Genomic DNA, 144,179 nt, shown 5'->3' on the forward strand with positions numbered 1-144,179 from the left:
TCTCTCTTACTGGAGTATATTTCTGTATTTCAGGACAAATTTACTAAAGGGCGAAGTGGCTAACGCTAGCGAAAATTCGCCAGTGTGACGTCATTTCCGATTTACTAACGGGTGCTGGCGTAAATTCGCTAGCGAAGTGGACCTACTCTAGCACTACTTCGCACCCTTAGGCCAGGCGAAGTTGCGCTATGGAGAAGGGACGTAACTACGCTAATTCACTAACTTGCGGATTTTACTGAACGTTACCTCTTGCGCCAGACTTGCCTTCGCCACCTCAGACCAGGCGATCTGCAATTGAAAATTAAATTACATTTAATTTAATTTTTTCTAAGTCCCCAAAAAGCTGGCATCTTTTCCTTTTTTAAGGGTGATTGGCTGAAAAAGATCGTAAATTTTTTTGGGGGTACCCTCCTTCCCCCCTACATTTCCTAACATATGGCACCTAAACTATACAGTGGGCACATGTATAGGGCAATATAACAACTTTATTTTATTTTATGAAGCTTTCCCAGGCTTGTGTAGTGGAATGTATTTGCTGCTACATATACGTCCATTGTACTTTAACTTGGCATCGCTAGCGTAACTTCACTTTGCTTGACTAATTAACGCTAGCGCAACTTCGCAACCTTTCGAAAGTTCACCTGGCGAAGTGCGGTGAAGCTAACACTGGCGCAACTTCGAAGGTAAGTAAATTTGTCCCTTCGAGAGTACAGTGCATCTTTCAGAGAATCCAAGCTGCAAAACAGAAGAAAGTCTCTTTGTGTGTTTGTTATCAAAGGTCATCAACTTTAAAACCCACAACCCACAAGTTTCATTATTTAAGGCAACTATTAAAATAAGAGTAGAATGTTCTACCATACATCGCTCCCTTATAACATCTATAAACAAAGGGCCATTGTCCTCTCTGGGGTTTATGGTTCTACGTTAAAATAATTCTAAAGTTACCAGTTCTGAGAAGTTTTTTCTTTTCTTCCACTAAACCGCAGGTTGTTTTCCTTGGAAAAGCCAACCCCTTTTAAGTTCCTAGTGGCTTAACATCCTTTAGATTGCAAATCAGTCAAGTGATCTGTTTAAGGTGAGAGCTCTTCCTGGTTGCGAGTTGCATGACCTGCTGGTGTGTCTTGTGTTACTGGTTACAGGGAGAACAAAAGACGAGAGGAGGAGCGAGAGCAGGTGCAGAGGAACAACTCACAGACAAGCCACAAACAGACAACTGCTCTGCTACCTTTCCCTGCTCTGAATGGGACCATGTCCTGCACCTCCAATGAGCATCAGGTAAAGGCAGAGCTGGGGATCTGACGCTGGAGCAGAGAAGGAGAAGACTTTCAGCTTCCATTGCAGCAAAACAAAGCAACAGGTACAAGAGAACAAACACACTCAGGACAATGGCTGGGAAATCTCTGAGACCAAACTCTGAATGGTCGGGACGTTGCTGTGGATTGGCTTTGCTTGTGTTGTAATACAGGGGAAGCCTCAGCAGGTACCGTGCTTTATTTACTACTCACTTATTTCAAACCATTCACTTTCCTTCATTTTTTATCTAGCAATAAATCTGTTATATACATATAAAAATGCAGCGCCTTGTGTGCTGGACTGTAAACTGAACAGCTTATATCATTGTAAGCTACATCTCATCTTGATTCTAATATTCATTAATCATTCTTGATTCTAAATTTTATTAACTGCTACAGTAAATATTTTAATATTGTGTAAAATATATATATATATATATATATATATATATATATATATATAGATATATAGATATATATATATATATATATATCTATATATATCTGTCTCCACTAGACTCCATTATAATGAAATAATCCACATTTTTAAAAACTATTTTATATATATATATATATATATATATATATATATACATATATATATATATATATATATATATATATATATATATATATATATATATATATATACATATATACACATACAGGAATGGGAACTATTATCTGGAAACCCGTTATCTAGAAAGTAGGGATGTGCCAAATACACTATTTTGGATTCAGCCAGACCACCGAATCCTTCGCGAAAGATTCAAGCGAATAACTAACTGAATCCGAATCCTAATTTGAATATGCAAATTAGGGGTGGGAAGGGGGAAACATTTTTTACTTCCTTGTTTTGTGACAAAAATTCACGCTATTTTTTGCATATGCAAATTAGGATTCTGATTCGCTTTGGCCGGGCAGATGGATTCAGCCGAATCTGAATCCTGCTGAAAAAGGCCGAATCCTGAACCGAATCCTGGATACGGTACATCTCTACTAGAAAGCCCCCAATTACAGAATGGCTGTCTCCCCTAGACTCCATTATAATGAAATAACCCACATTTTTAAAAACGATTTCCTTTTTCTGTGTAATAATAAAACAGTAGCTTGTACTTGATCCCAACTATAATTAATCCTTATTAGAAGCAAAACCAGCCTATTGGGTTTATCTTATGTTTAGATTATTTTCTATAAGACGTAAAGGTATGAACATCCAAAGTACGGAAAAATCTGTTTTCTGGAAAAGCCCAGGTCCTGGGCAATCTGGATAACAGGTTCCATACCTGTATAATTAATCCTTATTGGATGCAAAACCAGCCTATTGGGTTTATATAATGTTTAAATGATTTCCTAGTAGATTTAAGATATGAAGATACAAATTACAGAGAGATCCGTCATGCGAAAGAACCGCAGGTCCCGAGAATTCTGGATAACAGGTCCCATACCTGTATATATTTATATTGTGCATGCATAGGTATTCCATGTAAAACAGTATACTCTCATACTCTTCATCAGAAGGTGGGATGACAGAACCTATGAATAACATAAGGGGCCATGCACAAGACATGCAAAAAATATTTAAATAAAACACAATCAATTGTGGATCAACATTATGGTTAGCAGTTAGACCATCCTTGCAATATGAGATGTGTGTGTTTGTCTGTATATTTATATATAGACACACACAGACTGAGCAAACATGGTGTGGCCTGCCACAGCTCCCACGTCGTCGCACCACAACACAACCACTTTCATTGAAATGGAAAATTCTGTAACAAACTGTTTACATGGAGTGACATGGTGGCACATGGTTGAGCCTGCTGAGCCAAATGTCGATTATTTTCTCTATCTGTATACACATGACTACTGCCGGCGTGAATTTTGTACGCTATCCGGAAAAAGTTACTGTCCTGACCAACCCTAGTGTGTGTGTATGAGTGTATGAGTGTTTGTGCACATATTAATTGCATACAATTAATGGCAGTGCAAAACTTCTACCCTATGATACAGTGGAGAAACTACTCGCTGGCGGGTCCTGGTACAGAATGGGCACCTGGGCACCCCTGTTAGCCTTGCCCCCTATGAATTGTGTGAGCTGTAAAATCTCCCCCTGCCCATTTGCCCGCGATAACTGTTATGGCAGCTCCGGCTTGCCCCAAGGGGGTGTGGGCCTGGGAGCAATCGCACCCCTGGTAGTTACGCCACTGTTATAATACAAATTAGGGGCAGATTTATCAAGTCTCAAATTTCGAGTTCATCTGAGTTATTTAAAATTCCCATGAACTTGAAATTCGACCAACTGCAATTTATTAACAAATTAAAAAATTTTTTAACTCGGGTGAGTGAAAACGACCTGCAAACTCAAATTGAATTTGATTCGAGTGTTTTCTACGAAAAAAAAAAACTCGAATGTCAGGAAGCCAGCAAACAGCTCCAAATTGAAAATAAAACAGTGTCCTGTACTTGATCCAAACTAAAGAATTAAATTAATCCTTTTTGGAAGCAAAACCAGCCTATCGGGTTTGTTTAAATGATTTTCTAGTAGACTTAAGGTATGAAGATTCAAATTACAGAAAGATCCATTATCCAGAATACCCCAGGTCCCAAGCATTCTGGATAGCAGATCCCATATCTGTGTATGTATTTATATATATAATTAATCACATGGAACCGCACTCCAAATTGTATTGAATCAAGTCACCTTTATTTGCATGAAGAGAGAGAGAGAGAGAGAGAGAGAGAGAGACTGTGTTTTTTTTTATAGATTACTGTTCTGGTTGCTGACAGTGAAAAAAAAAATTCCAGTAAATTCGTTGAGTAAATGATCCCTTAAGGTGATAATTTGCTGGTTTCTCTAGTTAGTCAGCATGTCTAGATAGATAGACAGGTCCTCAGAATAACCAATCAGTTAAGAGTACCTTCCTGTTACTGATTGGCTGAGGCAGTCTGTTCTCTCGTGAGATAAGCTTAATGACCATGTTTGCCCAGGAGGCGTCCCTCTTTATAGATGAAACAAGCAGTGATTCTAGCAAGTCATTATATATATTAAATGTAGAATTTACATGATCAATCAATTAATGAATTATTTGTTAACCCCTATTTAATTGGTAATCTATAAACTAACCATTTAATAATTGTCCTTCAATAAGTGTCCAATGCAATAATTAAATGTAATTAAACAATTTATTTGGTTATACACCCATTGCTCACTTATGAAAGAGTAATTACTGTAGGGATGGCTTGATATAGATTTCCAATCAATTAGGTAATTAGTTCATTTATTATGTGTAGAAAATGTTTTGGTACTAGAAGTACTAGATTATGCGATCTCATACACGTCAAACTGATACCACTTGGTTGCTAAGTGCTATTTTAGGGGGTTCCCATTAAGTCTGAATAATTTTAATATAAAAAAGAATACATCTCACACCGATCCTACTGAACATGCAATGTGGGAGCAATACATGTATAGGATCCCTTGTCCAGAAACCCATTATCCTGCAAGCGCCACATTACACGGAGGCCTATCCTTTACGCAAATAGTTAATATGTAGTGATGGGCGAATTTGCTCCGTTTTGCCGGAAAATTAGCGAATTTCGCACGAAATTCACGAAACAGCGAAATATTCGTGAAACGGCACCGGCGTCTCGTTTTTGAATTTATTTGCTGGCGGCGAATCACGCAAATTCACCGCGAATTCGCGCCTGGCGAATAAATTCGCCCGTCACTATTAACATGTTTAAAAATGCATATATTTAATATAATGGTCACAGTACAAGACTAATCAATGGCAGCTCAGAAACCAGTGCATGAGAATTAATAAATGTAGCTTTACCTTTTATGACATGTGAACCTTGTTTTCTGCTTGATGACTTACAACGTTCCCTAAGCTGATCTTCTCAACAATTGCCCAGACAACACTGAGCATGTGCAGTGTCACTGACACTCCTAATAAAAAACAGATATGTGATCATTTTGTTAGCTACACCCTGTGCCATAAATCATGAAATTCTGAAATGATATTCTGGTGCAGTGAATTCAGTATATAAAATTCAGCAAATCTACTCATATTTCTTTTGTAGGATTCAGTTTTCCATAATGATCTTTCACTTGAGGTTTGGTAATCCTCGTTATGGAAAGATCCCTTATCCAGAAAACTCCTGTTCTCAAGTATTCTTTTTAATAGATCCTATATTTGCATTTGTTTAACCAGAGCAAATAAAACCAATGAACACCTTTAAAAATACTATTATGAATAGAGATATTCTTTGGATCACTTACACACGTTTATGTCTTTGTCTCATACATATTATATGTTGCAGCCGGTGTCCTTCAATATATTGAGTGGAGAAGAATGATGTCCATCAGCTACACAACTGCGGTGAACATTAAGGAAAATATAACATTGGCCTAGAAGATTTTAATAGGTATTTTTCTAAATATTTAATCAAAGGGATTGAAAAGACTTTAAGGATGGCAAACTCTCAACTGAAATGCCTGGAAGATGATCAGCAATTTGTAGATGTAACTGAGACCAGCCCTGAATTTTATTACTCGGAAAATCAAAGGACAGCCATGGAAACTCTTATTTCTTCTGGAACTCAGGCTTTTGAAAACTTTCTTAAAAAGGAAAGACTTCGCCAATTTTTGTCAAAGGAAGAAATTGCTTCCATTGTGAATTCAGTGACTGATTCTCAGCTGGGTAAACTAGAACTGGAAGATGACGCTGAGCTTGATGAAGACGTGAGTGTTAGTTACTGGCCTGCAAGAACCGATGTGCCAACCCCCATGCTGGAACTGGGTTGGCCTGAAGAAGGTACATGGAAAGGAATCACAAGGGCAGAACTGTACACACATCCTCCTACTAATAATGCTCCTCATATTAAGGTGGTGATTAGAAGAACTATACAAAAAGCTACAAAGGTACAGTAATGATGTTATTTCCTAAAATAAAACAACAATAATTTTATTATTACAAACCTATGGGAAATCCACCCATAAATCATTTCTAGGCAATGTAATACTATAACTGGGTACATTTTGGCGATTCTTAGCAGAAGGAATATGACCTCTTTCCCTTAGAACATCAATCAGAACCACCGATGGTTTCCCTCTGCATTTAGGGGCTGTTCTATCTTATTGTCCTTAACTGGAAGGCAAAAATGTCCAATATGATCTGGTTATGATACAAAGATTTCGGTCTAAACGATATTTTAGGATCTGTGCTCATAATTTCTAGTAGTATAAATAGAAGTTAAACCGTTCATAGGGGTACTGTAGTGGTTCTCTGTGGCTGTAATAATTAGATTAACCTTGGTATTTTCACCATCTTGAATTATGTACTTGTGACACATGCCTAGTGCTAATTAGTGGCCATATTTGTGTATGCCCTCGATCTCTACAGTCCCTTCCAATCTGGCCCATAATCCTGTAATCCTGCTGAATTGAGGATTATCTGTCTTGATGGAAAGTTTACGTTGGTCCTACTGTTCGGTTCAGTATTTAATATGGTCACTTGTATGGCATTTGTCCTCTTCACTCATAGGCTTGGTTGGAGTAGTAGATTGACTATATAAATATATATAGAAGCAGATTGAATTGTGCAACATGGGTTCCATGAATAGGACTTGTGCTGAACATATATTTTGCTTGTTGTTTCTAAAAACAAGAGTTTTGTGTTTTTCTTGAGCCAATGAGAGCAAATGAGAAGTTCTATTTATTTTCCACACTTAAAAAAGGTTTATATCGTTTTATCGTGCTCCTTTCATCTAAAAAAAAGGATTTATTATCATCTATCCAAACATGAAGATAATAGTCTGCAGAAAAAACACTGAAAGGGGAAACCTGATCCCTAATTTTCATTGTTTGTGCTACTTTTAGGGCTAGTCCACACGGGGAGATAGCGACACGTTTGCGGTCGCGGCGACAAAGCGCCGAGACAGTCGCCGCGACCGGCGCAGGCGACAGTTTTGTATGGGCGCCTATGTAAAAACGCCTGTGCTAACCACACGAGGCGATGCGCTTTTCAACAGTCGCCTGAAAAAGCCTGGCGAGGCATTTTCAGGCGACTGTTCAAAAGCGCATCGCCTCGTGTGGTTAGCACAGGCGTTTTTACATAGGCGCCCATACAAAACTGTCGCCTGCGCCGGTCGCGGCGACTGTCGCGGCGCTTTGTCGCCGCGACCGCAAACGCGTCGCTATCTCCCCGTGTGGACTAGCCCTTAGGGTAAGGCCAGACGATGAGATTCGGGGAGGTTTTGTCGCCACGTCTTTTGCGCGACTATATCCCCGAACTGCCTCAGCGTCTTTTCCCCATAGGCTACAGCGCAAAATCGCCTGCGCTAATGCACACGCGGCAATGCGTTTTTCAATAGTCGCACAAAATCTCCCCGAATCTCCTCGTCTGGCCTTACCCTTAGGGTCAGGGCACATGCTCAGATTCGGGGAGATTAGTTGCCCGGTGACAAATCTCCTCTTCTTCGGGACAACTAATCTCCCCGAACTGCCTCAAGTCTCAATGCCGGCTAGAATGTAAATCACCGGGAGGATGGCACTCGGAGCACTTTGTTTTCCAAAGTCACTTGAAGTTGCCTCACAAGGAAATTTTGGGCGATTTAGGAAAACAAAGCGCTCCGATAGACATTCCGACAGCGGTTTACATTGTAGCCGGTGGGAGGCAGTTCAGGAGATTTGTCGCCCCGAAGAAGTGGAGATTTATCGACGGGTGACTAATCTCCTCGAATCTGAGCATGTGCCCTGACCCTGAGGGGCAAATTCACTAAGCGCCGAAGCGCCGAACGCTAGCGTCAATTCGCTAGCGTTGGGCATTTTCGTTACTTCGCAAATTCACTAACGAACGCTGGCGTAGATTCGCTAGTGTTACTTCGCACCCTTACGCCTGGCGAATTTTCGCTACGGACGTAACTACGCAAATTCACTAAAGCGCGCAGTGTACTGAACGCTACCTTTTACGCTAGACTTCCTTCGCCACCTCAGACCAGGAGAAGCGCAATAGAGTAGATAGGGATTGCTTCAAAAAAAGTTCAAATTTTTTCTAAGTCCCAAAAAACGCTGGCGTGTTTTCTATATTATGGGTGATAGGCTGAAAAAGATCGAAAAATTTCCCCCCTACATTTCCTAACTCATGGCAACTTAACTATACAGTGGGCACATGTGTAGGGCAAAAAAAAAAAATTATTTGATGTTTTGAAGGTTTCCCAGGCATTTGTAGTGCTGATACGTATTCCTCCATTGAAATTTGAATTTGGCGCCGTATGCAAATTAACCTTCGCTAGCGTAACTTCGCTTCACCTAGCGAATCAACGCTAGCGCAACTTCGCAACCTTACGATACCCCTGTGTGCAACTTCGGATTTTAGTGAATTTGCAGAGCGCTGGCGAAACTATGCCTGGCGAAGTGTGGCGAAGTGTGGCGAAGCGCGGCGAAGTTGCGTCTGGCGCAACTACGAATCTTAGTGAATTTGCCCCTTAGTATCTGTGTTCTTTATCTTGAGACAAATGTAAAGGAAGAGCTCAATGGGCAGAGCGAAGTGCAGCCTGTGTTGCTCAGGGGTATAGGGAATTAAAAAGTGAATTTTCATTTTGAGGTTTTGGCAGGTGTACATAAGCAGTTGGACTATTATTTGTAAATTAAAATCAAATTAGATAAACAGTGGGACAATAACCAAATCTTTATCCAGAAAAAGTGCTGCTCATTGGCTCTGCCATCAAGGAGATATAAGTTTTACATCAGTAGGGGGTCTTGTTTTTACTACCAGGGTTCTAAAAACAAAATTTGGTACTGTTCAGTTCCAATGTTCCTCTTGTAAAGGCTGAGCTGATGATAAAATCTGTCTTGTGTAAGTTGAAAAGAGTTTATACTCTAATAATACAGACTTCTGAAACTTGTAAAACATAAACAAATAATCATGGGAAATTAAAAATTAATGTTGAATAAATGGCATATATCCCAGTTTGTACTGCACTAGCCTAAGATTCAATAACTTCCCCAGTGCATGCGCTGTATTTCAAAAAGGTCTATTCAGTAAACATAATTTAGTTCTGCAGCTCATTCCAAGATCAACTTTGTTTTGGGAGGCATCTCATTAAGGAGGCATAGGGAGGTGAATGCACCCCTGTTATAGTCGCACCTTTTCTATTATATTGTTTATAATAATGAGTGGGAATTGCTTTTCCGGGAAAACTTAAACATGAAAGCAAGTGTTGTGATCAAGACCTTGGCAACTGAAAGCGGTCTGGCAACAAAGGCCTTCAAAGTAAAATCTTAATTACAAAGTTATATTACAGGATATTTTCCTTTAAAGAGACCCCTGAGCAATACATTAGGGGAAAATGTAGTGGGACAAGTTTAAAAATTGTAATCTGCACTTGCAAAAAACGTGTATGGTCAGGAAAGGTAGCATGATGTAACAAATGGTCTCAATTCCAATGCCAGTTTTTCCTGTTTTTTTCCTGTTTGGGGAAACTTTACTTAATGTGTTCATGACCCTTAAAGAACAGAGAACAAGAGATGAGGATGGGCAGCAGCCCTTGAAACACCCCGGCAAAGAACCCCCTGTTTCCATCCCCACAACCTGAAGACCCTTTTATTTTTAACCACTGTGTCTCCTTTTCCCGGAGAACGATAAACACCTTTTATTTGATATCATTCTTTAAAGTGCCATAGATTCTACAATCTACAGCATCTATTAACCTTGATTCTCATACCCTAATAAGTTGTAAATTCAATGGCTTGATGCTGCTCTAGCACCTGCCACCAAAGAACCCCATGTCTAAGATGACCCAGACCACACAGAACATCCTGCAAAACAAACACCATTCATCTCTCTGGTTCCCAAAACTTTGGCCAAGAGGCTTCATCGTGAAAGAGCTCCTGACTCTTTGCCCCTTTTTATTTGATCTTATGCAAATATACAAGTCCAACATTTCTACCAGTTTCTACAAGTTTTTCCATATGCTCCACACCCTTTCAAGTACACTATACATTCAGCTACAAATGGCCAGGAGGGAAAGTTGACTTTTTACTAAAGCTGGCCATACACGGGCTGATAAAAGCTGCCGACAGACCAGGGGAATGACTAGATTCCTGTCTGGGCATATTCTTCTACCTATAACAGCCACCATTGACCTCCTCAGCTACTAGAGTGACGCCAGGACTTAACACCAAAGAATCCACGCACAATTGACCCATAACAGCCGATGAGTCAGCGCAGAGCAGGGGTTTTTATAGCCAGAATAATGGCTTACACTGATCACCTGTGTCGAGATTAACAACAGGTGAAACGAGCCATGCCTACTTGCAAATATAGTGATGACAGTGACAATGAACCAGAACCTTAAGGCCCCCATACACGGGCCGATAAAAGCTGTTGACAGACTGAGTCGGCAGATTATTGGCCCGTGTGTGGGGCCATCCGACGGGCTTCCCCGATCGATATCTGGCCGAAAGTCAGGCAGATGTTGATCAGACAGGGTTAAAAATAGCATTGGATTGTGGCCTTATATTTTCTTCATGTGGTCCCGTGTTTCGACCGCTAGTATTGCCTGAATTATGATCCAATTGTTGGGTCCTAGGGCCCACGATCGGATCATCTCAATATCATCCACCTCAATGTGGGCATATCAGGGAGGGTTCCGCTTGACTTCAGGTCTTCTTCCTGTAGTGATCAGCATTTTCGGGCGGATGTGCAGTTGGCCAATCACTACAGGAAGAAGACCGTAGGAGAAAAGATGGCTGCTGTGAACTCCGCTGGACAGGACCTGCAAGGAGGGGTAAGTAGAAAGTTAGGGGCATTTACCCAGGGTGCCAGGTAGGCCAGGGGGAGGACTGAGGAGGCCTATTTAGAGTAGGGGGGATGCAAATTAGGGGGTTGAATTCTCCTTTAAAGCTCACTTCTCCTCTCCAGCAAAGGTGCCTGTCAACTAGAATTAAACTTTTCCATGGTCCAGCCCCTGATCCACCCACTTGATAGGCCCCTTCTGCCAGTTCTATGGCTTCCTTCACTCTAGTCTTAACAAAAATAAAAATTTGGTTATGTTTAAGGAACACTAGTTCTCCACAGTGTTTCAAATGCTTTAATAAGTCAACATTTGGAAGGTTCTTCCATGACATTATTGGTCATTGAGCTTCTGAATCATACTTGTATTTCAGACATGAGAAACAACTTGTGCAAATGTCAGGGAGGAAACTGTACATAAAACCTAGTCATAAAGGAAGAGGTAGGCTGGGGTTTTGAGGCTACTTCCCTGTATCCTATTGGAAATTCACATGGATATTCACAGGTACCTGAGTATATATTTTAAGGGAGCTTGGTTCTCACTTGTTTTCACATACTTGCACCACTGTATTCCAGCAAATATAACATTAACTTTTTAACTACATGTAAATACATTAGTGGGATGGTATACAGTGTGTTAAAAAGTTCATAGTGCATTTACAATGAGATCATTTACTGTAACTGTTAACCACAAGGCAATGATAATAACATGCATTTATGATGATAGTTCTACAGCAAACAATAAGATTGTGGGTACTGATGTGTTTACATTAACAAGACATAATATTTAAGGTTATATTATATGTATTTAAACAGCCATAATATCCATTTTAGAGCAAAAGCACATGGAAACATTCAAAAAAGACTTGGAATTGCCCTTCCCTCATTTCAGGGCTGTTACATGCCTCAGCCTAAACAAAAGAATATGGTATATTTCACTGATGTACAACCTAGAAATTGATTTATGGAATATTGTATGCATGAGATAAGCTATCTTAGATTTTATCTAACTATAAGAATATCTAACTATAGAATAAGATTTTATCTAACTATAAGAATATCTAACTATAGAATAAGATTTTATCTAACCATAAGAACTAAAGAAATCCAGTTATAAACAAGAAATATTTGCAATATTTGCCTATTGAGTTTGTGCAAGTTGAAACAGGTTTAAAGCAAACTATATTTGTTTACTTGCACCATACATGTACCCTGCATAGTGCTAATTTGGAGCATGGAAATTGAGTTATTTTTTGTCAGCAGCACCCATCGGTTAAGCTGGCCATAGATTTTTAAAAGATCAGATCCTGATCGTGAGACAACGATCTTCTCGGAACGATCGTACGAATTTACCATCAACTAAAAAGACCAATTTGCCAGGAAAACAAAGGGCCCTGCAAACATAGATAGATTGCACTGAGGCCGACAAAGATTTTTTGACCTGGCCGATCAATTTCCAGACAGATGTCGGCTGAAAAATCACAAGATGTACAATTGTTCGAATCCCACTAACCGTCCGCACGATAATTTCGAAGGATTGGTTGGGCTTCCCTAAAATCGGTCGTTCGGCAAGAGAATCTCTGCTGAATTGCCTATTTCAGTGATCCCCAACCAGTGACCCATGAGCAACCAACCCCTTGGCTCCCATTGGCCTCAAAGTAGGTGATTATTTTTGAATTCCAGGCTTGAAGGCAAGTTTTGGTTGCATAAAAACCAAGTGTACTGTAAAACAGATCCTCCTGTAGGCTACCAGTCTTCATAGTGGCTACCAAATGGCCAACAGCACTTATTTTGCAGCATCCAGGAACATTTCATGATTGTGTTGCTCTCCAACCTTTATTTACAGTTGAATGTGGTTCAAGGGGTTAAAAAAAGGTTGGGGACCCCTGGCCTAATCAATTTCCTTCTTCTGCATTTAAGAACACTTACTCAATTCAACTATTTTACCACCTTTTACATCCTTATCTGAGGTTACCCATCCATGTGCTAAGACAGGTAGTTGATCAATACAGTCAACATCAGCCAAACTCCCTTGTCTGGAAAGTGGACCTTGTCCACTGAAACATGCTTAGATGAGGAGAACACAACAATCCATACAGATTCTATGTACTTGTTGGAGTGTAGGGAGCAACAATTGGGCTATAGATTCTCGTTAAAATTGACAGAAAATATGCAGACTTCGGTAAAACTTCTGTAAAATATTTATAGGCAGAAATTTGGGTTCAGTCCAGTCAAATAAAGTTTTTCATTTCCTGGACGACATTACTTACCATTGTCAAATAGTAAGAAGAAATGAATAAAATAAATGATAAGGAATCTAAAGTGTATGCGTACCATCGTATCCCAAAGGTTGCCTATAGAGATAGGTATTTCCTTGTCACATATACTAAGGTAATCTTAGCTGAAGGCCCTGAATGTTGCCCATGTGCTTCCCTTCTAATACAAGGAAATGCATTCCTTTTGTTAAAGTTGCATTTCCACTTTATTTTTGCAATTGCATTCATGCAAAAACTTTCTGTGGGTGTTCAGGCAATCACAAGAAATAACTAACGACAAACTATCCAACGAAGAACATATATCTCCTTTTTGAGCCTTTCTCAGTGGGGAGTCTATAAGTTGCACCTTCACCAAAAATGTCATGGAAAAAAAGAATCCACCAATGGTGACATTTCCAAAAAGGCTAAACTGAATATTGCATAAAGCTGCGGTGACAAATTGGAGGAAAAGTAGCGGATTGCATTTCATCATGTATATTCAACTTGCATGAATTTCTATTGTTTCTATTCTAATTTCTATTGTCTTCTATGGAGTATCCATACTTTTTTCTTAAAAAAACAGAAGAAATTGCAGACGAAAATCAGGAAATCAAGACTTTCCATGTTTGACATGAATTTGCTACACAGTCAGGATTTTGCTGCGTTTGCAAGACCTGGTTTATAGTGATGGGCAAATGTATTCGCCAGGCGCGAATTCGCGGCGAATTTGCGCGATTCGCGCCGCGCGAATAAATTCGCGAAACGCCCGCGAAAATTCGCGGTAAAAATTCGCCGGCGTCCAAATTTTTTTTTCGAAAAACGGACGCCGGCGCCAAAAACGGGCGTCGGCGTCGGAAAAACGGGCGCCGGCGTCAAAAACGAGACGCTGGTGCCGTTTCGCGAATTTTTCGCCCATCCCTACTGGTTTACCTTTAACTGTGATTATTTCTAAGTTCATTGTCTATTCTGCCTAGAGTATGAGTTTTCTTCATTGGTTTTGCATAAATGTGCACCTTCTCTTGGACTGCCTACATATATCCTTTCCCAAAGCTTTACCGTTGGAGAACAACCAACAAACATTTTTTTAAGAATTCTTGTAATTCTAATATTCATAGATAATTCTAATACATTCTGGAGCAGATTCAATCTGATGAGGAAAACCTATTTTTTCATGTGAAAATGTTGTCTATTCATTTTTGGGCCAGATTCAATATGGTGAGAAGAATGTATCTCCAAATTCTGTTCTAAATTTTCCCATAGATATCTATTCAGTTTGATGAGAAAAATATTCCTCATAGTTTAAAACTCTATTTAAGCCTACGGAAAAATCTGTAATTCTCTTTAAAGAGAAAATATTGAATTGCAATTGACTTTTGGAGACCAGATTCAGTTTGATAAGAAAAATATAATTATATTTTTATATTTCCCTGTAGGCTTCCTCAGAGGGCCACACGAAAGCTTCTTTGCAATACAAGGGATTGCTAGAATTGAATTAGAAGATAGATGAGATAAGTTTTTCTCCTGAAACTGAATCGCATGGTGTGTGTAAAAATACAATCTTTTAGTATTTATTAGGATCCACCCACTTCTCTTTGCACCCAGCAAAGAGGGGTTATTTACTAAATTCCAGTAGGGTTTTTTGGGGCAAAACTCATGTTTTTCATTTTTTTAAACTTGAATTTTCCAAGATTTATTAAAGCCTGATAGAGCAAAAAGCCAGAATCCTAAAATCCGCCATCTCAGACCTGCCGAGGTTGTGTATAAGTCAATAGTAGAAGTTCCTAACATATTTTGAAGTTTCTGTGGTCTGCGCTGTAATTAACCTGAAAATCTGACCTTTTCTGGCAAAAATCAGAAAATTAGGGCTTTTCTGTAAAAAGCTTGAATAAACTGAAAAATGTACGATACGGGTTTTCACAAACCCGTATCAAACAAACAAAGCTGCTTGAGTTCTGCATGGCTGGGAAGTAAGGCGGGGGCTCCCCCTGCTGTTCATAAGTATGATTGTTTCCCTGCAGAGCAGTTAGGGACCATCTGACAATTCCTATCCACAGCAGTAAATGAAGGGAGAATTTCACTGCAGATAGTCAGGTTTCTTATAAAAATGGTATAAATTTTTTAATTAAAGTATTTTAGAGATAGGTTTCTTTTTCATTAAAGAAAGTAAAAATTGGATTTTATTTTTTTGCCTTTACATGCCTTTTAAAGGAAAAGTAAAGGCAGTTTTTACTTGGGGGTACCAAAAGTTAGGCACCCACAAGTGATTATATATACTTACCTCACACCCCAGTCTCATGCTCCGTTCAGCAGTAAACTGCACTGGCCCGGGGTTCTTCAGCTTCCGGATTCTACTTTCTTCACGTGGGTGCGCATTCACAGTAGCGCGAGAAGCCGTCATCTATTTCCTTCTACTGTGCATGCGTCTGCCCCGGGAAATTTGAAGAAGGAAGCCGATCAATCCATGGTCGATGGAAGAATCCCTGGACCGGTGCAGTTTTTTGCTGATAGGAGCACCAGCCTGGGGTGCGAGGTAAGTACATGCGATCACTTGGGGGTGCCTAACTTTTGGCACCCCCAATTAAATATGCCTTTCCTTCTCCTTTATATAGGGCAGAAGTCCAATGTGTATTAAAATTAGAACATCCTTTTCATAAAAAAAATAGAAAGCCATGTATATAGAAATAAGAAGCAATTGTTACACAGTTCACAGATATCTGATTAAATCTATTTTTTTTTCAGGTTATAGCAGTTGTCATGGACCTTTTCACAGATCCAGATATATTTTTGGACTTGCATGAAGCAGCCACAAGGCGCAAGGTCCCAGTCTATATTATTCTGAGCCAAAGCCATCTTTCTTCTTTCCTACATATGGTGGAATCAACTGGAGTCAATATCCGGTTTACTGAGGTATGGAAAGTTAAGGAATATGAGTACTTTTGCAACTGAATTTCTATTCTTTATCATTGTGCTCCTTCTGCCTCAAAAGGAAATATTAAGGGTTTTTTTATGGTCGGTACAATTGGAAGATATCATGATCTGTGCTGGATTTTGTACAATAATCTGAGTTTTCTGGCGTCAAATCCAAAAAAATGGTACAATTCGGACTTTTCCCACACCAGATCTTTTCAAGTAAATTTATTGATAATACGGTAAAAATGTGCACAGGAGTTTGGCCGAAGTGGTTTTAAGAAAGTAGTAAATAGTAGTGATGGGCGAATCTGCGCCGTTTCGCTTCGCCTGAAAATTCGCGAATTTTGCACGAAATTCTCGAAACGTTTTTGAAACTCGCCTCGAATTCGCGCCTGCCGAATAAATTCGCCCATCACTAGTAAATAGTAAATAACCCCCTAAATCTTGCAAAATTACAGATAGGAAGGGGGATCAGTATATTATATCACCTATGGTTTTTATCTAAAGCACCAAAAAGAGACCATTTGTCATTTACAAGTACAGGTATTACCTGGAACCCATTATCCAGAAAACTCTGAACTGCAGAAAGGTCTATAGTAATAAAACAGCAGCTTGTACTTGATCCCAACTAAGATATAATTAATCCTTATTGGAAGCAAAACCAGCCTATTGGGGTTATTTAATGTTTAAATGATTTTCTAGTAGACTTAGGGCCTTTTTTATGTAAGTCCCAATTATTCTGATTATTTTAATGAAAAAAGACAGATCAAACTAGAATCCACAATTGGACTTAGTTTAAAAATCACGATTTAATCCGAATTCTACGATTTTTTTTTGGATCTTCTTCCTATCAGATTTATAACAGTTGTCTTAACAAGATATCGGATCAACAAATTGAAATCATAATTCAATTTGATAGTAATTCTTCCTTTTTTGACAGAATATACGCGTGCGAGTGGTATCGGGATGTACCTACAACACAAGGCAGTTAAAGCAAGTCACGGGAAGTGTTAAAGAAAAATTCCTGTTAGTGGATGGTGACACTGTAATCACTGGAACATATAGGTAAGGATTTATGTTACTAAAGGGTGAAGCTGCTAATGCTACTGACATTTTGCCAGAAATCCCGTCCACAGGGACATCGCCAATTTACTAACAGGTGTAGGCGACAATTCGCTAGCGGACGGGACCGCCGGACGACTTCTCGTTGACTTCGCCACCTCAGACCTGGCGAACTGCTGAAATGAAGCTACATCTTTCTCAATCTTATGTCAGTGACATCAAATCCTGTCTGCCGGAAATGCATTAAAGTTGTAAAAACGCTGGCGACTTTTTTTAAGCGGGATTGCCTGCAAAAGTCCTATTGAACTTTTTTGTGTTAACATTTTTCCCCAGACATTTGAGGGGCATGGAACATTAATTTTATGTGTGGGGCATTAGAGGATCACTTTTGTCTTTATTCAGGTTCTTTGGACATTTGTAATAATAAGTGGCCACTTCAAGCATTTGCACCAACATCTCTAATAAAGACGTCCATACAATTTTAACGTACCCGCCTTATTCAAATTGACCTAAGCGTAAGAGTACTAACGAAGTCTCGCTAGGCAGAAATGAACGCTAGCATCACTTCGCTTTGAAACGCTAGCACTGCCGAAGTAACACTAGCCAAAAGTTGCCAGCATTCGGCACCCAGGATGCAACTTTGCATTTTAGTGAATTAGCGTAGTGGTAACTAATTTTCGCATGGCGAACTGGTGTGAAGTGTGGCCAATCGTTCGATGGCGACAATTTCACCCTTTAGTGAATCTGTCACTGTGAGTCTCAAGACCCCCAGGGCTACCGAAACTATTCTGTATATCTGCCCAATGCATTTAGAGAGGGTTTTTATCATTCAAAGGAATTCCACGTATTAAGGCATTATTGATGGTACTCGCAGAACCTTGATTCTCTGTTTATTAGGGATCTTTATAACATGGCTGGAAATGAATTCATTTCATGTTCACACTGATGATCTGTTAGGGCCACCATCACTTGGTCACAAAGACGGTAACATTTTAGGAGTGGCATGCATCCCTAAGACACTTCCCATAGCATAAAGAAGTTCTTTTAGCATTAAAGCGATTCTGTCATGACGTTTATGGTTTAATTCTTATTTCTAAATTACACTGTTTACACTGCAAATAATTCACTGTACAATTTAAAATTTTATTCTTGAACCAACAAATGTATCTTTGAGAAGGAGCCAGCACTTCAGGATGGAACTGCTTTGAGACAGTTATTGTTTCTTCCCTTCTCATTGTATTTAACCACTACCCAAGTCGTGCCCACCTAGTGGTAGACATGGGAATAGCACTTAAGCTGAAAAAAGCAGAGGCGTTAGGTAGGTAATAAAGGTGGGTAGGTAGGTAATCTGGTTAGCTGCTATCACTCCAAGTTGCAACTTGTAACTTTAATTTGCAGTGTAGCAGTAAAGAGTGACTAAAGTTTATCAGAGCACAAGTCACATGGTTTGGGGGACCTGTGAAATGGCATCATATTTAGCCCCATGCCTAAACAGATGTCAGTGCAGCATTGGAGCAGCACTTTTATTTGATGCATTTTAAAAAAAAACGTGTTTTCCTGCGACAGTATCCCTTTAAGCATCCCTTAACCAACCTTTTGGAGTTTTACTTTAAAAAACTTTCTTTATCATTTCGTATGTGATGAAGAACATTGATCTCCAGACTTATTTTCTTCTAATCATATCCCATTTTACATTTTAGCTTCACATGGAGCGATTCACGCCTGGAAAGAAACTTGATCACTCTCCTAACTGGAGAAATAACAGACTCATTTGATGAACAGTTCCGAACTCTGTTTGCTTCCTCAAGGCCTCTACAGAGATACGATTCTGCCAAAGACTCCAACAAAGAAGCCATTAGAAGAGTACAAGAACCTTTACCTCAAATACCAGTTGCCAAGGAGGTTGATATGGTCAATAATGCCAAGCCTTCGGTGGAATTACTAGAACCCTATACAAATGGATTTTCTTCACCAAAGAGGTTTAACACCAGTGGTGCATTACAACCTAAAGATGTAATGTCGACCCCTTTAGTTACCCCATTTATTGGGGTTCCATTATCCAAAAGTGTTAATAAGATAGCAGAACGACGGACGATAGTTCCACCTATAATGAAAATGACAGGGGCAGATGCTGGATTTAACCAGTCATCTGATCGCCATCAGGACTCTTCAGTTAAAGCCAAAGAAACCGTTAATGTGCCTGACTCATCTATTCGGCATCGCTTAGCTGCCTGCCAGAATTTTGAAGGACCTACAGTAAACTTACGAAGTGCACAAGAATCACACAGTGCCCTCAGCGATATTCTTAAGAATGTGCAACGTTCCAAACCATCTGTTGCCAAAACCACAGGAGGGAGACCTAGTAAATCTCTCTGGGATCTTACACAGTTGTCCCAAATGGCTGGCTATGGTGGAGAGATGGAACTCGGGGAAGATGCAAAGGTAAGTGAAATTTATTGGATTCTTGATTGACGTTTAGGTTTGCCTACATCTTCTCCCCAAATGCCTTCCCGCCAGCAAGAATACGAATCACCGGCGGGATGGCATACAAATCGATTCGGATTTCTGAAGTTGCCTCACAAAGAAACTTCATGCAACTTCAGGAATCCAAAGTGATCCGTATGCCGACCCACAGACAATTTGCATTTTTGCCGGCCGGAAGGCTCTTCGGGGAGATAAGTCGCCCACAGTATAGAAGATGTGTCGCTAGGTGACTAATCTCCACGACTGCCATCACCCTTACGGTGCAAAAATCATTTTTAAAGGTAACTAGTGATTAACGAGTCTGTCCCATTTTGATTCGCCGGAACATTTGCGAAACTGCGGACAACTTTGTGAAACAGCGAAAAATTTACGAAAAGCCTTGAAGTCAATTGGTGTCAAAAAATGTTACACGTTCAATCATTTTTTCTCACTCCAAATGCATTAAAGTAAATGGGCGTTTTTCTTGTGGTGACTTTTTTGTCTCAGCAACTTTTTTGTCTTGGTGACATTTTTTTGCACAAATTCATTAAAGTCAATGGGCGATTTTCTTGTGGAAACTTTTTTGTCTTGGTGACTTTTTTGTCTTGGTGACTTTTTGTCTTAGTGACTTTTTTGCACAAATTCAATGTGCAATTTTCTTGTGGCGATTTTTTTGTCTCTGCAAATTTTTTGTTTTGGTGGCTTTTTTGCACAAATGCATTAAAGCATTTTTTGTCTCAGTGACAATTTTGTCTTGGCAACTTTGTTGCAACTTTTTATGTTGTTGCGGCGTATTTTTCGCAAAAAAATTTGCAGATGGCAAAATACAGAAATTTACTGCGAATCGATGCCTGGTGAAAAAAAATCACTCATGACTTAAAGGGATACTGTCATCAGAAAACATGTTTTTTTCAAAACGCATCAGTTAATAGTGCTGCTGCAGCAGAATTCTGCACTGAAATCCATTTCTCAAAAGAGCAAACAGATTTTTTTATATTCAATTTTGAAATCTGACATGGGGCTAGACATTTTATCAATTTCCCAGCTGCCCCTGGTTATGTGACTTGTGCCTGCACTTTAGGAGAGAAATGCTTTCTGGCAGGCTGCTGTTTTTCCTTCTCAATGTAACTGAATGTGTCTCAGTGAGACATGGGTTTTTACTATTGAGTGTTGTTCTTAGATCTACCAGGCAGCTGTTATCTTGTGTTAGGGAGCTGCTATCTGGTTACCCTCCCAATGTTCTTTTGTTTCGCTGCTGGGGGGCAAAGGGAGGGGGGTGATATCACTCCAACTTGCAGTACAGCAGTAAAGAGTGATTGAAGTTTATCAGAGCACAAGTCACATGACTTTGACAAAATGTCTAGCCCCATGTCAGATTTCAAAATTAAATATAAAAAAATCTGTTTGCTCTTTTGAGAAATGGATTTCAGTGCAGAATTCTGCTGGAGCAGCACTATTAACTGATTCTCTTTGAAAAAAAAATTTTTCCCATGACAGTATCCCTTTAAGGTAACTAAACTTGACCTATAAAACCGAATCTTAGCCAGGGAACATCACCTCACCCTGTCAATCTCAATGGAATAATATAAAACTACCGAAGGTTGGAATTCTTAATTGGAATGTGATGAATTCCAGCATTCACAAAATGCTTTCTGGTGACAAAAGACCTTAGGCTGATCTCTAATAAACACCAATACAGGAGTGGCTTAAAGCAACCTGTTGTGGAGGTTCGATATTGATTTGAATATGAATATGGTGCTCCTACCAGTTATCTCTTGCAGAAGAATAAAAATATTTCCAGGCCCTAAACAGTGATGGGAATTGCGTCCCTCTCTTACAAATGACACAGACATCTGCAATTTGAGAAACTTGGCTTTGTTGGATAGTTATTGAAAACCCTGTAATAAAAAAACCTTGCTCTTTGGCCTTAAACAGCAGTTGTGCGGAGATGCTGAGCTTCCAGGAATGGTTTCCTCCCTTGTCCAATATTCTCTCCGCCTTCCTTCAATATTTACTCTTCATGTCTCAGAGATATGTTAGTTTGCCTGCATAACTTTCAGATGAGACTACCCAGAAATAAACAAGGAATAATCACTATATGTGACTGGATGATAGATATCAAATATTAATGCTAAACGCTATTGAGAGCACAGAGCACTGACATGAGATAATACTTTAAAACTCCGCAGCCTGGTGCAATAAAATGTACAATTCAGCTTTCAATAAAAAGACATATTTTTGAACACGGTGAAGTGTGTAAAGTGCACATTTTAGACCCAAATTGCCATGTTTTGTTACCCAAGATGCCACACACTTGGATCTGTGTTTGAATAGCATGACTCCCAGCATGCAATGTCAACAAGCAGCGTCTGATTCACTTGGCTCTAGTAATGGGCAAATTTGGCCCATTTAAATATTGACCGCGAAATTCGCAAAACGGTGAAAAATTCACAAACCGGATTGAAGTCAATTGACGCAAGTCAAATTGGACACCTGCGACAATTTTTATACACTCGCCTATTTTGTCCAAATGCATTAAAGTCAATGGACATCCGAATAATTTTGACGCGCGAATATTCTGATGCGTACCCAAATTTAGTATTAAAGATCTAGTCAGAATCGTAAATCCCACATTAACAGTTGATTTGAATATTGTTTTATAGACATCTACAACTTGGTATGTTGGTGCTCTGTAAATACATGTTAATAATAAAGCTGCAGAATGTGCTGCTGTTAATGCGCACTAACTATACTCCTGTAGAATCATATTGTCCCTTGCAGACAGATAATGTGCTCCTTCTCCATACAGGAAAACTTGTAAAATGATTAGTGCAACCGTGCACGGCAATTACAGTAAATGATTGTGCTTCAAAACTCTCCATTCTCACGTTATGGGAAATACCCAACTGGTAACTTTCTGACAGCAATGAAATGTTGTGGGGAAGTGGCAGAGGAGTATAGCCACACGCAGCGCCGATCCGCGCCTTTATGCGCCTGAGGCGGCCTTCCGTTGCCGCCCCGACCCCTCCTCACGGCGCTCACATTTTCTGCGCAGGTGGGGGTCGGGGCGCTGCACGACGCTAGTGCAGAGAGCGCAATTGCGCTCTCTGCACTAGAAGAGCCGAATTTCCGGGTTGAAAACCGGAAACTTGGCTCTTAGTTACCAGGAGCGGCATTTTTGCCGCCCCTGGTAACCATGGGGGCGCTGCCGCCTGAGGCGAGTGTCTCAACTCGCCTCATTGGTTGAGCGCCCCTGGCCACATGAGGTCCACACACAAGAGCAAGTGTCAGCTAAAATCTCCAGCAACTTCACAGTGAAGCTCACCAGGTTCTGGGAAGATACAGATACTCTCACTTATTGGGCTAACTCTAAGTGGGACATTCACTAAGATTCGAAGTTGCGCTCTGGGGTAGCGTAAGGTTAGCGAAGTTCCACTAGCGTTAATTCGCCAAGCAAAGCGAAGTTACGCTAGCGATGGTTAATTTGCATACGGTGCCAAATTGAATTTACAATGGAGGAATATGTAGCAGAACTACAAATGCCTGGGAAACCTTCAAAACAGCAATAAAATGTTTATTTTGCCCTACACATGTGCCCACTGTATAGTTAAGTTGCCATGAGTTAGGAAATGTAGGGGGGAAGGAGGGAGCCCCAAAAAAATTTTCAATCTTTTTCAGCCTATCACCTATAAAAAATGAAATGAGTTTTTTGGGACAATCCCTATCTACTCTATCGCGCTTCGCCTGGTCTGAGGTGGCGAAGGAAGTCTGGCGTAAAAGGTAGCGTTCAGAATCATTCGCGTGTTAGTGAATTTGCGTAGTTACATCCGTTGCGCAAATTCGCCAGGCGTAAGGGTGCGAAGTAACACTAGCGAATTTACGCCAGCGTTAATCGGCGAATTAACGAAAATGCCCAACGCTGACGAATTCACGCTAGCCTTAGGCACTTTGGCGTTTAGTGAATTTGCCCCTAAGTCTTCCAGAGATGTTAAAAATTATATATTTATTCTTGAAAGGCCAAATCATCTATAAAGGAAGCAGATCCTGTGGCTTTATAGAAGCTATGGGACAGTTGAGTAACTTTGGGGGCCCAAAGCACCCCTCAAAATTTATTTTTTCACATACCTCCCAACTGTCCTGTTTTCTGCGGGACAGTCCCAAGTTTGACAGCTCAGCCTGCAGTCTTTTTTTTAGGGATGCACCGAATCCACTATTTCGGATATTGTCGAACCCCCGAATCCTTTGCGCAAGATTCTGCCGAATACCGAACCGAATCGGAATGGTAATTTGCATATGCAAATTAGGGATTGGAAGGGGAAAACATTTTCTACTTCCTTGTTTTATGACAAAAAGTCACGCAATTTCCCTCCCCGACCCTAATTTGCATATGCAAATTAGGATTTGGATTCGGTTCAGCCTGGCAAAAGGATTTGGTCGAATCCGAATAATGCTGAAAAAGGTTGAATCCCGAACCGAATCCTCCATTTGGTGCATCCCTACTTTCTTTGATCTCCTGCACTGATGCCAGAAAACTATACAAAATTTTTAAAACAACTAAAATAAGTGGCTTTTTGGCAGAGAGCCCAGAACACTCAGCAGCTGCACTTTGATACATTTGTAATAATCTAAGATAGGCAAAGAAACAGTTGTAACTATTTAAGAATTTAAGATAAGCAGGTCTCTTGGGGTAACTGAGACAGTTTAAAGAGCTCAATGGGACCTTACAATATTCAGGTATGGGATCTGTTGTCTGAAAACCCATTATCCAGAAAACTCTGAATTATGGGAACGGCCGGCAGGCCCTGGTGCAATCGGACCTGCTCCCCTGGTAGTTCCACCACTGTCTCCAGTGTAATTCACTCCAATGACTCTCCTTGCCACCTGTCATTCATTTGAATGGAAACTGCCTGATAAAGCACATTTGACAGTTACAACTTCCAGCAGAACAATGCTATGTATGTCCTTAACCTTAAGGGCAAGGCCAGACTTGTCGTTTTTATGTCGCGTTTTTAGCTCCGTCGGACGTAAATACGCCACTGAAACCACATGCGTTTTTCAGCACGTAGGTTTGTTTTCTCCACATGCACTTCATTGTTCTCGTTCCCCATTATTCCGCTGGCTGGAAATAGAAAATCTATTTAGAAATAGAAAAACTATTCACATGCAAAATGGAGAAGGAATGATCGTCAGAACGCAATGTAATTACGTCACCGGCCCTAAAAACATATATGCGTCATTTATCTCGTCAAAATTTGGACGCCATATTTAAAATACGCTGCGTATTTACCTAAGGTGTGGTTTCAAACTTGCAGATCACATAGAGTCTATTGATTTGGTAGTTTCTTGGCGTTTCTGATAAAAACCGCCAATACTAGCGTCCCGTGGTGGATTTGAGCTTGCAAGTGCCTTGTGAGAATTGCCATAGTGGGTTTTCCATTAGTTTCAGTGGAATTGCAGTTTCTGCGTACTAACGCCCGGCGGAGCTTTTTTAAAAACGCAACGTAAAAACGCCACATCTGGCCTTGCCCTAAAGGATTTTTTTTAAATTAATTTAATGGAATTTTATGGGGGAGGGGAGCATTCTGCCTACACAATCAGCTGCAAATAAATATAACCATGTGCCCTTAGGAGCTAATGGAAATTGTACTTTCAGGTGTCACTAGGTTAAGCAAAGAAGCTTGTGATGAAACTGCATAAACCTCAACTTTGGAGAAAAAAAAATTATGACTATTTGGGGAATTACTAAATTTATATATGCTAGAAACAATCCAAAAATGGTTTTGTGGTCAATATGATTGAGGATCGTCTACTGTCAACATAGGCAGAAATGCAAGCCACACAGGGGCATTGTCAGGGGCGATGCTGGCCCCACCGCCGCTTGCTGTTACTGCCGCCCCCCCTCCTTTGTCCGCTCACCTTTTTGTGCCGGAGGGGGTCCACAAGGGCGGCGGAGAAGGCCAGGACCCTAGCGCAGAGAACATAAATGCACTCTCTGCGCTAGAAGTGCCGAATTTCCGGTTTGAAAACCGGAAATTTGCCTCTTAAAGTAACAGGAGCCGCATTTTTGTTGCCCATGGTACCTAGAGAGGCGCTGCCACCGGAGGCGAGTTTCTGAACTTGCCTCATTGGCACAACGCCCCTGAGTGTTGTACTAATGAGGTTAGTTATCAGGGATGGCAAAAAGACCATTCTGGAACCTTTAAGAGCCACATTTCCAGTTTTTAAACCAGAAATTCTGCTTTACAAGTGTGGAAAAGTGCTGCAGCATTGCAGGTGGCTTCTGCTTCAGAAATGGCCCTGGGGCCACAGAGACCTTTGGAAATTCAGGGAGAGGAAAGCTTTGAATAAAAGGCAAAAAAATGGCAGATTGCTTCTGTTTTTTGCACTTTGCACATAAATGAGCCCAATTGTGTGTCTGTTTGAAATGGAATTTGAAACCACCCAGTTAATTGTCCTGAACAAAACAAAAAAGGCGTTTGAGATGAAACACTTATGTCTATGGGTATTATGAGTAGTATTCAGCCATTACCTTTATGAGATACTGTTGTTCATCTTTGTTTGCTACAGTTATAGTTGTGCATTGGTTTCTATGGCGGCATAACTACTTGTGCCAGACACCACATTTAATCCAACGTACAATACATACCAGACCTGCCCAATCTTGTATTATGTCCCTCTGTGGCTTTGGCCATTATTTGTACCCCTTTATTATGAGTCACCTGTAAAATATCTGGCTGGATATTAAGCAATGGTGCAACATTTAGAGAGCATTTATGTTATATGCTATTGGCAGTGCTGTTTTCAGTGAACTGGAGGGACGGACTCCATTGCAATGAGAATTTAATTTATCGGTGTAATTTGTCCATATAAAAACATTCAAAATACTACCAGCAAGCCTTATCTTATTTTCTCAATGTACTCATGGTTTAAACCAAGGAGCCTAGGAACTTTCCTGGAACGTTCAATGTGCAGGTGTGAGATGTTTGCTAAAGAGGCATATGATTAACTAGTATTTAAAAAAAAAGGCTTTTGCTGTATTATTCAATTGTGTATATACAGCCCTATGGATATGCTTGTACAGAATGAGAAAGTTATCGTAGCTTGTCGTGTGAGCTCCCTCTAGCAGTCTTCTTGGAAAATGCTAAATGGAATCTTTACTCCGTCACTAGACTTCTGTGCTTACCTTACCTTTCCGTAATGTCGTTGAGCAGGCACTCAAGGACCATTCCTCCACACAGATGTATTAATATTCAAGCATATTTATTTGGGTATTTTAAGGCATGGCCTTACGCATTTCGTATCCCAGCAGATACTTAATCATAGCCTATGATTAAGTGCCATTCTCCACTACATTACATTTTGGATCCACTCCCTTAGCTGAAGGTTCAGGGCAGTGCACCTGAACCTCCTCCTATACTTAACTTTATGACCTTTTTTCTTTGGAATTTTCTAATAATTTACCTTTGTCTATTTATACAATTTGCCTTTAGCCCACATAAATAAATTGCAGCTGCATTGTTTGGGGGAGAGTAGTATTACAACAATATTTGCACTAGAGAGGGGCAAGTTTCAGCACACTAAGGGATGGACTATTTAGCCCCGTGGGTGCCATTAAATTATCACTTGCACCTATACAAGGGGAGCTCTGGCTGTGGTTTTTCTGGCACATTCATGACAAAAGAGTGCACAAAAGAGGCATGTATTTAATATCTGCCTTCAACCTAATAGAGGATTCCAGATATGCCATGCAGTCACAGTTGTGCCAAAGGAGCACCTTGTGAATGGCAAGCCTCTAGGCAGCATTTGCCTAGAACACCATTGACATTCAGGCAGTCTTTGCTCCGTAACAGAGGCAAAAATTTTGAGCCATACAGCCTTAATCACAAAAGTGTATCAATGTATTGTTGACAAAAAGTACCTGTTGCATTGCTTAGGCTTATGCTTGTGTTTAAGTAATATGTGGATACCAACCTCAGCAGACGCACCCATGTGAGAGCCAGTTCCAACAACCTCTTCCATAGTTAGGCTAGTTAGTAACAGGGCAGATTCTATGGAGCTTACTTTAAGTATCAGGAGTTGGCCAGTATGTTGAATACTTTGGACTCCACCAGGAGTTCAGCGCATCCATGGCAGTCTGCTATTACAGGGCAACAATTACACGAGCTAGCTACCTAGGTTATTATTACCTCCTTAATTTATTGTAGCTAGAGGGTTAGATACCTGCAAGCCAGGAACTGGACCAGCAGGGTGAGTTTTAGGTAATACTATGCATTGTCTGTATTATACTATTTGAGGCCGCATGTGGAATTGTTGGAAGTGGTGACATAACTGATGGCATGATGGTGTGGACCTTCAGTTTATCTTACAATTACACCATATGTTTCAGTGGATATCACTTGTCAAGGGTAAATCAGTCTAAACGCAACATAAGTCATGTGATCCGACCAATAGTTTGGATTAAAATTGATTTAGAATGGTTCCTTTGTGTAAATAATGACTTTTTTCCTCTTTGCCAGCATTCAAAAAGCAGATGGCTTTCAACGGACACCCCTGCCATGCTGCTGATGCGCCACAGAGCATTTCCAAGTGATGACCCGAGATCCCGAGAACATTCTAACCTGGCCTCACCAGTTTTTAAGCCTTCGGCTGTGATCACACCCACAAGACTACAAGGCCAGCTCACATACGGGGCTTCCAACGCCTGGTTTAACTCACCAAGATCAGGACGAACACTCTTCTTCTCATGATTGTTGTTCTAAAGCAGGGGTCCCCAACCTTTTTTACCTGTGAGCCACATCCAAATGTAAAAAGAATTGGAGAGCAACACAAACATTGAAAATTTCCCTTGGGATGCCAAATAACGGCTGTGATTGGCTATTTGGTAGCTCCTATATGGACTGGCAGCCTACAGGAGGCTCTATTTGACACTTTCCTTAGTTTCTATGCAATTAAAATTTGCTTTCATGTTTGGAATTCAAAAATAAGCACCTGCTTTAAGGACCCTGAGAGCAACATCCAAGGGGTTGGAGAGCAACATGTTGCTCACGAGCTACTGGTTGGGGATCACTGTTCTAAAGCTTCAATTTCATTTTAACGTCAGATGTGATTTATGGACACCAGCGCCGGGAGCACCAACGTAAATCAAACTTTCCTTTTTATTGAAAACGATCCATTTCATGTTTGAATATGAACATCTATAATGAACAATATCATCTAACAATATACTGTTATATCTGTTTATATATCAGGCTTGATATATTCAACCTAGTATATGGCCTGATGCAGGGAGATTTCTTCTACAGTCATTCAGAATGTGAATTAAATTGATTTTCTTATACCAAACAGGTGTGGCTACTTAATCTTAAGTGACTTTACAAGCAGTCTACAGATTAGTTTATGGTTACAGTGCTGGCAGTGGTATTCTATGGCAGTTTGCAGCTGGTCTATATATTTAGTGAGTTTTTTTTTTTAGATAAGTATTTTAAATTTCATGTTAGAGAATTGGTTATCAGACCTGGTTGGTTAAAGCTGTCATTGAGGCCTAGCATTTGGCCATAACAAGGCTGTAAATTGGGTTGCCACCTTTCCCACGGGTAACTCTGGACAGGGCCATGATGTGGAGGGGCAGGCCGTGCCATGGAGGAGGAGGGTCAATGGCATATCAGGGGCATATCGTTGACATCAGGGGTGGGGCTATGACGAGGCAATCAATCAGGGGAAATCCTGCACAGTTTTGCTAATTTGTTTTTAACATTTTACACTAATGCTACTACATATTGTCCTACAGATCATACTTAATGGTTGACTGCGCTTCAAGATAAGATTTTCTAGGTACAAGTTGTGAAAGTCATTGTTTGTGAGTACCCACCTATATAAGGAAATTTTTAGGGTGCGGCGGTGATTTATTCTTCTTTTCTGGAGGGGGTCTGCACACCTGCAGTGTCCGCATCGATTTTAATTTGAACACAAGTGGGCCTATATGACAAACAATATCACACGTGTTTTCCTTGTTTGTTTTACTTTGAGCCTTTGGCACTGGCTCTTATTTTTGGTATTGCAAATTGGACATGAAGGGATACAAGTGCAAGCCGGATAAGGGTTGGGAACTTACTGAAACCGTGGCAATATTTATAGTTGGACTTATTTTGATTTACGTCCAAAATGTAGGCTGCAGGATGTTTTTGAAATAAACCCCTAACTAAACTCCAGATCTCCCAACTAAACTCTAGACCACCCCCAGGGGTGGGGAGGTCTCTTATGATTTCTTTCCTATCAGTCTGTAACCTAAAGCTGGCCATAGAAGCAAAGATTTGAGTACGAATCTCATCGGTCGTTCAGTTGATTGGACAGGTTAGAAAATTTCTGTCGGGTGGTGATAATATCTCTGCATGTATTGCTGGTGGGAGAATGTCACCAGCTTTTGTTGAACATAACTTTCATACAATTGCGGTCGGGGACAGAACATCATCTGATCTGTTCTTTTTTACTTTATTTGATCTGAATGGTTAGTGGCAGGTCGGAGCACGTCTATGGGCACTTTTACACTGTAGTGAGACATTGCTGGACTAAGTATAGGGCAGAAAGGGCACTTAAACTTGGCCATCAATATCAGAGGGTCCATTTGGCAGAAAATGTAGATTCTTTAACTAAGTTCTGTGTTATCATTTTAAAGTATATTAAGCATTATTCTGGCTCTAGTATTGCCACTTGGCAGCAATGGGGCCCTAGGGTTGATCCTAGCAAGGTAATACTCTCTGAGTTTGACTCTCTTCAAGTTCAGACTAGTGGTCCCTGTCGCCCTGGGTCTTTGTGCAGAAATTGGCACAGATAATGTATGTGATTAGGGCAGGTTTGTACAGGGAGTAAATGTCGTTGGTACCTCAGTGGTGGAGGGGGGTTTCAGACACTATCCAGGGCAGACAGTTGCAGGGGGGCCCTTGGGGCTAATACTGGAAGGAGTTCCTTTAAATATTCCTCTTTCCTCCCACTTTCCATAAACATGCAGGCAGGTTAATTGACTCCTGATAATATTGACCCTGGTGCAAATGAGATAGGACCTTAGATTGTAATTTCCTTTGGGGCATGGACTGATGGGAATGATGTATAATTTCTATAAAGCACTGTGGCATATGCACTGTGGGATACTTTGGCGCTTTATAAATAAAATAATAATAATTACAAACATCCTAGTTTCATTAGGACATGTTCTTCACCTCCCAATAAACTGCATGTGATCACTGGCTGGTGGGTATACAGGTCATACATTCTTAAGAATGCAATGTGTGAAGTTGCAGGAAATATGTTCTCAGACCTTCTTATTGTTGAAGAAGATCCAAAAGAAAAACTCAAACAGCACATAACAGGGTATTTGCAGGCCTGGATTAATGGAAAGGCCACCAAGGCCCGGCCTAGGGCAGCAGGATTTAGGGGGCACATGCTGTCCCACCACACCCACATTGGTTAAGAAACACTGGGGATGCGCTGGAGATACAATGATTTTTTAAATTTCCTGTGCGCCTGTGTGCGCTTACACATAGCGGAGCTGAAGCTGAGGTCTGTATTTGGGCTGACCTCAGCCTGTGTCACCACACACAGGCGGATCAGATTGAAATCAAAGGAGCAGAGGCACCAAGCAGATCTGCTTCTCTCAGCCTGCAAAAATACACAAGCTGAAAACAGTCCAATCCAACAGTGTGCCCATAGCCTGCAGCTAAACAAACATTTCCCTTCTGGACCAGCAGTGGATAATTCTGCATAATGTCATACTACAATACCAGCTGGATGTTTAAATTCGAATCATTGGAAATGGCAATCTTCATATTGACACTTGACTCTATTTTTATGCTGCAAATGCTGCCCTTATTGACACTTGGTTCAATAAAAATGGTTCTGTCCAAACACGCTTCTTGTGCAATTACAGGGCTCATTTAAGACTGCAAATGGGGCCCTCAAAATGCAGTTTCGAGGGAGTTTTGTACCCACCATGCAGCATTTTTACCTGATATTCAAGTGTAATTGAGGTCAACCCAACAGCCCGGTATTTGGAAGGGCTGACCAGGTGCCTGTCAGGATTTCCAAATTAGGAGCCAATAGCTAATAGCCACATCAAAAATTGCCCCTATGCCATCAGTCTTGCCCCCGACATCATTGGCCCCGCCCCCTGATGTCATCTGACAGTCCCCCCCACATCATCCACACTGTCCCCTGCCCCTTATCAGGACATTTAAAATAATGACATGATGATCAGCCAATCGCTGATTGTTATATCATCGGGCTCACCCCCGATGTCACCGCCCCCATCCCCAATGCCATCAGTCCTGCTCCCAACATCATCAGCCCCCACACATCATCCACACTGTCCCCTGCAAGCAAAAAGGTGGCAACCCTTCCACAACTGCACTTTGGCCCATAAATGACCCTTTAACTCTATCCTTCATTTTGGGCTGAATCGTGCGTAAGTGTGCCTGTTCCTACTGGAGAACCCTGTAGCTACCACCACCCTGAACAATGTGATAATTCTAAGGTGTCGATAGACACAGCAAGGGCAGCACTAAACTGATGGCCCCTCCCAACAACAACAACAAGCCCGCCTCCCTGAATTAAAATAACATATTGAACTGCATGAAATGCTTTGGTTGAAAAGGCAGCAGCTTGTTTATTAAACAATTTACAAAAATAACCAATATATTAATGTTAACATCAGAAAAGGCCAATGCTACATCCAGTGTTTAACAATAACCTTTGCTGTAACCTGTGATAGTTGCTGCATACAATTATAATCCAAAGTGAGGGGTCCACCTGTTGCCACTCGCAGGTGCATCGTTCCACTAACCCCCTTTCCTTTACTTTGGCCCTACGCCTGTGCCCTATGCTTCATACCCCCTATCACTGGCTCCTCCCCAGGGGAGGCCCTTCCGCAGTGACTCTACGCCAATACCATCCTCCTAATTTGCTACCCCTTTGCTCTGGGGAGGGATAGGGGATCTGTTCAAGGTAAAAGAGAATGCCGGCACAGGCCTGGACCCACAAAGTAGTAGAGCCGGAGTTAGATTGTAAAAGGTTAAAAACTTACATTTTATTTTCCATAATCAAGGCCTGACGTGTTTTGTGGCTACCAGTCATAGGCATATGACTATGTTATCCTGGTAGACACGAAACTTGTCAGGCCTTGGTTCTTAATTATGGAAAATAAAATGTAAGTTTTTAACCTTCTACAATCTGAATCTGGCTCTACTACTTTGTGGGTCCAGGCCTGTGCCGGCCTCTTCTGATGTTTCCTGGTGTTTGCTCCCTCTGCTGAAGGTCTGGGGCGTGTGCACCCAGGCAGAGCCGGGCCAACCCGGCCAGGCGCCCTAGGCAACCTGGTGGGCACGGCGCCAGCTCAGTGTGCGCGAAACTGCGCATGCGCGAAATTACGCTCCAGTGCACATCCGCGAAATGGTGTTTGAGCATGCGCAGAGGCGCATTTTCGTTAAAGGTACACTAGGCAGTCTGGGAGAGACGGGACCGGACACGGGGTAGGCGACAGAGCAGGTACGTGCCTGGCCCCCCCCAGCTTTGCGCCCTAGGCACGTGCCTACTCTGCCTACCCCTAGTTCCGGCCCTGCACCCAGGCCCCACCTTACATAGTGGTAAGCTCATCTAATGTACTTAATACACTGCATACACTGGTTCCTAATTTGTATATTCTAAAAGAGGATGCCCTCTTCACTTCCTTTAACCCATCAGGACTTCATTGCTACCACAAAACTACAACTCCCATAATGCCCATCTTAAACTCTTCCAATTCCCTACTTCCTAACCCTTTGACGGCCCTGTCATTTCTGAGTATTTGCCTTACTCCTCTGTAGCGCTGTTCTAATGCTGCAATGACATATTCACCACCAGCGTCTATGAGGCATCATCATTTTTTTAAAATAAAAGAGAAAAAAGGTCAATCAAGTTTATTCATTACAAAAATAGATTTTTTCATTTTCCTTAAAAAAACACAGTGTTTCAGTGATGTGACAACTAAATTAGGCTCCCAAACTGTGGGAAAATAGGAGTAGGGGGGCCTAGCATTAAGGTGAGGTAGAGTGAGCTTTTAGGTTATAAATGCTTGGGGTTATATATATATATATATATATATATAGATATATATATATATATATATATATATATATATATATATATATATATATATATGTTTTAGGTTATAAATGCTTGTTCCTTGTCCAAATATTAGATAAAAAAAGTGGGGTTTGCAGCCAAAACATGATAAAAAAATCCGTACACAAAAAATAAAAAAACAAATAAAAATATATATTTTACCTCCTTAATCAACTCAACAAAAAGGAATTGTTGGATTTTATGTTTTCTGTCTGTACAAAATTTTCAACTCTTTCTGTATAAATATTACTGCCTCTAAATCAGTGAAATCTGAGCTCAACCAATCAACAGAATATGGAGGTAAATCTTCACTATTTCTTTCATCTTGTGTCTTACTGTATCATGAACGAAACATACAGGCATACTGTATATGCTGGTTGTTTGTTGTTTCTTTTTTATGTTTTCTTTTGGATACCTGAACGTTTAGTACCTACAACTGACTTTCAAATCAAAGAATAGAACACCATGATTTAGAGGAATCTTTGGGATTCTGCCATGTTGATCCATCTTTTTCTGTAGGATCAATTGGAGTGAGAAAGTGTGTTTTTGCCAATGTCGAAGTGTTTGCTTTATGGTTGCAGAAATCTTGGGAAACAACTTGGTGCACCTTAGAGTATGACACAGTAGATTCAGCCTTGGAAATAAGTCCATTATGATGAGAAGCTGGACAATGTAATGATTGAGGGGCACTGCCTAGGACGCCTTTAGTTTTTTGGCATGCTGGTGAAGACAGAGATTTTGTTTTTCTAGACTTCTTCTTGACAATGGAACTATTCATTTCCTGACTTTTATTTGCAGTCAGTTTGCTGATTTGCTGGTTTGTTTCTGAACATAAATATACAGTTTGTGCCATTGTATCAGTAGTACTGAGTTTTTTCTTTCCCTGATCCGACTCTGAAGAAGGAGATCCTTTTTCCTCAGGTATTTTGTTGGTACATATATCACGGTTTGTTTGGTGTGTTTCTAAAGTTGTGGATTCTGATGACCCATTATTCGTATCTCTATTGGAATCAGCTAAATATGAAAGATATGTTTCTCTAGATGCTCTCTTATTTAGTGGATCATCCGCTTGCTTGTTTTTTCCACCAAAGTCCAAAGGCTTAGTATATTGAGTTTGCTGGAGTATATTAATATTTAAATTCTTGGCCTCCATATGCATTTTCTGGAAAGCAAAACCAGATGAAGGTGGAGTTTCTTCTGTGCAGGATGTCATAAACTGATCCTGTGGTTTTTCATAGTTCATTATGCTTGCATTATTGTGGCCCACAGGTGGAGACCTACTGTGGTGTTTATCAGAAGAAGATATAGTTGATTCAGGCTTGTCTATTCTACAGGCAATAGATCCATTAAAAGGAAGTGGACAACTTGATGAATGAGGCGCATCAACTGGCACCTCATCTGCTTTTTGGAGTGCCCTTGATCTTTTTCTTCTGGGCTTCTTTTTGACAATGGAAGTACTAATTTCCTGTTTTTTCTGTACAAAGTGAGACTCAATAACTCTTTCAATAGTATTTCCATTAAGTTTGCTGACTTTCCGGTTTGTCTTTTTACATACAATGGACCAAGCTGTAAGGTTTTTGGTACAGGATGTCATAAACTGATCCTGTGCTTTTTCAATAGTCATTATGCTTGCATTATTGTTGCCCACAAGTGGAGACATACTGTGGTGTTTATCAGAAGAAGATATGGTTGATTCAGGCTTGTCTATTTTACAGGCAATAGACCCATTATAAGGAGGTGGACAACTTGATGATTGAGGAGCATCAAGTGGCACCTCAACTGCTTTTTTGATTGCCCTTGATCTTTTTCTTCTGGGCTTCTTTTTGACAAGGCAAATACTAATTTCCTGGTTTTTCTGTTCAGTGTGAGACTCAATAACTCTTTCAATAGTGTTTCCATTGAGTTTTCTGACTTGCTTGTTTGTCTTTGAACATACAATGGACCAAGCTGTAAGGTCTTTGGTACAGGATGTCATAAACTGATCCTGTGCTTTTTCAGTGGCCATTATACTTGCATTATTGTTGACCACAGGTGGAGACCTACTGTGGTGTTTATCATAAGATGATATAGTTGATTCAGGCTTGTCTATTTTACAGGCAATAGATCCATTATAAGGAGGTGGACAACTTGATGATTCAGAAGCATCAGCTGGCACCTTCTCTGCTTTTTGGAGTGCCCTTGATTTTTTTCTTCTAGGCTTCTTTTTGACAACGGAAGTACTCGTTAGTGTCTGGACAGTGTTTCCATTGAGTTTGCAGACTTGCTGGCTTGTATTTGAACATACAATGGGACAAACTGTAAATTTATCAGTAATAATAAGATTTGTCTCCATTTGATATGTCTGCAATGTAGGAGATTCTTCTTCCCTATGGGATTTGTTGTTAAATGTAGTATGGCATATCTGATGTGTTTTTGAAATTGGGGATTCTGATGACCAATGATTCTTAAATATATTGGCAGGTAAAGATGTAGAAATATTATCTCCATTTGCTTTTATGTTTCGTGGATCATGCACTTGCTTGTTCAAAGACTGAGTACATGGGGTTTGGTGTATCTGAGATAACAGTGATTGTTTTCCATCTATTTCTTTATTTGCAAGCACATTGTCCTTTTTCTGATCTTTATTAATAGGGGAATTAAAATGTTGCTTCTCGCTATTGTCGGTATTTGAATAGTCTGCATTACGGTTTATTTCTGGAGAAGATTTTATTTGCTTTTCCATAGTGAAAGTGTTGTAACCTGATAATTGGATTTGTGATTGTAAAGGGTAAAATGTAGCCTGTCCTGGAAGAGAGATCTTAGGCAAATCTGAATCTTTGTGATGTGATGAATATTTACATTCTGTTTGCTTATTAAAATTGTCCATGTGAAAGTCATGAATATTTTCTTGAAGGTTTAATGTTAGCAGATCAGACATCATGCTTTCATGAACATTAGGAGTTTTCTGTTGTGACGGAGAACTTGGAAGAACTTCTTGCACGCAGGTTTTGAGTTCCATTCTATCAGTGTCCTTTTCTCTATAATGTACTGAGTTCAGATGAGATTCATGTCCCATTTGTAGGTTAAGAGAACTAGATATGCTTTGATAGGGCAGCTCACGCTCATTGTTTTCTTTGGTAGATACTTGATCAGTTTCTTGTTTGACCACAGAGAATCCCAAAGAATGTAAAATAAGTTTGTGTTGCTGATCTTTGAAAAATGGTAATTCATTTTTTATTTGCGTTTTTTTCTGTGACACATTTTGATATCCCTGAGGTTCACACAATTCTGGAGTTTGAAAAAGCGGAGATTCTTTTAGCATGGACGGATCATTCACAAAGGGCTCACGGTCATTCTGGTGTGATTGAGTATCAGGAGATTCATCGTGTAATTGCTCCTTTGATAAAGACAATGGGAGTGCAAGTTCAACTTTGTGTACGGTGAATAACTGATCTGAATGTTCTGTCAACTGTTTTGAAATATTATTGCAAGCGACTGCAGGGTATTCTGGATTTAATTGCTGTGTAATTCCATGGTTGGAGGACTCTACTGAAGCTACTTTTGAAGCCGTCCTGTTTTCCATGGCAGGATGAACAACTGATGGATTATGTAGAGAACTGTTATCAAGAAACTCAGATGGTACTGATCCCTCTGGACGGTGTTTATCCCTGAACTCTGTAACAATTTGCTGGCCTTGAGTGATCACATCATTTTTGTTTATATTACGATTGCCCTCTTCTTTGGGACATTTCTGTTCTCCCTTTTTGCCTAAGAGTAAGTGTGAGACAGTCAAAATCGATAATAAATGGGGATCCCTCGCTGTGGCCATAGGAGCACCTGTCTGTTCAACAGTCGCATTCTGAGGTTCTTCAGCAATATATGGCTCTTGTCTATGTAAGCTCATGGGACCTGAAGTAGGCAGCATTTTCTCATTGTGCAAAGACTTATTCTTGTGTACTAGGTAGGAATCTGACAAAACAGAACACAGACTGTTACACCTCTTTAATATGTAAGCATATTGCAGCATAGGTCTAATAAAACAAACATTAGACATTCATAAAAGACAGGGCTGTATTTCAGGCCAGTGCCGCCCTAGGTGATGATGATAAGGAAGTAAAACTTAAACATTAAAGATATAAACTAACCCAAATATAGGAAGAATAGCAGCCTGTAATGTAAAAATGTGAAAAAATATCAGACCAAGCTAATGTATGAATGTTTCAAAACAAATGTTGAACTGGAACTAGCATTACTTCACGATAAATTAGAATAAAAACAAGGGTTCCCTTTTACTAAAAATAAAAATAATCTCACGTTAAAAGAACAGAGAGCTTTAAGTCTGGAAATGGATAATAGTATCGTAATAAGAAAAGCCGAAAAAGGTGACCAAGTTGTTATATTAAATGAAAATTAAATGAGTCACTTTCGCAATTAAGTGAGTTAAACACCTACAAACTATTAGAAAAAAATCCAATAAAAAAATTTGAGTTCAACATAATTGTTAAAAAATAATAGCCCTATTCATGAAAATTGACAATCCAAAAACTGCGATCTTTCACCATTTATCTAGAAATCAGATAGACCATCAGACAATGTCTGATAATTACAGACATTGGTTCTTGAAAATCCCTTTGAATATATTGACTTTATTTTTTACAGGTATTAAGATTGCCTAGCTATTTGAGAGATAGCGGCCACTTGATACATGCCTTGAGTAACTTTCATTGGGAAAAGGATTTCAAGTGGACCTCCATTGTTGTGATGTCATTGTATTCATGTATTAGACTGGGTCTAACAGTAATAGAAAATCATCTTATACACTATAGTACCTACGAATCAAATCTAATCTTCATTCATACATATTACAATCCATTCCCTTTCTTCTGACTCACAACTTTTTGTTATTTGATGGAAAATACTATCTGCAAATTTTTTTTTAGGTTGGTGGGAAGAATACAGTATTATGGAAGTTTTATTGATTGAATCTACTACTACTATAATTCTTGCCTATTCTTGAGGCAAGTCCTGGGAAAGATATAGGGATACAGTATCCAGTGATACATACCATGTTGCTCTTTCACGGCTGATGAAATCATTTCAGAAGACACTGGAAATACCAGTGTTTGGACACCCACACCTTTTATCTGAACTACATCTCTCATTCCTACTAAGAAGTGCCTGAGTGAGGGATATCCATTAGGGGAAAGTGGTTTTCCGAATTTAAAAAGGTAAACCTTCTGCAACTTAAAGATCGGTATTCCACTATTGTGCCGTTTCATGATGTTGCTGAGGTTCTCTCTTAATGTTTCAACTGGCACTGCGCTCCGAGATTCTGTTCTGGATCTGGAATGTGCCACCTGCGCAGGTGGAGCCACTTGTGCGTGATAGTTCAGGTTAAATATAGGGCTTTGTATGACCCTCTGAGTAGCTTGATTGGCTTGGTAGATTCCTGGGAGATTCCTTGCACAAACCACTGCATAACTTACAGAGCTGGAAAATGGCAATGAGGGAGCAACGCTTGCTATCAATTGATTTGACGGCATGGGTTTTACTTTAATAATGGAAATGGGATTTGAAACACTCTTGAAAGGTTTTTTATCTTGTTTTTGACCACTGTTGGATGGAGGCTTGCCTGCTGCATTGGGGATTTGCTCAGCACTTCTATTGTTAGTCTTAGGAGATGGAATATTTGTAGTTGGATTTGGGGGAATTGATTTAGCTTGTCTGCTTGAATTGCTGATGGTTTGAAGGTTTGCTTGAACATTTGGTTCCTGAGTGGAGCGGTTTTGCTGTTGCTTATTGTTTGTGGGGGCCGGTGGCAGCTGTTGTGGACATGTATAACTTCCATTCTGTGAATTAGTACTGGCAGTGACTGATGGTGGACTTTGGATTGTAGGGCTTGGTATTGTTTTAACGTGGTTATTTTGAGTATGGTTTTGCATATTGGGTGATGAGGAACTTTTGTTTAATACTGATAGTGAGGTACTTGGGCTTGAAATGTCATTCCTGCTTGTCGACTGGACATCTGGATATAAAAAAAAGGAGTTAAGTGTCATTCAAGGAAATATGCGTTATTAAGATATATGAAAATATACACAGTAAGCAGTCAGAGTCATTATGTTTAGGACCAATTTCGATAATGCATTTGTGAATTCTCCCAACAATCTAGTCGTAGATATAGGGCCAGATTTGTCAAATATCAAACAGAAGTATCCAAAATCACAATTTTTCAACCCTTTTCTGACAGTCAGGAAAGTGTTATACACAGTAGGCAGTCAGAGTGTCAGGACTGCCAGAAGCACCGGACAGCGATGCTCACCTTCCCTGCGGTCGCAATGAAAATCCAAGATGGCGGCACCCATGTTGAACACATGGGTGCAGCGTCGCTGCATGATGACGTCATCACTGGTGCCGATGAAAATCCAAGATGGCAGCACCCATGTTGAACACATGGGTGCAGCGTTGCTGCATGTGTCATCACTGGTGCCGTGATTTTGTCATAAAAGGGTGCCCTGGACACTGAAACCCTGCCCAATTATAGGTTTCTTGTGCTATAGAACCTGGGTGTATTATTGCTATCCAGATCCTGATTCCTGCCTGAAACTCTGACTTTGAACCTGATCTGCCTGCCTCCTGAAATTTTGCCTGGACTTGGACTATTCTCTTGTTTAACCCCTCGGATACCACGATCTTGGACTCTTGTTCCTGGCTTCCTCTTTGGTCCGGACTACTCCCTTTGGGAGCCGCTAGGCCCCCTGACACAGAGTTACTATGTTTAGGACCAATTTCTATAATACATTTGTGAATTCTCCCAACAATCTAGTCGTAGATATAGGGGCAGATTTGTCAAATTTCAAACAAAAGAATCCAAAATCACCATTTTCTCAACAATTTTCTGACAGTCAGGAAAGTGTTTTACCAAAGTGACACATTTATCAAGAAGGATACTAAAGGTAAGTCACATCATTCTGCCCTGTGGTACTGTAGAGCTAAGAAGTGGCACTGAGCTCTAACACTCTCCGAAGTGTTAATCTTCACAACTTAAGGATTCAAACATTTAAGGGGGGGTTTAAGGATTCAAACATTCAACTCAACAACTATGATAAACTGACCCCATAGCATTCAAATTGCTCTCTCAGCAAGGAAGAATGACCTAGTAAATGTGAAGCAGGTCAGGGACTAAAGGATACAGAGCAGAACAGAACATTAAAGGGCATGTAAAGTCTAAAATAGAATAGGGCCAGAAATGCTGTATTTTGTATACTAAATATAAACATGAACTTACTGCACCACAAGCCTAATCAAACAAATAATTTATGCTTTCAAAGTTGGCTACAGGGGGGTCACCATCTTGAAACTTTATTAAACATCTTTGCAAGACTAAGACTGTGCACATGCTCAGTGTGGTCTGGGCTGCTTAGGGATCGTCATAAACAAAGCTGCTTGACTTCTGCATGGCTGGGAAGTAAGGCGGGGGCTCCCCCTGCTGTTCATAAGTATGATTGTTTCCCTGCTCAGCAGTTAGGGACCGTCTGCCAATTCCTATCCACAGCAGTAAATGAAGGGAGAATGTCACTGCACACAGTCAGGTTTCTTATAAAAACAGTACACATTTTTTTAATTAAAGTATATTGGAGATAGGTTTCTTTTTCATTAAAGAAAGTAAAAATGGGATTTTATTTTTTTGCCTTTACATGCCCTTTAATAATTCAAAAATGTTTTTTGAGTAAAATATAGATTTTTTTTCAAATGCGTTCCTGGCAGAATATATTATTCTTAGCATTAACAAAACAGTAATGTGCCACAGGGTGCTATGTGCCTGTTTTAACTACAGGTGTGCTTATCGCATGGACCCGGAAATCTTTAGGTGACTACAGATACGTTTCCGTGCTGTGCACCTTGGGACAATTTGCATTCTTTTAGGGTTGCTGCCATTTTCCTAAACAATCAGGATCTAGGTTTCCTTATTGTTGGTATTCAGTATTATTGCCACCGCAATGCTAACATATGCCAAGTTAATCAGACTTTTAGGATTATGGCCAACATGTTTATGTCTTTATTCTAAAGCTTATGGCATGCGTGAAAAGCTGTAACCATGGAATCAAATAAGAACCTGCAGAGCAAGGTTTGGGTGTTTCTAGGCCAATAGAGAATATGCCAAGTGTAACATGAGCCTTACCAGACCCCATACTACTAAGTTAGCAGGGGTTCCTCCCCTTAGGTGGCCCCAGTTACTTACCCATTGGTCAACTCCAACCCATAGGTGGTGAGACCATGTCAGAAAGTTAAAAGTCCCTAGTGTGCATGGCCTGATCTGCCATGGCCACTCCCCATCATTTTAAACTGTTGTCCATAATTCACCAAAACCATGTCCACCCACAAATCCCACTTCCCCTCTGCAATGGGGGCCTTGACTGCAGTATCCCATCGACCCCCCTATGGCAGCCCTAAGTACATGGTAAATGGACAGATGAAGGAGTGACTTTCAGCAACATTCCTATATGCAATTATACAATATAAACCAACAATGTTTTTAAAGTTCTTTCTAATAGTAACGGCAAGTGAAAGTAGAATTTGCTATCCCTGCTGCACCGCTGGTTCTGACTCTCTCACGTCTGTTCATTGGCCGACTCCTGCTACAAAGTTTCAAAAGTAAGAGCCACGGTGCATCAAAGTAGCAAGGCACAGACAGAGGCGGCTGCTTTCAGTAGACATTACATTGACAACGTTTGAAACCATTGTAAAGTGTTTAAAGGAAAACTATACCCCTCAAACAATGTAGGTCTCTATAAAAATGTATATGTAAATGTATGTAAAACCCTGCTTCATGGAAATAAACAATTTTCACAATAATATACTCATTTGCCACTTAGCTGCCCAGATTGCCAGTTTGTCAAGATCCTGTTGCAAGTGCCACATCCTGGATGGAATTAATTGGGCTGGATAGTTTTGTGTCATCTGCAAACACTGATACATTACTTACAACACCCTCCCCTAAGTCATTAATGAACAAGTTAAATAAAAGTGGACCCAATACCGAGCCGTGAGGGCAGAGCCGGGCCACGCTGGCCAGACACCCTAGGCGAGCCGGCCAGTTGCGGCGCCGGCTTATCGTGTGCATGCGCGAATTTGCGGTTGTGTGCGCATGCGTGAATTTGTGCACATGCGCTCAAACGGAATAAAGCAAGAATGAACACAGAGTCGGGCTGAGAAGGGAACCGGACTTGGGGTAGGCGACAGAGGAGGTACGTACCTGGTGCACCCCCAGCTTTGTGCCCTACTCTGCCTACCCCTTGGCCTGGCCCTGCCTGAGGGACCCCACTAAGAACCTTACTCCAAGTAGAGAATGTCCCATTAACAACCACCCTCTGTACCCGATCCTGTAGCCAATTTTCATATCCATCTGCAAACGACTAAGCCCAACAGGCCTTAGTTGAGAAAGCAGTCCTATTCATATTCCAGTCTCTTATTTAAAACAATGCATGGTTGCTAGGGGAATTTAGCAACCAGATTGCTTAAAATGCAAATTGAAGAGTTGCTGAATGAAAAGCTAAATAAGTCAAAAACCACAAATAATAAAAAATGAAAACCAATTGCAAATTGTCTTCGAATATCACTCTCTACACCATTTTAAAAGTTTTCTGAAAGGTGAACAACCCCTTTAATTTGATATAAACTTAAGTATTCATTTCGGGGGTATAGTTTGTAGGAAAGTTGCTCAGCATGGTGTTTTTCTTTCTTTAGACACACCTTTATTTTGTGTTGAAACAGTGTAAATGAGGAAGTTTAGCCAGGCGTTACTATGACAACACTGCTCAGTACAATGTAGCAGCTCACCCCGGCCTCTCCATCCAAAGCTTCAGTCTTCTCAGTACGGCTTTCACAATAAAACAGAACCCATTGATGCTGATACTCACAGAGAAGAAACTGCGGCCTCCATTCAGAGTGTCAGCTACAGGGGCACATGCCCAACGCCGGGCACAAGTGAGACCGAGACTCTTTGTTTTGAAAGTGCGGCCAATTTCTGTGCTGCCTTCTTCCTCCTGCCTGTGATAAAAAGTGTTATAGTACCAAGTTTCGTTTCTTTCCATCGCTTGGTGTCACATGACAGGTTCAGCCAATCATTAGCTGTGTCTCCTCACACAGAAACCACAGGGGAGGAGCAGTGTGAGACATCATTTTGGTGGTTGTTACTTAAAACATTACTTGTTCCCTCAGAACACTGTTCATTTGTTACTTGTCACAGGCCACAACTCCCAGCAACTCCTGAACAATAGATTCATTGAACGCCAAAATAAAGAGCAATATTACAAACCTGAGGCATTGAAATCCAGTGAAGTAGAAAGTAATAAATAGGATCCCCCACAGAGGGAAAATCTAGTCAGGGGCCCAAAGTGATGAAGCTCTGCAAAGGGTGGGGGCAGAGTTGTCAACTTGCCCTTATTTTGCAGGAATTATCTGATTTTGGGCTCCGTACCCTGGTCTCCCATCACCCTTCACCCCCATTTCTGACCATTTTCCATGATTTCTAAAGATTTGCTGCAAAAAAATCAGATTTAACTTTAGAGATGCTCACATGCCCTGCATTGAATCTTTGGCTTCAGGAGAGACTTAAGAGTAACACCAACAAACAAAAGTGTTTTAAAGTAATTCTGATATAATGAGTGTTTCCCTGCACTTGTATAAGTTATGTGTTTGCTTCAGAAACACTACTATAGTTCATTTAAACAAGCTGCTGTGTAGCCATGGGGACAGCCATTCAAGCACAGGATACACAGTAGATAACAGATAAGTACTACTATAGTTCATTTAAACAAGCTGCTGTGTAGTCATGGGGGCAGTCGTTCAAGCACAGGATACACAGAAGATAACAGATAAGTACTACTATAGTTTATATAAACAAGCTGCTGTGTAGCCATGGGGGCAGTCATTCAAGCACAGGATACACAGTAGATAACAGATAAGTACTACTATAGTTTATATAAAAAGCTGCTGTATAGACATGGGGGCAGACATTCAAGCACAGGATACACAGTAGATAACAGATAAGTACTACTATAGTTTATATAAACAAGCTGCTGTATAGTCATGGGGGCAGCCATTCAAGCACAGGATACACAGTAGATAACAGATAAGCACTACTATAGTTTATTTAAACAAGCTGCTGTGTAGCCATGGGGGCAGTCGTTCAAGCACAGGATACACAGAAGATAACAGATAAGTACTACTATAGTTTATATAAACAAGCTGCTGTGTAGCCATGGGGGCAGTCATTCAAGCACAGGATACACAGTAGATAACAGATAAGTACTACTATAGTTTATATAAAAAGCTGCTGTATAGACATGGGGGCAGACATTCAAGCACAGGATACACAGTAGATAACAGATAAGTACTACTATAATTTATATAAACAAGCTGCTGTATAGACATGGGGGCAGACATTCAAGCACAGGATACACAGTAGATAACAGATAAGTACTACTATAATTTATATAAACAAGCTGCTGTATAGACATGGGGGCAGACATTCAAGCACAGGATACACAGTAGATAACAGATAAGTACTACTATAGTTTATATAAAAAGCTGCTGTATAGACATGGGCGCAGATATTCAAGCACAGGATACACAGTAGATAACAGATAAGTACTACTATAGTTTATATAAACAAGTTGCTGTGTAACCATGGGGGCAGCCATTCCAGCTGGAAAAAAGGAGAAAAGGCACAGGTTATATAGCATATAGCAGACAAGCCTTAGCCAATACAATGGTATTCTGCAGAGTGCCTCTCTTATCTTCTCTGTAACCTGTAACTTGAATGGTTGCCCTCTTGGCTACACAGCATCTTAATTATATATCAGTTTGATGAAGCCCGCAGTTTGTGGGCGAAATTTGCGTCAGGCGAAATTTATAAGATGGTTAGGCAGGGCGCCAGATTAAGACTAAATCAAGGGGCAGCTAACCACGATGTGGGAGGGAATATACTGTGGGTGGAGAGGTTGGTGCTGGCGAGGATCTTTGGGTAGCGTTTTGTGAATGATCAAGTGCCTAAGGCACAGCAGAGGTACATCAACTGAACCATTAGATTTTTTTATTGCTCATTTTTTCTATTGGGAGGGATTCCATATGGGTGAAGGGGTTGGTGGTGGAATAGAACCTGAATGGGTGAACGCATTGATTCCTTAATCTACTAAACCAATTACCTGGGAACCCCCATGGTTGCAACATAATACATTTTTACTGGGAGAGATTCCATGTGGGTGAAGGGGATGGTGGAGGAACAGAGTATGAGGTGTGAAACCTAACTATTTATTAATTAACTATTAAAAGTTATGATTTAATTATCTTCTATATGAGCCTCAGGATCCAATAGATGGGAAGGTGCAGAACATGGGTCAGTTCTTTCTCTTTCTTTCACTTATATTAGTCTATTTGACCTTGCACACCATCTAATGACAGACAGGAGGTGCTCCCCAACACCATCGTTTTACTTAGTATATGTAGTAGTAGTGTTACAACCAGCACAAACGGAAGTGACAAGGATTGACTGGTTCAGATAAGAAAGCTAAACAAAATAAGAGTAACAGCAAACCATAAAGGTTAGAGAAGAGGAACAGTAATAGGAAGTTACATTTACACAAAGCTGCACAGATTAAAATATTGTACTATGAAATAAACGTGACAACACACACAAGTACATAAACCAGTCAGGCCACATATAAGAACAGGTGTGTTTACCAGCTGCTGTTTAGGCTCTGGAGCTTTATTGCTGTGTCCAAGCTGTAAAAGTGGAACTGTGCTGTACACGACTTAATTCTCTAACCCTGGACCTGTGGACCATAAAATCTTTTCTTTAAAAACAAACTAGCCTCCTACATTATGATGCATTACATGGGGAGAATGGCTGCCTTTGGCTTTTGCACTAAGGGAACCCACTGTTACCAAAAGAGATACAGCAAAAATATCACCATTATAATATGTTAACGGGTATACAATCTAATGCAATGCAGACACACAATTGTGCTAATGATAAAGAATATGGAGGTGCTCCATCCTGCATCCCAGAGCACCAGAAGGAAGGAGAAAGGGAGGAATCATCCAAGAAGGAAGAGTACAAGAACTGCTTCTAGTCAGTGTCGGACTGGGGGGGGGGTGTCCCAGTGCCCCCCCTCCAGCCCCCCCTGCGCTTCACAGCGTGTGTGTGTGCACGTCTCACTATGTTTTTTGGCAGGAAGAAGTGTGTGGATCTGGGCCAGCGGGGCCTACAAGAGCTGGAGGCTCACTGGGTTTTTTCCTGGTGTCCTGCAGGCCCAGTGTGACCCTGCTTCTAGTTTGGGGTGGTTTGGGACTGTTGTTGGAAGCCTTCCAACCTCAAGGAGGTATCCATCTTGTGCCATCCCCACTAAGCAGAGTATATGAGTGTTGTACTTTAATAGTAGCCTTAGGGGTGGGAATGGGGACTGTTTTTGAGTAGTGATGGGTGAATTTGCGTCGTTTTGCTTTGCCAAAAAATTTGTGAAATTCCAGAAACGACGAAAAATTTGCTGCCGTTTTGCGAACTTATCCGCTGGCGGTGAATCGTACGAATTCGCGCAATGCGAATGAATTCACCCATCACTATTTTTGAGTGATAAAGAATGGAAGAGGGTGGCTTGCTGGGTTTTGCCGATAAATTAATTTCCTACACATTCTCTCTCAGGAATGATATTACATAAGCACCTAGTTATTGTATAGAGACTTAGGACTAAACTCCACAGGAGATTTTGATCAGATTTTATCTGATCTTGCCATGCACCTGCATGCAACACCACTAATAGCATGTGATTTGTTGGATCCTACAAAATCTGATCCCCCTATAGCTATAATATAAAGTCGGATGGTGTAGTTTGTTCATGCATCTACTTTTAATATTCACTGTACTTCATCTCATCGGCTGAAGATGCAGCCTTGCCATCATACAATCTTGTTGCATCCAATGGAGAATTTTCCATGTAATTTCCTGAATATGGAAACCATACTTCACTGCATGTACCCCCCCCCCCCACACATGCTGCAGCCAGGGACCTCTGGGAGCACAATACAAAAGGAGCAGTCATGCTCTACAGCTAAGTACCCCAGGCTTGAGTCCTGCAGAGGTTTGGGTACCCAGTTGTTACTCACAAGAAAGCAATTATTGTGCCGGTTGTGGGCAGGACTCACTGCAGAGGGTATGAAAAAGTGCCCATACTTTGATAATGTGAGGTCTACTTTTAGTGATGTTGTTCCATTATGATCTACATCCATAAAATCATTGTTAGCATTCTGTTCCATGGAGAATATTACTTAAATATTATATTGATTTATGAGAGAATTTATATTGCTATATTTAACAAACAACTATTTCTTATGTAACCTTAACATAATAAATATCTAAATGAAAAGCATGAGGGTGAGATAGACAAGCTCTTTGTTGAGAGTGTCTTGTAGGGCATGGGTCGAGCCACTTGTCTCAATATAAACTAATTTACTATTAATTAGAATTGTCTGCTGAGTTACCATGCAGCATGAGGATTCTGTATCCAGATTCTGTAAACAGGGAAGCTCTCACTGATAGAGGAACAGCATCTGGTAGCCTGTCTACCATTTTACATATTAACTCCCCCTAGGAGACAATAAGGATATCCAAATGGGGATGAAACAAGCCAAAGCTTTATTCACAAACAAGAAAATATATAAAAAAAAGTTAAATAATATAAAATAAAATAAATCTACAAACTTTCAAAATCCCTAAAACCACAAGAGACTTTCTACTATAGAGCACCCAACCCATGGCAAACATTCCTACAAACTGCAACAAATAAAGGAACCCTTCGAGAATTTTACTATTGTAACCCTAATTTGGTTACTGTCTCTTTAAATTTATTAACCCCTTGGCAATCCAGGGGCCCTGAGTCCCTTTTGCGTATGAAAAGTACTGGGAACTGGGATTTACAGCGCAGTGCCTCCACCTAGGGAACACTGAGGAGCACACCTCAGGGAACTTCCACTATGACAAATAAAACACACAATTTGCAAATGAAACAGATATAAACTTTATATAAACACAATAGTGAACTTGGCCAATCTAATACACTCTTGCATTGGGGACTAGAGTTGCCACCTTTTTCTGGAAAAAAATACCGGCCTTCCTATATATTTATCTTTTTTTCCCTATTAATAATATGGGGATCAACCATGATTTTTATGGGCCAGGTGAGACCCTACCCCATGGGACACTACCTAACTCACTATTAGGTACCTTACTGTTTCTCCAACACAGTCCTAATTATTATCAAAGTACCAATCTTCTGGAAGAGGGTAATAATCACACAATTTAGTTCAAATAGAATGTCCCTTCCCCAGAGCTCGCATACCCTGGGTAGTGCTACCTTTCCCAAAAGTCTTCAAGTTGGGGCTCCACGCTTGTATCCTTGCCAGTATCCTCCCTTGGGTGGCTCACGCACTGGGGTGCTCTCAGAGGCAGTCACACTGGAGATTACATGCAGCTCTGCAGCGGGATCAATCTCACCAGTGGCACCTTTCTCCTTCTGAGTCTCTAGCAGCTTAGCAGGGAACAGGATGGGCTCTTTCTGTATTTCCACAGATTCAACAGCTTGGACAGTTTCACAAGACTTGGTTTTGGCTGGATCTTTCACTATTCAACTCCAGTTAAACTCTGTTGGAGACCCTGTACATTTGGCTCCAAAGTCAGGAATTTTTTGAAAATCTTTTACATTACAGATTGATTCATGAACATGGGAATTCGGGATAAGAACAATAGACAGGGACAACTACTAGATCCAGATTAGTAACGAACATGTTTAGAATTTCCTTTGTGATTTGAATCCTCTGTTGACTTTAGAGATGAACGGGGTAAAAGCAAAGACCAGATATGTCTGGAGATGTCAATTAAGGGAGTAATTTGTTGGCCAGAACTAGGGATGTAGCGAACGTCGGAAAAAAAGTTCGCGAACATATTCGCGAACTTGCGCAAAAACGCGAGCGGTTCGCGAACGGTTCGCGAACCCCATAGACTTCAATGGGAAGGCGAACTTTAACATCTAGAAAAGACATTTCTGGCCAGAAAAATTATTTTAAAGTTGTTTAAAGGGTGCAACGACCTGGACAGTGGCATGCCAGAGGGGGATCAAGGGCAAAAATGTATCTGAAAAATCTGCCTGTGTGTGCTTGGAAGAGATAGTGTAGGGGGAGAGCTGTTAGTGATTTCAGGGACAGATGATAGTAAGTTTGCTGGCTAGTAATCTGCTTGATACTGCTCTGTATTGGAGGGACAGAAGTCTGCAGGGATTTGAGGGACATTTTAGCTTAGGTAGCTTTGCTGGCTAGTAATCTACTGTTCTCTTTAAACAACTGCCATACGTTGACCTTGTAGGCATTGTTTGCCCAGTTTTTTTGGACGCAGCCACTGAAGCACAGTTGCCATAAAAAATATGCCATATAAATGCTGAAAATAGTCATTTTTCGCCATACGTTGACCTTGTAGACATTGTTTGCCCAGTTTTTTTGGTTGCAGCCACTGAAGCACAGTTGCCAGAAAAAATATGCCATATAAATGCTGAAAATAGTCATTTTTTGCCATACGTTGACCTTGTAGGCATTGTTTGCCCAGTTTTTTTGGTCGCAGCCACTGAAGCACAGTTGCCAGAAAAAATATGCCATATAAATGCTGAAAATAGTCATTTTTTGCCATATACGTTGAGTCAACGTATGGCAAAAAATTACTATTTTCAGCATTTATATGGCATATTTTTTCTGGCCTCTGTGCTTCAGTGGCTGCGGCCAAAAAAACTGGGCAAACAATGCCTACAAGGTCAACGTCGTTGACCTTGTAGGCATTGTTTGCCCAGTTTTTTTTGGCCGCAGCCACTGAAGCACAGAGGCCAGAAAAAATATGCCATATAAATGCTGAAAATAGTCATTTTTTTGGTCGCAGCCACTGAAGCATAGTTGCCAGAAAAATTATGCCATATAAATGCTGAAAATATGCATTTTTTTGGTTGCAGCCACTGAAGCACAGAGGCCAGAAAAATTATGCCATATAAATGCTGAAAATATAAATTTTTTTGGTTGCAGCCACTGAAGCACAGAGGCCAGAAAAATTATGCCATATAAATGCAGAAAATATGCATTTTTTTGGTCGCAGCCACTGAAGCACAGTTGCCAGAAAAATTATGCCATATAAATGCTGAAAATATAAATTTTTTTGGTTGCAGCCACTGAAGCACAGAGGCCAGAAAAATTATGCCATATAAATGCTGAAAATATGCATTTTTTTGGTCGCAGCCACTGAAGCACAGTTGCCAGAAAAATTATGCCATATAAATGCTGAAAATATAAATTTTTTTGGTTGCAGCCACTGAAGCACAGAGGCCAGAAAAATTATGCCATATAAATGCTGAAAATATGCATTTTTTTGGTTGCAGCCACTGAAGCACAGAGGCCAGAAAAATTATGCCATATAAATGCAGAAAATATGCATTTTTTTGGACGCAGCCACTGAAGCACAGTTGCCAGAAAAAATATGCCATATAAATGCTGAAAATAGTCATTTTTTGCCATACGTTGACCTTGTAGACATTGTTTGCCCAGTTTTTTTGGTTGCAGCCACTGAAGCACAGAGGCCAGAAAAAATTAAACCAGTAGGGTTTGCACCCTAGTTTGTAACGGTGGCGGAGGGAGGAGGAGGACGCTAAAGGACAGCTGTGTGTGGAGTCATGAGGCTTGAAGAGAAGGACAGCTGCATAGAAGTCAGAACAAGTCTTCCGGCGTGCAGTAACCCTCCGAGATCCACCCCTCATTCATTTTAATAAAGGTCAGGTAATCGACACTTTTGTGACCTAGGCGAGTTCTCTTCTCAGTTACAATCCCTCCTGCTGCACTGAAGGTCCTTTCTGAGAGCACACTTGAGGCTGGGCAAGACAAGAGGTTCATGGCAAATTGTGACAGCTCTGGCCACAGATCAAGCCTGCGCACCCAGTAGTCCAGGGGTTCATCGCTCCTCAGAGTGTCGATATCTGCAGTTAATGCCAGGTAGTCCGCTACCTGCCGGTCGAGGCGTTCTTTGAGGGTGGATCCAGAAGGGTTGTGGCGCTGCCTTGGACAGAAAAACATTTGCATGTCTGACGTTACAGACTGGCCAAAGGGCTTTGTCCTTGCAGGTGTGCTCGTGGCAGGATTACTGGCACCTCTGCCCCTGGAATGTTGATGAGTTCCTGAAGTGACATCACCCTTAAAAGCATTGTACAACATGTTTTGCAGGCTGGTTTGTAAATGCCGCATCTTTTCGGACTTGTGGTATGTTGGTAACATTTCTGACACTTTATGCTTGTACCGAGGGTCTAGTAGCGTTGCGACCCAGTACAGGTCCTTCTCCTTAAGCCTCTTGATACGGGGGTCCTTCAACAGGCATGACAGCATGAAAGACCCCATTCTCACAAGGTTGGATGCAGAGCTATCCATCTCCGCTTCCTCATTATCAAGGACTGCATCATCCACGGTCTCCTCCCCCCAGCCACGTACAAGACCAGGGGTCCCCAAAAGGTCACCACTAGCCCCCTGGGAAGCCTGCTCCTGTTGGTCCTCCTCCTCCTCCTCCACAAAGCCACCTTCCTCCTCTGACTCCACTTCTGGCACCTCTCCCTGCGTTGCAGCAGGTGCCTGGGTTCGTTCTGGTGATTCCGACCAGAAATCGTGCGCTTCCAGCTCCTCGTCACGCTGGTCTACAGCCTCATCTGTCACTCGTCGCACGGCACGCTCCAGGAAGAAAGCGAAGGGTATTAGGTCGCTGATGGTGCCTTCGGTGCGACTGACCATATTTGTCACCTCTTCAAAAGGTCGCATGAGCCTGCAGGCATCGCGCATAAGCACCCAGTAACGGGGGAAAAAAATCCCCAGCTGTGCAGATCCAGTCCTACCACCCAGTTCAAAAAGGTACTCGTTGACGGCCCTTTGTTGTTGCAGCAGACGTTCCAACATAAGGAGTGTTGAATTCCAGCGAGTCTGGCTGTCAGAAATCAAACGCCTGACTGGCATGTTGTAGCGCTGCTGAATGTCAGCAAGGCGTGCCATGGCTGTGTAGGAACGTCTGAAATGGGCCGACACCTTTCTGGACTGGGTGAGAACGTCCTGGAATCCTGGGTACTTGGAGACAAAACGTTGGACTATTAAATTTAACACATGTGCCATGCAGGGCACATGTGTTAAATTGCCTAGTCTCAACGCTGCCAACAGATTGCTTCCATTGTCACACACCACTTTTCCGATCTGCAGTTGGTGTGGGGTCAGCCACCGATCGGCCTGTGACTGCAGAGATGACAGGAGTACAGATCCGGTATGGTTTTTGCTTTCCAGGCACGTCATCCCCAAGACAGCGTGACAACGGCGTACCTGGCACGTCGAATAGCCTAGGGGGAGCTGGGGGTGCACAGGTGTGGAGAAGGAGAAGGAGGACCCAGCAGCAGAGTAAGAAGAAGAAGAAGACGAGGTAGAGAGCGATGGAGGAGTAGAGGTGGTGGCAGAACCGCGTGCAATCCGTGGCGGTGACACCAACTCCACTGTTGTTGTTGAGCTACCCATTCCCTGCTTCCCAGCCATTACCAAGTTCACCCAGTGGGCAGTGTAGGTGACATACCTGCCCTGACCATGCTTGGAGGACCATGCGTCAGTAGTCATATGGACCTTTGGCCCAACACTAAGTGACAGAGATGCGGTAACTTGGCTCTGCACATGTTGGTACAGGTGTGGTATTCCCTTTTTAGAAAAAAAATTGCGGCTGGGTACCTTCCACTGCGGTGTCCCAATTGCTACAAATTTGCGGAAGGCCTCAGAGTCCACCAGCTGGTATGGTAAAAGCTGGCGGGCTAAGAGTGCAGACAAGCCAGCTGTCAGACGCCGGGCAAGGGGGTGACAGTCAGACATTGGCTTCTTACGCTCAAACATGGCCTTCACAGAAACTTGGCTGGTGGCAGATGACTGGGAATGGGAACAGGTGGTCAAGGTGGAAGGCGGAGTGGAGGGTGGTTCAGACGGGTCAAGGAGAGCAGAGGTAGAGCAGTAAGATGCTGGACCAGAAGGAGTGTGGCTTTTAGTTTGCCTGTTGCCTTTGAGGTGTTGCTCCCAAAGTGCTTTGTGCTTGCCGCTCATGTGCCTTCGCATAGAAGTTGTACCTATGTGGCTGTTGGGCTTACCAAGGCTCAGTTTCTGACTGCACTCATTGCAAATTACAATGCTTTTGTCAGAGGCACACACATTAAAAAAATCCCACACTGCTGACTTTTTGGAAGTGTGCGATCTGGCGGTAACAGTAGAAGTTGGCGGCATTGGCGGCAATGGCGGGTGCGTTGGCCGGCTGAACACAGGTGCCGATACATGTTGTTGCCCTACTGATCCCTGCGGGCTGTCCTCCCTGCTTCTTCTAAGTCTTATTCTCCTACTGCCTCTCTGACTCTCCGTCTCTCCATCTGAACTACCCTCCTCTTGCTCTCTTCTACTAGGCACCCACAAAACATCAATCTCCTCATCATCATTCTCCTCAGATGCATCAATTTCTTCTGACACATCACAGAAGGAAGCAGCAGCGGGGACCTCCTCCTCATCACTCATTATGTCCATCTCTATCGTGTTCTCTGCCAGAATTAAATCTGGTGTAAGGTCCTCATCTCCTTCATCTTCTTCTGGCAATAATGGTTGCGCATTACTCAGTTCAAGAAACTCATGGGAAAATAACTCCTCTGACCCCAGTGAAGAAGGGGCACCGGTGGTGGAGGAAGTGTTACGTGGGGTGGCCATAGCAGTGGAGGATGAGGAGGATGTTGTGGTAAAGTTAGAAACGGTAGAGGATGGGGTGTGCTGTGTAAGCCAGTCAACTACCTCTTCAGCATTTTGGGAGTTCAGGGTCATTGGCTTTTTAAAACTGGGCAATTTGCTAGGGCCACAGGATTGCATAGCAGCACGGCCCCTAGCACGGCCTCTGCGTGGCGGCCTGCCTTTGCCTGGCATTATTTTTAAAAAAACAACAACAACAACAAAAACTCAGTTGGTTTTTCTGGAAACGATAATACACACAGCTAGATGGCGGGTTGAAGAAAACAGTGTGCAAATAATGCCTACAAGGTCAACGTATACACTACTACAGCGGTGGATACGGATTACGTAAAATATATGAATGCTGCTTGAAAAAAAGTAACTCAAGTGGTTTTTCTAGAGACGATAATATTATCAATATTTAGACAAAATGTGAACAAGGTCACACAGCTAGATGGCGGGTTGAAGAAAACAGTGTGCAAATAATGCCTACAAGGTCAACGTATACACTACTACAGCGGTGGATACGGATTACGTAAAATATATGAATGCTGCTTGAAAAAAAGTAACTCAAGTGGTTTTTCTAGAGACGATAATATTATCAATATTTAGACAAAATGTGAACAAGGTCACACAGCTAGATGGCGGGTTGAAGAAAACACTGTGCAAATAATGCCTACAAGGTCAACGTATACACTACTACAGCGGTGGATACGGATTACGTAAAATATATGAATGCTGCTTGAAAAAAAGTAACTCAAGTGGTTTTTCTAGAGACGATAATATTATCAATATTTAGACAAAATGTGAACAAGCTCACACAGCTAGATGGCGGGTTGAAGAAAACAGTGTGCAAATAATGCCTACAAGGTCAACGTATACACTACTACAGCGGTGGATACGGATTACGTAAAATATATGAATGCTGCTTGAAAAAAAGTAACTCAAGTGGTTTTTCTAGAGACGATAATATTATCAATATTTAGACAAAATGTGAACAAGCTCACACAGCTAGATGGCGGGTTGAAGAAAACAGTGTGCAAATAATGCCTACAAGGTCAACGTATACACTACTACAGCGGTGGATACGGATTACGTAAAATATATTATGGCTGCTTGAAAAAAGTCACTCCGGTGTTTTTTCTGGAGACGGTAATATTATGGATATTTAGACAGAATGTGAACAAGGTCACACAGCTAGATGGCGGGTTGAAGAAAACAGTGTGCAAATAATGCCTACAAGGTCAACGTATACACTACTACAGCGGTGGATACGGATTACGTAAAATATATTATGGCTGCTTGAAAAAAGTCACTCCGGTGTTTTTTCTGGAGACGGTAATATTATGGATATTTAGACAGAATGTGAACAAGGTCACACAGCTAGATGGCGGGTTGAAGAAAACAGTGTGCAAATAATGCCTACAAGGTCAACGTATACACTACTACAGCGGTGGATACGGATTACGTAAAATATATTATGGCTGCTTGAAAAAAGTCACTCCGGTGTTTTTTCTGGAGACGGTAATATTATGGATATTTAGACAGAATGTGAACAAGGTCACACAGCTAGATGGCGGGTTGAAGAAAACAGTGTGCAAATAATGCCTACAAGGTCAACGTATACACTACTACAGCGGTGGATACGGATTACGTAAAATATATTATGGCTGCTTGAAAAAAGTCACTCCGGTGTTTTTTCTGGAGACGGTAATATTATGGATATTTAGACAGAATGTGAACAAGGTCACACAGCTAGATGGCGGGTTGAAGAAAACAGTGTGCAAATAATGCCTACAAGGTCAACGTATACACTACTACAGCGGTGGATACGGATTACGTAAAATATATGAATGCTGCTTGAAAAAAGTCACTCCGGTGTTTTTTCTGGAGACGGTAATATTATGGATATTTAGACAGAATGTGAACAAGGTCACACAGCTAGATGGCGGGTTGAAGAAAACAGTGTGCAAATAATGCCTACAAGGTCAACGTATACACTACTACAGCGGTGGATACGGATTACGTAAAATATATTATGGCTGCTTGAAAAAAGTCACTCCGGTGTTTTTTCTGGAGACGGTAATATTATGGATATTTAGACAGAATGTGAACAAGGTCACACAGCTAGATGGCGGGTTGAAGAAAACAGTGTGCAAATAATGCCTACAAGGTCAACGTATACACTACTACAGCGGTGGATACGGATTACGTAAAATATATGAATGCTGCTTGAAAAAAAGTAACTCAAGTGGTTTTTCTAGAGACGATAATATTATCAATATTTAGACAAAATGTGAACAAGCTCACACAGCTAGATGGCGGGTTGAAGAAAACACTGTGCAAATAATGCCTACAAGGTCAACGTATACACTACTACAGCGGTGGATACGGATTACGTAAAATATATTATGGCTGCTTGAAAAAAGTCACTCCGGTGTTTTTTCTGGAGACGGTAATATTATGGATATTTAGACAGAATGTGAACAAGGTCACACAGCTAGATGGCGGGTTGAAGAAAACAGTGTGCAAATAATGCCTACAGGGCAAATAATGCCTAAAAGGTCAACTTATACACTACTACAGCGGTAGTAAAATAAAAAAAAGTAAAATAAAAAAAAATGAATATTAAAAAAAAAAATTAAAGTTGGTGCTGCTGAACTACTAGGAGCAGCAGATTAGCACACCAGTCCCACTCCCCAACACTGCTAGACTAATAGCACTGGGCTCTTATAGTAGTAGTAGTAGTAGTAGTAAAACAACAAAAAAATAAATAAAAGCAGTCCTTACAAGGACTACTGTTATTGCAGCAGTCAGCAGATGAGATCAGAAGCAGGACAGCTGCCCACTGCAGCTACATACAGAGCACTGCAGTAGAAGGTAGATTACTAGCCAGCAAAGCTACCTAAGCTTAAATGTCCCTCAAACCCCTGCAGACTTCTGTCCCTCCAATAACAGAGCAGTATCAAAACGATTACTAGCCAGCAAACTTTCAACTGTCCCTGAAATCACTAACAGGCAGCAGCTCTCTCCCTACACTATCTCTTCAGCACACACAGGCAGAGTGAAAAAACGCTGCAGGGCTTCGGTTTTTATAGGGAAGGGGAGTGGTCCAGGGGAGAGCTTCCTGATTGGCTGCCATGTACCTGCTGGTCTGGGGTGAGAGGGCAAAAAAAAGCGCCAACAATGGTGAACCCAAAATGGCGAACGTCGCGCGACGTTCGCGAACTTCCGGCGAGCGCGAACACCCGATGTTCGCGCGAACAAGTTCGCCGGCGAACAGTTCGCGACATCTCTAGCCAGAACCCACCCCTTCTATGTCCACAGGATACTAAACCATGCATTAACAATCTAACTCCACAATCTAACTCCAGATTGTAGCTGGATCGATTGTACTCAAATCCTACTGAAATTCTTCAAAATAAATATGTTGACTAAAAAGTGGGCCACAAAAACATAAGGTTCTAGATGGCATGGTGTATGTGTAATGTGAATACTTATTTCTTTGCTGTCCAGCAGAATTGTCAACCAGATTACACACTGACCTATTATATGTCCTCATGAAGATGCCATTGGTTTATTTTCTGAGTTCAAAGAGACTTTAGGATGCCTAATTATTGGACAATATCTAATTATTATTATCTATATAATAATAGATTGAAAAATATCTGGTAAATGTATTTTTACTGTTGTGGGCATCTTTTTCTTTTTTTTGTTAGTCTATTAAACACAACTGTATAAAGGTAAGTATAAGTATAGAACCAAAATAACCATGGGGGAAGCCATTTTAGAAACCGATGGGAAAAAAAAAGCTTGGATCTGCAAATGAAAGAGTGTGACACAGTTGACGGACAGACAAATGGACAAATTTCTACGTGTACAGCTAAGAGACAAACATCACATTTGGTTTTCATTTGAAAAAATGGTAAGAGGTGCAAGAAGCGCAATATAAATCAACCTACATATACATTTCAAGTGAAACACCTAAATCCATAGCTACAAATGGATTTAGAATATTTTATTCATTTATATTTTATAAGAGCTACAGAAAATATATCAGGTTGATCTGAGGTCAGTGTTCCCACCAGCAAATTAATTTTCCAGCCTAGAATTGAGTTGTAGTGAGTGATCATGTGGCATACATCAAAATTTGAGGCCAATACAAAAAATGTATCTATCAAACATTTTATAAGAAAAGTTCCCTATGCATAAAGTAGGCTCCATTATCTGTGTAAGAGGTTCCAAGGGAGTTTTATCAGGGCAGTCAGGTTTTAAATTATCGTATGGTTAATAATTTATTTTTTAGTTTAGTTCAATGGTCAGTCAGCCAGTGGAAATGTTTTCTTCACCTGGTAAGGCTGTTTTGCTAAAAATGGTATTTGTCTTCCTCTGGATTGAATTTTAGTGATTCTAAATTTTAAAACATCAACCCACAGTATGTTTGTGTACCTTCTGGAGATCTTCATAGGTGTTGAATAGAAAGTTAATATTTCCCATCATCTCCATCCATCCCTTGATATGGTCAAACCAAGAACCATAGTTAACTGAAATAAATATTCAGAGCCTTATTTATCAAAATCTGAATTTTTATGAACATATAAATCCACAATTTGACCTTATTTATTATTGAAAAAGCACAACTTCAACGGATCATGCAGAAACTCAATAAAATTTAGCGAAAATCCGAATTGTACATTTTGCCCGTTTTTCCCGAATCGCTAGATTTTTTTCTGGCTTTTTCTGATTGTTTCGGATTTATGCCCAAAAAGTCCAAAATAGTTGGATTTTAGGGCTAATTACAGCGCAGTCCACAGAAACTTCCAAATAGGATAGGAACCTCTCCCAATGACTTATACTGTATACAACCTCGGCCGGTCTGAGACACCAGATTTTTGGATTCTGATTTTTTCCATCCTCAGGGTATAATACATCTTGAAAAATTTGAGTTTATTTTCCACTAAAAATTCAGAAGAAAAGAGGTTCCACATTAATATTGGGAAGGAGTTTGTTACAGTGAGAGCTGTGAAGATGTGGAATTGTCTCCCTGAATCAGTGGTACAGGCTGATACATTAGATAGGTATAAGAAGGGGTTGGATGGTGTTTAGCAAGTGAGGGAATACAGGGATATGGGAGATAGCTCATAGTACAAGTTGATCCAGGGACTGGTCCCATTGCATTTTGGAGTCAGGAAGGAATTTTTCCCCCCCTCTGAGACAAGTCATATGGTTTTTTTTTGCCTTCCTCTGGATCAACTGGTAGTTAGGCAGGTTAAAAAAAGTTAAAAGGTTGAACTTGATGGACATGTGTCTTTTTTCAACCTAACTTACTATGTTACTATGTTACTATGTAACTATAGATTTTATTAAGTTTATAGTAAGTTTTTGACATTCGGACTTTAAAGGGCAACTAAAGTCTAAAATAGAATAAGGCTAGAAACGCTGTATTTTGTATAGTAAACATAAGCATGAACTTACTGCACCACAAGCCTAATCAAACAAATGGTTTATGCTTTCAAAGTTGGCCACAGGGGGTCACCATTTTGTAACTTTGTTAAACATCTTTGCAAGACATAGGGGTCCGTTTACTAAAGTGCGGTAAATCTGACTTTAAGTTTCCGCATGTTATTGCTAAGAATATTTTTACGCCAGAATATTCGCAGCGACTAAGTTTACTAAACAGCGTTGCGCTCAGAAGTCATTACGATCACTTGCGGTAACTACATTAAGGAACCAGCTTACGTTAGCGGTAATTTTAGCGAGTTGTGAATTTTCTGGCGAAAAATTACGTTTTTGCGAATATTTATGCTATAAAATAGTCTTGTTTTATGGCGGTTATTATAGCAAATTTTTACTGTGACATTTATGGCCAGAAATGCATCTTCAAAACTTATAAACTTTATTGACTGATGATTATACCATCCAACAACATCACCAGAGTAACACCAATCAAACGTCTGCATCATATAAACCCTTCTGCCAATAGAATCATAGGAACAAGAATTCATACCAGTCAATCTCTTTGCTTCATAGAAATGCAGTTTAATGTCGCCAATCACAATGAAACCAAAAAAGCGTAGAGGCCGACGAATCCTTGGGCTGTGATGCTGCTGCCAATAATACGACTCTGAGCTGAAACTGCTGCTGTTGCACCAGATAGAAACAGAAGCCAAAACATCCTGTCAGCAATAGTAACAGATCTCTCTCTCCTGTCAGCAAAGAATGATGGGTAAAAAAAAACATTATTATGGGATATTTCCTGCCCCTTGAGAAATTTCTGGCGAAAAAAATACTTTTACACCACTACATAGGTGGCGGTAAAAGTTTGCGAATATTCTGGTGTTAATTTTATCTATAGCACATTTCGCTGTTTAGTAAACCAAGCGTTAATGTGTACGTAGCGTTATTTTCAGCGAATGCGATAACTGGCGAACAATTATTCTTGCGCAAGAAAATTCGCAAATTTATATTTACCGCAGGTTAGTAAACTGCCGATATCATATTTGGCGAAAATTCTGTCTATAAATTGTGCGAATATTTTTAACGCACTTTAGTAAACGGACCCCCAAGACACACGCTCAGTGTGGTCACAACAGCACAAGTCAAATAATATCTGCCAGAAGCCGATACAGCAAGACTGATTAATAATCAGAATATACAGACTGCACTGGGTCCTGTGTTGTCATGTAATCTGATGTGGATTTTATAGTTTTTGTATTGTTTAATACAAACTTTCATCAACTCTGCAAAATAATCCTCCAAATAGAATCCCAGTTTATCTCTTTAAATCTGGCTCCATGATCTTTGTCCCTGCAGCTGGAGTTGGAAACAGTAAAGGGGATGTAAAGGCAAAAATAAAATCCAATATAAATCTCTACACAGTAAATGAAGGGAGAATTTCACTGCATACAGTCAGGTTTCTTATAAAAACGGTACACATTTTTTTATGAAAGTATATTGGAGATATGTTTCTTTTTCATTAAAGAAAGTAAAAATGGGAATATAATTGTTTTGCCTTTACATGCCCTTTAAGGTAAAGACTGAAAGCTGGGTGTACCTCTGTAGACTTGGTGTATTCTATATACCCTGCGGGGTCTACACTGACCATTGGTGCTGTGAGTATATGCCTATCTGCTGCTGTTACATGTTCCTGCTTATCTCTGATTGAACTTCTATGTGGGTTATCTTGTTCTTTAAGGTAAAGTTGCTGTACTGTGTTAGCCAGTAAAAATGTTATGATTCCCTATAACTTGTACTTTAATAAATAAATTTTATGGTTAAGTTGCAAGAACCACTGGCACCCATTTCTTGTGCACTGCATGCAGTTATAGTTTCACATCACATTAGCCTTACATTTGTATGTACTGTATGCAGGTCCGGACTGAGAATTAAAATAGGCCCTGGCAAATGAGAATTAAAATAGGCCCTGGTATTTCAGGTACACAGAGGCCCAATCACCCCACACAGAGGCCCAAACAGCCTCCACCAGCCCACTAAATACTGACTTTCTATGGCACCTCATAGCAGCCCCTCTGGCATTTGCCAGAACCCACAGATTGCCAGTTCGGGCCTGACTGTATGTTCCTTTCAAAATATATTGTACTAATTTATAGTGGAGGAATATGTGGCCAGATTCATTTTAACAAACAAGGGAAAGTTGTGCTCACCACTATTTTTTAAAACCATTAGGCGGGGATGAATCAGATGAAAATGAAGCGTAGGACTGGCCAGATATGGGATGACTTTGACGTAGTTTGCCAGCTTAAATATATTGCAATATATGGACAAACAATCCCTGTGTTGTTTAAAGGGTAAGGCATTTTTTAGTAGCAGTATGCACAAAATGTCTCTGTCTTAAATATATTGATAATGGGTTGAGTGCAGAGGACCTTTTGTAGTTGACCAGATTCATTTTAACTAATATATTATTTGGTTTATCATCAAAGACTTTATTGTAGCCTATGGCAAAATCTTATAAAGTACTAGCCTATAACCTTGGACATCTTTAGAAATACGGAGCACCATGGTTACATATCACGAAAGTCGGCCAGATCTCGATCGGATGGGACTAAAAATCCTGTCGGATCGCGGCCGCATCTGTTGGTTGATGCGGTCCCGCGATTCGACCGCCCGTTCCCGTCTGTTAGGATCCGATTGTGGGCCCTAGGGCCCACGATCGGATCAGCCCAATATTGCCCACCTCAAGGTGGGCAAATAGCAGAAGGATCCGCTCGTTTGGCGACAATGCCAAACAAGCAGATCTCTCCATGTATGGCCACCTTAAGTCACTGCGTGGTTGCTCATGTGTCACTCTATGAACTCAACTTTTCTTGCTGATGTGCAGAATTGCTCTTTGGTCTTGCTCTTATAATTTCCCTGACACAAAATGAGTGATAATTACAAGCAACCTTGCAAATATCCCCACATAACCATACTGTTTATCAGGGGCAGATTTTAAGGTTTGAATGGTGAATTTGAATTTTCAAATAGTGAGTAAAAACTCACAATTTTGAGTTTGAATTCTAATTCGATTTATCACACCTTAACCCTGGAAAAAGCTCTAATTTGATACTTTGCCACCTAAAACCTGCCGCGTTCATGTAGAAGTCAATGGCAGAGGTCCGTTGAACCATTTGAAGATGTTTATTGCCTTCCTGACATTCTAGTTTTTTTGGAGGAAAGCTCGATTCGAATTTGATTTGAATTTTCAGGTCGTTCCTATTTGATTGAATTAGACTGATTTTTTTTTCATAAATAACATCCCAGTCAAGTTGTGAGTACATTCGAGTTTATTCGAGTTAAAAGAAAATTCACATAACTCTAAAATTCGACCTTTGAAAACCCCTAAGGGCCAGATTCTTTTTCGCCTGCGTTAAGCAAATTCACTAAAATGCGAATTTGCGCTCAGGGAGGCGAATGGTAGCGAAGTTGCGCTAGCGTTAATTCGCCAAGCAAACCGAAGTTACGCTAGCGATGCCTAATTCACATAAGGCGCCATGTTAAAGTACAATGGACGTATATGTAGCACCAAATACATTACACAAGCTGGGAAATAAAATAGAGTTGTTATTTTGCCCTACACATGAGCCCACTGTATAGTTTAGGTGCCATATGTTAGGAAATGTAGGGGGGGAAAGAGGCTACCTCCAAAAAAAATTAACTATCTTTTTCAGCCTATCACCCTTAAAAAAGGAAAAGACGCCAGCGTTTTTTGGGACTTTTTTTGAAGCAATTCCTATCTACTGTTTTGCACTTCACCTGGTCTGAGGTGGCGAAGGCAAGTCTGGCGCAAGAGGTAACGTTCAGTAAAATGTGCAAGTTAGTGAATTAGCGCAGTTACGTCCCATTCGCCATAGTGCAACTTCGCCTGGCGTAAGGGTGCGAAGTAGGTCCACTTCGCTGGCGAATTTACGCCAGTGTTAGTCACTTCGCCCTTTAGTGAATCTGCCCCTTAATTCCTAATTCAGTTCCAGAACCAAATGCAATTCAAGGAGAAATAACTTATCACTGTTTATCACATGAAAACTGTTAAAGTCTATGGCAAAAAAAACTGGAACTGGATATGAATCTCACCCAATAGTTTTTTACATGATAAACCATAAAATAATGTTTTCTCATGGAACTGAATCTGGCCCAAAGTGGTTAAAACTGCACATTTATATAAAGCCACATAAATATAGTATAATCTGCAATAAGCAGTGCAAATCCTTAAACAATAAGCCAGAAACTGGATAAAAAGAATAAAAAGACCTTTGTTTTTAAATACAGAGGAATTTAATCTCCCTAATAAAGTTACAGGATTAAGCAATTTCTTCATTTCATGCCAGTAAATTGGTGCTGTTCTTAACAGAGGATTGGAAAAAGCGTAACCGCTCTGACTCACCGCAGGTATGTTGTTCGAAGATCGGCAGCCCAAAGCATCTGACCGGGTGTAGGAGTTTCTTAGCGTCCCACGCTGTACATAACTGAGAGGAGAAAATCACAGGCACAAAAGTAGATGCTGGTAGGGCGACCAATTGCTAAAATTTTTATTGCGGTGTGCAACGTTTCGGGGTAAAACCCCTTTGTCAAGTGCAAATAATCATGGTCATGTATTTGAAAGGGTAATGTACTAGGCAGTGACTCTAAAAAATGCAAATAGTCTCCAGTGATTTTTATGATATCATGGTGGGGAATTTGTATTCAGCATGATTTTATTTTCCCCTTATGCTGTGGGACAAAGGAGTGAGAGATAGAACAGGAACAGTCAGATGAAAAATTGCATGACAGCGATCATGGTTCCTTGGTTTTATCTACGGAAGGTCGGATTCACTGGTGCAAATATGACAATAAAGCATAGAGGAATGTGCTATCCTCTACTGTAAAATAAACAATAGGCAAATATTTTTAAAAATTTTTAGAAATACAGGTATGTGAGCTGTTATCCAGAATGCTTGGGACCTGGGGCTTTCTGGATAATGGATATTTCCGTAATTTGGATCTTCATACCTTAAGTCTACTAGAAAATCTGGTAAACATGAAATAAACCCAATAGGCTGGTTTCGCTTCCAATAAGGATTAATTAAATCTTAGTTGGGATCATTTAGAAGTTACTGTTTTATTATAACAGAGAAAAAGGAAATCATTTTTCAAAATTTGGATTATTTGGATAAAAGGAAATCTATGGGAGACAGCCTTTCTGTAATTTGGAGCTTTCTGGATAACGGGTTTCCGGATAACGGTGTCTATACCTGTAGTAGTTTAGTTCTGATATTCTTTTTTTTTCTTCTAATTCTAGCACACTCACTATGGGGCACATTTACTAATGTTTTTTTTTGGCGAAAACTCTCCAAAATGACAATTCACACCAAATTTGACAATTAGCAAAAAGGCAAAGAAGACTATTTGACAATTCTGAAAAAATCTGAGTTTTCGGTGGAAATTCAGAAAAATTCGTATTTTTCAAGGTTTTTTTTCCCAGAAACAAAATTTTCAGGAAAGTGTATTAAAAAATAAGCCGAAAAAACCTGTGCAGATTTGGTCTGAGTTTTTTTCAAAAAATATTGAGATAAATTCGAACTTTGATAAATAACCCCCTAAAAGTTAACTTCAAGGCGAACCAACCCCTTTAATGAATTGTAATAAATGACTTTCATTTCCTTCCTGTAGCTGGCCGAACAAAGCCAGTCACTGAGCCAGGAGATAGTACAGTAAAGCCTGATGCGCTTATTGTCGCAGACATTACTAATGATGAATACAAATAAACAATAGCATCTGAATAATGCACACCAATTTAAATAGAGTTAATTTTATGATATATTTAAAACAGAAAAGAGAAAACACTCATTTTCCTTCCCAGAAGAATTTCATGTTCAGATCCTTCATCTTCTCCTGATAAACTCTATCAAAGCGTTCACTTTGGGCCACTGTGAAATGGTTCCTCCAGTCCCCAGTGATCCCTGTAAGACACACAAATATGTTGCAGTCCTAGAAACCGTCAGAAGATTTTTGTTGCTAAACTCAACACAACCTCATTGTATCCTTGTATTGTCCCCTACAGTGCTAAGATCCTATTACTTTTGCCTTCTGCATCATACTAAGTAGGTTATTTATAAAAGTCCAAATTTATCTCAATATTTTCTTCTACAACTCAGTTTTTTGCGCTTATTTATTATTACATTTTACTGAAAATTTGGTTTGTGGGAAAACATTTTTTTTGGATTTTTCACCCGAAAACTCAGATTTTTGCTCTCAAATTGTGAAAACTTCGGGGTATTGAACGAAATTCGTGATTTTTTAAAAGTCCGATTTTTTTTTTTTAAAAAATCACAATTGTTCGATTTTTGCATTTAGAGTTTAGTAAATAACCCCCTAAGTTAAAGGGGAGCTCCACAAAAACATAACTTAAGCTCAGTGGCGTAACTAGTTGTTACTGGGCCCGATAGCAAATTCAATTTAGGGCCCCAAAATATTTATAAGATGGCCTATTTTACCAAGATATATTAAAATTGCTAATTAATTAGGGTCTCACTGGGCCCCCTACACTCCTGAGCCCCCCTGCAACCGCAGGGTCTGCTTCCTCTATAGTTACGCCCCTGCTTAAGCTTTTTGAAAAGTAAACATAATTTCAAGCAACTTTGCAATATACATCAATTAAAAAATATGCAGACTTTTCATGATTTTTAATGGTTTCTGACAGTTCCCTAAGCCTAGCCCCCTGCTCTCCTGCTGATCTGTCTGACTACTTTGCAGAGCTGTCTGACTACTGTTACTTTGTATCAACAGCCACCTCTTACAAACCCCATAATTCCCTGCACACGTGATTTTAATAAGGAACAGAACATCACAGTGCAATGAATTGTGGGTTATGTAGTTCCTGCATGCTGTCTGTATATTTTGTTATTCTGTACCATTCTGAGTAAAAAGTTACACTACATACGCATGCTGGGTTAAATCAGGATGATCCAATTGGCCCATGGTGAAAAATAGGATCTTATAATGGGCCTTCACAGACCTGCTTGGAGGCACCCATACACAGCCAATACACAGGCACCCATACACAGCCAATAAGTTGTCAACTTGGCCTGAATGGCAGACTTATAAGCTTTTATTGGCCACCTATAGTGATTTCCCTAGGCTAAAAAACTAAAATATGGCTTTGTAATGGCAATATTCCAAAGCCTGTGACTTGAATTGTCTGAAGCAGTAAAGCAGGTGTTAGTCTGAGGAAATGCACTAATAACTCACTTAAAGGATCAGTAACATCAAAAAAAATTCTAAAAAAATTCGCTAGTGTACTACAAAAAAAACACCAACACATATTAAACTTTAAAATCGCAAAGTCTTTATTTAGAAATAACTTATAGAATCTCCGCTTGCGCTCCTCTTCAGAACAAGGTGACCGCGTGATCCATTGTGCGGCACTCGATTTCTCATCCCTGTCTTCCTTATAGGAGATAGCCAGGGAGGAGAAATTGAGCGCCGCACAATGGATCGTCGCCCTGTCACCTTTTCTGAAGAGGAGCGCAAGCAGAGATTCAGTAAGTTATTTATAAGACTATGCGATTTTCAAGTTTAATATGGGTTTGTGGTTTTTTTTTATTCATAGTATACAAAGAAATCGTTTTTTAAAAAAAATTGATGTTACTGGTCCTTTAAAGGAGAACTCAACCCTCCACTAATAAAAACCCCTACCGCAGTACCCTACATAGTCCCTGCTCCCCTCCCCCACATAAGTGATAACACATGTAAGTGCCCCCTCTTGCAGCTCTTCAGATTTCTTCGGGTCCTCTTCCTTCCTTTCTGCAATTTCCATCACTTTTGGCACATGCACAGTTGTTATGAACAGGAAGACTGTTCCAACTGTGCATGCACCAATACGGCGTTCACTTCCCAAAGAAATCCGAAGAGGTGGAAGATGGCGCCCATGAGCTCCGCTGAGCTTACTCTGCACCTATAGGTGAGTAAAGGATTAGGGGCACTTATGCGGGGGAGGAGCAGGGAGGGGGGACTATGTAGGGTACTGGGTAGGGGGTTTTATTAGTAGGAGGGCTGAGTTCTCCTTTAATGTCTCAAAGACTATATTAAAAAAATAATAATACCTCTTTGGGAAAAGATGTTTCATACATTTCCTACACTCCATTTTATTTTTCACTATGACTTATGCACCTTAAAGGAATAGTTCAGTATAAAAATAAAAACTGGGTAAATAGATAGGCTGTGCAAAATAAACCAAGAGAGCTGCAAAGCAGGAAGTAGTGTTCTGGCTATTATGTTAGATATCCAGGGGGTTATTTACTAAACTCCGAATGCAAAAATCCTGAAAAATTCGTGTTTTTTTGGAATTTATTAAATTACTGCAGTACAGCAGTAAAGAGTGACTGAAGTTTATCAGAGCACAAGTCGCATGACTGAAGCAGCTGGGAAACTGACAATATGAAATAAATCTGTTAGCTCTTTTGAGAGATGGATTTCAATGCAGAATTCTGCTGGAGCAGCACTATTAACTGATGTGTTTTGTAAAAAACATGTTCTCCCATGACAGTATCCCTTTAAAACAATCTCTTACCTTTCCGCATAAAGCTGCCTTTTGTGTGATCGATAAATTCTTTTGTGCCGAGGCTATAGTTGGACATCTTGTTTTCTTTCATGGCTTCAAAAGACGAGTGCTTTACAATTATATCAATTTTGTTATCATCTAGTTCTTTCCCAAGGAACTTACAGATTCTTAAGATGCAGCCTCGCAGATCCTGTGGAAGATCCCAAAAAAATGTGTATACATAATATGTACGCCTATAAATCAAAGTATATTATGTCTGTCAAAACTCACTGAAGGGCAATTTTCGCCTGCGAAGGTTTCGCCACACTTTGCGCCAATTCATCAGGCACAAATTCGCTACCACTACACTAATTCACTAAAATGCGAAGTTGCATCGCTGCAGCCGAAAGTTTCACTATCGTTAATTCGTCAGCACGAGCATTTCATAGTGAACCTATCGTTCAATTCTGCTAAGCGAAATGTCGTTAGTACACTTAGGGGGCTATTTATCAAAGTCTGAATTTATCTCAATATTTTCTGAAAAAAACTCTGACCAAATCTGCACGGGTTTTTTGGGCTTATTTATTAATACACTTTCCCAAAAAAAATTTGTGGGAAAAAATCTGGGAAAAAAAAACGATTTTCACGATTTTTTTGGATTTTTCATCAGATTTTTCATCAGATTTTCACGTTTTTTTTGGATTTTTCACCCGGAAACTCAGAATTTTGCTCCGTAAACTTCCAGGTATTGCCAAAAACCCAGCGCACATCAAAAAATCTTTGGGACTTCTCCTATTGACTTTAGACTTTTCCATCCTGGGGTTTAATATATGATTTTTAAAAAGTCCGAAAGAAAGAGCCTGCTCTTATGTTCTTCTGGTTAGGAAAGGTTTGAGAAAGGTTTTTCTTTCTCCTGCCAACTTTCTTGACTACTTGGTGGTCAGACTGGTCAGAAACTCACCAGCAGGTGGCACTGTTGTAACTAAATTCATTCTTATTAATATAACTTGGAATAAAAACAAAATAAATAACAAATGTACATTGAAAAAGTGATTAGAATAGCAACCTCGTCAATTGTACATTCACTTGTTTTAAAGGTTTTCTTATCCGTTAAGTACCAACCTTTGTTAAGCTCCACCCACAACTCGTACAAGAGTCGTGATATAGGGAGAAATTGCCATATGAGTCATTCATCACTAGTTACAAGCATATCTAGGTAAGCAAGTGAACGATTAACTCAAAATCCCATCATACTTGCTGGGCTCTCAAGGGTATATAGAAATAAAAGTATAAAGATACAAAAATCTCACTGTAGGTAAAGCCCCTTCACTACTGTTCCAGCCCTACCCAAGATGGCTAGCGATACCGTATGGAAACAACTGCCTTATCTTATTTATGGCTTGAAATTGGCCTAGTATTTAGTTAATCAGTGACACTGTACATGCCTTGAAAGTTATTGAATTACTGATCTATATATGAATTAGAGGTTAGTTTAGGGGGCACATTTACTAAGCTCGAGTGAAGGATTTGAACTGAAAAAACTTCGAATTTCTACGTTTTTTTTTTGGATATTTCGACCATCGAATAGGCTTCTTCGACCTTCGACTACGACTTCCAATCGAACGATTCCAACTAAAAATCGTTTGACTATTCGACCATTCGATAGTCGAAGTACTGTCTCTTTAAAAAAACTTTGACTACCTACTTCAGCACTTTAAACCCACCGAGCACCAATGTTAGCTTATGGGGTCCTTCCCCATAAGCTTTCTAAGCTTTTTTTGATCAAAGGAAAATCGTTTGATTGATGGATTAAAATCCTTCGAATCGTTCGATCGAAGTATTTGCGGTAAATCCTTTGACTTCGATATTCGAAGTCTAAGGATTTTACTTCAATGGTCGAATATGGAGGGTTAATTAACCCTCGATATTCGGCCCTTAGTAAATGGGCCTCCCTGTGTCTTCAGCAGGAATGTGTGTTAAAAGAAACAGATAGGCAGCAATTAAATCTATCCATATTTAGGAATAAGTATGTATTTGAAGGTATTATATATAATAAACAAACACATCTCTCTTTATTCTCACCTGGTGGAGCTCCTCATAAGTAATGATAAAGAAGTTGCTGTTGTCTTTCATTTGCATCCATCCATTGACGTGATCAAACCAAGAGTTATAAAGAACTGGTGGAAGAGAACAATGTTGTTGATGATGTTGAGAAAAGAAGGAAATCACAACAAGAAGCAATAGAAGTGAAATGCCCATGGGGAATATTTTAGCATGCTATATGCTAATAGCACCCGTTTGTGCTTAATCATTTGCATATTCGAGAGTAAATTTTTATATTTTTATGGAGGTTTTATGTCATGTGTACTTTAGGGGATGGGCCTGTGGAGTATCGACCAGTAAAAGCCCGTATATGGGCGAGATTTTTTATTAAAGGAGAAGGAAAGGTATTTTAACTTGGGGGTGCCAAAAGTTAGGCACCCCCAAGTGATCGCATGTATTTACCTGAAACCCCCAGGCCGGTGCTTCTATTAGGAGAAAACTGCATCGGCCTGGGATTCTTCCAGCGAGCACCACAGAGCAATTTTCTTCCGGCTTCTTCTTTTTTCTCGTGCCTAGCTTTTGGCACCCCCAAGTTAAAAGACCTTTCCTTCTCCTTTAAGATTACGAGGCATATTTGTCAAAGGTCAAAGTGAAAATTCAAATTAAAAAAAAATCTAATTTCGAACTAATTTTTGTGTACTTTGACTAGGGAATAGTCCAAATTCCATTTGAATTTGAAAAAAATTTAGAATATCGAAATTTAGCATCTAAAACCTGCCGAATTTCTGTTTCAGCCTATGGGGGACCTCTTTGGAGTCAATTGGTGGACTTTGATTCGAATGCGCTATTACTTTGATTCGTACAATTAGAATTTCGATCTAAAACGGACCTATTCGGCCAAAAAGTTTTTCAAATTCGACCCTTGATAAATCTGCCCCAATGTGTGAGTGCAGCGTGTGCACCAACAGTTATATAATGGCCACACTGATGGGCTTATGTTAAAAAATCTAATTTGTGAGGTTTTTTTCTACTTCGAACTGTTTGTTTGTTTATAAAAAAAAATCAGAATGTAAAAAACTTGATTGTCTACAATCATGAAAGAACGCACCAAATACCTAAAAATCTTCGAGATTATTGGCTTAAAAACCTTGAATTTTTAAAAATGGCTTGAATTTTGCCTTGGACATCTCCCATTGACTTTTATATGAACTCTCCAACAATTAAGGGTTTTTGTGCCAAAAAATTTGAATTGTGGCAAAAATTCAAATTTGAACCTTGATAAACCACCCCCAGTAACTATAGCACCATCTGTGTTCATAGTGAGTCAGTATATGAAGTGCAGTTTCTATGAGTTGAAGTAAAACTATGGGTACACCCTATTTTGTGTTCACAAATTAATGTTTTTTCTAAACTGCGGCATTTCCACCTCTTCAGTTTTACATTCACTTATTTTAAAGGTTTACTTATCCTTTAAAGTAACATGCTCTCCGGTGCCACCTGAGGCAAGGAGCTGACACTTGAATTGAAATACTGTATGTGTAGCTTTATGTGACAGACTTACCGCTCCCTTGCAAAAAGTCTTCTAAGTATTGCTCAAAGCTTTCAGGGTCTTTGTAGTGGCAGATTATCTTTGCAAAATAAAAAAGTGACACAAAAATATCCTTTGGGTTCCTCATTACATAAATGATCTGAAATAGATTAGAGAAAATAAATTTAAGAAGTTGACTTTAAACTTTTTTTGCTGCTAAAAGTGTAAAGGTTTAGTGACCCATTGACAGGTCTGATTACTGATCCAAGGACAGAATTTCCTTATGGCTTGATTTGTTTGTTTGGTTTCTTTTTTTTTTTTGCCTTCTTTGGGGCAATTACAAATAGTCTAATTAGGGTTTAACTTAGTAGACAGGTTGGTGGTTTCTGTATTCTGTTATAAATAGTGGTAGGCGAATCTGTCCCATTCCGTTTCAGCAAAAAATTTGCGAAACGGCGTAAAATTTGCGGAACATATTGAAGTGAATTTTGACGCGACAACTTTTATACGCGCAACTATTTGTCCAAATGTATTAAAGTCAATGGGCGTCAGAATAATTTTCATATGCAACAATTTTATGTGCTCAATAATTTTGACACGCGTCAAATTTTTTTTGTTGAGGCAGATTTTTCACTGGCGAATTTTTCCCTTCGTTTCACAAATTTATTTGCAGTCGGCGAATCACAGAATTTTGCTGTGAATCCATGCCTGGCGAATTTATTTGCCCATCACTAGTTATAAACTGAACCAAAAGGAAGAGCTTAGTATATAATCTTCACTGCTTTCCGCAAGTTAAACCTAGTATGAGATGTAGTGATGATGCAAAACTGCGGCAACAATTCGCCACAAAAAAATTTGCTGTGACAAAAAAAATATTGCCAAGACAAAAAAGTGCCCATAAGAAATAATGCTCATTGACATTAAAGGAATTGTTCAGTGTAAAAATAAAAACTGGGTAAATAGATAGGCTGTGCAAAATAAAAAATGTTTCTAATATAGTTAGTTAGACAAAAATGTAATGTATAAAGGCTGGAGTGACTGGATGTATAACATAATAGCCAGAACACTACTACCTGCTTTTCAGCTCTCTTGGTTTACACTGATTGGTTACCCTGGTTACCTGGCAGTAACCAATCAGAGACTTCAGGGGGGCCACATGGGTCATATCTGTTGCTTTTGAATCTGAGCTGAATGCTGAGGATCAATTACAAACCCACTGAACAGTTATGTCCCATGTGCCCCCCCTTATAGTCACTGACTAACTCAGAGTTAGAGAGCTGAAAAGCAGAAAGTAGTGTTCTGGCTATTATGTTACACATCCAGTCACTCCAGCCTTTATACATTACATATTTGCCTAACTAACTATATTAGAAACATTTTTTATTTTGCACAGCCTATCTATTTACACAGTTTTTATTTTCACACTGAACTGTTCCTTTAATGCATTTGGAGTAAGAAAAAAAAAGTTGCATGTATAAAAATTGCCTCTCTTAAAAAAATTTTGTCGCTTATTGACTTCAATGCGATTCACAAATGTTTTGCCGTTTCACAAATTCGTTAGCAGTTTTGCTAATTTTTCAGTGAAGCAAAACAGGACAGATTTGCTCATCCCTAATGAGGTGCATTGCCAACAAACAACAATGCAAATGTGCTCAAAGCATGGTCTGGATTGGCTGTCTGCAAGCTCGGGCCTCTTTAAATTGCCATAAGTTGGTCTGTGTATGGATGTTGGGTCATTGGTCATGATTTTTATGATGTCATTTTTATTCCTAAATTACACTGTTTACACTGCAAATAATTCACTCTACAATATAAAATTTCATTCCTGAACCAGCAAGTGTATTTTTTAGTTGTAATACTGGTGTGTAGGTGCATCTCAGGTCATTTTGCCTGGTCATGTGCTTTCAGAAAGAGCCAGCACTTTAGGATGGAACTGCTTTCTGGCAGGCTGTTGTTTCTCTTACTCAATGTAACTGAAGGAGTCGTAGTGGGACCTGGATTTTTACTATTGAGTGTTATTTTTAGATCTACCAGGGAGCTCTTTAACTTCCCATTGTTCTGATGATGGGCTGGTGGAGGGGGGAGGGGTAACATAACTCCAATTTGTGGACAATATTTCTAGCCTCATCTCAGATTTCAAAATAAAATATAAAAAAATCAGTTTGCTCTTTTGAAAAACAGATTTCAGTGTAGAAGTCTGCTGGAGCAGCACTATTAACTGATGCATTTTGAAAAAAAAACATGTTTTCCTGTGGCAGTATCCCTTTAAAATTAGAGGGCCTCTAGGTCCAGACATGCTGAAAGGCACAAGATTTACTTTTGTGAGATCTTGGCAATAATTCAAGGGGAACCCTCAGCTGTTAAAGGGGCACTTGATAAATGTGATTTTCCATGAAATGTTTGCCAAGATCTTATAAAAAATAAAATGGTGCTTTGGGTTTCCCAGAAATGTGCAATGAACTTCACAAGTAGATCATGTAAGTACTTACACCATTCCTTGGATTTTGGAATTAATTACCTATACATCTAACCTGAGACCCATGGACTCCTACGTTTATAAATATAGGAATAATCTACGAGCAGGATAGTTTGTACCAAATTCCAATAGTAAATAGTATCAGAAAACCCAGGATGTATTCACATTTCTATCATTAATAATGTAATACCTTGGCTTTAGATGTAAAAAAGGACTTGGGAAAAATATGGAATGGTAGGTGAGATGTAAGGACCCTTGGGCGGGAAAGGTCCTTTAATTGCAGTTGGCCTTCTTTAGTTTCAATCCAAGGAGATCTCAGCCATATTAGCACGTTGTTGCACCACATAGGGTCTGCGTCTCGGTTGATAAGACTCAAAATCTCTATCAGCCAATTCGTTCCTGTGACAGATGGGAAAGGAAAATATTTAAACATGTGAAACCCCTTAGAGGCACATTTACCAAAGGTCGAATTATGAATTCATGTGAGTTTTTAAAAACTCCCATAAATTCGAAATTCGACCAATCTAAATTTATTAATAAATCAATTTTTTTAAACTCGGATTAATGAAATCGACCCGTAAATTTGATTTGAATTTTAAAAACTCTATTCGCGTTTTTTCCTCCGAAAAAAAAACTAGAATGTCAAGAAGGCTGCAAACAATTGACTTAAACAGCAATTTGGCAGTTTTAAGGTGGCGAATAGTTGCATTTGAGTTCTTAAAGTTATGATAAATCTTGAAAATCTAATTTGAATTTTTTTAAAAAAACTCGATTGTATTTGAACTCCTTAGTCGAATTTGACAATTTTGACCATAAAAAATTTTGAAAATTTAAATTCCGAAATCGAATTTTCAATTCGACCCTTGATAAATCTGCCCCTTAATGTTTAGAAGAGTAAGGAAACTCACTTTGGCAGGTGCACAGAATAACAATGACAAGGCCACAATATAAAATAAGATGTGCTTGCCTAAAGTTGCTGCCTACTGGTAGGGAAAGTGATTAAAATGAGAATTTAATGTCATTCATATAAGCGTTTCCTCTTCACCTCATCTGACGATGCACCACACGCTAGCAGATGTGGACAAACTGACAGATATCCACATGGATATTTACATACTGAAAAATCATATAAAATTGAATGATCAGCTTAAAGGAATTGTTCAGTATAAAAATAAAATTAGGTAAATAGGCCGTGAAAATAAAAAATGTTTCTAATATAGTTAGTTTGGCAAAAATGTAATTTATAAAGGCTGTAGTGACTGGATGTCCAACATAATAGCCAGAACACTACTTCCTGCTTTTCAGCTCTCTTGGTTTCCTCTGATTGGTTACCAGGCAGTAACCAATCAGTGACTTGAGGGGGGGGCACATGGGTCATAATTGTTGCTTTTGAATCTGAGCTGAATGCTGAGGATCAATTACAAAATCACTGAACAGTTATGTGTCACTGATTAACTCAGAGTCAGAGAGCTGAAAAGTGTAAGGAGCGCTTGCCGGCGATTCCTTCCCTGTCGGCGTCTTCCCCAAAATGGCGGCACCCAGGGGGAACCACGTGGAAGTTGGACGTCAAACTGTTCGGCGTCAATGTCAGCGAGTGACGTCATCACGCACGTTTTGGCTCGAAAACTCGCCTATAAAAGGACGCCAAAGGCCTGCAGTCATTGCCCGATTATAGGTTCAACTTTGTTGTGTTCCTGGGTGTGTTATATTGCTATTGTGATTCCTGATCTTGACTTCGGTCTGTTTCCTTACTAAGGACCTTGCTGCCTGAACTGACCTTTGCCTGGATTTGACTACTCTTCTTCTTTACCCCTTGTTACCACGAACTGTGTTTTGGAGTCTACAGCTTCCTCCTTGGTCTGCAACTCCAACCTGAGCCTTCGGGCCCCTGACAAAAAGCAGGAAGTAGTGTTCTGTTATGTTACACATCCAGTCACTCCAGCCTTTATACATTACATTTTTGGCTAACTAACTATATTAGAAACATTTTTTATTTAGCACGGCCTATCTATTTAGCTAATTTTAATTTTTATAAGGAACTGTTCCTTTAAAGAAATATAAAACAGCACCATTTCAGGCCAGATCAGGTCAATATCAATCCACCTTAACTACCAACACATTGAAGGCAGACTCTCTTTTGGGGTCTCCCATAGAAGACTTTTTACACATGCCCAATCTTCTCCCACAAGTAACATCATAGCTCTACCTCAGCCCTTTTATAATCCTGGGTGGAGTAACCCGTGTCTGTACTTACAGCGCTTTGTCCTGCCTAAAAGCAATGGCACATGGGGCAATTTGTCAACCATCTTTATAAAGAAAATGAAACAGAGGACTTGCCAGATTTGGGATAGGTCACAATGTAAACATCATCGTCCAGCACTTGGAATTCATTCTCTACATGTTGAAGCAGTTCTTCTGAGTACGAGCCCGGGGAAAACTTTACCCCTTTGTACAGGAAATAATCAAATTGCATTTTGTATCTGCAAAGGAAGAAAGAAATGTCATCAATATAAGCAGTGTTTTTTTCTACTCAAATATACAACTATAAATGGAGGAAAGCATGTTTCGGGTTGTAAACTAAGCCCCCACTTTGTTTCTGGGTTGAGTCCTTATTTCTTTCAGGATAAATCTGGGGAAAATAAAAATGTACCTTTACTGAAGAGTCTGATCCACGTATGGAACAGAACGAAAAAAGAACCCACACATCCAAATGAAGCATTTCCTATAGATTGCTGAGTCAGTGGGCTGGACTTGCTGAATTGTTTCAAAGTTCACCTACAACCTATGAATGGAAAAAGTATAGGGCGCTTAAGAGTTATATTGCTGCTGGTCTAAAGGACAAAGCTCTGATAGTGAGGTCATAGAGATAAGAGCTATATACACATTTTTTATTTAACCCCTTTACCTCTCATGGCTCTTTAATCGTGTTTCTCTGTTGCTGCATGGATCAGAAACTAATACATAAACATAAATTCTACAGTGCCTGCCTAATACTGTCATAAACATGCCAAGGTTTTTTTCTGAATCTTCCATCTTGGGGTATAAATATTCATTTTAATTCTGAGTAATATTTGTGTTTGGATAGGGCAATATACTTCCTTAGTGTACTAACAGCACTGTTTCATCTGGCAAGACCTTGGTGTGACTTGTAAAAGGGAAGTAAAGTCTAAAATAGAATAAGGCTAGAAATGCTGTATTTTGTATACTAAACATAAACATGAACTTACTGCACCACAAGCCTAATCAAACAAATAATTTATGCTTTCATAATTGGCCACAGGGGGTCACCATCTTGTAACTTTGTTATACATCTTGGCAAGACCAAGATTGTGCACATGCTCAGTGTGGTCTGGGCTGCTTAGGGATCGTCATAAATTAACAAAACAGCACAAGTCAAATAATATCTAACAGAAGCCGATACAGCAAGACTGATTAATAATCAGAATATACAGACTGCACTGGGTCCTGTGTTGTCATGTAATCTAATGTGGATTTTATAGTTTTTGTATTGTTTAATACAAACTTTCTCCAACTCTGCAGAACCAGTGGCTGCAGCAAAATAATCCTCCAAATAGAATCCCAGTTTATCGGTTTAAATCTGGCTCCATGATCTTTGTCCCTGCAGCTGGAGTTGGAAACCGTAAAGGGGATGTAAAGGCAAAAATAAAATCCAATACAAATCTCTACACAGTTGCCGACTGCTCTACATGGAAACAAACAAAGCTGCTTGAGTTCTGCATGGCTGGGAAGTAAGGCGGGGGCTCCCCTGCTGTTCATAAGTATGATTGTTTCCCTGCAGAGCAGTTAGGGACCATCTGACAATTCCTATCCACAGCAGTAAATGAAGGCAAAATTTCACTGCATACAGTTGGGTTTCTTATAAAGACGTTACATATTTTTTAATTAAAATATATTGGAGATAGGTTTCTTTTTCATTAAAGAAAGTAACATTTGGATTTTATTGTTTTGCCTTTAGTTGCCCTTTAAAGGGGTTGTTCACCTTCCAACACTTTTTCCAGTTCAGTTGGATCACCGGAAATAAAGACTTTTTCCAATTACTTCAATTTGTGGGAAGGTAACTTACTTGGTAACTGTTCTAAATTGATACATTTAGTTGATACATTTGTTATCTTTGTCCCTGCTGAGCAGAATCCCAGAGTTTCATTAAAGGCAGCTGTTATAATTGATACAATAGTTGCTAATATTCCACAGATACTGTTGAGAAATGGATCAACTAATTGTACCAATTAAATCGAGCAAATTGTAACAGTTCAGATGCTCCTGGATCACTGAGCTGCCAAACTGAAACAGGAAAAGTAGACTTCGGGGCAGATTTATCAAAGGTCGAATTTCGAGTTTATGTGAGTTTTTTTACTTAATAAATTTGAATAAACTGACAACTGGAATGGGAGGTTATTTAAGAAAAAAACTTAAATATCTAAAACTTGAACGAATATTAACAACCCGAAAACTCTATTCAAATTTGACTAAACTCGAATCTAGTTTTTTGTCCAAAACATCTTCAAATGGGTCACTGGACCTCTGCCACTGACTTGTACATGAACTCGGCAGGTTTTAGGTGGCGAATAGTTGAATTCGAGTTGTTCACAGGGTCCAGGTATGATAAATCTTGATTTGGAATTCGAATTCGAGTTTGGATTATTCCCAACTCGAATTTGTGAGATTCGACCCAAAATCCAACTCAAAAAATCGAATTTACAATTTGACCCATAATAAATCTGCCCCTTAAATTTAAATTTTGGGAAAATGGTAAAAAATAAAAGATGAAAAAGCAACTGTTCTGATGAACAATCTGAAAACTGAATAAAAAAAAAGTTTTGGAAGGTGAACAACCCCTTTAAATTGGACATTTAACTGACTATCTAGGACTGCCGGATGGTGGCGGAAAAGAGGGACAATTGGGAGGCTACAGTCACGGAACTAATTAAAAAAAACATGAAGTAGTTTGTACTGGTTTATTGGTCAAGAAATGACAATATCACGATTACATAGTGCTACACAATATGTTGGCGCTATATAAATACATGTTAATAATAATAATAATAATTTACCAAAACTCCTTATTAATTATAACAATGGGCCCTTCAGGTGCAAGCAAATAGCTGTTAAGACCTCAGCAGAACCCACTAAGATGAACCTCTGTATATTAAACCCCCAGTCTACCATTAACCCTGAGTACATACAGGCAGGTTACCAGGATCAAGCTGGCCATAGTGTAGATGAGATAGACTGTAAGCTCCACTGCGGCAGGGACTGATGGGAATAATGTATAATCACTGAAAGGTGAAAGTATATTAAACTAATAAATATATAGTGAACTGATTTTGCTGCACTGGTAAAACCGGTGTGTTTGCTTCAGAAGCACTACTATAGTTTATATAAACAAGCTGCTGTGTAGCCATGGGGGCAGCCATTCAAGCACAGGATACACAGTAGGTAACAGATAAGTACTACTATAGTTTATATAAACAAGCTGCTGTGTAGCCATGGGGGCAGCCATTCAAGCACAGGATACACAGTAGATAACAGATAAGTACTACTATAGTTTATATAAACAAGCTGCTGTGTAGCCATGGGGACAGCCATTCAAGCACAGGATACACAGTAGATAACAGATAAGTACTACTATAGTTTATATAAACAAGCTGCTGTGTAGCCATGGGGGCAGCCATTCAAGCACAGGATACACAGTAGATAACAGATAAGTACTACTATAGTTTATATAAACAAGCTGCTGTGTAGCCATGGGGGCAGCCATTCAAGCACAGGATACACAGTAGATAACAGATAAGTACTACTATAGTTTATATAAACAAGCTGCTGTGTAGCCATGGGGGCAGCCATTCAAGCACAGGATACACAGTAGATAACAGATAAGTACTACTATAGTTTATATAAACAAGCTGCTGTGTAGCCATGGGGACAGCCATTCAAGCACAGGATACACAGTAGATAACAGATAAGTACTACTATAGTTTATATAAACAAGCTGCTGTGTAGCCATGGGGGCAGCCATTCAAGCACAGGATACACAGTAGATAACAGATAAGTACTACTATAGTTTATATAAACAAGCTGCTGTGTAGCCATGGGGGCAGCCATTCAAGCACAGGATACACAGTAGATAACAGATAAGTACTACTATAGTTTATATAAACAAGCTGCTGTGTAGCCATGACCTAAGGTCTTGCTGTCGGGACTTTCTCACCGCTTCTTGTGGAAGAGGCGCATGTAGATGACACAAGTAGGTATGACGCAAAAAAAGGCGTGTCCTGCGTGGGGGAAGTTATATAAACCGAGATTGCACACGGCCAGATCCTTTTCCTCTCGAAGCGGCGCGGTACGTAGTTGAGGGGAAACGTGGTCAAATTGGACGAGCTAGGCCTGGTATTGTAGAGATTTTCTTAGCACTAGTTATTACAAAACCGGGGCTCGCGTAGGAGTCTGTTACCGCGCTGCGTCTGATGCGATTTGTTCACAGTAACGCGGCTGTCCGGGCCTGTACTTAGTCAAGGTGCGGATTGATCTCGTGTGTAAACGCGGACTGTGCAGTGAATTGAGCCGGCGGTGTAATGTGGCCTACAGTATCCCTGCGCGGATTTCATTCCCAGTCCTGTGACGCTGGGCGCGCCTGTGTGTATACGAACTCCTTCCCAAAGGGCAAATCCAGTCACGGAATTATTCTACTCTCAATAACGAGCGTTTATTTCTGCCAACAATAGTAATTGGCCTTATGGATGATTCCCATGGTGCCCCGCGTACCCTTCAACCTTCCCTACACATTTGGCGCCTTTTAAACTGCTTGTTCATCTTTGAATTATGATTAGAAGTATATTCATTGCGTATGATGTGGGGAGTCCTATTCTGTCAGGATTTGACACTGGTTTTCTTTATTGTTCGGGTTTTGAGTTATTTGTTTTGTTCAGCTTCTCTCCTGCTTGCAATTTCCACAATCTGGTTGCTAGGGGTCCAAATTACCATAGCAACCATGCAGTAATAAAAAGTAGAATTAACTAAAGCCTCCCCCCCCCCATACACGTGCTGATAAAAGCTGCTGACAGACTGAGTCAGCAGCTTATTGGACCATCCGACTGGCTTCCCTGATCCCTATCTGTCCATCTGGATTGGGCAGGTTAAAAAATACTGTTGTATCGCGGCTGTATCTGTACGTTTGTGGTCCCGCAAGCTGACCGCCCGTATCTGATGCATTATGATCCCATCGTGGGTCTGCTCAGCCCAATATCGCCCACCTCAATTTGGGCGTAACTGGGAGAGAGCCGCTCGTTTGTCGACAACCCAAAACGAGTGGATCTTTATATCTATTGGCGCCTTTAGTGTAGCCTTGGGCCTGGCCACACGGGGAGATTAGTGGCCAGGCGGCAAATCTCTTCTTTGCGGCGACTAATCTCCCTGATCTGCCTTCCACAAACTAAAATGTGGGCAGGCACACAGAGTGCTTTGTTTTCCGAAGTCGCCCGTAATTGCCTCACGAGGAAATGTCGGAAAACAAAGCGCTCTGTGTGCCTGCCCCCAGGCGATTTACATGTAGCTGGCGGAAGGCAGATCGGGGAGATTGGTCGCGGGGCGACTAATCTGCCCGTGTGGCCAGACTCTTACTGAGTATTTGTTTTTAGAAAGGGTCAGTGACCCCCATCTGAAAGCTGGAGAGTCCAGAGAAAGGCAAATAATTCTAAAAATGGCGCTGTGATGTCGGTGACCGCAGGAGAGCGGAGTATCGAGAATGAAAAAGTTGGCTCTTGGGGGGGTGACAACCAAACAAAAGGTGGTACTGGTGTTGTGGTACCTCGGGGGAGGTGTAGATGGCACTTGGGAAATTAAGCTCTTGTTTTTAGCTATCGGTTTCCCCAAATTGCAGCTTTGGTAGCGTATGGCGTTTATTTTCTATTGTTTGTCAGAGGGAGAGTATTGGCATTGGGGCTCTTTTATCAACACTGGGCAAATTTGCCTATAGCAACCAATCGGTTGAAGCTTTTTGAAGCCAGCTGCAAGTAGAACAATGAATGCAGCAATTTGATTGGTTGCCACCCATGGGCAAATTTGCCCAATGTTGATAAATGACCTCCATTGTCTGTTCCAGTCCAGATAATCTAATTTGTATCTTTTTTTTTTTTTCTAAACAGGTGAATAGGCCAAGATGCCCGTTGCCAGAACTTGGGTTTGCCGGAAGACCTACGTCACTCCGCGACGTCCATTTGAGAAGTCGCGGTTGGACCAAGAGTTAAAGCTCATTGGTAAGTGGCCCTTCAGCTGTTGGGCTACGTGTGTGTGTTTTGTATGAGCCTGTGACAATGTACTTCTTTATCTTTATAGGTGAATATGGTCTGCGTAACAAGCGCGAAGTGTGGAGGGTGAAATTCACTCTCGCCAAGATCCGTAAGGCTGCCAGAGAGCTACTGACCTTGGATGAGAAGGACCCCAAGCGTCTGTTTGAGGGTATGTCATATACACTATTCCTAACTCTTATGTCTAATAAGTGCATTGCACTGAGATACAGGGCGTGCTGTCACATTTAATAGAGAACTAAACCCTAAAAATGAATGTGCCTGAAAATGCCATATTTTATATAGTGCACGAAGCCAAAGTTTCAGCTTGTCAATAGCAGCAATGATCCAGGACTTCAAACTTGTCACAGGGGGTCACCATCTTGGAAAGTGTCTGTGACACTCACATGCTCAGTGGGCTCTGATTGGCTGTTGAGAAGCTAAGCTTAGGGCTCGTCACTAATTATCCAGCAGAAAATGAGCTTCCCTGGCTGTAATATAAGCTGATGCTACAGATTTGCTGATTATTAAATTCTGATGTTAATTGCACTGGTTTCTGTGCTGCCATGTAGTAATTATCTGTATTACTAATCAGCCTTATATTGTGACATTTCTATTCTATGTGTACTGTATATTGTGAGTGGGTCCCTAAGCTCAGTAAGTGACAGCAGCACAGAGCATGTGCAGTGAATCAGCAGAAAAGAAGATGGGGAGCTACTGGGGCATCTTTGGAGACACAGATCTTTACTACTAAAGGGCTGTGGTTGCCTTGGGCTTGTACAGAAGCACAAAACATAATGTACAATATTTCTACCTACTTCTTTAGTCAAGCTTTAATTTTCATTTAATATTGAAACTGTTGGTTATAATAGTTTCTAAACTGGATGTTGATCCAGTGCCCGTTTTCAGCTTGCTGTTTCTCTGCATTCGCTTTATACAGTTTCATGAAGCATGCTTTCTATTGGTCAGACAAAAATGCTTAATAAAAGTACAAGTCTATATAGATGGTTCTAGAGGCTGATCTTAGACTGCGCTGTAAGCAGGCAACTAACAAACAGCATTTCCTTTAAAGGAATTGTTCAGTGCAAAAATAAAAACTGGGTTAATAGGCTGTTCAATATAAATAAATGTTTATAATATTTAGGCAAAAATGTAATTTATAAAGGCTGGAGTGACTGGATGTGTAACATAATAGCCAGAACACTACTTCCTGTTTTTCAGCTCTCTTGGTTTCCTCTGATTGGTTACCAGGCAGTAACCGATCAGTGACTTAAGGGAGGGGCACATGGGTCATATCTGTTGCTTTTGAAAAATATAAATAAATGTTTATAATATTTAGGCAAAAATGTAATGTATAAAGGCTGGAGTGACTGGATGTGTAACATAATAGCCAGAACACTACTTCCTGTTTTTCAGCTCTCTTGGTTTCCTCTGATTGGTTACCAGGCAGTAACCGATCAGTGACTTAAGGGAGGGGCACATGGGTCATATCTGTTGCTTTTGAATCTGAGCTGAATGCTGAGGATCAATTACAAACTCACTGTACAGTTATGTCCCATGTGGCCCCTCTTCAAGTCATTGACTAACTCAGTAGTGTAGTAGTGTTCTGCCTATTATGTTACAAATCCAGTCACTCCAGCCTTTATACATTAAATTTTCGGCTAACTATATTAGAAACATTTTTTATTTTTCAGACTGTTTTTGCCCAGTTTTTATGTTTACACTAAACTGTTCCTTTAAGGACATGCTTATTGGAGTTGTTGCATTTATAGACTTGTCTGATTTTCCTTTCCTATATAAGTGCAATAAGATTCCTGACGAATAACAATGACTTGTGTCTGTAAAGGTAATGCCCTGCTGAGGAGACTGGTGCGTATTGGAGTGTTGGATGAGGGGAAGATGAAGCTCGATTACATTTTGGGCTTGAAAATTGAAGACTTCTTGGAGCGTCGCTTGCAAACACAGGTCTTTAAGTTGGGCCTGGCCAAGTCCATCCATCATGCCCGTGTGCTGATCAGACAGAGGCACATCCGGTGAGTTTCACCTTTGTTTATATACTTTACTCGTATTAGTTCCTAATCGTTGTGAGCTGTTCTTCTGCTTTAGTGTTTCATTGACTACATTGGAGCTTAACTACAAATTATGATTTGTGCCACTACTGAACTGTCATCACTTAATGAGCAAATCTGTCCCGTTTCGCCAAAAAAAAATCGCAAAACTGTGAAATTTCACTAAACGCATAAAGGTGGTGGCACACTAAACGTTTCAAAGGAGATTAGTCACCCAACAAACAAATCTTCTCCTCTACGGGCAAGTAATCTTCCCAAATGCCGTACCGCTGGCAAGAATACGAATCACAAGGGGGTGGCATACATTTCCAAAGTCGCCCGAAGTTGCCTTACGAGGAAACTTCGATAATCCGAAGAGATCCGTATGCCATCCTTCAGGCGATTCGTATTCTTGCAAGCAGTAAGGCATTTTGGGAATATTTGTCGCCTTAAGAAATTTGTTGCTGGGCAAATAATCTTCCCCGAATCTTCACTTGTGCCACCACCCTTAAAGTCAATGGCCGTTTTTTATTATGGTGACTTTTTTTCTCCTAATGCATTAGTCCATGGGCTTTTTTTTTTTATTAAGGCAAATTTTTTTCTCCAAATGCATTAAAGTCAATGTGCGTTTTTTCTTATGGCAATTTTTTTTGTCCTAATGCATTAGTCAATGGGCGTTTTTTCTTAGAGCGACTTTTTTTTTCTTTAGCTAATTTTCGCCACAGTTTCGTGAAAATTTGCACGTTAAAATTTGGAATTTCACAGCGAATCCACAGCTTGGCGAATAAATTTGCTCATCACTAATCACACTATAAGTTGTAGTAGTTGCAATACTTTATGGAAAAAAGACTTTACTGTTAGTTTCTGGATGTAAATGTTGGCTCTGTCCCTACTCTGCTAAAGCTGTACTTTTGGTGTCTTGCCCAGAACATGGAACAAATATTGTGAAAGTGTGGAGACTTGACTCTGATAGGTGGGTCCCATGCTCCTTCATTTCCCTGGTGGTCATTCCGAGACTCCATCCTAAGCTCCGTCGTGCCAGTGGTGCAGTAATGGGAGTTATAATTCAGCAAGGTCACTTTGGCTCTGGCCATACACCTTGTGAAGGAGTCTGAGTTTCTCTACAGAGCACCTGATGCATTGTCAAGAATATCCACATTAATAGTAAAATAGCTCAGGTAATTGCCATTGTCTGTGTGTGGGGAACGAGCCATTTCCATTTTCCCTCCTGAAAGGTGCAATCAAATTATTTGCCTTGCCAATGTCCTTACGTTCCCGCAAATGCATTGGAGCATTGGCCTCCGTTCAGCCTGTTTATGTAAATGTAAATTCACTTATTGATCAGAAACTTCTAACTGAAAGTTCCCACTTTTGGGGGCAGCATTGGTAGCTAGACTTTATGTACTCGTCATGTGAAGCCAGTGGAATGTCAGAAAATGAATATTATCTGCCAACTTCAACCCCACTTTAAAGGGGTGGTTCAGGTTAACTTTTAGCATTTTATAGAATGGCCAATTCTAAGACACTTTTCAATTGGTTTTCGTTATTTATTTTTTTTAGTTTATTAATTTGCTGTCTTCTGACTCTTTCCAGCTTTCAAAAAGGGGGTCACTGACCCCAGTCTAAAAACAAATGCTCTGTAAAGCTACAAATTTATTGTTATTGCTACTTTTTATTACTCCTCTTTCTGTTCTGACCCTCCCCTATTAATATTCCATATTCTCATTTAAATCAATGCATGGTTGCTATGGGCCCTAGCAACCAGACTGCTGACATTGCAAACTGGAATGCTGCTGAAAAAAAAAACCACAAATAAAAAATAAGAATAGCAAATTGTCTCAGAATATCACTACATCATACTAAAAGTTAACTCAAAGATGAACAGCCCCTTTAAATGAAATTTTAGTATGGTGTAGTGGTATTCGCAAATAAGGTCATGTGTAAAATTAAGGTATTTGATGTTTTTTTTCCCCAAAAAAATAAAAATTAAATATGTAAAGTCGTTTATATTAGGATAAAAAAAGGTTCTGGTCTAACGCTTTCCTGCCCTATGAGCAAGTGCCCCAACAGACATGAAACGCATTGGGCCAGAACCTTCTTCTTTTTTTTTTTTTTTTTGTCTTAATTTAAATGACTTCATTTTTAATTTTTCTAATTTTGGGGGGGAAAAAACACCAAATACCTTTATTTTCCAAAGTACCTTACAACCATACATTGATTTGAAAGAAACCAAAATATGATAGGCCTGAATAGAAATAAAGTAAGCAATAACAATACATTTTCTAGCCTTACAGAGCATTTGATTTTTAGGTGGGGTCGGTGGCCCCCATTTGGAAGCTGGAAAGAGTCAAGAAGTCAGCAATCCAAAACTTATAAATAACGAAGGCCAATTTATAGAATTAGCCATTCTAAAACATACTAAAAGTTAACTTAAAGGTGAACCACCCCTTTAAATGGATCTGTCTTCTGACCTGATCTTTCCTGTTCCTTAGCGTCCGTAAGCAGGTGGTGAACATCCCGTCATTCATAGTCCGTCTGGATTCTCAGAAACACATCGACTTCTCCCTGCGCTCACCTTATGGCGGGGGACGTCCTGGCCGCGTCAAGAGAAAGAACGCAAAGAAGGGACAAGGCGGTGCCGGAGGTGCAGATGATGAGGAGGAAGATTAAAACCTAAATAAGGAACTTCCCTTTGCCATCATGGAAGTGATTGTTTCTTTAAAATAAAACTCCTTTGGGAAGACATGTTTGGCTTGTTCGTTTTTTTTTTTTTTTTCAATATTTGTCATTTTCTTGACAAAGTCCTGACACATTGAGGGGCAGATTTATCAAATGTTGAATGTTTTTTTAAAATTCGAATGAACTAAAATGACCATGAAATTCAAACAGTATCTTATTTAAAGGGCACCAATCATTTACCAAGTACATAAACTATGTGAAAGTTCAAGAAATCCGATTTTTAAGATTTCTGTTTGTTTGTATAATGTAAGTTATCAGCTCACTACCTTCTGTAAGATCTCCCCTATCTCAACTGCAGTTCTAGCTGAGGCAGCCATCTTGGATTTCACTGGCTCCTCCTACCTATATCTTCACAGCCAACAGCTCAGTTGAAATTCCTTGGTTGCTTATCAACCAACCCTTCTATGCCATTTTCAAATCAGCCAAACCTGTTGGTTGCTGTTCAGTAGTGCTGCCACCTTCTGGAAGTTAGTGTGTGCCCTTCATTTGCATAACATCACCAGCAGGGGACAAGATGGGGAAATCTCATGATACTTCTAGTAGAGGCGTTTACTGAAGCTAGGTATTCTGGGTAGAATACTCAAGGCAGTGCTACAATCAGCATGCTCTTGAAATTTGCATTTTATAGTCTGTTAGTCTCAGTATGGCCTCCCTCTGAAAGAACCCAATTGACAAAGTAAGGGATTATTTAGAACCTGTAGTTTTTTGGGTTTTTTTTTTTTCAAAGAAAAATGTAGTTTGATTAAACATTTTTAGCTTGTACTGGTCGCATTGTTAAAGTGTTTGATTTTGGCTGTGATCGGTGCCCTTTAAAAAAAAACTTCAAATATCTAACAGTTCTAAGTTTTTTTTTTTCTCTGAAAAAACTTGAATATCAGTCTATGAACATCTTAAAATAGGTCACTGGACCTCTCCCATTGACTTGTACATGAACTTGGGCAGGTTTTAGATGACTAATAGTTGAATTCAAGTTGTTTCCATGGTCCGAGTATGATAAATATCGAATTTGAGTTTGGATTATTCCCAACTTGAATTTGTGAGTTTTGACCAAAAATTCAACTAGGAAATTTGAATTCAAATTTCCAATTTGAACCTTAAATCTGCCCCTGTGTGTTTTGGCCTCTGGTTTAGCCATTGGTTTTCAGTAGTGTCGACAACCACTGAAGAGCCACTTCAGGAATGTATTTAGGCTTCACAGAAAACACCAGCAGTTTAAAAGTTAGGGATGTAGTGGTCGACCAAGTTGGTTTAACGTAAAATTTTCCAAATGTAAATATTTTCATATGTGCAGGTATTTAATCTTTGTGAAGAGAGCCTTGTAAAAGAGTTTCCATGAAAAGAACTATAACAGTGAAGTCAAGGTGGACAATCTGTGCAAAGAGAAATGGAAGGTTTAGGGCACTCTGGAAACCACATGTAGATCAGACCAAAAGTAGAAAAATCAACTTTGTCAGCTTTACATGCAGATATTGGTCATGTACCCACTATTCTGCTCCAGTTCATCCGCAGAGACTAGGGATGGGTGAATTTGACCTGTTTCGTTTCGCCAAAAATTCGCTGCTGGTGAATTGATGCCAACGTCCATTAAAGTCTATGGGCGTCAAAAATGTTTTGTCACGCGTGTTTTTTTTTTTTGTTTTTTGACGCTCGCAGCCATACTAGTCTGTGGGCGTCAATTCTGCGGCGAAACAAGGCGAAAAACTTCACCCGTCCCTAGCAGAGAGGTATCCCTCTCCAGGCTTCTATAAGCATCATCAGTTCATAGCAAAAATAATAATAAATATATAAATCAAATGTTTTTATAGCTAAGTGGGCTGGTCTGAAACACCAATGAGGTGCACGTATAATAATGACTTGGCTTCACTATGATTGGTCTTATTCTTTTGGGAGGTTATATTTGAAAATATATATAATGGATGGTGAAATGTGCTTTAGTCTTTAAGATTGCCTATGACGAAGTGCTGGGTAAGCATGAAACGTGTTAGGCTAGATTAGGCATGGGGGGAATGCTGTGTATTTTAAAATGATATAATAAAGTAAGATGTATTAGCATGAATATAGAGCTAAAATGTATTTTGGCAAAGCAAATGATATGGCAACTCTCACTTGCAAGTATGAGAATACGTGGAAATGTAAAGCTCAATTATGAGTAATAGATGGTGTTGCTTTTACATGGTGCTAAATAGTATCTTTATAAAATAGCCCCTTTATTGGAGCTCCCTATAGATGTTCTCTGGTCCCTGTTTCAAATGGGAGGTGGGCGTGTCCTAACGGTCCCTGCCAGAAGCACAGTAGGAGGGGGGCAGCCAATCACAGCCCTGCAGTCACAAGCACAGACAGGCTTCAGTTCCCTATCAGGTCCTACTAGCTGCTTATTGGTTCCTGTCAGACAGTAGAGATAGCTGTCGGCTCCCCTGCACAGCCTGGGAATTCAGGGAGCAGGAAGTGGAAGAGAAGGGAGGGATTATTAGGGTTTTTGCAGAAATATTCAATAAACCAGCCTGAAACACTACTTTTTTAAGCACAATTCTTCTATATCTAAATGAGTATAACACGCTCGTACTTTTATTTTTTACACAAAATGTCTCCTTTAAGGCTATACCCAGCAGCAGCCCCCGAGTTACCAGGGGCTTATTATACCGGAAATTTGGCTCATCTACTGCAAGGGCGCAATTGCTCTCTCTCTGGACTAGTGATGTGGACCCTGGAAAAAGTGCCAAAAAATTCTAATAGTGTCTTTTTATTATGTTTTTCTCTATGCAGAAACTTTTTTTTTTTTTTTTGCAGTGATGCCTACGTGCCTCCTAATAAATACAGAACTCCCAAAATCAGCCACGGGGTCTCAGTGCTTCAAATTGTTCCACATACCTGAGACAATACATCATGTGTGAGAGGCAAAGTGCCAGAATATGAGCGATTGTTTCTGGTTTGTGCCCTCAGTCTTCCACATCAAAAATTACTTTTATTGTCTCTAGTTTTACTTGATAAGCCGACCCATAACAAGATCAGTTGGCATTTTTTGAAATACTCCGATTCTTCAGGCCATCGACAATTCCACTTGTTTTAATGTTGTGATTTATGCATTCAGCTCTTGTAAAATTTAAGAAATAAAAAAACTTGCCACAAGATGGCAGCATACAAACACATACAAAAAGATATATATATATATATATACCGGTATTACAAATCCAAGAAGATCTGCACTCGCAGCAGTGAATAACCTCATATTATAAATCAACAGCAAATGCAAATAATGTGAGGAATATGGCACTTTGCACACTACACTGTGTTTGCAAATGACCTTTATAATGCAGATCAAATGGTGCATTGATAGGGTATTTATGTGCAGAGGTGGAGCCCCCCGTACATGGCACATACCATTTCCAGCACTGGAGTGGGTGTTGGGGGGGCAACATCACTAGTGCGGAGAGAGAAATTGTGCTCTTTGCACTAGCAGAGACGCTGTCTCATTCCAGACCCCAAAAACATGCAAGAAGGTTAACGGACTCCTGATACAATTCCCTACAATGTGAATGTGATAGAGGCCTTAGATTGCAAGCTCCTCTGGGGCAGGGACTGGTGCTATATCAATAGCAAATACTAACAGCCTGAAAGCAGTGGGGATTGGAGAAAAAGAACAACAATAATATACACACACAGATACGGGATCCGTTATCCGGAAACCTGTTATCCAGAGTTCTGAATTACATAAAGGCCGTCTCCCATAGACTCCATTTTATCCAATTAATCCAAATTTTTAAAAATGATTTCCTTTTTCTGTGTAATAATAAAACAGTAGCTTGTACTTGATCCCAACTAAGATATAATTAATCATTATTGGATGCAAAACCAGCCTGTTGGGTTTAATTAATGTTTACATGATTTTCTAGTAGACTTAAGGTATGAAGATCCAAATTATGGAAAGATATATTATTCCGAAAGCCCATACCTGTAAAAAGAAAAGATTGTGCATTAAATAACTTGGGTCTTTTTTTACATTTAAAAAAGTAACATGGTGTTAGATCACAAGCTCAAAGTCAGTCTATGTAAATCCCTTTAAATACATTTTACAAAAATGAATGCGTTAGTTCCTTATGTCACGTCATATAGGGGGTTATTTACTAAAGTCTGATTTTTTTCTGGTATGAAATTTTTTTCAAGATTTATTATACCCCGATGCTGCTAAAAGTCCAAATCAAAAAAATAGTCTCAAATCTGCTGAAGTCATGTAGAAGTCAATGGCAGATGTCCCTTTTACAATTGGAAGATATCATAATCTGCTCTGGGTTTCATACGATAATCCGAAAATTTTTTGGTTTTCGGGCGATAATCCGTAATTGTGCATGAAAGTTTGGTTTAAGTTGTTTTAATAAAATAATGACAAAAAATTTAATTTTAGTAAATATCCCCCTAAATGTCCTACACACCACTAAATATCAAAATGCATTTAAAACCAGAAAATCCCTAGCAATGATGTGCATTATATGTGAGTTGTAGTGTTTACTAATGATGAAAACATGGTTTAGAAATGTTGTACATTATGTTTGTGCTTCTGTACCAGCCCAAGGCAACCACAGCCCTTTAGCAGTAAAGATCTGTGTCTCCAAAGATGCCCCAGTAGCTCCCCATCTTCTTTTCTGCTGATTCACTGCACATGCTCTGTGCTGCTGTCACTTACTGAGCTTAGGGACCCACTCACAATATACAGTACACATAGAATAGAAATGTCACAATATAAGGCTGATTAGTAATTAATATAGATAATTACTACATGGCAGCACAGAAACCAGTGCAATTAGCATCAGAATTTAATAATCAGCAAACCTGTAGCATCAGCTTATATTACAGCCAGGGAAGCTCATTTTCTGCTGGATAATTAGTGACGAGCCCTAAGCTTAGCTTCTCAACAGCCAATCAGAGCCCACTGAGCATGTGAGTGTCACAGACACTTTCCAAGATGGTGACCCCCTGTGACAAGTTTGAAGTCCTGGATCATTGCTGCTATTGACAAGCTGAAACTTTAGCCTCGTGCAATAAGTTCACTATATAAAATATGCCATTTTTAGCCCTATTCATTTTTAAGGTTTAGTTCTCCTTTAACCCACAATTTGGTGTTTTTCATGATTTAAAATAAAATAAAAAAAACAAATATAGTTAAAGCTGGCAAGGTTTCAGGTGCCTCTAAAAAAACGATGTCAAATAAATCATGAGCAAGAGAAAGATAAAACATTTTTTGCTTTTTTAAATATATTATCCCAACCCTCGACTTATAATGAATCGGACCCCTCCACAAGCCTTTTATTTACACCTTACTTCCCGGTTAAATAGTTTCATTCTCCTTTGAAGTTCAATTCTTCCCAGAATTGAAATCATTCCTTATTCACGTCTGATAAGATCGGGCACTTCCTTCTGAACTGTAATGGGTCATTGAGTCTTATTGTGGGTGTGTTTGTTTGCAATGAGCTGTTTAATGAGCTTTATACAGACTTTTTCCAATTAAATGAAGTCAGTGCAGGTTCTGACGTGTTGTAACGATGCCCTGATTTGGGTGATTACTAATATTTCCCATCACTGAGTGAAGTCACAAGACAAGTTGAAATACCCAATACCCATATGTTCTGTGCTGTTCTTCCAGTCGGAGCACGAGACGTTCTGTTATTACCACCTTGAAATTGGCAGTTGCTTTTTAAAACAACTAAATATTAGATGGAATGTCAGATATGCCCTAACCAGGTTTATTAACCTTTCTGCCTCCGCGCTGCATTTCTACCCACACTGTTTCCTTATTATGTTTCGGTCCTACTTCTTTATTTATAATATTTAGGGGCAGATTTATCAAGGGTCGAATTTCGAATAAGAAAAAACGTCGAAATTCGAATAAAAAAACCCCGAAATTTATTAAAAAAAATTTAAGTTTTTTTTTTCAGGTGAATAGGCCATTTTTGTTTTAATTCGAATTGTATGATTCGAAGTAACATCATATTGGATCAAATTCGATTCAAAGTATTTTTTTAAAAAAAAACTTTGATTTCTCAAAGTCCACCAAATGTCTACCGATCGTATCATACAATAGCGCATTCGATCGAATTCGATTCAAAGTTTTCCCCCCAAATAACTTTGATTACTCAAAGTCCACCAATTGACTCCAAGTAGGTTCTAGGAGGTCCCCTATAGGCTAAAACAGCATTTCGGTAGGTTTTAGATGGCGGACGGTCGAAGTCGAATTTTTAAAGAGGCAGTAAGGGGCATATTTATCAAGGGTCGAAATTCGAATTCAAAAAGACCAACCGTAGTGAAGTCGAAGGGTTTTTTGGGTCGAAGAGGTCCGTATTCGGTCGTATTCGAATCATAGGCATGGGACCTGTTATCCAGAATATACAGGATTTAGGGTTTCCTGGATTAGGGATGTCTCTGTAATTTGGATCACTATACCTTAAAAACTATTTAAACAATAAAGGGCAGATTTATCAAGGGTCGAATTTCGAAGTAATGGGAGTTTTTTTGAACTCCCATAACTTCGAAATTCGAAGAAAAAAAGACCAACCGAAATTTATTTAAAAAATCGAAGTTTTTTTTCTGGGGGTGAATAGGCTGTATTCAAATCATTTGAATCAAAGTAAGATCGTATTCCATCTACTTCGATTCAATTTAAAAAAAAACTTTGATTTTTCAAAGTCCTCCAAATGATTCCAAATGGGTTCTAGGAGGTCCCCCATAGGCTAAAACAGCAATTTGGCAGGTTTTAGATAGCGAATAGTCAAAGTCGAAGTTTTAAAGAGACAGTACTTTGATATTCCAATAGTCAAATTTTTTCGAATTTTGGCCTATTCGATAGTCGAAGTACACAAAAATAGCTCAAATATTTTACTTCAAATTTTTACTTCGACCCTTGATAAATCTGCCCCTAAATAAACCCTATAGAATTGTTTTGCTTCCAATAAGGATTAATTATATCTTAGTTGCGATCAAGTACAAGGTACAGTTATTATTACACAGAAAAAGGGAATCATTTTTAGAAAAAATAATTATTTGATTAAAATGGACTGTGACCTGTAATTTGCAGCTTTCTGAATAACAGATCCTATGGCTGTATTATATTATATCCTGAATATGTGGTTTCCATAGCCAGGATCTGTTTCCCGCCATGCTTGTTCATGCCCAGTGATTTAGAAATGTCGTTAGAACAACATGGGCTAATTGATGGTGATATCTAACCCAGGTTTGCATTGCTTGGAATAAAAGGTCAGGAGGTTAATAACAGCTGTGAGATACTCCACACATTGCTTGAATCATTGCCCTGTAGCCCTGGAATGGCATAGTGTTGCCATCGTAGCCACCCACCCTACTGTCTCTCACCCAGCTCCATGCGCTAAAGTAAGATCTATTAATACTATAGGGATCCCATGCCAATGCAGAAAAGGAACCCTAAAGTCAGAAACTGGACACCTCCACTCCAGTCACTATCTTTGGAGCAACACCTCTTCAGATTTCACCCATTCGTGGCACTGCTTACGTTCCTATAGGAGCCCTTAGCAGGCAGGTGGCACTGCTTCAACTGGGGCAAGCATGTATTTGATATTCGTATTAAAGGATAAGTAAACCTTTAAAATAAGTGAATGTACAATTTATGAGGGTGTTATTCTAAGCACTTTTGCAATGTACATTCATTATTTATTTATTTTTAATTCCAAGATATTAAAGGGATACTGTCATGGGAAAAAACATTTTCAATATGAATCAGTTAATATTGCTGCTCCAGCAGAATTCCGTACTGAAATCCGTTTCTCAAAAGAGCAAATAGATTTTTTTATATTCAATTTTGAAATCTGACACGGGGCTAGACATTTTGTCAATTTCCCAGCTGCCCCTGGTCATGTGTGCTCTGATAAACTTCAATCATTCTTTACTGCTGTACTGCAAGTTGGAGTGATATCGCCCCCCTCCCTTTCCCCCCCAGCAGCCAAACAAAAGAACAATGGGAAGGTAACCAGATAACAGCTCCCTAACACAAGATAACAACTGCCTGGTAGATCTAAGAACAACACTCAATAGTAAAAACCCATGTCTCACTGAGACACATTCAGTTACATTGAGAAGGAAAAACAGCAGCCTGCCAGAAAGCATTTCTCTCCTAAAGTGCAGGCACAAGTCACATGACCAGGGGCAGCTGGGAAACTGACAATATGTCTAGCCCCATGTCAGATTTCAAAACTGAATATAAAAAAATCTGTTTGCTCTTTTGAGAAATGGATTTCAGTGCAGAATTCTGCTGGAGCAGCACTATTAACTGATTCATTTAAAAAAAAAAAAAAAAATGTTTTTCCCATGACAGTATCCCTTTAAGGGATACATGTACTGTTAGTATAAATGAATTTAGTTACAACAGCTCCACCTTCTGGTCATTTTCCCAGCAGTCTGACCACCAAGTAGTCAAGGAAGTTGTCAGAAGAAAGAAAGAGGCTGCTCTGATGTTCTTCTGTTTAGGAATAAAATTAGAAACCTTTCTCAAATCTTTCCTAAGCAGAAGAACATCAGAGCAGCCTCTTTCTTTCTCCTGACAACTTCCTTGACTACTTGGTGGTCAGACTGGTGGGAAACTGACCAGCAGGTGGCTAATGTTGGAACAAAATTCTTTTATATGAACAGTACATTTTTCCCTTCATATCTTGGATAGAAAAAAGAATAAATAATGTAAATTACAAAAGTGCTTACAATAGCCTCCTCATCGATTTTACATTCACTTATTTTACTTATCCATTAAATATGCTATATCTACTATTCCATAAAGGGAGGAAAAGAACAGACTGCCATGTGCAGAGAATAGGCCGCAGTGTTATGGTTTAAATAATGATAATTACTAATGAATTCCCCAGAGAGCATTCTAATATCACAGCAAGACAAAAACCCAACCTGCCATGTTTTTCACACTTGCACCCTGCCCCGCTGTCAGAGTCTGTAGGCGCAGGTCCTTGCCTTCCCCAATGACTAGTGCTGGGCCTAATCCTTCATGCACCCAAGGTAGAACCCAGAGCGCTAGCGTAGGAGCAGGGGTTGGGGTTGGGGTGAAACGGGAGTTGCAGACAAGCCAGAAAAGGGCTGGAACTTGGGGTTGGCAGACAGGAAAAGTACATGCCTGGTTTCCATCATTGTTGCACCCTAGATAAGTGCTTCTTTACCTCTAGTTCCAGCACTGCCTTCAATCAGAAGAACTGAATTCATCCATTTGTCTCCGGATGAAGCTGATCCTAGCTTTTGTGTGCTTTAGATTGTAAGCAGGGGCATAACTATAGAGCAGGGGTCCCCAACCTTTTTGACACGTGAGCCACATTCAAATCTAAAATGAGTTGGGGAACAACATAAGCATGAAAAAGTCCCTTGGGTGCCAAATAAGGCCTGTAATTGCATTTTTGGTAGCCCCTCTATGGACTAGCAGCCTACAGGAGGCTCTACTTGGGACTATACTTAGTTTTTATGCAAATAAAACTTGCTTCCAAGCCTGTAATTCAAAAATAATCACCTGTTTTGAGGCCACTGAGAGCAACATCCAATGGGTTGGAGAGAAACATGTTGCTCATGAGCTACTGGTTTGGGATCACTGACATAGAGGAACAGACCCTGTGGCTGCAGGGGAGTCCAGGAGGTATAGGATTTTTTTATATCTATAAACACACTTTAAAATAAATATTCAACATATTATTAACAATTCATAGATCATGAAACAAAGCAAATCCCGAAAACCACCCATATCCCAACAGCCCGCAGTCTATCCCTCTGTCCTTTGGCAACTTTCCATCAAACACACCAAATCAAAGGCCAGTTTGCAAAGTCTTGGTTTGTCCGTACGGCCATTTTTCCCCCACCACCAACCCAAATGAACATCCCAGAAGAGTCTTTCCTAGACCAACCTCCTCCAGTTTCCATTGCCTAACAAAAAATAAAACAGAACATCACACTTTATTTCATATTCAGCTCTGAATCGATTCTCCCAGGCTACAGAAAGCCGCACCTTCAGGTATAGGGGCCTCATGAGGCCCTGATTCATATACAGTTTGAATAAATATTGGTAAAACAAGTCAACCTCTAAACATTTAAGGGGCCTGAAAAATAATTTGCTTTGGGCCCAGTAATATGTAGTTATGCCACTGATTGTAAGCTCCACTGGTGCAGAGACTGGTGTGAATTATAGAACATTTTTTGTAAAGAACTGTTGGCACCATACCAAAATAAACGTTGATGATGATGATGTTATGTAGACAAGGGATCAGTTTCATGTTCCCACCAAAACCAGTTAAGGAACTGGTTATAGCTGGCCAGATCTTGGGCTGGTAGATACCATCTCTAACGCCCCTCTATGATAGATAAAATACAGCCAGACGTAAGAATGTTTCTCTGAGTGCCTTGAGTTTTTTGATGCTGTCCATTTGGAGTGCGTGAAGGATTAATGTCTTCCTTAAGCGTCTGTCATTTATGGTATCACAAAATATGAAGTCTTGTGCTGATGGTCCTAGAGATACACTCCTGGAAAAAGAACTGAGATCAAGGGGCAGTGCGTGGGCTGTGCCCATTGGGAGGTAGAGGAAATTAACAAGGAAGAACATACAGAACTTCTCTTTGCTGACTATTACACTGCTGAAGCCTAATGATGTATCACAGCCGCCCAACTACAAATACATTTGGTATGAGAAGAATGTGCTTGCCCCATAGATTTTTTTCATGGGCAATAGGACCTCTGGGAGAACCTTCTCTGATGGCTCCTCAATGGTATGTTTGATCTAAAGATACACCTGTCTAGGAACTCTGCATGAAAGATAGTAATAGAAGAAAAGTATCCTTTAGAATAACTGATGCTCATACTTGAGCAAATTGATTTTGGGGTGATTTAGACATTGATTGGGGTGCAGTTTGTATTGGGGAGTGGTGCACTCTATGAGCAGTAGATCTGGATGTTAGGAGCCTCTGTGCTGTGTAACCTTGTATGAATTTGTAAGGTGCATGATGAAAAACCAGAAAAATTTGGTTGTGTTTTACAGTAATGCATAAATATACTGTTATAATAAAACAGTAGCTTGTGCTTGATCCCAACTAAGATATAATTAATCCTTATTGGAGACCACACATTCTTATTGGGTTTATTTAATGTTAATTTAGCAGATTTAAAGTATGGTGATCCCAATTAAGGAAAGATCCCTTACCCAGAAAACCCAGGTCCTAAGCCTTATGGATAACAGGTCCCATACCTGTTGTATTTGTTTAACCTGGGTCAGTACCATATCTCAGTAGCTTAGTCCATAACTCTCAGTAATATATAGTTTCTGCAACAGCCATACCACCTAGTCATTCCTCTTTCAATAATTTGTGATCCTAAAGCTCATGCTCTGGATAACATCTCTCCCACATCTGCTTATTGATCCATGGAGTCTGCCAAAGTCAGTTTCTCCCAGGCAATCTTTTTAGCCCCCAAGACAGACAGACAGACCACTAACACTACTCTCTAAAATGACTAAACTACTTCACTATCTCTGCTGATCACTTCCCAAATCTCTAGCATTACAGGTAGACCGTCTCCCATAGTCCAAGTCTATTTTAATCACATAATTGACATGTTTTTCTCTGTAATGATAAAACAGCAGCTTGTACTTGATCCAAACTCATATAATTTATCGTTATAGCAGACAAACAAATCCTATTAGGTCTATTTAATGTTAAAAAAGAAATAAAAACGAAGGTCCTTAAGGAGATTGACGTAACTCACCAGTGAATGAAAATGGCCCAGGTTCACCGCCCTACACCCCCTGCTAGGGGAGCTGATCAAAACCAAATAGGCGAAGATCATGCACTCCAAGAGCAGACTTCCCACCAGCTGGTTAAATTCAAAAAGTTTATTAGATACACACAGAGGATGCCTTACGCGTTTAGTGTTTCACAAGCACTGAGGAGGTTATTTATCAAAATCCCAAATTTTCTGATAATTTTATTTAAAACAGTCAGAGCAAATTAGAATCCATGGTTTTACCTTATTTATTATTAAAAAGGCACAATTTAATTTAATCGGGTAAAAAATTTTGAGGCTTTTTCCCAAAAGTCAGAATTTTTTCGGATTTTTGCCCGAAAAGCCCAAAATAATCAGATTTTTTTTGCCACTAAAAATTCTGATGTAGCACACCCTTGAGTGTGCTTTTGGCTGTGTATTAAGGCTGTGTGTGACCAGGCGCTTCGTGTTTCACAAACACTTATTTATCAAAATTCCAATTTATCTCATTATTTTCTGAAATATACTCCGAGCAAATCTGCACGGGTTATATCCCCTTATTTATCAATACATTTTTGCTGAAAAATTCCAGTGGGGGAAAAAACGTGAAAAAATTGCACGAAAATTCAAATCATACAAATTTTTTGGATTTTCCGCCCTAAAACTAAGATTTTTTTGGAAATCAGATTTTTGCAAGAAACTCATTGCAGATCAGGATATCTTCAGGACTTCTCCCATTGGCTTATATAAACCTCGGAAGGTCTGAGATGCCGTATTTTCGGATTCTGACTTTTTCCATCCTCGGGGTATAATTAATCTCGAAAAATGTTAGGTTTTTTTATAGTAAAAAAATCTGTTCTTCTGGACTTAAATAAATAACCCCCAAATCAAAACCTATGATTAAGTGTTTGTAAAATCAAAACGCGTAAGGTGCCTGCTTTACATCAAAATGGTTTATTTATGGGCACATTTACTAAGGGTCGAAGTGAATTCAAAGTGAATTTTAAATTCAAAAAACTTTGAATTTCAAAGTAATTTTTGCGTACTTCGACCATCGAATAGGCCAAATTAGACTTCGACTTCGAATTGGAAAAACTTTGAATATTCGACCATTCGAAAATCGAAGTACTGTCTCTTTAAAAAACGTGGACACTTCGCCACCTTAAACCTGCCGAATTGCTATGTTAGCCTATGGGGACCTCCTAGAACCTATAGCCAACATTTGGCTAAGTTTTTAGAAGTCTGAGTTTTTTTTTTTTTTGGAAAATCGTTCGATCGAAGGATTTAATCGATCAATCGTCCGATTTTACTTTGAACGCATATGGCCATATTCGATCAAAAAAAAACTTCCACTTCGAATATCGTACTACTGCAGTTCGATGGCCGAATTTCGATGTTTTTTCACTTCAAAATTCGACCCCAAGTAAATGTGCCCCACAATATTTATTTTAGAAAGATCCCTTATTTGGAAAACCCCAGAATTCTGGATAACAGGTCCCATACCTATATAAACAATAAGCATAATAATAACATGGGTATGTGGGGTTACCCCACCCTTTCTCAAGTATAAATATATATATATTATACCATAATTCTAGCCATATTTTTTTTTTAAACTTAAGTTCTCTACTGATGACTGATGATAGAATTCACACTCAACTTGTATATTCCATAGCTTGTTTGAATAACCCTGTAAAAAAATAGTTTTCGGTGAACTTTGAAAGGTTCCCTTAGACAGGAAAGCACAGATATTTTTAAAACTGGTGTTGCTGTTGCCATAATATCAGTTGAGAGTGTTTATGTTCATTTCAGACATGGAATTTTACAGCCACCCCTGTGTTTACACCCAAAACTGCTCCGAGGGGGGGAGTTATTTGTCCTACTATATTAGTTTCAGATCAGGGAAATAAAGGACTAAACCATACGTACAAAATAGGGTCCATTTTCCCATAACAAGTGACTTAGGGCCAGAGTTTCGGTACAGCTGACAATAGCCCGTCACATATCTGTGTTTACAAACACAAAACATCTGCTCCTTTCGGGAAACAATGGAACATTCTAAATGCCAAGACTAATATTTTGACTGATTTGGGGCAGATAAGATCTAGAAAATAATCTATAAAGCCCAGACCCGTGCAGCTGCTAATACTGGTTTATTGGATAAGGAAACTTCCTTAGAAAAATCGCTCTGTATTTAGGTGTGTAGGGGTGAAACATTTCCTTTGTATTCGTCATATTTCAGACACTCGTGACTTTCAGGATAACTGTAGTAATTCCGCCTTGCTGGGCTCTAAACTAATATTGCTCATATGTGAGCGCTACAATAAACATGAATAGGTACTGGGATAAGATTTTGATAGATTTTATTGGAGTATCCAGAAGGATTCCCAGCAGTCCTGGCGTAAATACATCAGTGTATTGTACCCCTCCTTGCAATGGGTAAAATTTGTAGGCACATTAATGCCATAAAGCAATGACATAAGTGGGTTATTAAAGGGATCCTGTCATCGGAAAACATGTTTTTTTTCAAAACGCATCAGTTAATAGTGATACTCCATCAGAATTCTGCACTGAAATCCATTTCTCAAAAGAGCAAACAGATTTTTTTATATTCAATTTTGAAATCTAACATGGGGCTAGACATTTTGTCAATTTCCCATTGCCCCTGGTCATGTGACTTGTGCCTGCACTTTAGGAGAAAATGCTTTCTGGCAGGCTGCCGTTTTTCCTTCTCAATGTAACTGAATGTGTCTCAGTGAGACATGGGTTTTTACTATTGAGTGTTGTTCTTAGATCTGCCAGACAGCTGTTATCTTGTGTTAGGGAGCTGCTATCTGGTTACCTTCCCATTGTTCTTTTGTTTGGCTGCTGGGGGGGGGGAAGGGAGGGGGTGATATCACTCCAATTTGCTGTACAGCAGTAAAGAGTGATTGAAGTTTATCAGAGCACAAGTCACATGACCAGGGGCAGCTGGAAAATTGACAATATGTCTAGCCCCATGTCAGATTTCAAAATTGAATATAAAAAAATCTGTTTGCTCTTTTGAGAAATGGATTTCAGTGCAGAATTCTGCTGGAGCAGCACTATTAACTGATTGACAGTATCCCTTTGATATGTAGAAGAACAGCTTCAGTATTTTGGAATGCTGTCATTAGTGGTGCATGCAACTTGATTGGTGCACAAGGGAATGTGACACCTGATGATTGGGGCAAGTTAGCAGGGGTGGCAAAAAAGCCACATCCTAGTAACTTTAATTTCATCTCTGCTAATGCAGAGAGTCATATTGTGCTTTCCACACTAGTGATGCACTCTCCCCTACACCCGCTCCGGCAATGGAAATGGTATGGGCCATGTGGCCAGGGGGGCGGCATATGAAAAGCCACCTCAGGGTTGCAAGGAGCCCAGAAATGCCCCTGCTGGTGATGACTTCATCGACTCCCCCATTTTCACCCGCCTATTTGCACCCACACTCACCACCTACCTGTGGCCCACACCCTACCAGTTATGGGCGTATGTGAGCTACAGTGGTGAGAGTGGTCATTCGGAAGAGCTTTTTGGCCCCTGGCTGTCATACAAGTTCTGAAATATGTATAATGTCATACTGGTCTATTCTTTAAAGAACTAAACTCTAAAAATGCCATATTTTATATACTGAACTTATTGCACAAGGCTAAAGTTTCAGCTTGTCAATAGCAGCAATGATCCAGGACTTCAAACTTGTCACAGGGGGTCACCATCTTGGAAAGTGTCTGTGACACTCACATGCTCAGTGGGCTCTGAGCAGCTGTTGAGAAGCTAAGCTTAGGGCTCGTCACTAATTATCCAGCAGAAAATGAGCTTCCCTGGCTGTAATATAAGCTGATGCTACAGGTTTGCTGATTATTAAATTCTGATGCTAATTGCACTGGTTTCTGTGCTGCCATGTAGTAATTATCTGTATTAATGACTAATCAGCCTTATATTGTGACATTTCTATTCTATGTGTACTGTATATTGTGAGTGGGTCCCTAAGCTCAGTAAGTGACAGCAGCACAGAGCATGTGCAGTGAATCAGCAGAAAAGAAGATGGGGAGCTACTGGGGCATCTTTGGAGACACAGATCTTTACTGCTAAAGGGCTGTGGTTGCCGTGGGCTGGTACAGAAGCACAAAACATAATGTACAACATTTCTAGCCTATTTCTTTAGTTAAGCTTTAGTTCTCCTTTAAGTAGAAAGGCTACAGTTCTTTTGATGGATGAAGACAGAATGAAGACATACATGATGAGAGAGGAATAGTGAAGATAAACTTGATTATATCAGAAACGATACAGAATTTTTATTTGCTTTTATTTAGAAAGTTTCTTATTTTTAGTATGCGGAAGCTTATAATAAATTTCCATTCTTGTGATAGTTCCCCTTTAAGACATGCATTCCAAATATTACTGCTATGGTGGTTAGGGTTGGTCAGAATGGAATTTCTTCCTATAGAATCAATTTAATATGAACACAACCATAATTAAAAGGAAAATCTAATTTATTCGAAACAAAGACCTTACAAACCCTGATCCCTACAAACAGCAGGTTTGTAATATTTAAACTAATATATCACAAGTTAAAGAAGCCAGATGTGTTTATAACCAGGGGATTACTGCATCCTTTTTAACATTGAGTACTATTACATAAGTCTGTTAGTAAATAATGTAAGAAAACTGTCCTGTGACCTTTGTTCTGGTTCTGTACAGCTGATAATGTGCAGGTGCTGTACAAAAAAAGGTCAAAACAATAGAGGCGGCACATTCCTGTTAGTAGCAATTCACGTCCTGTTACCCCCAACCTGCCCCCGAGTCTATTAATTGTGGTTTGCATTGAGTATTTATATTAATAGAAAAGACAAACTGGAGTCGGGAAACCACAGCCAAACATCTCAGTGCGTCCTCGGAATCTCCGCGTCTATGACCCTTTTCTTACAACAAACAGGTCAAAAGTACAGAAACACAAAGCTCACCTTTCTCTTTGGTGTTATTGTGGGGTCTTCCAATGTCAGGGACAGGTTAATTGCACAATATTGCACTGCATATTTAAACGTATCTTTCAATAGCTACTGTATATGTTAGCAAGAACCAAAAGGTAATGTTTGGACCTTCTGCTTTGGGTAAGAGTAAATGACACACACAGGCCAACCTTTGGGTTACCCAATCCATCAGCCCATTGGCTGAACTGGCATATATAGTTCAATTTGACCACATGGATGTCCCAATATTAGTGTTCTGTTTGTTAAAGGGATACTGTCATGGGAAAAAAAAAAAATTCCAAAATGAATCAGTTAATAGTGCTGCTCCAGCAGAATTCTGCACTGAAATCCATTTCTCAAAGAGCAAACAGATTTTTTTATATTCAATTTTGAAATCTGACATGGAGCTAGACATATTGTCAGTTTCCCAGCTGCCCCCAGTCATGTGACTTGTGCTCTGATAAACTGCAATCACTCTTTACTGCTGTACTGCAAGTTAGACTGATATCATCCCCCCCCAGCAGCCAAACAACAGAACAATGGGAAGGTAACCAGATATCAGCTCCCTAACACAAGATAACAACTGCCTGGTAGATCTAAGAACAACACTCAATAGTAAAAACCCATGTCTCACTGAGACACATTCAGTTACATTGAGAAGGAAAAACAGCAGCCTGCCAGAAAGCATTTCTCTCCTAAAGTGGAGGCACAAGTCACATGACCAGGGGCAGCTGGGAAATTGACAAAATGTCTAGCCCCATGTCAAATTTCAAAATTGAATATAAAAAAATCTGTTTGCTCTTTTGAAAAATGGATTTCAGTGCAGAATTCTGCTGGAGTAGCATTATTAACTGATGTGTTTTGAAAAAAAAAAACGTTTTCCGATGACAGGATCCCTTTAATGTCAAAAACCCAAATGAGTGGATCTAAAACAGTGGTTATTGGACTTTTTCAGTTCAAGACTCCCTCTTGGAGGACCAGCCTTTGGCAAGACCCTTTTGCACATAGTAACCTTACAGATTTAGAAAACATATCGGTGTACCTGTCATTCAGGCATAGTTGTTATTATTTGATGTCTTTTCACTTCATATCTCAACATATCTGACTTTTAAGCTGGGCTTTCAGGTGTCTCCAGGAAAGCAAATAGACACAGAACCCAAACTGAGCCTAGACATGACACTGCTTGCTTTAGGCCGACCCCCCTTAAGAGTGCTAGCCAAACCATTGGACCATGTCTCATGCATAAAATATGCAGATAAATCAAAATCGATTTATCCGCGCGTATCACACCCAAGTGGCAGTTGCCTGAACCTGCGCATGTTCCTTAAAATTTATCCAATTATAATTACAGGTATGGGACCTATTATCCAGAATGCTCGGGACCTGGGCTTTATGAATAACGGATCTTTCTGTAATTTGGATCTTCAGAACTTAAAGGGGTGGTTCGATTTTCAGTTAACTTAAATAAATTGTTGGTACTGCCCAACCAAGTAAATAGTAACCTTAATATGAATTTCCAGTGCTCACCTCTAGGGAACAGGAAGCATATTAGGCTCTGAAATTCAATCCTAATGTCAAAGGAAGACTCAAAGGGGGTTATTTCTCAAAATCCGATCTTTTTTCACATTTTTTTAAAATAAAAAATTCCAACCAAACTAGAATCCACATTGTGACCTCATTTATTATTTAAAAACCTCGATAAAATTGAGCAAAAACCTAAATCATACATTTTTTTCCAAATCGTACGTTTTTTTCTCGGTTTTTCCAGAAAAGCCCAGATTTTTCAGATTTCGAAATCATTGGATTTTTGGGCTAATTCCAGAGCAGACCACAGAAAATTCCAAATAGGATAGGGACCTCTCCCATTGACTTAGATACAACCTTGGCAGGTCTGAGAGGCTGAATTTTCACATTCTGACTTTTTACATCCTTGGGGTATAATAAATATCGAAAAATTTGCGTTTTTCATTCCACTAAAATTTGAATTTTATAGTTAAAAAAAACTCAAATATTTAGAGTTTTTGGCATTCAGACTTGAAGGTGCCGGTAGCTCCTGGTTCCTCTGTTGAAATACGAGTGTTTGCCTGTGATTCCAAACAGGAGGCAGGATGGGCGCACTGGCACTAAGCACATCTATATGGAAGTGCAAGGAACGGCTTTGGAACCAAGTGCTTTTAATGAATTTGCACAACGTTTGCGTTTTGGAGCAACTGTCGACATAAATGAGACATTCATTCTCATGGGCTACAAGTTATATCATTTGTTAGTTTTGGACACTGGCTAAAACCACTGGAATGGAAGCATCGGACAATATTAAAATTGTCTCACCCCAGCATAAATGGAAATGTGGCGGGATTCTGTATCAGAGAGATTTATTTTGGCAACAATGAGCAATTAATTTCCTGCGGTTTCTCAATATAAAAGGGATTCACCCACTCACAAGTTGAGCCTTCAGTACCAGCCATTTCCAGTATACTCGCCTGGGGACTTTTCACTAAGAATATTGTCTGGGATTCTTTGCTCAGAAATGTGAGCTGTGTCTGTCTGGGATGCCCCATGCACTGGGATTTGTTGAACAAAATTTGTCCCAGAATGTACATTTCGGCCACAATAAACCTGCCATAGCCGCTGAGGGAATGAACCAGAAATGTAGGTCTCCAGACTTGATCTAGACTTTTCCTTGGGTTTGCACATGCACATGCCCTAATCAAAGTGCTTGCCACTGTCTTTGACCCAAATTGATAGGTTCTGAAAACAATAGAAATGCTAAATATGGCCCTTATAGAGTGAAAGTCATGAGTGGTTTCAGGTCTCATTCATGAAATATGCACATAAATCAGAATCTATGTATCCACGCATTTCACACCCAAATGCCAGTTGCCTGAACCTGCACATGTTCCTTACATTTTCTCAGATTATAATTACAGGTATGGGACCTATTATCCAGAATGCTCGGGACCCGGGGCTTTACGGATAGTGGATCTTTCTGTAATATGTATCTTCATAAAATAAGTCTACTAGAAAATCATGTAATCATTAAATAAACCCAATAGGCTGGTTTTGCTTCCAATAAGGATTAATTATATCTTAGTTGGGATCAAGTACAAGGTACTGTTTTATTATTACAGAGAAAAAGGAAATCATTTTCAGAAATTTGGATTATTTGGATAAAATGGAGTCTATGGGATGGCGTTTCCATAATTTGTAACTTTCTGGATTATGGGTTTCTGGATAACAGATCCCATACTTGTTTAACCATAGCAAAAATGCATTCCTATCACCAAAAAGGACAAGTGAACCAATCCCTGGCCTCATACTGTTCTCTGTGCCAGTTGTGTTTTCTCACTTGCTGTTAAGGGCCTCCATCCATTTGAGAAGCTAATTCATTGTATCAAGCCATTGTATCCTTTTTAGGTAAATCATTTCTCAGGTCATTGGTTGCCCCGACCTGTAAATATCGCTTAAAAAATGTGCATTGAGGAGTAAACCACAACCACAACCACCAATCAAGATGTCCTGTCTGACCTTACTTGAGTTCAAGTGCTCCTCTATGGTTCAACATTTGTTCAGGACCACCCTGAGCTCTATACAACAGTACAGGTAAATGAAACTGTTGTCATAAGTCACATTACTTTACTTTCAGAGGGAACTAGAACATCTTGCTCCCCAACTCCCAGTGGCCTCAAAGCAGGAGCTTATTTTTGAATTCCAGGCTTGGAGGCAAGTTTTGGTTGTATAAAAACCAGGTGTACTGCCAACTAGAGCCTCTGTGAGGCTGCCAGTCACATAGAGGCTACCAAATAGCCAATCACAGCCCTTATTTGCCATCTAAAGGGACATTTTTTCTGTTGCTTCCCAACTCTTTTTACATTAAATGTGGCTCACATGTAAAACAAAGGTTGGGGATCCCTGCCTTAGAAGATCCAGCCCTACTTGAATGAAAACCTCTGGCCTAAGATGAGCCCTTAATACTTGTTGTTTTGTTTTTCAGTATCCCACCCATAATCATTTTGTCCTGCTGTAAACACACACTGATGCCGTTGATTATATTCCTTAGGGACTCATTGGAGTACAAAGCTGTACTAAACAAAATGGAATTTTTTTGTTTTGCTTGCATTTCACTACCTACCCAGGCACTGCTTGTAAGGCCTTTTAAATGCCAAAGGAGTGTACCATCCCCCTCCCGGCAGTAAACAGAATCCCGGGATATTGTGCAAATGTGGATTATTTTGTCACCTGCATCCAGCCCCAAACTTTATCACCCCTCGGCTTTCGTCTTAGCGACTTCCTTCAGTTCCTCTTGAGCGTTATTGTTTGCTGCCCTGTATACATTCATGCAGAGAAGTGTTTTTTCCTGTTAAGTCATCTGCAGCTGCCTTTAAAGAGGGAGCTCCAAGGACGTCCAGAAACTCCATAGTAACTATGTGCAACTCTCTCCTTCCTCTTCTTTTCCCCTGAGCATCAACAGAGAGTTGGCAGCATAAAACTGCTGTAATAAGTCACTGTCTGTATCAGTTGTGGAAATGACAGGGCACCCTGTAAATAACAAAGATGAAAAAACAATTTCAAAGCGAGAAATAATACAATGATCCTTTAGTGTATATGGTAGTGTAAATATTGGGTAAATATAAATATTTATTCATTTAGGCTATGATGTTGTCAAGGGAATTTTCTGTTATTTCTATCTGTAATTTTCAGTCTGGCCTAGTGGGCTTAAAGGGATACTGTCATGGGGAAAAAAATTTTTTTCAAAATTAATCAGTTAGAATTCCAGCAGAATTCTGCTCTGAAATCCATTTCTCAAAAGAGCAAACAGATTTTTTTATATTTAATTTTAAAATCTGACATGGGGCTAGACATTTTGTCAATTTCCCAGCTGCCCCAAGTCATGTGACGTGTGCCTGCACTTCAGGAGAGAAATGCTTTCTAGCAGGCTGCTGTTTTTCCTTCTCAATGTAACTGAATGTGTCTCAGTGGGACATGGGGTTTTTACTATTGAGCGTTGTTCTTAGATCTACCAGGCAGCTGTTATCTTGTGTTAGGGAGCTGTTATCTGGTTACCTTCCCATTGTTCTTTTGTTTGGCTGCTGGGGGGAAAAAGAGAGGGGGTGATATCACTCCAACTTGCAGTACAGCAGTAAAGAGTAATTGAAGTTTATCAGAGCACAAGTCACATGACCAGGGGCAACTGGGAAATTGACAATATGTCTAGCCCCATGTCAGATTTCAAAATTGAATATAAAAAAAATCTGTTTGCTCTTTTGAGAAATGGATTTCAGTGCAGAATTCTGCTGGAGTAGCACTATTAACTGATTCATTTTGAAAAAAATTTTTTTTCCCATGACAGTATCCCTTTAAGTAGAGGGAGAAATCTGGTTGGACCAATGATCTTGTGCAGGCCACAATCACCCAACACAATCCTTGCCTGGCTGGAGTTTCCAGCCTTTCCTATCAATATGTGATGATATATTTGTCATGGTGGGCACCATTTGGTTGCAAGCTTTGTTGAATGTGCCAAGCCAGCCCCAAATTTTGTTCTGCATCTGGTCAGATTTACTCTCAGCCAACCTGAGAGTAATATAATGTTACATTCTCAATAATATTGACAGTGTGAACAGGGAGTAATGACTATTATAACAGCAGTTCCAGTGGTTTATGGGGAGCAAGGGAAAGGATTTTTAATCAGGGCTATCCAACCTTTTTTACTCATACGCCACATTCAAATGTAAAAATAATTGGGGAGCAACACAAGCATAAAAAAGTTCCTGGGGGTATCAAATAAGAGCTGTAATTGGCTATCCAGTAGCCTCTATGTGGACTGGCAGCCTACAGGAGACTGTTTGGAAGTACACGTGGTTTTTATGCAACCAAAACTTGTCTCCAAGCCTGGAATTCAAAAATAAGCACCAGCTTTGAGGTCAATTGGAGCAACAAACAGTAGGCTGGTGAGTAACACATTGCTCATGAACCTATGGTTGGGGATCACTGATTTAGAGGGTACAATAGGGTTTTACTGACGCACAGAATCAAAATATACGTGTGCAAAAGAGATCAAGTTTCCCAAGGCATGTACAAAGGGATGGGGGTTAGCTCCAAGCTGAGTTAGCTCGGAGTTAGATAGTCACTAGTTATGCCACAGGCACAAAGTGATTGGATGGTGTTTGTAAACTAAAGGTGGCCATAGACTCAAAGATCCGCTCGTTTGGCGACTTCGCCAAACGAGCGGAACTTTCCCTGATATGCCACTAACGGCATGGCTATATCGGGGGTAATTCGAATGTTCGGCCGTATGGCTCCGAAGATAAGCTGATAAGCTGTCAAATCGGACCAAACGACCGATATCGGCAGCTTTACGTGCCCGTGTATGGCCACCTTAAGGCTGATTTAAAACTTATTATCAGATGTTCAACTACTGGTGTCAGGGGCAGCCATTTCTTTTTTAAATACATTAAGGCCTAGTTACAAACCCTTAAAATAGGAACAATGTCCACTATAGATCAATTATTTTCAACTGTTTTGACTATTTCTGAAAAAGTTTCCTTTTTTAACACATTTCCAGATTGTGAAAGACTTCTTCTTCTCTTTTTGCATTTTTTGAGCAATGTAAAAGTTAAGGCTGCATTGAATAATGGGCACTTTCATTGACTTTCTGTTCCAGAGAGTGTGCACATTAAAAAAGTACTTTCGCTTTGTTGGGATCTTGTAGGCCGTGAACTGAAATACAGGAAAGCTACAAATCACCAAATACTCATTAATCGTATGTTCCAGTGCAATTTGAAAGCCAGCCAAGTATTAGTGATAAGCGTTTCTGAATACCCAGAAATAGACTGGAGTAAGACAGAGCACAGGCAATAGAGAAAGAGGGTTGAATAGTTGCACGTTTGTATGCTTTACACTTGGAGACAAACCAGATACAATGCCTATTACAGGAGAAGACAGTAAAAGTCTTTGGGGCAGTGCACTCTTTACCTCTTGTATTGGATCAGAGTATTCACTCATTTATTGTACAGAACTGCTGAATGTTGGTGCTTTATATTTTGCCCTCAAAAAATGCTGATTTTATCATAGATTTTAAAATCATTGAAAAACTGGGATAGACTGACCAATGATAGGACATGTTTTGAGATAAACTTCAATCAAGCTAATCCCTAGAATTTATACCTGTTCGGACATGGGATCAGTAGGCATGAACATTTAAACATAAGGAACCGTTCTTAGCAAAATAAAACATAAACACTTTGTTATGTGTGGAGAAAGGCCACAGCCAAGTTTATTAAACAGCATCTGTAATTACTCCATTAACATTCACTGCTTAAAACAGTAATAACCAAGCCCAGCTCCGTACAATTGCAGAGCTTGCCATTCAGTGTATATATGAGCCCCGCCATGGTATCGGCCAGGAGCCAATTAACATTTTAAACATCCGCCATTAATGAATCCATTTATTATGAACCATATAATTGGCTGTGACATTTTTTTTTTTTTTTTTTTTTTTTTAAATTTATATAACTTGAGGGTGGGTGGGGAAATTCTTCTGAAGCTATCCCCAGGCTGCGCTGACACGGGTGCTGCGAGGAGGGCTCTATATATAACTTATTTTCGCGGGCTTTCAGCCAGCAGGGGGCCCTCCAATCGCATACCTGCTGGCCCAGCTGTGCATTTAAAGCTATAGGATGCCCTGTAATTAAACTTTTATAACTAAACTTATATAATGATATGAATGTATCTGGGATCTGAGCCCATCTACCTCATGTCATGCCACCATCCCATGCCCACAAGAGGCTAATTTGGCCCCCAATGGGACAGGAGCTTTAAAGGCTAAACTTGTTAGGGAAGTGGCCGTGGAAATGGTCCTCTCTAGTCATGTCTCGATGTATGCTGTTGGATCTATTCACTAGTGATCTTGCGCTAAGGTCAATTTGCATACAGCGGGTAATTTAAAGGGATACTGTCATGGGAAAATTTTTTTTTCCAAAATGAATCAATTAATAGTGCTGCTCTAACAGAATTCTGCACTGTAATCCATTTCTCAAAAGAGCAAACAGATTTTTTTATATTCAATTTTGAAATCTGACATGGGGCTAGACATATTGTCAATTTCCCAGCTGCCCCAAGTCATGTGACTTGTGCTCTGATAAACTTCAATCACTCTTTACTGCTGTACTGCAAGTTGGAGTGATATCACCCCTCCCCCCCCCAGCAGCCAAACAAAAGAACAATGGGAAGGTAACCAGATAGCAGCTCCCTAACACAAGATAACAGCTGCCTGGTAGATCTAAGAACAACACTCAATAGTAAAAACCCACGTCCCACTGAGACTCCTTCAATTACATTGAGAAGGAAAAACAGCAGCCTGCCAGAAAGCATTTCTCTCCTAAAGTGCAGGCAGTACAGCAGTAAAGAGTGATTGAAGTTTATCAGTGCACAAGTCACATGACCAGGGGCAGCTGGGATATTGACAAAATGTCTAGCCCCATGTCAGATTTCAAAATTGAATATAAAAAATCTGTTTGCTCTTTTGAGAAATGTATTTCAGTGCAGAATTCTGCTGGAGCAGCACTATTAACTGATTCATTTTGAAAAAAAACATGTTTTCCCATGACAGTATCCCTTTAAAGTTGTATGGACGTCTTTATTATAAATATTGGTGCAAATGCTTGAAGTTACCACTTTTTCTTACAAATGTCCAGGGAACCTTAAAGGGCACCAATCATGACCAAAATCATTTACTAAGTAAATACACTATGTGAAAGTTCAAGAAATCCGATTTTTAAAACAGTTAGAATTGTTTGTATAATGTAAATAATCAGCTCACTATTCCTTCTGCAAGATCTCCCCTATCTCCACTCCAGTTCTAGCTGAGGCAGGCATCTTGGATTTCACTGGCTCCTCCTACCTATATCTTCCCAGCCAACTGTAGCTCTGAAATCTCGCACATGCTCAGTTGGAATTCCTTGTTGCTTATCAACCCTTCTAAGCTATTTTCAAATCAGCCAAACCTGTGTGTTAGCTGCTGTACAGTAGTGCTGCCACCTGCTGGAAGTTAGCAGGTGGCAGCACTTCTAGTGGATACTTCTAGTGGAGGAGTTTACTAAAACAAGGCATTCTGGGTAGAATACTCAAAGCAGTGTTACAATCTGAGCATGCTCCTGAAATTTGCATATTAGAGTCTCTGTTAGAGTCTCAATATGGCCTCCCTCAGTGAAAGAACCCATTTGACAAAGTAAGGGATTTTTTTAAAACCTGCAGTTTTTTCAAAAAACTATATATGTAGTTTGATTAAACGTGTTTAGCTTGTACTGGTCAGATTGTCAATATGTGTTTGATTTAGGCTGTGATAGGTGCCCTTTAATAAAGACAAGAGAGTTAATATAATGCCCTACACATAATGCCACTGTAAAATGAATGTTCCATATGTTATGCAATGTCTGGAGAAAACCTGTTACCCAAAAAAAGTTTAATGTAGGACTTTTGCAGGCAATTCCGCTTCAAAAAAAGGAAAAGTCGCCAGCGTTTTTTGGAACTTGAATGCATTTTCGGCTCACAGGATATGATGTAAGTGTCAGAAGATTGAGGAAGATCTAGTTGTTTTATAGCACTTCGACTAGTCTGAGGTCAAAAATTGGCCTGATATCGAATGGGCAGATTTGTTTTTTTCTGCTAGTTGACAGGGTCAGACTGTGCCCACTCCCCGATCGGGCGAAACGGAAAAAGAAATATTTGCGGCACAGTGCTGAGGATTTGCGCATTCATGTAGCATTTCTCGCTTGCATGCTGTTGTTCGCGCATGAATGTGCATGCGCTTGGGGCCCCCGAGGTTTGAATGCCAAAAACTTAGAAAATTGCTCTGGAAGGTCCCCATAGGCAAACATAGCACTTCAGCAGGTTTAAGTTGGCGAAGTATTGAAGTCGATTATCGAATGTTCAAATAGTTAAATGATTTTAACTTCGAATCGAAGTCGAAGTAAATTCGAAGTCGTAGTATCCTATTCGATGGTCGAAGTATCCAAAAATTACTTTTTGAATTTTCGAATTTTTTTACTTCGAAAGTTCCCTCGAATTCACTTCGACCCTTAGTAAATCTGCCCCCATATAAACAATTATTAAGAGGTTCACAAACGTGAAGGACGTTGACACCAGACCTCAGTAAGTGGAAGGCTCGTTCCATTAACTCCTTCAAAGGGGTGGTTCACCTTTAATTTCACTTTTAGCATGTTATAGAATGGCCAATTCTTAGCAAATTTCCAATTGGTCTTCATAATTTATTTTTTTATATTTTTTTTTGATTATTTGCCTTCTTCTTCTGACTCTTTCCAGTTTTCGAATGGGGGGTCACTGACCCCATCTAAAAAACAAATGCTCTGCAAGGCTACGAATGTATTGTTATTTCTACTTTTTATTATTCATCTTTCCAATTAAGGCCTCTCATATTCATAGTCCAGTCTCCTATTCAAATCAATGCATGGTTGCTGGGGTAATTTGGACCCTGGCAACCATATGGCTGACATTCCAAACTGGAGAGCTGCTGAATAAAAAGCAAAATAACTCAAAAACCACAAATGATAAAAAAATGAAAACCAATTGCAAATTGTCTCAGAATATCACTCTGTACTTCATACTAAAAGCTGATTTAAATGTGACCAACTCCTTTAACATGAGATAAGAGCTGTTAAGTAACAATGAACTCCTTCACTTTGCCACTTTGATAAGTGGGTGACGGTTTGTTATGGATGGCTGGTGTTCTGATGCGATGTCCACCCACGCAGCTACAGCATCTCAATGACCTCTGTATTAGCAAGTATTCACTTTGATGGGTCAAGGCTATCTATATAAATGAAGACATATCCATGCACAGTTGCCTAATGCAATTCATCGTCCACCACCCTCCCCCCGATCCTGCTCATCTTGTATGTTGGGTTGAGTTGGCCCATACTTGGGGGCATTTTTATCAAAGGTCGAAGTTAAAAAAACTTCGAACTTCGAATTCGGCCTACTTTGAATCGTACGTTCGTACTTCGATTAGAAGTTTTTTTAACTTCGACCTTCGATCTCCCAAACTCCCCCAATTGCCTCCATACAGGTTGTAGGAGGTCCCCCCACAGGCTAAAACAGCACTTCGGCATCTTTCAGGTGGCGAATGCTCGAAGTCGAGGTTTTAAAGAGTCAGTACTTCAAAAAAATTCAACCTTCGAAGTTTTTTCAAATTCAAATCGAAGTATGAGTATTCCCTAGTCGAAGTACACAAAAAATAGCTTGACGCATTTCAGGTTAGAAACACTTAGTCATAGCCTTGGGGGCCGATTCACAAAGGGTCGAATATCGAGGGTTAATTAACCCTCTATATTCGACTGGGAATTAAAATCCTTCGACTTAGAATATCGAAGTCGAAGGATTTTAGCGCAAATAGTGCGATCGAACGATCGAAGGATTATTCCTTCGATCGAACGATAAAATCCTTCGAATCGAACGATTTGAAGGATTTTAATCCAACGATCGAAGGAATATCCTTCGATCAAAAAAACGTAGGAATGCCTATGGGGACCTTCCCCATAGGCTAACATTGAGTTCGGTAGCTTTTAGATGGCGAACTAGGGGGTCGAAGTTTTTTTTTAAAGAGACAGTACTTCGACTATCGAATGGTCGAACGATTTTTATTTCGAATCGTTCGTTTCGAAGTCGTAGTCGAAGGTCGTAGTAGCCCATTCGATGGTCGAAGTAGCCCAAAAAACACTTAGAAATTCAAAGTTTTTTTACTTCGAATCCTTCACTCGAAGTTAGTGAATCGGCCCCTAAGTGTTTGTAACACGAAACGCGTAAGGCTGTGAACACAATAAATTATTTCCCTTTGATTCAACTTCCTGGTGGAAGATTGCATTTATTGAGTGTCTGCTCCAAAGAATTTTCCGTTTGTCCGATCCTCGTGCTGAGGGCTCAGGGCTGTGCACTGGAGCCTCTTCCTTGGTGTGGTGAGTTATCATTTACTTTGGAGACCCCACCTTTAGGTTTATTATAATGATCCACCAACCCTTCATGCAAAGTTCCCCTTTAACATGGTTTCTGCCAAGGTGAGACTTCCTGAGGCTTCACTGCTTTTCCAGTCACCTCATCATTTCTCAAAGAATTTTGAGCAAGGAAAGTCCCCCAAATATTAATGATTGTTTATGGCCTCCCAATTTATCTGTGTTTAATCCATGGCCTGGGAAGTTTATGCTATGAATAGAAGACACAAAAGTCCTCTCAAAAAGTTCCTGTCAACATCCTCCAGACCTTGAGTGAGGGAAAAAATTCTAGAAATAGATTTTTAGAAAAATGCCATTCTTTCCCCCTGGCTGATAATGTGAGCCAAAGCAGAAATACTTTAGAACAAAGAGAAAACCCTCTTCTCTGACATACGTTTGTGGCCTCTTGGGATGTGGGGGAAATGTCATAGACTCACAGCACCTGAAGGATCAGGAAGAGCCATTGCGGTGGGTATTCTGTCAGAATTATGAATGTGAGGCTACAATTCCGGGATCCAGTTATCAGAATCCTGTTTTACATTGTATAGGGCAGTGATGTAAAAATTCCCAACAATCACTCATTGGATCACACAATTCAAGTAACTACACCTCCCCCCTCCATACATACAATGTACATTGTGCACAGTCATGCTTAAATCATGAACAAAGACCATTATTGCTGAAGATTTACATCATTCAGTGGATCACTTTTCATGAAGACCTCTGTAACGTAGGTGCTGTTGTATCAAAGGAACAATAACACCAGCAAATTAAAGGATATTACATTAATTAAAATATAATGCAGTGTTGACCTGCACTGGTGCAACTGGTGTGTTTGCTTCAGCAACTCTACTATAGTGTATATAAACAAGCTGCTGTGTAGCCATGGGGGCAGCCATTCAAGCACAGGATACACAGTAGATAAGAGATAAGTACTACTATAGTTTATATAAACAAGCTGCTGTGTAGCCATGGGGGCAGCCATTCAAGCACAGGATACACAGTAGATAACAGATAAGTACTACTATAGTTTATATAAACAAGCTGCTGTGTAGCCATGGGGGCAGCCATTCAAGCACAGGATACACAGTAGATAACAGATAAGTACTACTATAGTTTATATAAACAAGCTGCTGTGTAGCCATGGGGGCAGCCATTCAAGCACAGGATACACAGTAGATAACAGATAAGTACTACTATAGTTTATATAAACAAGCTGCTGTGTAGCCATGGGGGCAGCCATTCAAGCACAGGATACACAGTAGATAACAGATAAGTACTACTATAGTTTATATAAACAAGCTGCTGTGTAGCCATGGGGGCAGCCATTCAAGGCTGAAAAAGGAGAAAAGGCACATAATACACAGTAGATAACAGAAAAGCTCTGTAGTATATAATGGGATTCTTTAGAACGTATCTGTGATCTACTGTGTATCCTGTGCTTGAATGGCTGCCCCCATGGCTACACAGCAGCTTGTTTATATAAACTATAGTAGTACTTATCTGTTATCTACTGTGTATCCTGTGCTTGAATGGCTGCCCCCATCGTTACACAGCAACTTGTTTATATAAACTATAGTAGTACGTATCTGTTATCTACTGTGTATCCTGTGCTTGAATGACTGCCCCCATGGCTACACAGCAACTTGTTTATATAAACTATAGTAGTACTTATCTGTTATCTACTGTGTATCCTGTGCTTGAATGGCTGCCCCCATGGCTACACAGCAGCCCAAGGCAACCACAGCCCTTTAGCAGTAAAGATCTGTGTCTCCAAAGATGCCCCAGTAGCTCCCCATCTTCTTTTCTGCTGATTCACTGCACATGCTCTGTGCTGCTGTCACTTACTGAGCTTAGGGAGCCACTCACAATATACAGTACACATAGAATAGAAATGTCACAATATAAGGCTGATTAGTAATTAATACACATAATTACTACATGGCAGCACAGAAACCAGTGCAATTAGCATCAGAATGTAATAATCCGCAAACCTGTAGCATCAGCTTATATTACAGCCAGGGAAGCTCATTTTCTGCTGGATAATTAGTGACGAGCCCTAAGCTTAGCTTCTCAACAGCCAATCAGAGCCCACTGAGCATGTGAGTGTCACAGACACTTTCCAAGATGGTGACCCCCTGTGACAAGTTTGAAGTCCTGGATCATTGCTGCTATTGACAAGCTGAAACTTTAGCCTCGTGCAATAGGTTCAGTATATAAAATATGCCATTTTTAACCATATTCATTTTAAGAGCTTAGTTCTCCTTGAAAAGCAAGCTTAAACTGCATTAAAAGCATGTGTATTGCCAAACAGAACCCCCTGTTGGCTGCAAGTTCACATAGGATCTACCAATAGTCTAGCACAGTCCTTATTGGCACCCCCAGGAACCGGTTTCATGCTTGTGTTGCTCTCCAATTTTTTTTTACATTTAAATGTGGCTCACGGGTAGAAAAAAAAAGTTGGGGAGCCCTGCTATAGAGACTCCCTCTGTGCAGGTAAGTACAGCTTGGAAGAAACACAAATACCCAGAGAAGGAATGTGTTGTTCATAGAGTAGACAAGGTCATATTTGTAACAGAAAAATAAACAGAAAACTAACCATATTATTATAAAATAATTTTATTTTCCCTCATCCAACTCCAGATGAAACATAAGCGAACGTTTTTCCTTTCAAATTGTCCTGCCAGCAGGACCAGCCATAAAACCTTAATTTCCTTGCCCTTTTCACCAATGAGGCCGGGCTGTTTGCTCAGAAAGCAAATGATAATTGGATGAGAAGGAGAATGTAATGCCCAAAATTTCCTAATCTATTATCAGAGGCATGTTCCTGGCTTGCTGTTCCTTTCCTTCCTTTTCTACATTAGTTTACTTCTCGGAACAAAGGTCTTCTCTATTTTAGGCCTCCGGTATCAGGATAGAAGGAATATCTGCACGTGGAATTTCTGACCTTTTGCCTGGTGCGGGGGTTTGTTCTCTTCCCAGCTCTCACCGTTTCTACCATGGCAGCTGTCGAGGAGAGTCATTCGTTAGCGAAGGGGGTTTTTATAAAGAAAGACTGATTTGGTTTCTTCTACAAAATTGTTCATTTTTCTTGTTAAACTTCAGATTAGTGTCAAGGACACTGAGAAATCCAGTCCAGCTATGGAAACTGCGAAACACTAAACTAAAAGAGTATCAGAACTAAGATTAGTCAGGGGACTTCTAAAGGCAGTGGCACACGAGGCTACTGGGGGAGATTAGTCGCCCAACGGCAAATGGCTCTTCTTCGGGCTACTAATCTCCCCTAAATGCCTTCCCACCGGCAAGAACGTAATCGTCAGCGGGATGGCACTCGGATCGTTATGGCTTTCCGAAGTCGCCCGAAGTTTCCCGAAGAGGCGATTTGTCGCTGGGCAACTAATCTCCCCCAGTTGCCTCGTGTGCCACTACCCTAAAAAGAATGATGGTGCAATGCATTGTGCTGCCCTGGCCTTTTTATCAATATTTTAAAGATTTGGGAAGCTGTTGGTTATTCCATGAAAGAGGAAATTGGAATTTAGGCAATATAATAATGCACAGCCACTGATAACCTGTTAATTTAGCCATATATATCAACAATTCTTAACCTATAGTTTCAGGCCCAAAATTAGGTCTGCGTACTCCGATGGTTGGGATCCCTTTAATATAGACAAAAGAACAATGGAAATTTAGGAAGGCTTTAGCCTTCACAAAAATCATCTGCTATATATTCATATATAATTACCAGTATGGGACCTGTTATCCATAATTCTCGGGATTTTCCAGATAAGAGATCTTTCTGTAATTTTGATCTCCATACTTAAAGTCCACTAAAAAATTCATTAACAAGGTTGTTTTGACTCTAGTATGGCTTAATTATATCTTATTTGTTATCAATACAAGGTAGTGTTTTATGACTACTATTTGAATTATTTGATTATAGTAATGTCTATGGGAGATGGACTTCCTGTAGTTAGGAGCTTTCTGGATGACAGGTTTAGTGGATAATGGATCCTACATCTGTATAAGTTTTCCATTGGAAAAGCCTTTGCTGTCGCCTTTGTATCATGTCCTCTTCCTGCCCTGCTTTTATTACTTAAAATATCTTCTACAATTGAAAATAATAAAAAAAAAACATAGTGGATAACTTGGTTCTAAACCAGTTTTTGGGTCATAAATTAACTATACTGTATTTGGTAAATTACAGTGTTATAAATAGTGCTTAGTGATGTCACTGGTGCCAGGTGGCTAATTACAACTTATCTACAATAAGGAAATGTTTTGTTGTTCCTTGTACAGTAAATAAGCACTTGACCTGCTTAGGGACTTTTGGGGTCAAAGTCAAAACTTTAAAGTTTTGATTCAGATTTGGTTGGGAATCAACATGTCAGTGCAATACAATGTGTTTTTTTTACCCTTTCAAGACAGATGTGACTCTGAATTATTAATTGGTGAAATAAATATTATAGTATATATATATATATATACTACATATATATATATGTATATGTATATATAGTACACAAGAACGGACAGCACTCGCAACTATATGCAATATAGTTATATTATAGTGAAAAAGGCATATACATCACCATATATGTGCACATTTTACAGCGACGTTTCGAGCCGAGTTCGGCCCTTTCTCTAGCCATGTGAACAATGGTTTCTAAAATCAAGACAGTCCATACAGATTTTGCCATATTCCACATACAGGGCTGCCACCACATATGCTGTGTAAAATAAACAGATAGACACTTGTAACATGTATAGTAAAACAGATAGGGGCAGATTTACTTAGGGTCGAATATCGAGGGTTAATTAACCCTCTATATTCGACTGCCGAATGTAAATCCTTCGACTTCGAATATCGAAGTCGAAGGATGTACCGCAATTCGAACGATCGAATGAAAAATCTTTCGATCAAAAAAACATTAGAAAGCCTATGGGGACCTTTAGGTTTTAGGTGGCGAACTAGGGGGTCGAGGTTTTTTTTAAAGAGACAGTACTTCGATTATCGAATGGTCGAATATTCGAACGATTTTTTAGTTCGAATCGTTCGAATCGAAGTCGAAGGTCAAGGTCGAAGCAGCCCATTCGATGGTCGAAGTAGCCAAAAAAACCATTCAAAATTCTAACTATTTTTCCTCTATTCCTTCACTCAAGCTAAGTAAATGGGCCCCATAGTGTATCTTCCAATGCAAAAAATGAGATACTCATATCTTATAAAACTAAGTACAAATTATAGTCCTTATTCAATCCATGTGAATGTAGTGAATTTAATTTCCATATCCATCACACCTCTCTGTTTTAATTTCAACGATCCCCACCTCTCTTTAATGGGGGCACCGTCTGTATGTCCCTTTTCTTTAAAGTGTTTGGAGAGTGGTAGTGTCATGTTACCTGCATTAATTGTAGATCTATGTTGAGAGATACACGACTTCACCTTCTGTATCGTCTCTCCAACATAGATCTTCCCACAAGGGCACACTATAGCGTATACAGCATATTGTGAGATACACGTATAGTATCCCCTCATGAGATATATTTCTCCCGTTCCTGGGTGTTCAAAAGACTTCCCCTTCATCACAAAACAACATTGTTTGCAATTCAGACATGGATAAATGCCACAGTTCCTAGTCCCGAAGTACATGTCCCTCAATTTTGTTTCTTTTTGTACCTGTGCCTTGTGAGCCAATAGTTTTACCTCTCCTGTATGATATAAGGGGTGGCAGTGCAAATTCATCTACCATGGGATGCGCCCGACGTAACAGTTAATATGTCATTAACTTTTCTGCTAGATTCGCTATATTGGGTAACAAAAATGACCCTCAAACTTTTCCTTTTCTTTTTCTCTCTATTCTGGAACAAACTCTTTTCTGCCTTGTCTAGTACCCATGTAGGATTTATTACCTTGTTTGAATTTATTTTTCATTTGTTATATTTGGGTATCCCTAACCTGTGGGTCACTAACCAATTTCTGTACACTTGTTAATTGGCTGATTGGTATTGCCTCCTTTGTGTGAGTGGGATGAAAACTATTAAAATGTAAAATTTGATTGCGGTCAGTTGTGTGTAACCCCTTTTCCCTATACACAATTACATCCAAAAATGAAATCTCTTTCTGATCGTGTACCAATGAAAACTTTATAGATGAATGAAATCGATTGAGTCGTTCGTGGAACCGCGATAAGGAATCTAAGTCACCCCGCCATAGCACAAAGACATCATCGATGTATCTCCACCACGCACGACACGACCATCGCGGTTCCACCTAACTGTAGATAGAATACATCCCGAAAGGTGAAATAATTCATCCTCAATATGATCTCCAGTATCTCCAGAAAAAATTCAATCTGTGCATCTTCATACTGTCCACTTCCTCGCAACAACCATTCACAGGCCCTAATGCCCTCATTGTGAGGTATGGAGGTATAAAGGCTGGACACACATTATCATCATCCTGTATCTTGAGACTATCCAGTCTTTCCAAAAAGTGTCCACTATCCCTCATATAGGATAAAGTGTTTTTAACTAAAGGTCCTAGGACCCTGTCCAATAGAGTCACCATTTGGCAAAATACAGAGTTAATGCCCGACACAATCGGTCGGCCCGGTGGATGGACAGTATCCTTATGGATCATGGGGAGCGTATACAATATTGGTAGGCGTGGAAAAGTCACCGTTAGAAATGCTTTCAATTCATCTGAAATCACTTGGTTGTTAACCATAGTTGTTAACACCTGTTGTACTTTCTTTGTAATGTTAGGTAAGGGGTCCCTATCTAGAACCTTAAACACCTCCCCATCCTCCAACGGTCCCTTGATCTCATTCACATAATATGCAGTGTCCATGATCACAATCGCACCCCTTTATCCGAGGGTTTGATTGTGATCCTGATATCTTCCATTAAATTGCGTATGGCCTCTCTCTCCTGCTCAGTTGTATTAGATATCATGCTAGGAGAATCAAACTCCTGCTGAAAAATCGATTCCAAATCTTGTTGTATGTGTTTTATATATGTCTCTACAGCTGAGTAGGATGTTGGTGGAACAAACTCACTTTTGCTGCGTAGACCAAATTGTTTAAGAGTAAGTTCAAAAGTGTCCCCAGTTACTGGTGCCTGTATGTCCATGGTGGAAAAATGCACCTTTAAACGTAAAGTCCGATAGAACCTGTATAGATCCACATCCATTTGAAAATGATCCACTGGTGATGTCACACAGTAATTCAAACCTTTCCCCAACACCTGTGTATCTGTCAATGGAATGGAAGAAATGTTAAATATCACTTGTTCCACTTCCTCCCCTGTCTGTTGCTTGGGGGTATCACTCTCCTTTTGTTTGTTGTGTCTGTATTTCTTGCCGCCCCTGCGTCCCCTGGTTCATCTAAAAAAGATTTTGTGTCTATTTTATTGGTCTCACTTATCTCATCCATCTGCAATGATCTCTCTATACTCCGTGGCACACTCAGGCTGCTTGTATTTACTCTCATTTTAACATCGGGATTGTTCCACTGATAAACACGACCCCTCTCATAATCCACCACATCTCCGTCATATTTAAGTCTTTTTTGTTTTTCATTCTCCTGTTTATATTTATCCAATTTAACCTGCATCTATATTTTTTAAATCAGCAAGTTTAGATGCGATATTCCCCGCTGCTTATTGCACACTCACTGTCTGCATTTCCTCTCTTACACAACAGAATATATATATATACTGTATATAGTGGATAATAGTGGATAATGTACCCCCTACTGTAATTTATAAAGATATTTATAAACAGAGGAGTTATGTGACCTTTTATACAGGTCACATAACTCCGAAGTGACTTCTAATATCTTTATAAATTTCTAGTAGGGGGTACATTATGCATTATAATCTACATTTTGTGGGGGGGTCGGCGTCAAAATGTTTTGGTCGCGCGGCATCAAATTCCGATGCGCAGCGTCAAATTCCGATGTGCTGCGTCAAATTCGGCGGCCTGGGGGCCCCTGTTATAAACGGCGCGTTCTGACGTCAGAACGCGCCGTTTATAAGGATATAATTTACAGTCTGGTCCAATAGGGAAATGACCAAACTGTAGATTATATAGTGAATAAAGTACCCCCTCTTGTAAAATATAAGGATATTATAAATTACCGAGGAGTTTCATGACCATATAAAAACACGAGTCCGAAGGCCTTGTGTTTTTATACAGGTCATGGAACTCTGAGGTAACTTCTAATATCCTCATATTTTGTAACTGGGGGCACTTTATTTATTATCAGAACTTACCGTTTATAAGGATATAATTTACAAGATATTCATAGCTTTTGTGTATTATATATATATATATGTATAATACACAAAAGCCATGAATATCTTGTAAATTATATCCTTATAAACGGTGAGTAGTGATGTCATCAGTTATGTAGTGATGTAATTTCTGTCACATAAAATTTGTGTATTATAATTAATAAAGTACCGCCAGTTGTAAAATATAAGGATATTATGTTACATTTTACAAGAGGGGGTACTTTATTCACTATATCTATATATATATATTTATACATACAACCCTCTCATCTTCTGGCCCATACTGCTGCTGACTGATAGTGGTAAGTTTATTATCCACATGTACCCCCATATTCTTCATTTCTATTAATTTGTCCCATTAAAGGTATAAGTGGTTGCATATTTTTAATTCCCAGGTGCAGAAATTTACACTTATGGATATTAAGGGGGTTATTTATTAAAGTCTGTTTTTTTCTGATTGGACTGGGGAAAAGCACAATTTTTTAGTGAAAAAAAACTAAACTTTTTCAAATAAAAAGTACTCCAACTTAGACCTGCCAAGTTCATGTAGATGTCAATGGGAGAAGCCCCACTGATATCCTGATCTGCGCTGGGTTTTTGAAAAAGGTGCGGTATTTGGGCAACTAATCCGAAAATGTCACGGTATTCGGGCGTCAAATTCAAGAGAGTCATGGTATTCGAGTGTCAAATCCGAAAAAGTTGCCGGGAATTCGGGCATCAAATCCGGAAAAGTTGCGATATTGCGTCAAATTGAAAAAGCCGCAATAATCTGATTTCTTCTCTATTTTATTGAGTTTTTCTAAGAATTTTCGATCAAATTAGTTTTCAGAAAATTGTGAAAATGTTTTGGATTTTGATAATAACCCCCTAAATCTTATCTTCCTCTTCTGCATCTTTATGTACTTTGTATCCTGTGTCTGAGCACTGAATGACTGTGTTAAAAAATAGTTTGAAGTAATCCACTGGGACACTTATTATGTTAATTAAACCAGTGGTGTTTGATTGATTGACACTTAAAAGGACGTCAGTACAAAAAAAAAAATTGTTACCTAAAAAAAGAAAACATAATTCTAAGCAACTTTGCAATATACATTTATTACAAATGTTCTATGGTTTCTAAGTTATGTGTATATGTATTGCTATTGAAAGCAGTGTTTGTCCTTTTCTATTCTCTGCACTGGTGGTTCAGACTGTTGATACAATGTAAGACAAGGGGCTGATTAACAGACCTGTCTTTGCTGCTGCGGAACTAAGACTTTTGCAACATTGTTTAAAAAGTAACATCTAGGAATTAAGCAAATGCTTTTGCAACTTTGTTTAAAAATAACAAAGAATTAAGCAAACGCTGCTTTCAATAACAATTGTTTTTACAAATAACTTTAAAACTACTGAAAATGTTTAATAAAATATATTGGAAAGTTGTTTTGAATTATGTTCTCATTTATTAGGCACATTTTTATTTCTGGGTTGACTTGCCCTTTAAGGAATCCTTGTAGGACATTTAGATCTACCGTATAAGAGATAGCCCAAACCAATGCTGCTAATGCAAATCTCCATTGTATTAGAGTACCTAGTGATGATCTGTACTCATTATTTTTAAAGATTTGAGACTTTTTTTTTATTTGTATAGAATAAAGGTTACTATTTCAATGTCTTCATGGGTGGGAAGGTGCAGTGGACTAGGCACTAGGGACTTCTCTTTTTGGTTTCCCTTAATATTTTTGGTTGATTACATTTCAGTCCTTGCACAGCATTTGTTCTGGTTCAGAGGTAGGAGGTGCCCGCAGTTTCACTTTAGTCTGCAGATATTAATTGCTTCAGTCAATATCTGAGTAATTAAAAGTTGATATTATTAAAAGGGGAACTCCGGCTTCCAAACCAAGATTTGATAAAGAGGCCACATAACACAAAAACCCTTAATATACCCATCACATTACCGGTTTCTTCAAAAAGTATGAATAAATGGCATTTTCTATGCTGAAATCCAGCTGTTTAACAGTTTTTCTCTTTCTGCATCATTTGAAATCCTGGCACGGTAGGAAGGACTAAACACTGATGTTACAAATTGTAACAACTTCTCCAAGGCTTACAGACAGCATGCAGGAACTACATAACCCACAATGCATTGCACTGTGACGTTCCTTTCCTTATTGAAATCACGTGTGCAGGGAATTGTGGGGTTTGGAGGATGCAGGCTGAGGAAAGATGGCTGTTGATACAAAGTAACAGTAGTCAGCCAGCTCAGCAAAGTAGTCAGACAGATCAGCAGGAGAGAAAGGGGCTGGTCTTAGGGAACTGTCGGAAACCATTAAAAATCATGAAAAGTCTGCATATTTTTTAATTGATGTATATTGCAAAGTTGCTTGAAATGATGTTTACTTTTCAAAGGACCAGTAAAAGCAAAAATTTTCAAAAAAAATACATTAGTATGCTTCAAAAAAAAGACCCAAACACGTTTTAAACTTTAAAATCGCTACGTCTTTATTAAGAAATAACTTACCGAAACTCCAATGGTGCTTCTCTTCAGAAACAGCGACAGGGCGTGCGACACACGAAAGGAGGCAAAGTTGAAGTCCTGAAGCAGCGAAAAGACCCAAAGTCACGAAAACAGCCGAAATTGAAGTCGTGAATTTGTGAAGAGACCAGAAGTCACAAAAACAGCCAAAATTGAAGTCCTGAAGCGGCAAAAAGACCCGAAGTCAAGAAAGGAGGCAAAGTTGAAGTTCTGAGGCAGCGAAAAAACCCAAAGTTACGAAAACAGCCGAAATTGAAGTCTTGAATTGGTGAAAAGACCAGAAGTCATGAAAACAGCCGAGATTGAAGTCCTGAAGCGGCAAAAAGTCACAAAAACAGCCAAAATTGAAGTCCAGAAGTAGCAAAAAGACCCAAAGTTACGGATACAGACTAAATTGAAGACCTGAAGTGGCAAAAAGACCCAAAGTCACAAAAGGAGGCAAAGTAACGAAAACACCTGCTATAAATTGAAGTCTTGAATTGGTGAAATGACCAGAAGTCATGAAAACAGCCAAAATGTAAGTCCCGAAGTGGCGAAAAGACCCGAAGTCACGAAAGGAGGCGAAGTTGAAGTCCTGAAGCGGCGAAAAGACCCAAAGTCACGAAACGAGGCGGAACTGAAGTCCTGTATCGGTGAAAAGACCCAAAGTCACGAAACAGCCAAAATTGAAGTCCTGAAGTGGAAAAAAGACCCAAAGTAACGAAAGGACACGAAACTGAAGTCCTGAATCGGTGAAAAGACCCAACGTCACAAAACACCCAAAATTGAAGTCCTGAAGCGGCAAAAAGACCCAAAGTCACGAAAGGAGGTGAAACCGAAGTCCTGAATCGGTGAAAAGACCCAAAGTCACCAAACAGCCGAAATTCAAGACCTGAAGCGGCAAAAAGACCCGAAGTAATGAAAACAGCCGAAATAGAATGCCTGAATTGGCAAAAAGACCCAAAGTCACGAAACAGCAGAAATTCAAGATCTGAAGCGGCAAAAAGACCCGAAGTCACGGAAACAGATGAAATTTAAGTCCTGAAGTGGCGAAAAGACCCAAAGTCATGAAAGGAGGCGAAGTTGAAGTCCTGAAGCGGTGAGTTCAATATCTCTGAACACCAATGTGTGTTTTCTAATTTTTTTTAAACCCACGGCCACCAATGTTTTATTTTAATACTCTATAGGCCCCTGCCACCAATGTTTTTTAAAAAAATGTTCTTTGGGGCCCCAATTTTTTTTACTTGTAAGGGGGACCCTGGCACCAATGCTTTTTTGAAAAAAAACTTTCATGGGGGGCCCTGGCGCCAATGTTTTTTTTAACTTATAGGGGGGCCCTGGTCCCCAATAGCTTTTTATAACTTGTGTGTATGGGGGGGTTACCTTTTATAGCGCTGATGTTTGTTTGGTCTTTTAACTGTGATGTGGAGTGAGCGGGATCTGGAGTGGGGTCTGGGGGCCGGGTGGGTGGGGCCCGGGTGGGGCCCGGGGCCCAGGGGTGGGTGGGGACCAGGGGTGGGTGGGACTCAGGGGGCCCGGTGGGTTTTTGTTGTAACGGCATAGCCAGCCTATTGTAGTCTACTGTATCATTGTAAATATTAACAATGCAAAGCAGAAGTCTCTGGAACTGCTTGGATCAAGTCCCACTCTGAGGTCTACTTTTATAGAAAAACTGCTGCATCGGTCATTCAGCCATAATTGCAAGAATATCTGGCCCAGCAAGAGGTCCCTGAACCTCATCGTATCTGACATGAAGCTGAATTTCCAGCAGCATCTAGAAGAGCAAATTTTCCCCAATTTTCCCAAGTCTCATTATATGCTGGACTTCCAGCAGACCTCAATCATATTTAGCCATTTCAGTAATAAATTAGATGACTAAGCAATACCGGAGACGTTTATGTGTTCATGTGGGCTGAAAGTGGTTAACATATGAAAAAATATACTCAAGTATACACACACACACACATTTTCACATCCCCCAATTTCCTCCGGTTTATACTAATGCAACTGCCAGTGCAAGCTTATATGCTGTGGGAAGCCAGACAAATGACCATATGTACCAGAGAGAACAGACACCCTTATATCCGACTTTATTTTTGCTGAGGCAGACGGTTAGTAAATAGCTCTCACGGTTCTGTTCTGTATGAATACTTGACCACTTTCTCATCTCTGGAAAAGAAGCTGGCAATTTTGTAGCCACAGTTTTCTATTTCCATAAGCCTGACCTTGGCTAGAAATCTAATATTGGGTTATGAAAAATATAGATTTGGGTCATTGAAAGCCCAGCCAAAAGAGAAAAAAAAGCAAATTTGCCACAATAAAATGTAGAAAAAAGTTCTCATAGGATATTATCCCCATTAAACTGAACAGTTAACTTGGGACGGCAATGGGGAGCCCTAAATTATTATTATTATTATTATTATTATTAACATGTATTTTTACAGACACCAACATATTGCACAGCACTGTAAAAGAAATGTACTTATACAATAAATCACATGAATTATATACATAGAACATACAGAGTTACATACATAACAACCAGTGCCGGTACAAAAGATGAGGAAGCCCCTAGGCAAAAGAGCTTACAATCTCAAGGGGAAGGGAAAGAGACACAAGGGACAAATTCACTAAAGGGAGAATTTTTGCCTGTGAAAGCTTTGCAACACTTCTCACCACTTCAACTGGTGCAAATTCGCTACCACTACAATTATTCACTAAAATTTGAAGTTGTGTCTCAGCAGCTGGTAAAGTTTCACTAGCAATAAGAATAAAAGAATATGAAGCTTTGATTATCATTATCTACCCTTAATATAATATATATATATAATAATATAATTTGATAACCATTGTCTACCCTTAAAGATAATGGTAAAATTGTAATACGTAAATCAGATAAAGGTGGGTCAATTGTTATATTGGATAGGGAATATTATGATAATGATATTATGATGCAGCTTCAATACCAATGTAAAATGATCCCGCAAAGCCTTTCAAACTAGATTGAGAAAAATCTTGGAATTTGGTAAATCCATGGGAATTCTAAATAAAAAAGAGTTTGATTATATTTGGTGTGACAATCCGAGTATATCGATTTTTCATACACTTCCTAAAGTCCATAAAGGTCTTGATAATCCTAAAGGAAGACCGATAATTGCTGGTTATGGGTCCCTAAATGAAAAATTAGGAGAATATGTTGATAAAGCAGAGGTAGGTGCGCTTTTGCTGGACTAACTGGTAATTGCCTAGAAAAGAGAAGAGAGGAGGACCTGATGGTGTATTATCCTCTTATGTAACAAGGGTGGTGTGTGCTACGGAACTACTCACGGGGGATCTGTAGATTTAATTCGCAAAAGAGACTGCTCTTGGCTTCAGTCTGGCTGATCGTCTTGATAACCTGTCGGAAGAGAAATTTGCATATCGCAGAAAAGCCGGTTTGCGGGTGCAGGGGAACGGTTTAGGTACGCTTACCAGACACTGGTGTTAATCACAGCACTCTGAGATTGTACCGGCGGCTTTCAGGTAATGCCTTCCTCCTGGGTTTGGTCGATCCGTTCGGCGGTGGAAGATCAATGAATTGTATCGCCAGCTGCCTGCTAGCCTGCGGTCTTCTATTGGAGTTGGTCTGTTCGGCGTGACACCCGATCCTGATGTATCTTGGCACTTAGAACCCGTACGGGTAGCGATCCTGTGGCGCCTTCCTCTTAGGATTCTTACCGATCTTCTCGGCGGTCTGCAGGAGTAGTTGTAGGGGTCACTGGTGGCTGCTGCCGGAAGTTGGTTTCCTCCTCGTGTGTAATTCTTCGGGTCTTAGCATTTCTTTTCGCTAAAGATTTTTTCAGGCACTAGTTAAACACAGCACGTTGTTTCCCTGGCACCGTAATTAGTCGCAGTACTGAAATTACTGAATAGCTCCTTTACCAATTACAGTATTAGTGTGTAAATTCCTATGGGCTCCAGCCCATAGTTGTGAACTTAGGTTCATTCGTAAAAGATCGTGGTGATGTCATTAACAAGTTGCACGATGTCATATGGGAAGAAGTCATATTGTGGGTAACATTAGATGTTACAGCTTTGTATTCTTCAAAAGAGCACTCCCTAGGCCTACGGGCCTTGCACTTTTGGTTAGCAAATTCAAAAGTATATTCTGATGAACAAAGTGAATTTATCCTTGAGTCAGTTCAGTACCTCCTGAGTCATAATTAATTCTTGTATAATGGACGTTACTATCTCCAAAGGTGTGGCACGGAAATCGGGCGCAGTTTGCGAAGTCTTATGCAAATGTATTTATGGGATGGATAGGGAAGTGCCACATCTTTGGAGATGGGTCCACGTGGAACAAACATATTGTTCGTTATTATAGATTTATTGACGATCTAATTGCAATATGGAAAGATACTGTTGATCAGGTACATACGTTTGTAACTTTCTGTAATAGCAATGAATGTGGCATTGAATTTACATATAAAACTAATGAGAAATGTATAGAACTTCTGCATATATTGTTTTCTCAGGAGGAGGGTGTTATAATGACAGATGTGTACAGAAAACCAATCAGCAGAAATTCCCTTTTATTACGGAGTAGCTGTCATCCTGAGCCGCTTCTGGAGGGAATCCCGATTGGAAAATTCCTTAGGTTGAGGAGGGTTTGTTCCACTTGGGATCCCTTCCAGAGGGCTGCGAATGATTTATGGGATATGGGATTTATGGGATAGACTGTGAGAGGATAAAATACAGTAACCTTGAAAAGAGCATATGAACGTGCAGTAGTGAGCGTAGAGTGCTTTAGGAGGAGGCAGTAAAGTATAGATATCAACATAAACGGCAACAGGAAAGGGAGGAAAAAGAAAAAAATACAAATAACAATACATATTTTGTGACAGACTACAGTAATGAGGCCTTACCATCAAAACAATAGTCCTTAAAGGGATACTGTCATGGGAAAAAAATGTATTCAAATGAATCAGTTAATAGTGCTGCTCCAGCAGAATTCTGCACTGAAATCCATTTCTCAAAAGAGGAAACAGATTTTTTTTATATTCATTTTTGAAATCTGACATGGGGCTAGACATTTTGTCAATTTCCCAGCTGCCCCTGGTCATGTGACTTGTGCCTACACTTTAGGAGAGAAATGCTTTCTGGCAGGCTGCTGTTTTTCCTTCTCAATGTAACTGAATGTGTCTCAGTGGGACATGGGTTTTTACTATTGAGTGTTGTTCTTAGATCTAGCAGGCAGCTGTTATCTTGTGTTAGGGAGCTGCTATCTGGTTACCTTCCCATTGTTCTTTTCTTTGGCTGCTGGGGGGAAGGGAGGGGGGTGATATCACTCCAACTTGCAGTACAGCAGTAAAGAGTGATTGAAGTTTATCAGAGCACAAGTCACATGACTGGGTGCAGCTGGGAAATTGACAATATATCTAGCCCCATGTCACATTTCAAAATTGAATATAAAGAAATCTGTTTGCTCTTTTGAGAAATGGATTTCAGTGCAGAATTCTGCTGGAGCAGTACTATTAACTGATGCATTTTGAAAAAAAAAATGTTTTTCCCATGACAGTATCCCTTTAAACATTGGCATTTAATTAATTCTGATCCTTTGCTAAATGTAGAAAAACCTAGGTTTACATATAGAAAGAGTAGATCTATTGCAAGTCTTATTTATCCTAGTATGTTACCAGACAAATGTGAACATAAAGCATCTAGCTGGATGCTATTGCCACTGGTAAAGTCTTGGTTGCTGCAGCCACTTCACTCTTTAGTAAATCTGCCCCTTGGTGTGGGAGTGGACCAGATCAGAAATAAGCAGGTGAGAGATGTAGCATATGATATTACATTTGGTAGCTAAACAGAGTGAGGGTTGGCTTCTCTAAATAAGTGTGTTTTAAGAGATCTTTTTAACAACAGTGAGTAGAGATGGGCGAATTTGGGGCGTTTTGCTTCGCTGTAAAATTTGGCGCCAGCATAGTTTTTTGACGCCGGCGTCCATTTTTGACGACAGCGTCTGTTTTTTTGGACGCTGGCATCCGTTTTTGGCGAAATTGCGCCGTCATCCATTTTTTTTTACGCCGGCGAATTTTCAAATTTATTCGCCCATCGCTAGCAGTGAGAGGACATATGCTTGAAAAAAGCTTGGCCCACTAACCAACTGCTACCGGACACTTGTTCCAGATTGGGTAAATAAAAAAGTGAGCTGGCAACAAGAGATGGGTCCTACAGGTCTGGTTTCACTGTCGGCCCCCGTTACTCCAGCATGACACTGTCTAAGGGCCCCTTTGTAAAAAAAAAAAAAAAAAAAAAAAATTTTTTATCTTTACTGCTGGTTTAACTAACCATCCCTTTTATTTTTCAGATATTAAATTGAAAAAAAATTCGAATATGCATCCAGGGTAAGGTAATACACCTTTTTTCGATTAATAGGGACAGTTCAACAAGTGTTTGTTACAATACATAGTTTTTGAGACTTTTGTCAGTTTGTATACTGTTTCTTATTTAATTACTTGCTGGCTGTTCCGCTACTTTTTTGTTACAATTGAACAAATGGACTTCCACCTGGAATGGACTTTTGAAACCTTTTTTGTAACATTTTTTTCTACTTTTTTTCTACTTTTTTGGACACACATGGGACTCTAATTCCTTTTGTCTAATGAGGGGGTGGGTTCACTTACCTATTTAAGGGCTATGCACGTATTGTCTGTATCACCTGACGAAGGGGGAACGCCCTCCGAAACGTTGTTGATGCAATAAACACACCAGGGGTTGCACCCCGGTTTAAACTGCTCTGTGTGCCAGACCTTTCTCTCTTTCCTTGATCCATTGGGAGTGCCGTCTCCCTCAGGTCCTGGGCACCAGCATTACCTAACGAAGGGCCCGAGTGTGCGCGTGGTTTTCTCAGTACTACTGGATTTTCGGCAAACACGCCTTGCACCTCACGAGCGCGCCCTCCCCGGTATGTCGTTTACCGATATTGCAGCTACGACAGAACTACGTGCCGATACTTTCGGCTATACGGAAGCCGAACGCAGGAGAATCTTGAATGCTTCACAAGCCGCACCGACTCTAACAGCACCAGCGGAGGCGGATCTGTTCCGGCAATTGGAAAAACTCAAACGCCGAGAGACCTCATGGCTACTGCACGCCTCCACACTCGCAGAGTATGCCAGAGCGCAGCGGATCCCACGTGGCCTCAGGGTACATCTAAAACCCGTATTATTCAAAGAGGATCGTACATTCCTGGAGAAATGGCAGGGGATCTTGAATCGCTGCAGCTTGGATCTAATCACCCTAACAGTACAACAACTGCAGATTGGGTTGAAGGAGGTACGCCAGGAAGTGCACAAAACGGAGGAACTATACAAAACAAAGGAGAACATGGAGGTGTACGAGGGGAAACTGAAAGAGTTACAAATCAACATAGACAAAATGCAGCAGGACATTTTGCAGAACAAGCTAAAGAAATTTCGTCGGGACACAAGGGACTACGAAAAAGGCGAGGTCTATTCCTGGAAGGAAGGCAGAAGACCCCAAAGAAGGAAACAACAGACGACTTCAACAGCTTCAGATCCAAGCTTCTCTTATCAATCTTCAGATTCGGATGCCTCCTTGCTCACGTCTTCTCAAGCGTCACCTGCTGCTTTTTTAGACAGAGCCCGCGGAAACACCGCAAGACAAGACGGGGGAAGAAAAAGACCCTTTGTAAAGAACAGAGCAAGGAGGTAAATAATGTGTTTAATCTTTCATCTTTGGAATTGTCCCCAGTTGAAATGTCTGTATTGAATAAGGGTCTGAATTTTGTTCCTATGCATGTTAATCCACCATTTAATTTTTCTATTGATTTCTTCAAGTTTATGCGGGCCTTAAAGCTCAAGGTGTTTTTCTCAGGGAAGGAACTGGGTAAGAAACAGGATGAAATGGAGAAAAAGTTAATTTCCAAATTACAGGTCAGGAGCACGTATATGCCACCTTGTAATCTCCCATCCCTTGAAGTATTTGAAACCTTGGTTAAAGCAGAAGTCGAAGAGCATTTAGCTAAACAGAATAAATCTAAATGTACCAATATTACCACCTTGGAATGGTCAGCAATTAAGAAACTACAGGAAAATGACAATGTCATAATTTGTAAGGCTGACAAAGGGGGAGGAATTGTGGTGTTAAATACAGCTGATTACAACAAAGAGGCTTTCCGGCAATTGGGCAATACAAAGCATTATAAGAAAATTGGAGACAATCCTATGATAGCACTAAAGGATCAAATCAATATCTTATTACACTCTGCCCTGATGGAAGGCATGATCACTGAAAGTATATATGATTTATTGCTATGTAAAAATGCCCAGGTACCACACATTTATTTTTTGCCCAAAATACACAAAACCCTCAAGGACCCTCCAGGGAGACCTATAGTGTCTAACGTGGGTTCACTCCTTCAACCACTGGCTATTTTTGTGGACATAGCATTACAGGATATAATCCCCACACTCAAACCATGTTTAAAAGACACTACTGATTTCTTATTAAGATTGAATAATATCAAGGCACCCGAGAGTGATTGCATTTTGTGTTCATTGGATGTGCGGGATTTATATACCTCTATCCCACATGAAGAGGGGGTGGAATGTGTACGTACCTATTTGGGACACACGGACTTACCTACATACAAAATCAATTTCTTATGCACATTACTAGAATTGGTTCTCACCAATAACTTTTTCACATTCAATAATGAATTCTATTTACAGGTACAGGGTTGCGCCATGGGTGCTAACATGGCACCTGCATATGCTAATATTTTCATGGATTTTTTTGAACAGAATTTCATTTTTTCCAATAATGAATTTGCAGGGTACATTGAGTCCTATATGAGATATATGGACGATACGTTTTTTATTTGGAAGGGTTCACAAGAACACCTTAATCAGTTTTTGGATTACCTAAATTCATGTCACCAAACGATTAAATTTACATTGGAAAATCACCCCACATTAATACACTTTTTGGATGTGAATGTATCCCTGAATGAAGGTACTTTTTATACCACCGTGTATACAAAGCCCACGGATCGAAATACGTTATTACGCCCCACGAGTTTCCATGCCCCCAATTTGTTTAAAGGGTTACCCAAAAGTCAGATGATGAGGGTGAGAAGGATAACCAGTACCGACGACCTATTTAAACAGGAGTCTGAGAAAATGATACAAAAGTTCAGTGATAGAGGTTACAAACAGGAAAGTTTAAAAAAAACACAAGAGGAGGTTGGAAATATGCCTAGAGAAAGTTTATTACAGCAAAGAAAAAAGGACACGGTTCAAAGAATACCTTTTGTGTCCACTTATGACACCAATTCGGGGTTTATCAAAAAAACAATTTTAAAATATTGGGGCATTTTGGAGAAAGACCCTAAGACGTCTAACATCTTCCCGTTACCTCCGATCTTTTCATATAAAAGGGGAAAGAATATTGAAGATCTGATTAAAAAACAGAAATACATAACAACTACAAAAATCTCTACAGGTACCCACCCTTGTCATAACTGTGGCCATTGTAATGGCATAATCAAAGGGGATAAGGTGATGCACCCACTTAAAGGAACACCTTTTAACATTAAAGGTTTCCACACGTGTAACTCTAAGGGGGTTATATACTGTATTAAATGCCCATGCGGCTTGGCGTATGTGGGTCAGACACAACGTACCATCAAAATTCGTTTAAATGAACACAAATCTGTTATAAGAAATTTTCAGCCAGACGTGGAGGAGAAAACAGATAGAAAGAAAAAGCAGGAAACCACTTTAGCCAAACATTTTTACGAATACAAACATAGGGTGTCGCAGATCCGTTGGCAGATTTTGGAAAGAGTGAGTGTCAAACAGGGACAGGACCTTAAACAAAAATTATTACAGCGTGAAAGCTTCTGGATATGGACTTTGCAGACACAGTCCCCTAGAGGCTTGAATGAAGAATTCAATTTAACATGTTTTTTGTAATATATAAAAAAAATTTTTATCTTTACTGCTGGTTTAACTAACCATCCCTTTTATTTTTCAGATATTAAATTGAAAAAAAATTCGAATATGCATCCAGGGTAAGGTAATACACCTTTTTTCGATTAATAGGGACAGTTCAACAAGTGTTTGTTACAATACATAGTTTTTGAGACTTTTGTCAGTTTGTATACTGTTTCTTATTTAATTACTTGCTGGCTGTTCCGCTACTTTTTTGTTACAATTGAACAAATGGACTTCCACCTGGAATGGACTTTTGAAACTTTTTTTGAAACATTTTTTTCTACTTTTTTTCTACTTTTTTGGACACACATGGGACTCTAATTTCTTTTGTCTAATGAGGGGGTGGGTTCACTTACCTATTTAAGGGCTATGCACGTATTGTCTGTATCACCTGACGAAGGGGGAACGCCCTCCGAAACGTTGTTGATGCAATAAACACACCAGGGGTTGCACCCCGGTTTAAACTGCTCTGTGTGCCAGACCTTTCTCTCTTTCCTTGATCCATTGGGAGTGCCGTCTCCCTCAGGTCCTGGGCACCAGCATTACCTAACGAAGGGCCTGAGTGTGCGCGTGGTTTTCTCAGTACCCCTTTGTAAATGTTCTTTATATTATTCCCCCAATGAAGATCCCTCTTTAGGGGTTGAAATGCGTTAGGTATTGTACGCTTTATCATTTTTTAATAAAAACATTTTTCAGTAGTGCACAGAATTTATTTTTCTAAGGTTCCTTTGGGACTGAGGTTCAACCAACATATTCTTTGTGCCTTTTATATTCCCCCTCCCCCAATCAATACCCTTCTTTAGGGGTTGAAATGCGTTAGGTGTTGTACGCTTGAACATTTTTTAATAAAAACATATTTCAGTAGTGCACAGAATTTTTTTTTCTAAGGGTTCCTTTGGGATTGAGGTTCGACCAACATATTCTTTGTGCCTTTTATATTTTTCCCCCAATGAAACCCCCCTCTTTAGGGGTTGAAGTGCATCAGGTGTGTATACTTTATCATTTTCTAATTAAAAATGTATGGGATGTGCAGACACTTTTTTTTCGTTTGGGACTTAGGTTGGACCAACAAATTAACTTTAACTGGGTCCTTATTGTAGCTGCCGGGGTGAAGGTAAAAGAGGCAGATTAAAGGGGACCTGTCAACCAAAAAATTATTCAAAATCCTATTTTATCACATTAGTCAAGCAAAATGAACTTTAATTACACTGTGTAAATTATGTGAATCTTTTTTCCTTCATTCTGGGAATTCATAATGATAGCAAGCAGGCAGGAGCCATTTTGTGGACACTATTATTAAGACAAGTCTTGTATCATCTCAGAATCTTGTTTGTGCACCAGAATGTGGGACCTGATGTCCATCCCCATGCCCTGGCTACACAATTAAATGGTGAAGAGAACTGGGAATGTGGGGGAGAGCTGTGACATCTAGGAAGTGCTGAATGGAAAGTGAAAGTAATTGTCTGCCCCGCCCCTATAAGACATAGAGGAGGGGCAGACAATATTTGATTGACAGCTGAGATTTTTAAATGAGCTTACAACAGCTATGAATGCTTTAATTAAAAATAGAAAATGGATTTCATGTTTAATTTGAAAAGGACTTTTATTATACAGATTTTTGTGTCTGGGTGACAGGTTCCCTTTAAGCTAATACTCCTCGTCAATATCAGACCAAGCTTCTGGCAGAACCATTGACTTTAATGGCAAGCAGGTTTTGGCTAGAAAATGCACAATTGTGCCACTAGAGAAATAGTCTGACACCCCTACTGTACCTCTGCCCCAGGCACCTACAATGAGGATAAAGCAAATGGTAACTTATTGCCCTGTGTAAATGGCCGGATAGTCCATTCCTGGAGCAGTTTGTTTTCCAGACCCAACTCAGACTATTATTCCCTGCCATTAATTTTAATAACAACACTGTGATTTCAATCTCTTTAGTTCCTAAAATTTCATAATACTTTTATGTCACAACTTGCTTTATTTCATTGGTTGCCCATATTCCCGAGGGACAGTGAGGCAAGATGGGTTTGCCTTGTAGGTCCGTGGGAATTCCTTTCCCCCCACTAACTAAGAGTCTGAGAACATTCCCAAAGCATCTCTCTCAGCACCGCAAGCCTGGCAAGCTTTAGCCATAAACAATTTAATTTCAATGTACCCAGCAAAGAGAAAAATATTGTCTTTTGATAAACAAAAGGCCAATAAAGGTATCATCAAATACATGGGCAAACAATATAATACACAGACAGGTGTGGGTGCGGATCACTGACTTAAGGAGGAGGAAGAAGAGACAGGCAACATTTTCTATATCACAGTGTATTTATATTGGTACAGCCAGTGCTGTGAATTTTCGGCAATGTTGTCATGCTTTATGACTGAAATTCTAGCTATATTTAAAGAAGAGCTTTGAGGCCACAGCAGGGACGTTAAAGGGGTGGTACACCTTGAAGTTAACTGTTAGTATGTTATAGAATGGCCAGTTCTAAGCTATTTTTCATTATTTTTTTAAATACTTTTTCTTCTTCTTACTACTTCTGGCTCTTTCCAGCTTTCAAATAGGAGTCACTGACCCCAGAGACACACATGAAGATTCGGGGATATTTAGACGCCTGGCGACAAATTGCCTCTTCTTCGGGCGACGAATCTCCCCGAAAAGCTTTCCCACCTCTAGTTCGGGCGACTAATCTCCCCAAAAAGCCTTCCCACCTCTTCTTCAGGGGGACGAATCTCCCCGAAAACCTTTTCCCGCTTGCTAAGTCTCCGGCGGGATGGCACTCAGAGTGCTTCAAAGTTTCCTTACGAGCCAACTTTGTGCGACTTCAGAAAACAAATCGCTCCGAGTGCCATCCCATCGGCGATTTAGATTGTAGCTGGCGGGAAGGCAGTTCAGGGAGATTAGTCGCTCGAAGAAGAGGCAATTTTTTGCCGGGGGACTAATCTCTTCGAATCTTTGCGTGTGTCTCTGCCCTAAACCACCAATGCTCTGTAAGGCTACAAATATATTGTTACTGCTACTTTTTGTTACTCAATATTTATTCAGTCCCTCTCCTATTTATATTCCAGTCTCTTATTCAAATTCAATGCATTGTTGCTAGGTTAATGTGGACCCTAGATACAGACTGCTGAAATTTGTGAGTTGCTGAACAAAAAGCTAAATAACTGAATGAAATTCAGGTGCTCTCACAATATCTAAACCTACTGTTCTATTTTGGGTTTCTGTTTTCTCTATCGCCATAAGCGCTGATCTATATATATGATTTTTTGGATAATTTGGATCCTAGCAACCAGAAAGCTGAAACTGCAAACTGGAGAGCTGCTAAAAAGCTAAATATCTCAAAAACCACAAATAATAAAAAATGAAAACCAATTGCAAATTGTCTCAGAATATCACTCTTTACATCATACTAAAAGTTAACTCAAAGGTGAACAACCGCTTTAAGATAAACATTAGCCAAATAGGTAACCACTCCACAATAGTTTTAAAATGTTTCATTTTATGGAAACAAGCAAAGTAGCAGAATACTATCCAACCCTAATAAGAAGGCCATATAAAAAACAAGACAGGGACACAAAGTAAAAAAGGAAACACGGGAATAACGCTAATCCTTTAAGGGCAGAGACACACGTTGCTATTTCGGGAGATTAGTCGCCTAGCGACAAATCGCTACTTCTTCTTCGGGCGAATAATCTCCCCAAACTGCCTTCTTGGTGGCTAGATTGTAAATCGCTGGCCGGATGGCACACGGATCGATTCGGCTTTCTGAAGTCACCTGAAGTTTCAGTGGCGGAACTACCGGGGGAGCAGGGGGTGCGAACGGAACAGGGCTCGCCACTGAAATCCGGCGTGTACGGAGGGGGCGGGGCCCGGCTGTGCGTCACGCGCCAGGGCCCGCCCCCCTCTAGTTACGGCACTGCGAAGTTTCCTCGTGAGGCAACTTTGGGCGACTTCAGAAAACGAAGCTTTCCATCCTGCTGTTGATTTACATATTAGCCACCAAGAAAGCAGTTCGGGGAGATTAGTCGCCCGAAGAAGAATTGATTTGTCACTGGGCGACTAATCTCCCAAAATATCAGCGCGTGTCTTCACCCTAAAGCCATGACAGATTTTCATTAATAGTTAATATGCTGCTCATGCTGAATCGTATTATGAAGGATGATGATATTTATGTTCTCGGAAAGCAATAATGGCCTCCAACACATCCATCTCTCTTATGCATATTTGGGTTTTTTTTTCTGTTTTGTCTTGTGATCTCTAGGATAAAATAATATTTCCCTATAGGAAAAGGAATTTGGGTACAATGTAGGAATGTCGGAACAGAAATGGAATTTCTTCCAGGCTCCATAAATCAACAAATATGTCATGTTTGTGTCCCATTACATGTATATGCCTTCCTAGTGGGAAAGTGGGGACAATGTCCTAGTACATGGAATGTCTGAGTGATGGTTTCCTGTTCTTACAACTGTCTGCCGGCCCGATGCTCAGGAAAAGCTTTTTTTTGTGAGTTAAATATGGCAGATGGAGGTTATATTGAGATTTCAGATAGCCATACCTTGATTAATACACAGGTGGTTAGTTAATTCTACTCCTTTTGGCCTCTAACACCGGACAAACTGGCCCTAGTGCAGTAACTGCCAATCAGAAATGTTCTTTCATTAGTCTACCTGCAGTGGACAGGGTAAAGCTAACTTCTGATTGGTTACTGCACTAGAGCCAAATACTGTTGTCCATGAATATGCGATTGTGTACACAGTAGATCCACAGCTACCTTTTGTCTGTAATGGTCTATTGATGTCAGGCCTTGTACCCTAATAACATTGTAAAGGCCAGTTTTATGGTCAAATAAAGCTCATCTGCCCCTGAGGAAAAATGTTCCGTGCTGCTCAATATTTGGTAATAAGTTTGCATAAAACTTGTTTTGCCTTTCAGCTAGGGGCCACTCTTTTCTAAACCTGGCACTGGAATTCAACCTTAAAAATGAATATGGCTAAAAATGGCATATTTTATATAGTGAACTTATTGCACGAGGCTAAAGTTTGAGCTTGTCAATAGCAGCAATGATCCAGGACTTCATACTTGTCACAGGGGGTCACCATCTTGGAAAGTGTCTGTGACACTCACATGCTCAGTGGGCTCTGATTGGCTGTTGAGAAGCTAAGCTTAGGGCTCGTCACTAATTATCCAGCAGAAAATGAGCTTCCCTGGCTGTAATATAAGCTGATGCTACAGGTTTGCTGATTATTAAATTCTGATGCTAATTGCACTGGTTTCTGTGCTGCCATGTAGTAATTATCTGTATAAATTACTAATCAGCCTTATATTGTGACATTTCTATTCTATGTGTACTGTATATTTTGAGTCCCTAAGCTCAGTAAGTGACAGCAGCACAGAGCATGTGCAGTGAATCAGCAGAAAAGAAGATGGGGAGCTACTGTGGCATCTTTCGAGACACAGATCTTTACTGCTAAAGGGCTGTGGTTGCCTTAGGCTGGTACAGAAGCACAAAACATCATGTACAAAATTTCTATGTACTTCTTTCATTAAGCTTTAGTTCTCCTTTAAAGGAAATGATGAATCAGAAGAAAGTGCACGAAAATGGAATTGTAAGATATCTAAGCAGGGAATGAAGGGCATCCCGGATCTAACTGCCTAAATACAATGATGGTGTGATTATATTTAAGCATACAGTAAGAGACGTGACTTCCACTGAATACTGGGAGCTGATTCATCCATTCTCTGTCAGTATGACTTACATATGTACAGCAGGAGAAAAGGGATGGAAACGCGGGAAACATGTCAGGGGTCTTTATTGCATTTAAAAACAATACAATAATTTATGGGTCACATGCTCAGTTGGTTTCCGGTCTTTGACACTATTGTGCTTTTGTTAACTGGTAACCTTGCAATAATGTCACCAACATTGTCCTCAAATTGCTCCTCTGCTTGATGTGAGTCTTCTGATATTGTATCATTCTCAATTGGGATATTGAGGGGGATATTGGGGGGAGTCAGGGTCCACCAGGGCTGCCGATTCAGGGCCCCCCGAATCTTGTTCCGCCACCTCCACTGCCCCCTCTCCTACTGCAAACCACCTCCTCCCCCCACCAACGAGTATCTGCTCTGTCCTATTAACAATCAGGGATGGAGAGATCCAGGAGCGCAGCAGACTGGGGGAATACGTCGGGCCAGCTGGGCCCACTGGGTTTTTCCCGTTTACCCATCGACCCAGTCCGACCCTGCCAGCTGATCATTAACACAGAAATGTTCCCAAACAGCCTCACAAACAATCTCAGGACTTCATGTAGGGATTCACTGATGGCATAGTACAGGTATGGGATCCGTTATCAGCAAATCCATTATCCAGAAAGCTCTGAATTAGAGGAGCATTATCGCCCATGGACTCCATTCTAATCAAGTAATTCAAATTTCAAGAAATGATTTCCATTTTCTCTGCAACAATTAAAACAGTACCGTGTACTTGACCTGAACTAAAATAAAACATCCTTTTTGTAGGCAAAACAATTCTATTGGGTTTATTTAATCTTGAATTTATTTTTTAGATTTTTATTGACGGTTGAATGATTTTTAGAGTTTTTAAAACCACGACTAAACTTGAAAATCATGAACAATGTGCTACAAAATATGGATATCTCTTAAACCTAAACCTCTAAAAATTTGAGTTTTTTGGGAAAAAAATCTGAAAACCTCTAAAATTCTCCATTGATTATAAACAATCACTATAAAATATTTGTAT

General features: G+C 39.9%; 4 protein-coding genes across 11 annotated transcripts; 2 read left to right on the forward strand and 2 right to left on the reverse strand.

The window, feature by feature from the left end:
• The first annotated feature begins 1,086 nt into the window (after positions 1-1,086).
• Positions 1,087-29,124, forward strand: fam83e.S (family with sequence similarity 83 member E S homeolog). 2 transcript variants are annotated; one of them, XM_018228265.2, is made up of 7 exons: positions 1,087-1,480; positions 5,619-6,219; positions 16,087-16,254; positions 17,198-17,322; positions 19,020-19,761; positions 28,299-28,533; positions 28,850-29,124. In XM_018228265.2, the coding sequence occupies exons 2-6, from the start codon at positions 5,770-5,772 to the stop codon at positions 28,527-28,529; spliced, it is 1,716 nt and encodes a 571-aa protein (XP_018083754.1). In that variant the 5' UTR covers positions 1,087-1,480; positions 5,619-5,769; the 3' UTR covers positions 28,530-28,533; positions 28,850-29,124. The 2 variants fall into 2 exon arrangements, with proteins under 2 accessions (XP_018083754.1, XP_018083753.1); XM_018228264.2 differs by having other exon boundaries at positions 1,088-1,480; positions 28,299-29,124.
• A 4,829-nt stretch (positions 29,125-33,953) lies between these two features.
• LOC108697827 lies at positions 33,954-44,497 on the reverse strand. Of its 2 annotated transcripts, XM_018228267.2 has the most exons (3): positions 43,827-44,497; positions 38,975-39,934; positions 33,954-37,878 (listed from the first exon to the last, which is right to left on the reverse strand). In XM_018228267.2, exons 2-3 carry the CDS (start codon positions 39,849-39,851, stop codon positions 34,379-34,381), a joined length of 4,377 nt encoding a protein of 1,458 aa, XP_018083756.1. In that variant the 5' UTR covers positions 39,852-39,934; positions 43,827-44,497; the 3' UTR covers positions 33,954-34,378. The 2 variants fall into 2 exon arrangements, with proteins under 2 accessions (XP_018083756.1, XP_018083755.1); XM_018228266.2 differs by lacking the exon at positions 43,827-44,497 and having other exon boundaries at positions 38,975-40,041.
• A 19,647-nt stretch (positions 44,498-64,144) lies between these two features.
• Positions 64,145-81,229, reverse strand: sult2a1.S (sulfotransferase family 2A member 1 S homeolog). Of its 4 annotated transcripts, none has more exons than XM_041571635.1 (8): positions 80,019-80,199; positions 77,465-77,596; positions 77,152-77,294; positions 75,005-75,213; positions 72,372-72,498; positions 70,850-70,944; positions 68,798-68,978; positions 64,145-64,715 (listed from the first exon to the last, which is right to left on the reverse strand). In XM_041571635.1, the coding sequence occupies exons 3-8, from the start codon at positions 77,285-77,287 to the stop codon at positions 64,693-64,695; spliced, it is 771 nt and encodes a 256-aa protein (XP_041427569.1). In that variant the 5' UTR covers positions 77,288-77,294; positions 77,465-77,596; positions 80,019-80,199; the 3' UTR covers positions 64,145-64,692. The 4 variants fall into 4 exon arrangements, with proteins under 4 accessions (XP_041427569.1, XP_018083757.1, XP_041427567.1 ...); XM_018228268.2 differs by lacking the exons at positions 64,145-64,715; positions 80,019-80,199 and adding exons at positions 66,028-66,188; positions 81,044-81,229; XM_041571633.1 differs by lacking the exon at positions 64,145-64,715 and adding an exon at positions 66,028-66,188.
• Positions 81,134-87,910, forward strand: rps9.S (ribosomal protein S9 S homeolog). 3 transcript variants are annotated; one of them, XR_005962761.1, is made up of 6 exons: positions 81,134-81,175; positions 82,977-83,087; positions 83,167-83,289; positions 84,964-85,150; positions 86,093-86,343; positions 87,658-87,777. XR_005962761.1 is itself a non-coding variant. In XM_018226925.2 (5 exons), exons 2-5 carry the CDS (start codon positions 82,991-82,993, stop codon positions 87,833-87,835), a joined length of 585 nt encoding a protein of 194 aa, XP_018082414.1. In that variant the 5' UTR covers positions 81,151-81,175; positions 82,977-82,990; the 3' UTR covers positions 87,836-87,910.
• The last annotated feature ends 56,269 nt before the right edge of the window (positions 87,911-144,179 follow it).

Source organism: Xenopus laevis, chromosome 7S, assembly GCF_017654675.1.
Source record: "Xenopus laevis strain J_2021 chromosome 7S, Xenopus_laevis_v10.1, whole genome shotgun sequence".
Taxonomy (NCBI): Eukaryota; Metazoa; Chordata; class Amphibia; order Anura; family Pipidae; genus Xenopus; species Xenopus laevis.

Excerpts from the sequence above, each read along its gene's own strand:
- fam83e.S (XM_018228265.2), top strand. The coding sequence starts at position 5,770 with ATGGCAAACTCTCAACTGAAATGCCTGGAAGATGATCAGCAATTTGTA. Across the intron at positions 6,220-16,086 it reads CTATACAAAAAGCTACAAAG|GTTATAGCAGTTGTCATGGA; the intron begins GTACAGTAATGA and ends TTTTTTTTTCAG. Across the intron at positions 19,762-28,298 it reads AACTCGGGGAAGATGCAAAG|CATTCAAAAAGCAGATGGCT; the intron begins GTAAGTGAAATT and ends CCTCTTTGCCAG.
- LOC108697827 (XM_018228266.2), bottom strand. The coding sequence starts at position 39,965 with ATGACACTTAACTCCTTTTTTTTATATCCAGATGTCCAGTCGACAAGC. Across the intron at positions 37,879-38,974 it reads AGCCGTGAAAGAGCAACATG|ATTCCTACCTAGTACACAAG; the intron begins GTATGTATCACT and ends CTGTTTTGTCAG.
- sult2a1.S (XM_018228268.2), bottom strand. The coding sequence starts at position 77,287 with ATGCAATTTGATTATTTCCTGTACAAAGGGGTAAAGTTTTCCCCGGGC. Across the intron at positions 68,979-70,849 it reads CTTATGAGGAGCTCCACCAG|GATCTGCGAGGCTGCATCTT; the intron begins GTGAGAATAAAG and ends GATCTTCCACAG. Across the intron at positions 66,189-68,797 it reads AGGCAGCTTTATGCGGAAAG|GGATCACTGGGGACTGGAGG; the intron begins GTAAGAGATTGT and ends TGTGTCTTACAG.
- rps9.S (XM_018226925.2), top strand. The coding sequence starts at position 82,991 with ATGCCCGTTGCCAGAACTTGGGTTTGCCGGAAGACCTACGTCACTCCG. Across the intron at positions 83,088-83,166 it reads CCAAGAGTTAAAGCTCATTG|GTGAATATGGTCTGCGTAAC; the intron begins GTAAGTGGCCCT and ends TTATCTTTATAG. Across the intron at positions 85,151-87,657 it reads ATCAGACAGAGGCACATCCG|CGTCCGTAAGCAGGTGGTGA; the intron begins GTGAGTTTCACC and ends CCTGTTCCTTAG.